Source organism: Taudactylus pleione, unplaced genomic scaffold (genome assembly GCF_031769625.1).
Source record: "Taudactylus pleione unplaced genomic scaffold, aTauple2 ptg000053l, whole genome shotgun sequence".
Classification (NCBI taxonomy): Eukaryota; Metazoa; Chordata; class Amphibia; order Anura; family Myobatrachidae; genus Taudactylus; species Taudactylus pleione.
Window position 1 is genome coordinate 36,734,610 of NW_028284455.1, and position 104,990 is coordinate 36,839,599.

A 104,990-nucleotide genomic window follows, 5' to 3' on the forward strand; every position below is an offset into this window, starting at 1 on the left:
ACTGACTGTCCATGCTGTTCATCCAGATGTGCAGCCGCAGATGCATGAAGAAAATGCTTCAGGGGCTCTTCTAGCCCCACTCCAACAGGCGCACCCGACTCCGGCCTGGCACCAAACTAAACTGAGGTGCCTTGGCTCAGGGGCGGGGTATAGGAGGGGGACCCTAGTGCATCCTGGGAGGCTGAAAGCTTAACTCTATGGTGCCCGATGACTGACGTCACACCTATACCCCAAGGTATCCTGTGGATACCCTATGGACCCTGAAGTAGAAAGTTATTTAGATAAAGGCAGCATAACACACAGATTTCAAGAAAGTCACATACAATGCACATAGATACATAGTCAGGGCCGCAACTAGGGGGGGGCTAGAGGTGCACTTGCACCGGGTGCCGGAATGCAGAGGGTGAAAAAGGGATGACTCACGGTGACTTGGGGGCTGGAGAGTCAGAAAACGGCCATCCAAAAATGGCCGCTGCCAAGAAGGAGACAGATGTTAGAGGTCATTACTGGACCTCTAGTGTCTGTTAGGCCAGCGCAAGTGCCGGGAGAAGATGCTAAAAGCTGCCGTGAAACCCCCTGGCAACGAGCATGTAACCCCTGGCAATGAGCATAAACCCCCTGGCAACGAGCTTGAAATGCCCTGGCAACGAGCATAAACCCCCTGGCAACGTGCATGTAACCCCTGGCAATGAGCATAAACCCCATAGCAATGAGCATGGAACCCCCTGGCAATGAGCATAAAACCCCTGACAATGAGCAGGTAATTTTAGAGTAATTAGAAGCCTTACTGTGGGGCATAAAATGGTGTCGGGCAAATATGTTGTGGCACTTGGTAATAGGCATTACAGTGTGTGGCATAATGTGTAATGGGCATTATTGTGTGGAATAATGTAAGTCACTATACCAGGGACATTTGACTAGTGCACTGCCTTATGGAGGAGCAAGGACAAAATCCAGGTACGGGAAGGGAGGGGGCGCAAAATTGCTACCTTGCACCAGGTGACAGATATCCTAGTTTCGGCCCTGACATAGTTGATATATATATATTATAACTATTTGCACCCAGCTCTTTTAGCAACTACCATATAGCCATACATGACACCAGCACAGGCCAGGTAGTATATTGAGCTCTGTATAACCTTAACAGCATAGAGGTATACAGGAAGACCGAGCCAGCCTCCTGAGCACTAGCCATCGAGAGCACATGAGAGTGGTCTCTGGCAGACTCATATAGAGGAAGGCTGGAAGGAGCAATCAGGAGGCGAGAAGTCTTACGACTGAACTATCTCCAGGTCGGGGGAGGGGTCGCCAGGGGATAGCATACCTCCCCTCATGCTGTTTGGATCCACCTGGCACCCTGACATGGCCGCCGCCATCAAGCCCCTGACTTTCAGGATCCTCATGTCCCGGTGGTATAGTGCCGGAGACAGTTTACACATGGCTCTGCACAACAGCGTCCTTCTGTGGGTCTCCTACCGCCAGAGGCACAGACTGCCACACACGGTCCCCCACGTCAGCGGCCGCAGGGAACTCCTTACCTGCCATCCCAGATGTTTACAGTTGCAGTCCTGTGCTGGTTAGGCCCGCCGAAAGTACAAGCCCGACGCTAGAGTTGCGGTCTGGCGGGGGAAGACGGAGCAGCAACACGAGCGTCTATATAGACGCTAAGCTGCTTCAGGTCTCACATCCGTCAGCCACGTGCTGCCACTTAGAAAAGAAGAAAAAATAAACTTGTTTGGGACTGCTCCTGCTACAAAAGGCAAAAAGCTAACTAACTGCCTGTAGCCAGGGGCGGGGTATGTGTGGAGGAGGACCCAGTGCATCCTGGGAGCTAAAGCTTGTTGACTGTTTGGTGCCTGGATCACTCCAGCTACATACCCAAGGTAATTTCTGTGGACCCTATGGATCCCGAAGAAAATAAAAAAAGTTTGGTTTTTATGTGTTATTACATATGTCAAGACCTAGACCCAGTTTCCTGCAGAATACTATAAAGGGTTGTAAACTACATAGTACTCAATGTAACATTTAATTGCGAGACGAGCGGTGACTTTTCTTTTAGTTAGTATTGATTTGTTTCAATGCAACAGCAAGAGAACATAAAAACTGAAATTCGTCAATCAGTACATTCATACAAGACTATTAGAGGATGATTCAGTTAGGAGCAAGTATTCTTAGTGTGTAGTGAGCATCGCACCTGGAGATAGGGTTTAACAGATACTTACTGTATATAGCATATGCATATTCTGCAGCACATTACAGAGTGTATTTGGCCATTCACATCAATCCCTGCCCCCCTAACACATGTACTCACACACACTAGGTTTAGAATGCAATTAACCTATCAATATGTTTTTGAATTCTGGGAGGAAACCAGAGAACCCAGAGGAAATCAACACAAACATGGGGAACACATGTATTAAGTCCACACAGTTAGGGCCTTACTCTGAGGCAGTAATGCTAACCATTAAACCAACTGTGCTGCCTGAACTAGGACCAAGAGAACAGAGGGCCTGATTCAGACCCGGTCGCAAGCGCTGAGCGCTCACAACCGGGTTGATGGTGGCCCACAGCGCATGCGAGACCCGGCTAGCGATGGGCACTCCGTCGCTCCAGGTCTCGCAACAAAGGGGGCGAGCTGTTAATGTTGAGTGACAGCTCGCCCCCTTTGGTGTGCATGCCGGGGGGGTGGCTGCCCAAACAGAGACATTCCCATGAGAACGCCTGTCGTTTGGGGGCGGCCCCACTGACATTACGGTGATGTCAGTGGAGAGATTCTGGCTCTGTTAGAGCCGAAATATCTCTGGGGCTTGCGGCCACGAGACCCTACCATAAGGGTCTCGTCACAAGCCCGATGGTCGCGATGGTCTTGACCATCGCGACCATCATCATGGCCGCTCGCTGTAGCTGTGGGTAGTCACCCACAGCTATGCGAGCGGCCAGTAGGCCATTCTACAAAAAGAAAAAAAAAAAAACGGCCCTGATTCAGAGCGAGCGCTCTGTCAGAGCAACCGGGTCTGAATCAGACCCAGAGTCTGATGGAACAACATTTTACTCGGGTGTGGTATAAGAGATAGACAGTAATTAGATAGACAATGTCTAGATCGACCCCAGATGTTAGACAGTTAATAGATCGACAGGTACAAAAGGTCGACACACACTAAAGGTCGACATGTTAGGTCAATAGGTAAAATGGTCGACAGGGTCAAAAAGGTCGACGTGAAAATGGTCGGCACAAAAATGGTGACACATGATTTGTTTTTAAGGGTAAATACCATTCGGCCCCTTGCGGGCACGGTGGCTCGCTTCGCTCGCCACATGGATTTATTCCCCCTCCATGCCCACTTGGATGGTAGGGAATGACTTTGGACACTGGCTCATCTGAAGTGCCTAACCCTACACCTAAAAAAATAAATAAAAATCATGTGTCGATCAATTTTGTGTCGACCATTTTCATGTCAACCTTTTGACCCTGTTGACCATTTGTACATGTCGACCTTTAGTGTGTCGACCTTTTGTACCTGTCGATCTATTGACTGTCTAACATCTGGGGTCAATCTAGACATTGTCTAACTAATTACTGTCTATCTACAGTCCGGCACTCTTTTATTCTATAGGGGGGATATAAATGGGCAGAGCATCAGTTTGCAGCCACAGGTGTTATGTGCACAGATTCATGTAATGGAAAGTGACCAGAAAAGTGATTCAGGTGCTCCATAAATAGTGCAGATGATTGGGAAACGAGATTATGATGAGTCAAGTTGCCTGGCTATTTCTTTAATAAAACAACAAAACACTGTATACTATATAGTATCAGTATAGGCGTTTGTTTAGAGATACTTGTAAAGTTCCAAAAAAAATTCAAGATAAAATCATTAGTTGGTCCCCAATCACGTACATGTCCCTGTTCAGCTATTGCTAAATGTAGTACTATTATCTTTCAGGCTTATTTCTATGCTTTTTAGTTATATCTTCACATCTTTGGGGTTGTTAGCATTGACCTCAGATATGACACAGCTTTTGCTGATTCCTACATTTGATGCAGTTGTACCCAGGCACAAACACCTTATATAAGGGAGGATCAATGAGTGTGTGCTGCATTATGGGGAAGACTGATATCCAAGGTTGGAGCTCTCTGAATGGAGGTTGCATAAAAAGAACCATCAGAAGAAAAGCACTAATGCCCACATGTGAGGCTAGCTGCACTGGTAGAGGAGGTCCAATGTGAACAGTTGAACTTTTAAGCAGGATATGTTGAGGCATTTATTTAGGATTCGCTGTAGAGATTCAAGGGTATAATATTAGTAACAAGACCGCCAGGAAAATGTAAGACTGTGATAACATTGTATGATCCAGGGGTGAAGCTAGGCTTTTTTTCCACTTGGGGCAAAGAATTAGTGATGCTCCAACCCACTCTTTTTTGGATCCAAACGTGGAAAATTTTGAAAAGGTACTGGCTGGCACTTGAGTAAGCAGATGTCATATTACTCCCTGCATGACGGTGATATGATCCGTTACAGCAAAGACATGATTTGTAGAAACCAGAAAGGCGCAGGTTAACACTGCTTCCACATAGAAACTGGTACTCAACAATGGTGAAATATAGTTATATAGACAATGTAAACTGATAAAGTGCATTTCCAATCATCCATAACTTCGGAAATCCTGGGGTGCCTCAGGTTGGTGGTCCAGCACCAAATCAAATTATGTATGGTCAATGTAATGTAAATATGTGGACAAACAAAAGCGCAAACCTGTCCATCACCACGTAACTGGACCTAAGGATGACAGATGAGCACAATTTACTTCACTTTACTAAATTTTTTCTGAATTTCTCAATTACAAACTTTTGGCTTAGGGGTGCAGTGAAAACAATGCCAATACTCTAGGGCGCCGTAATTTAAAAAAGTTTGGAAACCACTGCCCTAGCCAAGTGGTTATGTATTACAGTCAATGATGAATCTGATGTATACAAAAAGTATGGTGGTCGCTCATATCAGCTTAATGACATAGCACAGGTGCTTGTAAAGGGCGGGGTTTACACTGAACCACAGGAAAAAAAAAAAAAAAGATTCCATCCAGCTCACTGCAGCAATATCAACAAAAAATACTTACATCCTACATGATAATAGAGATTGAGGTATTAGTAACATACATTTGCAAATATATGGAATAAGCGCCAGGCCATTGTCAAGGCTCCTCTATACTGGCATCCCTAACATTAAGGGGTTCACGTCCGAGAAGCAAGGTACCCCAAAAAATTCCAGCCAAGGACCATCCCCAGGGCATCACACGAAAAGGGGAAAAAAGGTGATAGTGAACTGTAAAGAATAGATGTGTAAAGATAAATCAATAAGTGTTAATGAAATGAGAAAGAATTAAAATGACAAATAATTAACAAACAATTAGAAAAGTGATAAAAGTATTCTATGTGAATTAAGTGGTGATGCCCTGAAAAAGGTCCAGCCAGAACTACTCCAGGGGCCCCACTCCCAAACGCTCACCCCAAAATAATTATTGCTATATAATAGTAGCATCCACTCTGGGTCATATAATTACAAATTAGTGAATCTGCTGTATACCAGGTTTATAGAGAAATAATCACTTCAACTGACATAGAACCTGATTATGAGATGTACGCGAACCCAATGATTAACGCACATCTCCGATGTTTGGGAGACTTCGCTTGCGCAGGACCCGTTCTGTACATGTGCAGAACTAGTCCTGCGATCTTGCACACAGTTCTTCCAAGCCTCTGACTGATTGACAGGCAGAAGCGTTTGGGGAAGGTGTGGGGATGGCCTGAGTTCTGGGCAAAGGAGGCGTGTCGCTAGAGTTTTATGGGAGTGCTGAGGCCAGGGCCTGTGTCCATGGATGCAGACTTTCTGGCCTCACAAGCAGCCAGCCTGCGTAAGCTGAGGCTTACTCAACTGGCCGAAGCTGGGGAACATCGCGAAGGTGGTCGCAGCACTGGGATCGCAGATGGTAACAGTGGGTGTCTTCTCTTCAGACGCCTCCTGCAGCATTGGCATTTTAGATGAACAGCATTGCACAGCCGCTTGTGTGCAGCTGTGTAATACCGTCCATCTCTGAATCCGGCCCATAGCCTCCAAATTAAGGAGGCAGCAATAAAGCTATTTAAGGCTTTCCATTAAGGAGGCATTCCCTATACATGTACACATTTCTTATTCTCCCCTTCCTCCATATCTCTTACTGGCCCTTCCATGTTATGCAAAAGGAGAAAAAGCATCTATCCTGGACAGGAAGTCACCAAATGGCAAGCACCAATAACACCATAGACTGTACAAAGAATTAGGAAGTTCAGATAAAATGGAGGTAATGCCCAAATTTCCCCCACACTGGCTTTAATAAACTCTGCGTTAACCGAATTTGAAAGAGGGGAGTCAACTTAGTTGTTATTGTCTGCTGATGAGATGTAGTTGGCATCTTGACAGTCAGGATGCCAGCACTCAGAATGCCGGCGCCGGAATCCTAACGGGTCAGAATCCCGGCATCAGCATCCCAACCGCTGATATCCCAATGGTAAGTATTAGGGTTAGAGGGAGGGTTAGATTTTGGGGTTAGGCACTATGCAGAGGGTTAGGCTGCAGAGGGGGGGTGGGGGAAGGGGTAGGGGGGGAGTGTTAGGGTTATGCTGGGGAAGGGGAGAAGGGTTAGATAACTTGCTTCCAGGTGTCGGAATTACAAACCAGTCGGCAATCTGACCATCGGTCATGTGTACACTGGCATCCCGTACCCAACCCCTAGTAATCACTTACCATACAATATAATTCAATGTGCATTTCATAGTGGGAGACAGAGTGGTAAGTTGCTTGTACTCCTGGCACTTTCTGCTTAGTCTGCATCAAACAAGCACAAGTAAAGATACACTGGGCCTGACTCAGACCCGCTCGCGAGCGCTGAGTGCTCGCAAGCGGGAAGATGGCGCCCTAGTGCGCATGACGGAGGGAGCTCCGTCGTGCGCATGCGCGAGACCCGAATAGCAACGGCCAAGCCGTCACTATGGGTCTCGCACCAAAGGGGGCGTGCTGTCGATGGTGCCGGGGGCGTTGCTGCCCATACGGAGGCGTTCCCATGGGAACGCCTACCGTCTGTGGCCGGCCCTACTGACATCACTAGTGATGTCAGTGGGAGTGCTCTTGGCTCTGATAGAGCCAAAAGCACTCCTGGGCTTGCGGCAGCGAGACCCTACCTCAGGGTCTCGTCGCAAGCCCGATGGTCGCGATGGTCTTGACCATCGCGACCATCTTTTTGGCCGCTCGCATAAGCTGTGGGTGGTCACCCACAGCTATGCAAGCGGCCAGGAGGCCGCTCCAATAATAGGTAGGACGGCCCTGATTCAGAGTGAGCGTTCTTGTCAGAGTGTCCGGCTCTGAATCAGGGCCACTCTCTCTGCCGATACTAATAACAGCCTTATACTGATGCACTGTTTCAAGTACCGGGACATATAGTAGACTAGATGTAGAATATTGTGTGTGCAATTCCATGTGTTGTGATTATTGAATACAAACTTTATTAGAGGTTTTTCAATAATATTTTTTTTATCAAATAAACTGAGGTTAAACACTATGTTGATTGAATTTTCTCACTCTAATTAGGCTATATCAGCAAAGTTAATTTGGTTGTTTTTATGTGTTTTTTTGAGGTTGAAAACGCTTCTTTTTCTAACTGTAGCAGATATAGATCTGATACCTGAAGTGTCATCTAGGTGCTTGGAGATCTCTTTTCTACTTGCATAATTTTGTGACAACTTACTGATCTCCCTGACCAGGTGCTCAGCCTACTGTACGCCTTCCACACAATTGGCATGTATAGGGAAATGACACAACATACATTTGGTATACAGGTAGTTCTTTAATAGCAGGACATTAGTGTAAAATACATACCTTCTTCCGCACGCATGTAAACAAGCTTTCATAATATAAACTAACAATATATATTATGTATCAACATTGTGTACACATATCAATAAGGCTGGGTACACACTTGAGGGATATCGGCACGATGTCGTTTCCAGGCAACCTGACATATTGTGTGGATCGCACAGTGTGTACCCACAATTGCGCACTCCCACGGGTAATTTACGATATCTTCTGGTTGGCCATGCAATGCAGTCAATCAGAAGATATTGTGTATGCTGCCATACTGCTAAATGCAGCATAGGATGGTACATTGCGCTGTTGTCCACTGCATCGTGTGGTGTGTGCTCAAGGCGCGATATATCGTCCTGTCACCCGTAGGATCGGCCAGGAAAACATCATTCTGATATGTACCCGGCCTAAGGTAGCAGTTTTTGTATGTGCAGATTGCAAACAAAGAGGGAGAATATTTTCCAAGAGCTGTACTGTTTTCTCAGAGGTTCTGTATAATACTTATGGCAGCTTTCATAGAAAAAATATTTTAAAGCCAAGTTGTTGCATCGATGGTCCAAGTATTATGCTTGGCCAGCAACCATGCTCATGAGCCTCCAGCTCTATGAGATGCACAGTAGGCCTCAGCAGTTGCCAAAGGTTACAAGTGTTGCTTGAAGAGGTTCCAGTCTCATAGCAACTTTATTTCCAAACTTTCACAATCCCATCCCTAGAAGCAGTTACTATAAAACCTTGTGTGGTTTGGAAGGTGGCCATGTCTGTAATAATGTCATGATGCCCTGCTGGTAAGGATTCAGGTCCCCTTCTAGGGGCATCTTCGCTGGGCCCCATCGTATGCTTACTCTGAATTTCCTGTAAATTAATTTTAGAGAGGGGGAGAAAATAATAGAACATATAGATTAGTAAGAACTGTGTGTTTCTCTGTGCTGAATGCTACTCACATGCTGTAGCACAATTTATTAGTTGTATCAGGGTGCACCATAATCATAGACAAAAGTATACACTTAACACTTTATGCCAGGGTTTCCCAAACTCCGCCATTACAATCCAGCTTTTAAGGATAGCCATGCTTGAATCCAGGGATTAAATGTAATTCACTGAGGTATTAAGTCACCTGTGTTCAAACAGGGATATCCCTAAAACCTGGACTGTAATGGTGGAGTTTGAGAAACTCTGCTACATGCAATGAACTGTTAAAAGCCACACACACACACATATATATATATATATATATATATTTTTTTTTTTTATTATTTTTTTCTTCAACTGTGGCAAATGCACAATGGAAAAAATCCAGTTAAATAATGCAAGATAGGCGACTAGTGCACTCCAGTGGAATGAAGTAGAATTACAGCCAGTAATCAGTTGCATACAAGCACTTTTTACTAAAGTTGAAATGACATAAAATAAACCAGTTATGAAGGGTTCAAAAATGTGCATATTGGGCCTGATTCAGAGATGGGTGCAGTAGCAACAGCCACGCAAATGCCACAGGAGGTGTCTTATGACTGGGGAGCGGGCCCAGAACCCCCCCCCCCCCCCCTCTCCCCACACACACATGGTTTCTGCAACGCTGCCTGACGGTGCCTCCAAAAGCACTGCGAGCTTCTCGTAAAACGTGTAGCATCTGTGTATGCACAGATCTCACATCATTGGAGATGTACATAGAGATTGCGTACATGTCTGAATTAGGCCCATTGTTACAATATTACTATTATGTTTTTATTTATAAAGCAATGACATATTACACAACACTGTACATTAAGGGTGTCATAATGAAAACAAATGACATACTGTACAGTGACATAAAAGATAAGGTAAAACACAATCTAAGACGTGTAGGGAATACATGATACAGGAGGTGGCAGAACAGTAAATGTTTTGCTTTTTAGGTAGTGATGATCTGCATACCGGTGGCAAGTAGGCCTGTACAGGCCCACCCAATCATTTCTGTGGTCCCCAGATTCCTTAAAATGTCCATAGACTCAACTAGGTAAAGTATGATTTCTATAGTATTTTGCCTGCATAACATAGTTATAACAGGGATGCCGCCCTAGCACAGCATTGCTTTACAAATGTAAATATTAGTATCATCAAGACCACAAGGAGTAACATACAGTAGAGAGAAATAAATGCAAGTAGAATGACAGACATTGCAAGCACAGAAGAGGTGATTGATCCAATAAACTTAAAGTTTAATAAGGGAACAGTACGTAAGAAATCCATAGGACAGAAATGAACAACATTTTAGTCTGCAAGGCTGGTTACTTGCAATTTAGCTGTAGATACATTCTGAACTTTGACCGTTTCTTGCAACTAAAGTTTGACACATGGTCTAGATTACAGATGCTGCTCTGAGAATAGGTCTGTAAGTCATTTACAAAAGTGCAGGTGGGCGGCACAATTGTCATTTTATGATGTTATTTTCACATTTTGTGCAAATGCACCAGCTTTTAATTGTCAACATATGAAGGCAATGGTGGCAGGACAAACTGTGCATGTTCTAAATAGAGCAGCCAGAAAGCTCACAATGTGGCTGCAGGGTGCGGGATAGACACAAGAATGTCACTAGTTATGGATCCAAGTGTAAAAAAAAAAAGTCGTTTTGCATGACAAGATTATTTAAATAAGAATCATGGGAGAGAAAGAATCATGGGAGAGAAAGCACATTTAGGAGGTTTAGTTGGGAGACACGGAGGAGCATTTTGCTCCCCACTAATATGACTTGTTACTTTTATATGTCTTTGGAGATCGTGGAAACCAGGCCTTAGCCTATACTGTACATGGAAAGCCTTGTGGCCCTTCCTGGGTCACTATATACAGAAAGTATATGTCTATGCAATTTTTCCCCCCTTATCAAATTCTTTCTCTTGATTAAATTAAGAATGACAGGTGAGGTCCAAAAGTGGTAATAAACTGACCTTGGAAGTGACGTATCTACTCTTCATACCATAAGTATTTCAAAATGCACCCAGAAATGACACACACAATGGATTGGACGGAAACAGCCATTAATAAAGAAGGCCAGAATGGGATGTTTTTCACTACCTTAGATCTACACTCTTTCCTCCCATGGTAAAGCGTCCCTTAGTTAAAGTTTCTGATGACTTCAGGATATAATATGGATGTACTTACATGCAGAGTTCCCTTTTAGCTCATAAATAGTCCTCTCTTTGTTCCATGTTCCCAACAAATAGTCCTAGATGAATTGCACCGAGCCTGGAGAAGCGGGTACTTTATACTCTATACTTTACTTTGCCTTATATTTTATACTTTGCCTGATATCCTTTATATTATATGGCTCTTGTTAATCTTTGGCACTTTGTAAGAAATGTATTACACTCTTTTTGCCTTTGTTGTGAAAGTTTTTGTTTTTCCTGTGAAGATGGAAAGAGTAGCACAAAACCAAAAACTTTGCACAGTTCAAGGTTTTTAGATTTAAATAGATAGAATTGGGGATAGAGGGTTGATGTGCCAGTTATTTGTCTAATTCTGTTAGAAGTGAATGGTGTACTGGCTAGTATCATCTAGTAGAATTGTATCATGGCTGGCACTGACATCGACAACATAGAAAATTCTATTGAATTTAATGTGCATCTTGTTATAATTGGATGAAGTAAGCGTTCCACTTCCAGACCTTGGTTTGAAGCCAGCGACTTCAACAATCAGATCATTTTTCACTTTCAAATAATGAGAGAAACTCGTTTCTCAAAAACAAGGAACGTGAAAGTAGTTCTGTACAGCCATATTCCTACTTCTGCCAAAAATCAAAGCCGACAGCCTAGTATTGTTTTTGCATACCTGAGCATGAAATGGCCAATGTATTTCATAATGCAGCCTTGTTTTATTACTGTACTGTATTTAACAAGTTAGGAGGACAGGCCACACACTCTGGGATAACATGAAAGTACTGTAAAACAATCTGTATTCTGCATTAATATCATTATGCCGAGTTTTCCGTATTTACAGTTTCACTGAAGAATGCTTAAAACATTTCTCAACTAGTTTTGATGTCACAAGTTTATCCTATCTGAATCAAAAGAAGAAGGTTTTGAGACTAGAAAATTAGATTTCTTTTCTTGCTGTTAAGTCTAATTGAGATCTCTGGTGGCGTCCATCCACTAATGAATGCAGCTTTAGTACCAGTACTTCTGGCCAATCCTGCTGATCAGTGCCATGCAATAAGATCAGCTTCCATCCAATAAGAATCACCACCTTTAACTTCAACATCATATGTGCATGTTGGTGTTGAACATCACAAAGCTGAAGATAAATCTGGAAGTTGCCTACTTATCAGTAGTGTGAGAGAGCAGAAGATGGCAATGGGTTAAAAAAATGTGGAATACAACTTGTCAGTTTTCAGTTAACATTGTATTTCACTTGTCTTGTGCTTATACTCCTGATGCAGCTGTTTGGATGGTCTCCCAAAATAATTCTCTTTCCTTCAAGTTGTAACATGACTAAACAGATATATTTAAATAAAACTGCACAAAGCCTAGTCCCTAAGGTAACTGATTGTTAATCATCCATTCTGCTACACACACCATTGCTTACAACTATCCTGGTGTCACATAATAGTAGCATCATAGAAAGAGAATCTCTGCAACCAGAACACAAGGGAAAACAGTAGATAAAGCAGATGAGTGGCCAGGACATCATAAAGGGGCAATTATTTTCATGAGAGAGCTAAAGCCAAGCCAAAAAGTCACAAAAGCAAAGATGATGTTCCCTCGCACCTAAATCAGTTCAGACATCTCATCGTAGATCAATCAACTGGCTACAGGAACATATTAAACATTTATTAGTATTACACTTTAAGGGGCATATGTATCAAAGCTTGATGTGAGGTAAAATTGTGAAATACATATCACCAACCAATCAGCTCCAAACTATCATTTCTTAAACACAGCCTGCAAAATGTAAGTTAGAAGCTGAATGGTTGGTGATATATATCTCACAATTTTATCTCACATCAAGCTTTGATACATATGCCCCTAAATGTCTTCGAAAGAGGCAAACTAAAAAAAAGTTCAACTACCGTATATACTCGAGTATAAGCCGAGTTTTTCAGCTTTTTTCGGCGCCGGCAGCTGTGTGTTTGTTGTAATTAGCAGGCGATGAGAGTCTGTCAGACTCTCATCGGCTGCTGCTGCTCCCACTGCGGGAGCCATCTTCCGGCTCCCGCAGTGGGTAATGGGAGAGACGTCATGATGTCATGACGTCTCTCCCATAATGCAAAGCGGCCGGAGGAGCCGGTAGCAGCTTATATGACCAGGAGCAGGGTTTCAGGTAAGCGTTTTGGTTTTTTTTTTATTACCGGTACGTCTCTCTCTACTGGGGGGGGCTACTACCAGAGGGGGGGGGGAAATACTACTGGGGGCACTACCAGGGGGGGATTACTACTGGGGGCACTACCGGGGAGGGGGGGATTACTACTGCGGGCACTACCAGGGGGGGATATTACTACTGGGGGCACTACCAGGGGGATTACTACTGGGGGCAGTACCATGGGGGGGGTTACTACCAGTAGCTGTTGCATTTCCCACCCTAGGCTTATACTCGAGTCAATAAGTTTTCCCAGTTTTTTGTGGTAAAATTAGGTACCTCGGCTTATATTCGGGTCGACTTATACTCGAGTATATACGGTATATATCAATTCAGTCTGCTAAACAAACAGCAGCATTCACCTTGGTCTTATATAATATGAGATATGGTAAGAACTTACCCTTGTTATCTCTATTTCTACAAAGTCCATAGGGTTCCACAGGATACCTTGGGGTATAGGCGATGGCGGCAGACATCGGGTACCACAGAGTTAAAGTTTTCAGCCTCCCAGGATGCACTGGGGTCCCTCTCCTATACCCCGCCCCCGAGCCCAGGCAAATCAGTTACGTAACAAGCCATAGGCTGGAGGAGGACAAGAAAGAGAGAGAAAAAAGTCTGGAACACACAAGAATCACATTCTCACCAGAAGGAGATGGAAAAACCGGTGACCAGAACAAAGCCCATCTGCAGTACAGGTGCGACAGGGCGGGAGTCCTGTGGAACCCTATGGACTTTGTAGAAAGAGAGATAACACGGGTAAATTCTTACCATATCTCATATTTTCTACTTCAGGGTCCATAGGGTATCCACAGGATACCTTGGGGATGTCCCAAAGCAGTATCCTTTAAGGGTGGGGACGCTCCTGTGCTGAAAGGAGAATCTTCCGCCCGAAGGAAGCATCCTGAGAGGCGCAGGTATCAAATGCATAATACCTCACAAAGGTATGGACAGAAGACCACTTGGCTGCCTTGCAAAGCTGAACAGCAGAGGCACCATGGCAAGCTGCCCACGAAGGACCCACAGACCGAGTTGAATGAGCTTTAACAGAGGATGGTACAGGAAGGCCCTCATGAATGTAAGCCTCAGAAATTGCCATGCGAATCCATCCTGCCAAAGTTTGCTTAGTGGCAGGCCAACCCTTCTTACGGAAACCATAGAGGACAAACAAGGAGTCCGACTTCCGAAATGAATTGGTACAGTCAACATAAATCCTTAGAGCCCGTACCACAACCAAGGAGGCCTCACCAGCTGAGAGATCTGGGGAATTAAAGGCCGGTACTAGAATTTCCTTATTAATGTGAAAACTAGATACCACCTTAGGTAGGAAACCAGGGCGAGTGCGAAGCACCGCCCTATCCCTATGAAAAATCAGAAAGGGAGGGCGACATGAGCGAGCCCCCAAATCTGACAACCTTCTGGTCGAAGCAATGGCCAGAAGAAACACAGTCTTAGCTGTAAGCCATTTTAAATCCACTTAGCCCAGTGGTTCAAAAGGCGGTCCTTGGAGAGCCCTCAGGACCACAGCCAAATCCCAAGGAGCCACTGGTGGAACAAAGGGAGGCTGAATGTGAAGTACACCTTGCATAAAAATGCGGACATCAGGGAGCGCAGTAATCCTACGCTGAAACCACACTGAGAGGGCAGAAACCTGCACCTTCAGGGAAGCAAGGCGAAGACCGTGATCTAAGCCCACCTGTAGGAAAGCCAAAAGCCTGGATATCCTAAACACCTGAGGATCAAAGCCTCTAGGGCGACACCATTCAAAGAAAGTATGCCACACCCTGTGGTAAATTCTTGCAGAAGCCGGCTTCCGAGCATGGTGTTAACTACAGAGCTGGAAAAACCCTGAAGAGGGCAGTCTCAACAGCCATTCTGTCAGTGCTGCCTGACTTCGGGTTCCTCCTTGGCGGTTTATGTAAGCCACGGTGGTGGCGCTGTCCGACCGTACCTGCACGGGTTTTCCGTGGAGAACGTGCCGTGCCTGCTGGAGAGCTTTGAATACTGCCCGAAGTTCCAAGATGTTTATTGGAAGCGCAGATTCTGCTGGTGTCCACCATCCCTGGAACAAGTGTGGACCTGTAACCGCTCCCCAGCCTCGGAGACTGGCATCTGTCGTCAGGGGCGCCAAGAGGGGGGGGGGGTGGCGGGTACAGATTACCGGGGCCCGGGCTTCCTGAGGGGCCCGGTGTCGCTCCCCCTCCCTCACAGCAGCCCAGCACACAGCGACTGCTCGTGGCTGCTGAGCAGCAGTCTCCCATGCCTGTGGGGGGGAGCGATCACACTGATCGCGCCCCCCTGGCTTTGAGCAGGGCTGAGGGGGCCCAGAGCGCCCCCCTCCCCAGCGCAAATCTTTTTTTTTTCCCGGGAAGGGGGCGTGGCGACGCCTCCCATGATTAGGCCACGCCCCCTATTACCCGGGCTCTCAGCGGGCCTGTCTGTCGTCAGAAGGGCCCAGTCCACAATCCAAAAGGGGTGCCCCTTGTTTAGGTGAGCCTTTTGCAGCCACCAGGCCAGAGGCAGAAGTACCTCCGGGGAAATCACTATTGTCTGTGTCTTTATCCGATGTGGCAACCCATTCCATCTGGAGAGGATCAATTTCTGCAGAGGTCTGGAGTGAAACTGGGCATACTCCACCATGTCGCACATCGACACCATGGAACCCAGTAACCTCATTGCCGAGTGAATAGACACTCAGCGACTCTGCAGGCAACTGCGTACCTTTGCCTGTAATGCAGAGATCTTTTCCTCCGTCACAAAGATCCTCTGATGTTGGGAGTCCAACAGGGCTCCGAGATGGAGCATCCTCTGTGAGGGAACCAGGGAGGACTTCAGCCAGCCGTGATTCTACAACAAATATATTGTCAGTTGCAGATGGCACTGAAGCACCTCTGGAGACCCTGCCAACAACAGGAGGTCATCCAGATAGGGTAACAAGCGAACCCCCTGCATCCGCAGGTGGGCTGCCATGACTGCCATAACTTTGGTAAACACTCGAGGCGCTGTGAGCAGACCAAAGGGCAGTGCCTGAAACTGGAAACGTTGATCGACCACTGCAAACCTGAGGAAATGCTGGTGTGCTGAGAAAATGGGGATATGCAAGTAAGCATCCTGAATATCCAGCAACACCATAAAATCCCCAGGCTCCATTGCCAAAATGATGGAACGCAAGGTCTCCATCCTGAACTGAGGAACCCTCAAGGACTTGTTGAGGGACTTGAGGTTGAGAATGGGCCGGTAAGACCCATTGGGTTTCTGTACCAGTAAGAGATTGGAGTAATACCCCGTTCCCCTCTGGGGCAACAGAACAGGCACTATAACTCCAGCCTGGATCATAGAGTGCAACACTTTCCGGAATTCCAGGGCTTTGTGTTGATCTGACTAAAGGCCTGTGGTGAAAAACCGTCTGGAAAGCCTTCGCCGGAAGGAGAGGGTGTTCCCCTGAGAGGCCACTTTTCTTACCCAAGTGTCCGTGGTGGTCAGACACCAGCACTGGGCGAACTGAAGAAGTCAGCCTCCCACTCTGGGGTCCCCCAAGGGGAGGCCTGTCCCGTCAGGCTGAAGGCTTATCGTCCGACTTGGAAGTATGACGTCTTGTACTCCAAGCCTGCTTCTTTGGCTTGGCAGATTTCTTGGCCCCTGATTGTCTCAGAAAGGACTGTATTTTGGACTTAGCCTGGGCCCTATAGGGCCGAAAGGACGAAGCCCTAGACCCTGATGGAACTTTAGCCGATGGCAGACACGCAGACTTAGCAGCTGCCAGTGTGGCCACAATTTTGTCCAGATCAGGGCCAAACAGGACCTGTCCATTAAAAGCAAGCATTCCAAACCCTTTTTGGAATCAGCATCCGCTTTCCAAGAGCACAACCACAGGGAGCGGCGAGCCGCAACTGCTGCCGGGGAGATTCTGAAAGTGAGGAGACCTATAGCTAAGGCTGCCTCATTAATGTACGTGGCTGATTCTCTGAGATTGCCCACTAACTCCACCTGCTCAGCTGAAGAGTCAGTGTCCAGAGATGCTTCCACAAAGGTTGTAAGTGCCTTAGCAAAACAAGCCCATGGCGGTTCCTGCACAGGTGCAGTGACAGCAATCGGGCGTGATATGAGATAACATGCCCTACATAATCCCTCAGTGTTCCCATCTCCCTCCGCTAATGGTACACTATATGTGGTACACTTTAGCTGAAGAGGAAAGTCACGTTCACTCTCAGACATGATGAGTGTAAACGGAGTGACTCCCCATACAGAAAATACTTTTACTGTGAGGCAATAAACACCCTGCAACACCGCACCGCAAGGGCTTTAGCAGAGGAAGAACAGGGATAGTAAAATGGCTGACAGTCAGAAGTGAAAGTACAGGCAGACAGCTGGAGCGTATCCTCACCGCTGCAGCCCGCTGTCCCTGGTGATCTAGTGGAAGGCGCAGGATCAGTACCTAGCCCCACGCGCAGCCTGTCCCTGCGGGGAGCCCCCTGCCTGAGGACAACATGGACTTCCATCCGGTCACAGTCCCCTTCCATCCGGTCACAGTCCGGGTATTCCTGGGTCACCGCTAGGGCCCCAGCTAGCGGGGACCCAGGAATACCCGGACTGTGACGGAGACCCACCAGCATCCCCGGATCAGTACCGGCGCTCTGGTCTGGCGGGGTGAAGGAGCGACAGCATAGACGTCTGTAATGACTGTCTATGCTGTGCAGCTCATCTTGTGCAGCCAAAGCTGCCTTGAAAAGAACTTCAGGGGCCATTACAGCCCCCCTCTGCATATGGTGATCCGACTCAGAGCTGGGCACCAAAGAAACTGATTTGCCTGAGCTCAGGGGCGGGGTATAGGAGAGGGACCCCAGTGCATCCTGGGAGGCTGAAAACTTTAACTCTGTGGTGCCCGATGTCTGCCGCCATCGCCTATACCCCAAGGTATCCTGTGGATACCCTATGGACCCTGAAGTAGAAAGAGTACTTTTGTACCCATTACAAGTCCAATAACTTAATTGTATGCTTTGTGTTTTGTTGCTGAATGGTGGCATGACAACAAATAAAGTGGGGGAAAAAATAAAAAACAAGGTACTTTATATAATATGAGCTACTAATAACATATTAAATGTATATGTAAAATCTGTATTACATACGTGAGGTCGAATGTCACTTTGTCGACAGGAACTATACCATCAGCAGAATGCAGGTGGCATTATCCAGATACAGAATAAAATGCTACTTGGAGCATTTTTCTGTGCGTAAACATGCAGATTACTACGTATGTTAGTTATCATGGCTGCATGGTAAAAATGCTGTAAATAGCATTTTTCTGTGTCGACTTCTTAACTGCATCCCATAAAAGTGCTGACCAAGACTAAAAACACGTAAGAGACTTGTCGCTTAGAAAATAAATTTTAGTGCGCCTCAAATGGTGGTAATAAGTGTCAGATGGCTGCAATACAGTCCACAACGCTACAGTGCTATTCACTCCTGTAATAGCAGTAGCTAGGTAGTTTGTCATAGATGTTATTACCCCGTTTAAACACTGCAGATGGAGATGCTGCCAGCTGCTCGAGCTCTGACTATCTGCCATCTGAAAGCTGACTAACCCTTTGGGACTGCCTGTTTTTAAATCTCTTAACAAGGAACATCCTACAGTATCTTAACATGAGTGAATAGCACTGTAGCATTGTGGACTGTATTGCCACCAGCGGACCCACTGGTGCTCTAGGAGACACTTGCAAGCTGTTTGCTCCATTGAAAAAAAGGGCACTTAAACAACATTCTGGGAACTTTACATATGATACGCGAAAATTATTGCAGTTATTCTCGGCATATGGCATAATATTTTTTTCTTGTATTTTATTGTGCTATTTGGTGCTGTTATTAAATTTGTTATTTTACATTTAAGTTGGTCAGCGTTTGAATTTACAGTGTTCAGATATAGGCGCTATATAACTTGGTTCAGGCTTGTCACTTAGAATGTGTCCCTTTAAATGATCACTAAACCTAAGCAAAACATTATAATGCTCACTAATGTACACACAGCTGTTGGCATAACTAGCTAAAGAAAGATATTGTTGCCTGTTATTAGCCATTTCAGACTACTAATAGGATACTTGAATTGAATTAAAATAATGAAAGTAGGAAGAAGTCCGCTGTTATTAGTTAAATATTCTCTCCCTAGAGCAAAAAGTGAACATAACTTTATTTCAGATAAGATTTTGACATTTTCACAAATACAGTTCCTTATACAAATTATTATTATTTATCCTTATTAGAGCTCTTCCATTTTATGTATAATAGTTTAAATTCAACCACGGTGTAGGAAACATCAAGATATACTTGTGAATGTCACAAAGTAACTTAAATCATTATCTTGTAATTTAGGTTCATTTTCTAGAACAAAATATCTGCGATACTTTGTACAGTATATATGTGAGAAACCCGGCAGTGTTTGCAAACTCTTAAAATATTAATGAATTAACGACCCAATCATTTGTGGTTGCATAGGAAATGACATTAAATGAGCAATATTTGCACATACAAACTGGAAACAAATCAGAGTTAAAAAAACCCAGAAATGAATCCTATGAAAATGATATGGTTTTAAATGGGGAGGATTAAATTTTGCAGCTCACCATGATGCCAAGCTGTGCGGGAACTTACGTTAATGCAGAAATCGCAAGTTTTCACTCGCATCTCTATGGGGTACGAGGATAAACTTGTGATGGCACATAGTGCAGATGTCTGTGAATTGAATTCCCTCCTATATTTTAAATGAGAAAATGAAATTACATTTTACCTGTACAACTTCTGTGCCCTCAATTATCTTGCTGAAATAAGATACAGGTGGAATATTGTTGGTGCTCCCTGCAATTATGTATGATCTCTTTGGACAGGCCAGATTCCAAAATCTGAGAAATAAAAAAGTGCATGAAATATACAAGCTAAAAACCATAATATGATGCCAACAGGTCTAAAGCTAGCTAGGTATACACTCTATGATGTGTGTATTCAGGGACGGCACGATGGAACGATATATCGCGTTGGCCGTACACACTACACGATCAGATGTACGTACAAGCAATATACAGTATATCAGGATATATAGAACTATTGTTTCCTTTTAACCATCATTACATTTTCTCAAAACCAGAATGAGAAAAAGGAAATGCACCAGACACCATAAATTAACATTTTCAACACAAAAAAATGCTGCACTGATGCACCAGCTGTATCTGCTCTTTGCACATATGGGCTTGAGTGATGGCTTTATTTAGAAGTGAGAGGAAGTTCAGTACAAGGGTGCAAATCTGTACCAGTACAAAGCCTGTCATAATGTAAGGGGTACTAATGTAAGATTTTTGGATGCAGAAAAAGTCTCTATGGTCTCTAGATCTAGTACAAAAAACAGAGAACTTTTAGGTTTACATTTCAATTTATAGTTGAGCTACGACACGCCCTCTCCCCATCTCACATGTAATGTGGTCATCGGTCACAGCGCAGCATGGTTTTACCAAGCTGCAAAGCTGGATTTACTCCTAACTCTATAGGAGGCCAAACAATATTTCTTTCTCCAGACATTCCACGGTCACATTTTACAAGCAATCGATGTTTACAAAGTAAAGAGGACATTTTAACTGTTACTTGAGATTTTTACACTTTTTGAAATACCATTGGAAACAAAAAGGGGAAGGGGAGTCTCTCATAGGGCATACCTGTCAGTCAGTAATTCTTAGCCAACAATAAATAAAAGATTATTGTAAATGTCCAATCTTCGAATAGTTACAGTTGGCGGTGCTCTGCATGGTTTAGTATACAGTACAATGTACACAGAAAAAGGGAAAAAAGTTTTGCATAGGGCAGAAAAAGAAAACACAAAACTATTATTGGGGACACACTTGTAGATGGTAATGATGTCAGGCAATATATTATTTTTATACACTGAAGTGCCAAAGTCATGGGATAGCAGCATGCAAAGGCAAAAGTACGTAGCGTTATTCAGAGATGTACGCTACCCCGATGATTAGCGCACATCTCCGATGGTGGGAGGACTGCACATGCGCAGGAGGTGTACTGCACATGTGCAACCCTCCATCTCGCTCGCAGTGTCTCTCAGCCGCAGACTGACAGGCTGCAGCGTTTGGGAGGCAGAGCAGGAGCGTTCCCTGGCAGTGTTCTCGTTTTCCAAGAGGGACGAGACCAGGGTCTGCTTGGGTGCACGCAGAGTTCCTGGCTTCGCAAGCTGCCCGGGCAGACAGCGGGAAGCTTTAGCTCCCGCAGCCTGGCCGAAGGGACAACAATCGTGAACAATGGTCGTGATTGTTTCAATGGTGATACCAGGCTGTGACCTTTGTTGAGATCACACAGATGCAGCAAGGAGCTGTCTGACACCTCCTTCTGCATTTGCATTTTAAATGGACGGAATTGCACAGCCGCTTGTGTGCGGCTGTGCAAATCCAACCATCTCTGAATCAGGCCCTGCGACATCTTGGAAATGCCAGGACCTATATCAGTTGTAATCTGACATCTTGTGAGACAGTTTTAATACGGAACAGGCTGCTTATGGCAAGGCGACGTGAATTATTGTAGTTCGAACGGGGCATGATAGTGGGTGCCTGATGACTGGGACATTCCATTTCGGAAGTTGCGCAGACATTAAATATTCTTTGATCTACGATGTCACGTGTATACCGGGAATACCTTATGGAAGGCATCACCACCCACCGTGAACAGCGCAGTGGCCAACCACGTTTGTGACCAAAGGTGTCTGGTCAGAATTGTCTGTGGCAACAGACAAGCGACACTGGCTCCAATCACATCCACATGAAATGCAGGAGGTACCAAATACATATCCAGCAGGTCAGTGCAGCGTTCTTTAGCTTCCATGGGATATGGAAGCAGAAGACTCACCAGAATGCCCATTAACACTACAACACCGGATACAGCACCTCTCCTGGGCTTGCGATGTCACTAATAGGACCCTGGAGGACTGGCAACATGTGGCGTGGTTCGATGAGTCACGGCTCCAGTTGTTTTGGGCAGATGGTAGGGTACAGGTGTAACACAGACCCTATGAGGCCATGGACCGCAGTTGTCAACAAGGCACCGTGCAGGCTGGTGGTTTCATAATGGTGTGGGGTGTGTTCACGTGGCATGGACTTCATGTACCCCCCACGATGGAATATTCCAGCAGGATTCTGCATGGTGTCATTGGTCCCAAGTTGTCCAGAATTGGTACAAGGAGCATTCTGGAGATTTCCGACGAATGGAGTCGACACCACGTTCACCCGACATGAACCCAATCGAGCATTTATGGGACATGTTGGAGAGGTTCATTAGCTCCCAAGATCCGGCACCTACAAATATCATGTAGCTGTGGGAAGCTATCCATGCGGCATGGGTCAACATGTCTCTAGGAGGTCTTCCGTCCACTTGTGGAATCAATGCCATGTTGAGTTGCTACACTTCGCCGTGCTAGAAGGGGTCCTACACGATTGTAGTCTTCTATCCCATGACTTTTGGCACTTCAGTGTAGTATGTGAATTCCTTAAAAGTAGTAGTTTATTTAATTTCTTATAATATCATTCCCATCTATATTTTCAAAAATAAAATACTAATTTTAAAGGAATTCACATACTATAAAATATTATATATTGCCTGACAGATTACCATCTACTAGTGTGCCCCCAATAAGAGTTTTCTCTTTCCTTGAAATACTTTTTCAATATGCAGCAAGTTGACTTGAGCATTTGTTATGGTGATTTATATATGAAAACATTTATGAAATACATATGAAAAGACTTCCTTTAAAAGAATGCGCATAACTGAATTACTGATCAGTTGGAGAAGTTAACGGAATTACTTAATGGGATATTTGGGACTAAAATATTCCTTGTACGATCAAGGGAATTATGCACACACTGAAGAAATAATGCATCAGAATTTGAGATTTATATTGGAAAAAAAGCTCTAAGCTGGATTCCACCGTTATTATTAGAATAATCTATCCGCAATTCCTTCCAGAGTAATAATACAACAATAGTCTGAAATTACACTATATACTATGGCCCTGATTCAGAGCCGGACGCTCTGACAGAGCGCTCACTCTAAATCAGGGCCGGCCTTCTTGTTTTTTAGAGCGGCCTCCTGGCCGCTCGCATAGCTGTGGGTGACCACCCACAGCTATAGCGAGCGGCCAGGAAGATGGTCACGATGGACAAGACCATCGCGACCATCGGGCTTGCGGCGAGACACTTGTGGTAGGCTCTCGTTGCCGCAAGCCCCAGAGAGATTCGGCTCTAACAGAGCCGAAATCTCTCCCACTGACATCATTCGTGATGTCAGTGGGGCCGACCCCAAACGGAGGCGTTCACATGGGGACGCCTCCATTTGGGCAGCCACTCCCCCGGCCCGCCCACCAAAGGGGGCGTGCTGTCACTCAACATCGACAGCACGCCCCCTTTGGTACGAGACACGGAGCGACGGATTGCCCGTCGCTATCCGGGTCTCGTGCATGCGAACGACGGAGCCGGCTCCGTTGTGCGCATGCGCACTGGGCCACCATCGACCTGCTTGCGAGCGCATAGCGCTCGCAAGCGGGTCTGAATCAGGCCCTATATTCCAACAATTAATGAGCATAATCAGACTTAAAAGAGCATAAAGACAAGTCTTTTGGGACTGTGTTTTGTACATTCTATATTTTCTCACTGAATAATAGCCTGTGAAATGGAGTGTAGATTATTTACAAAACACTGCTAATGTTGCTTAACTTTCCTGACTGTGAGTAAAGACTTGGTGCTGCTTTACGGGATGTAGTTATTATCCTGGCGATCACAATACCGGCGCCGGAATCCGCATATTATATAGCGAGACATACAGTCAGGTGCATAAATATTGGGACATTGACAGAATTTTCATATTTTGGCCTCTATTCACCACCACAATGGCTTTGAAATTAAACAAACAAGATGAGGGTAATTACATCCAAATCAGGTGAACGGTGTAGGAATTACAACGGTTTCTATATGTGCCTCCCACTTTTTAAGGGGCCAAAAGTAATGAGAAAAACTAAACAATCCTAAATCTAACTTTCACTTTTTAATACTGTGTTGCAAATCCTTTGCAGGCAATTACAGCCTGAAGTCTGGAATGCATAGACGTCACCAGATGCTGGGTTTCATCCCTGGTGATGCTCTGCCAGGCCTCTACTGCAAATGTCTTCAGTTCATGCTTGTTCTTGGGGCATTTTCCCTTCAGTTTTTTCTTCATCAAGTGAAATGCATGATCAATCGGATTTAGGTCAGGGGCTTGACTTGGCCATTGCATAACATTTCACTTTTTAGCCTTAAAAAACTCTTTGGTTGCTTTGGGTCATTGTCCATCTGCACTGTGAAGTGCCGTCCAATGAGTTCTGAAGCATTTGACTGAATATGAGCATATAATATTGCCCGAAACACTTCAGAATTCATTCTGCTGCTTTTGTCAGCAGTCACATCATCAATAAATACAAGGGAACCAGTTCCATTGGCAGCCATACATGCCCATGCCATTACCACCACCATGCTTCACTGATGAGGTGGTATGTGTTGGATCATGAGCAGTTCCTTTCCTTCTCCATACTCTTCTATTCCCATCACTCTGGTACAAGTTGATCTTTGTCTCATCTGTCCATAGGATGTTGTTCCAGAACTGTAATGCCTTTTTTAGATGTTGTTTGGCAAACTCTAATCTGGTCTTCCTGTTTTTGTGGCTCACCAATGGTTTACATCTTGTGGTGAACCCTCTATATTCACTCTTGTGAAGCCTTCTCTTGATTGTTGACTTTGACACATATACACCTACCTCCTGGAGAGTGTTCTTGATTTGGCCAACTGTTTTGAAGGGGTTTTTCTTCACCAGGGAAATAATTCTTCTGTCATCCACCACAGTTGTTTTCCGTGGTCTTCCGGGTCTTTTGGTTTTGCTGAGCTCTCCGGTGCGTTCTTTCTTTTTAAGAATGTTCCAAATAGTTGATTTGGCCACACCTAATGTTTTTGCTATCTCTCTGATGGGTTTTTTTTTATTTTTCAGCCTAATGATGGCTTGCTTTACTGATAGTGACAGCTCTTTGGATCTCATATTGAGAGTCGACAGCAACTGATTCCAAATGCAAATGTCACACCTAGAATCAACTACAGACCTTTTACCTGCTTAATTGATAATGAAATAATGAGGGAATACCTCACACCTGTCCATGAAATAGCTTTTGAGTTGATAGTCCCATTACTTTTGGACCCTTAAAAAGTGGGAGGCACATATAGAAACCGTTGTAATTCCTACACCATTCACCTGATTTGGATGTAATTACCCTCAAATTAAATCTGAAACTCTGCAGTTAAAGCACATCTTGTTTGTTTCACTTCAAAGCCATTGTGGTGGTGAATAGAGGCCAAAATCTGAAAATGTTGTCAATGTCCCAATATTGATGCACCTGACTGTATGCTGCTGTTATTGCATTTGCATGCTTTATGTGTATGCTAATCCGCATATTATATAGCGAGACATATGCTGCTGTTAATGGATGTGCATGCTTTATGTGTACACTGATCCCCATATTATATAGTGAGACAAATGCTCTGTTAATGGATTTGCATGCTTTATGTGTATGCTGTTCCCCATATTATATAGTGAGACATATGCTCTGTTAATGGATTTGCATGCATTATGTGTACACTGATCCCCATACTATATTGTGAGACATATGCTGCTGTTAATGGATTTGCATGCTTTATGTGTACACTGATCCCCATATTATATAGTGAGACATATGCTCTGTTAATGGATTTGCATGCTTTATGTGTACACTGATCCCCATATTATATAGTGAGACATATACTGCTGTTAATGGATTTGCATGCCTTATGTGTACACTGATCCCCATATTATATAGTAAGACATATACTGCTGTTAATGGATTTGCATGCTTTATGTGTACACTGATCCCCATATTATATAGTGAGACATATACTGCTGTTATTGCATTTGCATGCTTTATGTGTACACTGATCCCCATATTATATAAGCGAGACATATGCTGCTGTTAATGGATTTGCATGCTTTATGTGTATGCTGATCCCCATATTATATAGTGAGACATATGCTGCTGTTATTGCATTTGCATGCTTTGTGTGTACACTGATCCCCATATTGTATAGTGAGACATATACTGCTGTTAATGGATTTGCATGCCTTATGTGTACACTGATCCCCATATTATATAGTAAGACATATACTGCTGTTAATGGATTTGCATGCCTTATGTGTACACTGATCCCCATATTATATAGTAAGACATATACTGCTGTTAATGGATTTGCATGCTTTATGTGTACACTGATCCCCATATTATATAAGCGAGACATATGCTGCTGTTAATGGATTTGCATGCTTTATGTGTATGCTGATCCCCATATTATATAGTAAGACATATGCTCTGTTAATGGATTTGCATGCTTTATGTGTACACTGATCCCCATATTATATAGTGAGACATATGCTGCTGTTAATGGATTTGCATGCTTTATGTGTACACTGATCCCCATATTATATAGTGAGACATATGCTCTGTTAATGGATTTGCATGCTTTATGTGTACACTGATCCCCATATTATATAGTGAGACATATACTGCTGTTAATGGATTTGCATGCTTTATGTGTACACTGATCCCCATATTATATAACGAGAAATATATATGCTGCTGTAATGGATTTGCATGCTTTATGTGTACACTGATCCCCATATTATATAAGCGAGACATATGCTGCTGTTAATGGATTTGCATGCTTTATGTGTATGCTGATCCCCATATTATATAGTGAGACATATGCTGCTGTTATTGCATTTGCATGCTTTATGTGTACACTGATCCCCATATTGTATAGTGAGACATATACTGCTGTTAATGGATTTGCATGCCTTATGTGTACACTGATCCCCATGTTATATAGTAAGACATATACTGCTGTTAATGGATTTGCATGCTTTATGTGTACACTGATCCCCATATTATATAGTAAGACATATGCTCTGTTAATGGATTTGCATGCTTTATGTGTACATATGAGAACGCTGATCTACCTCTGAGATACTGCTATATATGTTATCAGTTATCACAATCACATTTGTATGTTTGTTTATTTACTAGTGACTGGTAGTTTTATGGTATGAATTGCTCTAAAATAAATATTTTTTTTTACAGCTATTTGACTCAAACGTCTCTTATGGTGCGTACACAATAGACGATATGCTCCCTGAGCGATATCGTCTAGTGTGTCCCCGGCAGGGTGTGCTTAATGTCGTTCATGACATTGAGCACACCCGCTGATCGATATCATTAGCGATATCGTTCAGCGCCGGGCTCTCTCCCTCATTCCATAACATGCAGCAACCTGACGACAACGTCACGTTGGCCTGCATGTTAACCCGATGAACGATGATGACGAACGACCCGCGGGAACGCGCGTTGTCATTATCGTTCATCGTTTTTGTGTTAAAAATGGACGATAAAGTGGACCACTGAACGATAACGTTATTGTTCAGTCGTCCACTTTAATCGCCCAGTGTGTGTGCACCATTAGTGAGCCCAATAATCTTTTGCATAACCATTTAGCGCCTCTACGTAAATGTGTCTAAGACTTTTGTTGAACCCCATAGAGTAGAGGAAGACGTGTTTGAGAAGGACATCAGCTGCACCATTTATGAGTATTTTTATGGACTGCATGTTACAGATTCAGGGCCTCATTCTGAGTCAGATGTATCCGCAGATATAGATGTAACTCATGAACTTAAGCATAATGTGCATGTGGAAAATTTGGGAACTTTGCATGCGCTGGAACTGGTTTACACTAACTGATGGAAACGGACCACACTTTCCTTAGAATGGGGTTTTTTGGGTGGCAACCATGCGATTGTAAGGGGAATTGGTATGCAATGCCACCGGACGAATTGCCGGTGGACTAAATACCGACGCTGGAAGCCCGAACCGCCAGGATCCCGACTGGAGCTGGTAAGTACCCTAACCCTCCCCTCTCACCCCTTAACCCTCCCTTAGTGGTGCCTAACCCTAACCTCCCCCTTCCCGCACTCTAAACTAGGGATGTGCAGGCTCGGATAGGTTCGAGTTTGCACGTGGAGTTCGGATTTTTCCCTCCAAAAATACGGAACTCAGAACGAGGCAAAACGTCATCTTACATGGACGAACATCATCATTCCTGGTCTTTTGTCCAGGAATGATGATGTTCGTCCATGTAAGATGACGTTTTGCCTCGTTCTGAGTTCCGTTTTTTTGGAGGGAAAAATCCGAACTCCACGTGCAAACTCGAACCTATCCGAGCCTGCACATCCCTACTCTAAACCTAACCCTCCCCGGGATGTGCCTAACCCTAACCTCCTCTTCCTCTAGACTAACCCTAATCCTCCCTGTGGGGTGCCTAACCCGAAGTCCTCCCGGGGGTGCTGAAGACTAACTAAGTTTCACTAACAGAATTGAAGTTACTGCACTATTATAATATGGAGTATAGGAAACACAACCAAACCTACTGTGGCTTATGCCAATTGGTTCACATGATATAGAATCAACACAGGTTACACGATTATAGGGACAAATAATATTTCTATATAAAAAGATGCCAAATTGAGAAATTGTTCACAGAAATGAAAGGTACCTTATTTTCATGTCTGATCCTGCGGTCAATAATATGGGGTTCCCATCTGCTGGACTACAGTAAATCCCATGAACACTGTGTGGTGAGGGCTGTTAGAAAAAGAAGCGTAAGAAACTAGTGCCTGACTTTTTATAATAAGAGAATACAAAATATGTGCCAAAATTTGGAGTATAATGGTTCCGTCTCAATAAAGGAAGCATCCATGTAAACTAGGTCTTATCATTCCCTTTGCTCCCCTGCACTATCTATCTGACCTGTCAGAAACATAAGGTCCCTGCTTGGACAGGTCCTGCACACCATGCACACCTTCTGTCATAGCAGCGGCTCACTTTCCCGGCAGGTTGCGGGTGAAAATGTAAGATGGATGATAGTCCACTAATGCTGCTGCTCCCCTTTGTCTGATGGGCTCATAATGTTTCCTTGCACTTGTATAATGTAATGGTGGGGTCCTTGGTTATATAGCGAATTACCACCTTGGATGCGCGCAACCAAAAAGGCATACAACCTCCTAAGATGGGTAACACTACTATTAATTAGAAGAAATTGACAGAAATGCTAAGAAGAATAGCACATTTTTTGCTTCTTACAAATTGTAATATTAAGAAAAATTGGCAACCAGCTAAATCTGAGAAATATACTCAAATCCTTCCAAGTATAAGAGGGTACTTGTGACAGTTATTTCAATGCCACATAAATGTACTTTACTCAAGATGTAGAGAAAATATATATTCCAGGAACATTTTAGTTTATATTCAAGATGTAAATCCAGCTACAAATAGAGCAAACATAGGAATAAAGATTACTAAGGAGCATGCCAGCCCTCTAACATTACTGTAGGTAACAGAAATGCTCTATATAGATTGCCTAATTAAAGCACAGGGCGCAGTTAGTGATGGCACTGGAATTGTAAAGGCATATTATCTTGCTATTTGATTTTTTTTTCATGAATCTCAAGAAGTTGGCAGTAAGCTATGATTTTTTGAGATGAATGAGGTTCTCAGCAATACTTTATTTTCTAACAGAGGTGGAGTGGAAATCTTGAACGGGGCATATCACTGCATGCATCATGTACCATCACCATTTCTACTTCGTTGTAGACCTTTTGAAAATTAGTTTTTTTGACCTGACATATAATATAAGAATAAAGCAGAGGATAACTGTACTTGACTAGAAGACAAAGCTGCAAATAGATATTTACCACACACACACACACAATTGCTGCTTGTTAAGAAGAATATAATAAATGGTTGATTAAAACATAAATAATGTTATTTGGTTTGCTCTCCTCTAAAATTGCCTGTATCATCATTCAATGAAAGGAACATAGGGGTCTACGTACTAAGCCATGGAGAGAGCTAAAGTGGAAGGAGATAAAGTACTAACCAATCAGCTCCTGTCACTATACATAATGTGCTTGAAAATGTGTGGATTGGCTGGTACTTTATCTCCATCCACTTTATATTTCTCCAAGGCTTAGTACATAGGGCCCATAGTGCTATAGTTACGGTTTAACTACAACAAAAAACTATGTCCACATTGATATAATGATGCAACTCATTAAAAGAGAAAACAGAACATGACATAGTGCCGTCCTGCATTACACCAATAGCGTGATCGCTGCATAGTGCAGAGGAGATATACCTGCATTTCTGAGAGGGGAGGTGCATTGCTGGCCCATAAAGTAAATCGTCTGTCTCCAGTCTCCATGTCCCACATAGAGACTTCATTGTTGCCTTGGACAGCTATTGGTGTGATGAGAGATAATGGCAATTAGTAGTCAGCATGACCCACAAACAGAACACCAATTACCCATACCTGTAAGGAAGGTTTACTATTAACGTTATGTTCTTCAGTAAAACATGACACCATATAGTCCAATACTTACTTACAAAACCACTACTGACTGTCACCTTTCTGCATAATGGTGTGCATTAAATCACAAAATATCGGTCTAAATACTCCTTTGAAAACAAAAGGGACTTGGCAGATTATTATTACATTGATATTAAATTGATTCAAATCAGAGCTTGAATCACCATATGTCCCTTTAAAAAGTTAGTATCATATTCACTATTCTCTTTACAGTATCTACTTTTGTCTATGGTAGATACAACTAAAGCTAGTTGGCACAGGGACTGGATATATATGCATACATACAGATGTGGACAAATTTGTTGGCACCCTTCCAAAAAAAAAAAAAAAAAAAAAAAAGAACCCATATCTTTTTCTGAAATAACTTGAAATTGACAAAATAAATCGGCATCTATCGTTTGTTCCACATTTAATAGAAATCAGACTTTGCATTGATTTTTGATTCAACAAATTATTTTAAAATTATAAAACAAATGAAAATGGCATGGACAAAAAAATGGAGGGGCCCTTAGCCTAATATTTTGTTGCCCAACCTTTAGAAACAATCACGCTTTTTCTGTAGCTCTCAAAAAGACTTCTGCACCTGTCAACAGGTAGATTGGTCCACTCTGCTCCAGCTGTCTCCAGTTTGATGGCTGCCTACTCCGGACTGCATGTTTCTATAGATGTTCAGTAGGAATCAGATAGAAGGCACTTCAAAAGAGTCCAATGTTTTGTTTTTCTGCATTCTTGGGTGCTGTTAGCTGTGTGTTTTGTGTCATTATCCTGTTGGAGTACCCATAAACTGCGGCTCAGATAGAGCTTTCTGACACTGGGCTATTTTTCACTCCATAATGCCTTGATAGTCATGAGACAGTGGCGTAACTACCGTGGGTGCAGGGGGTGCGGCTGTTATGGGGCCCGGACCAACCCGGGGCCCGGCCTTTCCCCTGCACCTATGGTGCCAGGCCGCTGTCCGCTTCCCTTCCCTCCGCACTCCCCTATCAGTCTCCTCACTCCCCTCTACTGCACTTACCTGATCCTTGGTTGCGTGCCCCCCCGCTCCGTGGTCGCGTCTTCCCAGTCAGCTCCGGCTCTCCCCATTGGCTGATACTGGGAGAAGGTGTGGCCACCTCCTCCCAACATCAGTCAGTGAGATGGAGCCGACCGGGATGGAAGGTGGGTCTGCCCTGCCCAGCGCGACCATGGATCAGGTAAGCCGGGGTGCCGGGTGCGGGGGGCCTCAGAACAGGGGGGGGGCAAGAGCGGGACGAGATTGGGGGCCGCGGGTTGACAGGGGGGCCCATAAAATTTTTTGCTATGGGGCCCCTGTAGGTATAGTTACGCCCCTGTCATGAGATATCACTGTGCACTGCACAGATTCCCGGCACCCCACGCCAGATGCAGCAAAGCAGACCCAAAACATTAGTGAGCCTCCTGCATGTTTCACAGTAGGTATGGTAATCTTTTCTTTGAAAGCTTACATTTTTCATCTGTGAACATAGAGCTGATGTGACATGCCAAAAAACTCCAGTTTTGACTCACCTATCCAAAAGGACATTCTCTCAGACGGGATCGGTATGATTTACCGCCGGCCGCACGGTTAAAATCCCAACAGCGGAAGCCCGGCAGAGGTGAATATCCCGACTGCACTAAAGGTAAGTATAAACGAACCTAAACCCCCCCCCCAACCCTCCCTTAGGGGTGCCTAACCCTAACCTCCCCCCAAGTGTCTAACCCTAACCACCCCTTCCCCGCTGCCTAAACCTAAGTCTCCCAGGGGGCTGCCTAACCCTAGTCCCCCCCCGGGGGCCCCTAACCTTCCCCACCGCAGCTGTCCGCACCCGGCTTGCCTTCGATCGGGATGCCGGGTGCAGGCATAGGTAAAATGACAGGCGTCGGGATTTCGACGCCTGTCATTAGACCCTTGCCGGGATTAGACAGTCGAGATTTAGACCGTCTGCATACCTCCCAGACGCATAGTGGCTTGTCAATATGCATTTTATCAAATTCCAGTCTAGCTTTTATATGTTGTTTTTTCAAAAGTGCGTTGGATGGTGCGATCAGATACGGACTTACCTTGAGCCTGAAGTTCAGCTTGTACAGTATCTCTTTGAAGGTTTTCCTTGGCTCTTTTTCTCCCATTCTCACGATCCTTCTGTTTAATATGCAGTAAATTTTCCTCTGGCGGCTATGTCTAGGGAGGATGGCTACAGTCTCATGGATGTTAAACTTCTTAATAAATATAAGGAACATCAAGCTGCTTGGAGATGGTCTTATAGCCTTTACCATGCTTGTCTATTATTTTCTTTCTGATCTCCTTAGACAATGCTTTCCTTTGCTTTCTCTGGTCCATGATCAGTGTGGTGCACACAATGATGCCAAACAGCAGACATATTACTGTTCTCCATTTAAATAAGCTGAATGACTGATTAGCAGATTCAAGACAATGGTGGTGTTAATGTAAGAAAGCAATTTGTTTGAATTATCAATATAATTCAATGATTGACTTTTCTAAGGAGTGCCAACAAATCTGTTCATGCCATTTTAGAATACAATGCATCCGTAAAGTATTCACAACGCTTCACTTTTTTCACATTTTGTTATGTTACAGCCTTCTTCCAAAATGGAATAAATAATTTTTTATCCTCAAAATTCTACACACAATATGCCATAATGACAACGTGTAAAAGGTTTTATTGAGATTTTTGCAAATTTAATAAAAAACAAAACAAAAACTCACTAAGAAATCACATGTACCGAAGTATTCACGGCCTTGAAAATTGAGCTCAGGTGCATCCTGTTTCCACTGATCATCCTTGAGATGTTCCTACAGCTTAATTGGAGTTCACCTGTGGTAAATTCAGTTGATTGGACATGATTTTGAAAGTCATACACCTGTCTATATAAGGTCCCATACTTGACAGTGTATGTCAGAGCAGAAACCAAGCATGAAGTCCAAGGAATTGTCTGTAGACCTCAGAGACAGGATTGTCTGGAGGCACAAATCTGGGGAAGAGTACGGAAAAATATCTGCTACTTTGAAGGTCCCAATAAGAACAGTGGCCTCCATCATCCGTAAATGGAAGAAGTTTGGAACCACCAGGACTCTTCCTAGAGTTGGCCGGCTAAACTGAGCGATCATGGGAGAAGAGCCCAGGTCAGGGAGGTGACCAAAAACCTGATGGTCACTCTGTCAGAGCTACAGCATTCCTCTGTGGAGAGAGGAGAACCTTCCAGAAGAACTAGCATCTCTGCAGCAATCCACCAATCAGGCCTGTATGGTAGAGTGGCCAGACGGAAGCCACTCCTTAGTAAAAAGCACATGGCAGCCTGCCTGGAGTTTGCCAAAATGCACCTGAAGGACTCTCAGACCATGAGAGACAATGATTGAACGCTTTGGCGTGAATGCCAGGCGTTATGTTTGGAGGAAACCAGGCACCGCTCATCACCAGGCCAATACCATCCCTACAGTGAAGCATGGTGGTGGCAGCATCATGTTTGTCAGCGGCAGGAACTGGGAGACTAGTCAGGATAGAGGGAAAGATGAAGGCAGCAATGTACAGAGACATCCTGGATGAAAACCTGCTCCAGAGTGCTCTTGACCTCAGACTGGGGCGATGCGGATCATCTTTCAGCAGGACAACGATCCTAAGCACACAGCCAAGATATCAAAGGAGTGGCTTCATGACAACTCTATGAATGTCCTTGAGTGGCCCTGCCGGAGCCCAGACTTGAATCCGATTGAACATCTCTGGAGAGATCTGAAAATGGCTGTGCACTGACGCTTCCCATCCAACCTGATGGAGCTTGAGAGGTGCTGCAAAGAGGAATGGGCAAAACTGCCCAAAGATAGGTGTGCCAAGCTTGTGAGATCATATTCAAAAAGACTTGAGGCCGTAATTGCTGCCAAAGGTGCATCAACAAAGTATTGAGCAAAGGCTGTGAATACTTATGTACATGTGATTTCTTAGTTTTTTTTTTTTTAATTAAATTTGCAAAAATCTCCAAAAAAAACTTTACACATTGTCATTATGGGGTATTGTGTGTAGAATTTTGAGGACAAAAATTAATTTATTCCATTTTGGAATTAGGCTGTAACATAACAAAATGTGGAAAAAGTGAAGCGTTGTAAATACTTTCCGGTGCACTGTATCTTTGGAGAATAAGCAATAATTTATCTCTTTCCAGTTTCTTTGCTTTATTCTATGACACAGCAAAGGTATGAAGGTATACATGAAACAATAGCAGTTCATTTCATTACGTTTTCTGAGGAATGAATCACTGTTTCAATGAGCTGTAAGGGTACCAACACATTTGCACACCCACAAACATGTATTATTATTATTGTTTATTTATATGGTGCCACAAGTGTTCCGCAGCGCCTTACAAGGTACATAACCAAAAAGTGACTTACAGTAAAATACAATACAATGAAGGACAAGGACATGGATACATTTGATACATAGGTGGCCATAACACCCAATTAAGCAACAAAGCATAGGCACCAAGTGTTAGATGTCCTAGTGGTTAGTAAGAAGTAGATGAACATAAAGTAAGGAGAAGCACAAAGTACATTCAAAATCGTACGCATCTTGGCCACAACTCCATTTGTGGCAACTGGGTGCTCGCACACAGGAGAAGTGGTCTGAGGGTGCGTTGCCGGCATATAGTCAGAAATGTGGGCTATTCAAAGCTGAGCATACGCAGAGATCTGATCTACTGCACAAAATATAGGGTATGTGTAAAAGCAAGCACGCCGATAGTGATGATGGCTACTCTCACAAGCACAGGGCCAAAATACGCAATTATGCAGCCAACTTGCGTGCAACACTGCAACAGCTCCTAAATGTATGTAGAGGAGATGGGCTACTAAATAGTGATCCCCTAGGTGTCAGTATAACTTTCACTTTTTAGATGAGTATTTTTAGGTTTCTTACATACAAAACAGTAAGTGCAATAAGAGTAGTTTTGCAGCTGTGGTGATTTGAAAATATATAGAGAGTTTTCATAATATTTGCAACTGTATCTCCTCTAAGTTGTAAATAGCTGTTGCGTACAGATTAATTGCAGAGTGTCCCTGATAGTTTAATTGTGTCCATTATTTAGTTGTTTTATCTCCCTATAGTATTCCTATTAATGACACAGTAACAATCCCTAGAACTGACACAAAGTGTGGGAGGGTCCATCACTGACACAGGCTGCAACAATGACATAAATCGTGCTGTCCTAATAATTAAAAAATGCTTGTCGGATTTATCTCCAGTGATCTATGCTACAATGCATTATTCTGTGCGCTGTGTGGGATAGGATATTTATATATCCCTGTAGGTAGTTTGTTTTGTATTTAAGATCATACAACAGTGAGATTAGTTGTAGTAAAAGGTCCTACTCTCCTTGCGGCGGGTACTATAATCCCTAACTGCAGCACGTTAATAATAGAAACACAGTTACATGCATTCATTTCCCTTATCTCTATCTTAGCGGTATAGCCGCTGACTGTGTCTGCTATCTAGCACATGATCACATAAGATGAGGATAGAAAAACAATGAAACATAACATGAGAACATATGTTTCTTTTAAAATCTCAACAGACAGTATTAAGGTTTGTACTAAAGCCAAGTTACACTCAGGAAATTAGATTCAAAAGGCATGAATGCCAGAGCATTGACTTTACACTAACAGGAACTATTTAATCAGGGGATTTTCCAGCATGACCTTGGAAGATACAGAGAAAAATCTTTTATCTGACAGGATATGCTTTTATCTGAGCAAACTATTAACTCTTTAGTGGAGACTTAAAACAGACACGAACAATAAAGCTATGTTCTACTACCAGTGATCTGACGATCATATGCAATGTTTTTAAAGAAGTTAGATTAACCACAGCAATCATATCTATTAATAAGACATTGCAATTGGGAAAATAGTTTCGCAGTCAAAAAGTCAAGTTATTAATAGGAGATCATAACGAATGATAATATCACCCTGCTCCATATGGACAGATATGTAAATATTAAAAATATTTAAATAACCTTAGCAAAAGACCAAACTATAGAATGTTAAATGTCATGGTACTATAGTATTTTACCATGGTGACCCATGCACAAAGTAAGACTATGTAACCAATAAATATGAATGATGTAAGTAATATTTTATTATGTAAGATATGTTTTATTATAGAAGTGATGTACTAATTTTAAGCATACACAGTAAAAAGATTGCAGAATTATAGTCATTCATCTGCACTATGGGCCTGATTCAGAGCCAGACGCAATTAGCGCTCGCTCGTCCAGAAAATAGGGGTGGCTATTCAAATCAACAGTTCGCTCTTTGCGGTCTGTTCACGCCTCTAGGTCTGAACGAGCGAACAAAACTTGCAGTAATTTTTTTAAAAAATACGCCCCCTGGCGGCTCGCATCCTACGTCATGTCCGCTATTTATTAGATTAATCGAGTACATCGACCAGGGTATGAACTGCTCGCTATTCTTGGGGTTGGTTTTTCCTACCACAATTTTGCGAGCAGTTCTGACTATAAAATAACCCAGTGACATGGTCAATGACGCTGCTGTATTAATTATGCACACCCATAAAACGCCCGTTTTGACCTTTAAGCACGCCTGCGTTCGGATCTCCACTCCCCGTTTACAAGCACCTTCCCCCGTTACCACCCACATACGCCTCTTTCTGTCACTCAAATTATCAGGCATTCGCTATTTTGCGAGCACATGAATTTCGGCCGCACTGACTGGTTCACGCATTCGTATAACGATCCGTACACATGCGCAGTTGGGCAAACATCGCTCGGAGCGAACGAGCAGCCGCTTACGAGCGGCTCTGTATCAGGCCCTATGTCATTTCTGGAAGAGCTTTTATTACAATGTATTGTTGTACATCATTCAGGTGTCACACCCATCTACTAATCCCATTGAATATGAGCAATGTTGGAAATAAAACAGTATACAGGTAATGATATGTAACCACTAGCACAACAGCACTCACCTGCTATGACCCAGGACTGATACATGGTATGCATGCTCAGTGGATGCATGAGGAGGCGCCGAATCCGTGCTCGGGCAGGGTGAGTATGGCTGGATATGGGTAACTGGAACCTCATGTCCCAACATGCCATTGTGCCACTGCTGGTACCTTACAAAGCAAAAGAAAAGATAAATTAAAGTAGCTATAAAATGGGAAACATTTACTAAAGGAAAAACTAACACAGAGCAGTAACCAACAGCAGCATATATCTAGTGCTTGTCTGACTTATTATTATAGGTCACTTAGACAAAAAAAGCCAAATTGGCAAATCTGAACTGATGTTAATAAATATCCACTAATACGTGATAATGTGTCACTATATTCCTGTTATCTAGGATAATATATACCTTAAACCCTTTACAATCCAGACTTCAAGGGAGAATCCAATTAGCCGCACAAGAAATGCTATTTAATTAAATAGCATTTTCACAGTACAGTAAACTAGGAGTTAACTTGCATTAATCCACTAATTCTGTGTAAACTGTGGAATCCATGGGTTTCCCCGCAGGTGCCTTTTTTCACTGACTTTTCCTTGAAGCTCTGTAGAACGCGGAACATTTATCCTGCTAATTGAATCTCTCAGCGTGGGTAATTAGCAGCATGGAGATGAGCGGATGCACATATGTACTTGTGTGTACTTAGCTCTTGATAAGTAATCCATTTTGAGACACAGCACAATGTTAAAAAAAAAAAACTATGTGACCAACAGGTTGCAGTGAAATGAGCAATTTACAAGCCAAAATATTCCATGTCACATGGACCAGTTTTGAAGATCTTCCCTGCTAAATTTTAGTTCACAATATGTAATAGTGGCAAACCTATGGCCCTCAAAGTTGGGGTGTGTTTTGTTACTATTGCATAGTCTGAGCTTAAATGTTCCCAAAGTTAGTCTGACACATATGCCATCCTTCATGTAACATTTTATGATTATTGGAGATGGTCAGGTGGGGACCTTTGGTCCGGTTGACATTGAATGACCCTATATTAGAGTAGTTTCCAAAATCCTCCTACAGTTTACAGGCTTTGGCCTAATTAAGTTTGTGTATACATCTACTTTGTATGCTGTACTGTATGTCAATCTGGAAACTAAACCATCCAGAAGAGGCCTAAAAAAAGACCATCTGGAAAATACTCGTATAAAAGCCTGCGCGATGCAGGCATCCGTTAGTTCCCGGCGAGTTTTGCAGGGGCAATCATTTAAAAGCCAAAACAAGGTTGGTTTTGCCTTTTAAATGATTTGCCCTTTAAAACATGGGGCAAACTTGCCTGGAACTGATGAAAGTCTGTGCTGACACCTGCATCACACAGGCTATTACATATACCCCCATGTCTATGATTATGTGCAAGTGTTGATGGTGTAAAGTAGTATAACCTGCAGGAGAACAAGCAACTACTTTGTTTATTACAGCACAGTCCATTTTAAAAAACAATGTATTGTAGAATAAAACGCTATGCACAGCTCTGAGTGTCAGATATTTAGAAATGGGGTCACATTTGCAGTAGAAAGGACATTACATACAGCTGGGGTGGAAATAGAATCTATGCACACAAAAGTAGCATTACCGATACAAAGCCAGCATTGGTGGATATCCACTGCAAATGAGGTTATCAGTCCCAATCGCAGGTCGTGTTTCAAAGTCCAGGCACTGCTAGAGGATCTTAGATCCCAGCCGACCAATGATCCATTGACTGTGGCATAGGCAAGAACAGACTGTGACCCGGAATTGAACTGATGCATATCTACTACACAGCCATCTTCTTGTAGATCCAATGACCTAAGTCATATAAACAGGAAAGAAGTCTGAGCTTATTAGGAAATCTACAATGAATTCAAAAATCATACAATACAAACTTTTACATGTTATCACCGAACAAACAATTAGCCCTACGGCAGTCATATAAACGTTATTACCAAAGTAAAACATGCATGAATATTAAACATTACAACTGTAAAAACATAAAACATAAATCCCAGAGCAAAGCACAAATCTTAAATAATTTTAATTTTAGAATATTGATTGATAAGAGTTACGCCGAAGACTAAAAAATATGATATCTGTCCTTACCCAAATCGGTTTCAGGCACACAGCTAGGTTTCAAGAAGAAAAAAAAAAATTAACAGGCTCCTGATCATTGGTCCATTTTCCTGCCAACTGAGCCAAACATCCACTTAGTATTCTCAGCACAAGAACGCGACGGGTCCAACTGCCAAGGGTGCCAGGTAATAGACCCCTACGGTCCAGCGTGTGGGTGTTACAGTAAACATTTGTACTCTGTGTATATTTATTCGTATATCACAACGTTGATTGAGTGTGTAATACCATATTGAAGTCAAAATAACAACTTCCCCTCATGTGGGGCCAGTTTTACTAGACTCCCTTCTACTGTACTTTAAATTAAATCCCTTCAGAGGGACTGTAGTCAGAATCCCGGCTTGAGAATTCCAACGGCTGCGATCCAGGCAGTATTGGGGTTAGGGTTAGGCTTCGGGTGGAGGGGGGAAATGGTTAGGGTTAGGCTGCGGGTGGAGGGGGAAATGGTTAGGGTTAGGCTGCGGAAGGGGTGGGTTAGGGGAAAGATTAGAATACTTACCTGCATGCTTCAAGATTTCCACCATCGGTATTCCGCTGCCGGGATTCTAACCACCGCCATTATCAGCGCCAGGATTGCGTATCCAACCCCTTCAGAGGTACCCATCATTTGTTGGTTTAATGACTTTATTAATACAATATATAAACACATAGAATATCAAAACATACCTGCTTTGCAGCGGGTGTATTTTTGGAGATTTTGGTGGTTTAGAAGCTTCAATACCCAGAAGCTGGATATTGCCATTGTCTGAAGCCACAGCTAAGTAATGCGATCCTTGGCAAAATGTTAATGTCTTAACATGACCACCGATGCGAGAATATGTCAATATTGACCTAGGTTACAAAATGGGAATATCATTATGTATAGGAACCAGGTATACCACAGGTTCTCAAACTCGGTCCTCAGGACCCCAAACTGTGCATGTTTTCCAGGTCCTCTCACAGCATCTCAAGTGAATAATTAGCTCCACCTACATTTTTTTTTTAAATGCATCAGTGAGTAATGAATACACCTGTGTACCTGCTGGGTGACATGCAAAATGTGACCTGTGTGGGGTCCTGAGGACAGAGTATGAGAACCACTGAGGTAAACAGACACTTGTATAGATATACAGTACCTGTGCAAGTATAATTCTATAATATAGACAAAAAAAGGTATATCAGTAGAAAAACATTAAAGAAAGAAGAAAACTGCCCCTACTTGGAGGTTGTCCAAGGGATGCAGAAAAAAGAAAAGAAAATGCAGGAGCACACTCTAAGCACCAAGAATACCGATAAAACATTTATAATAAACTCTAACAATCAACATGGAGTTTAAATAAGATTCTTAGTACATGGTTGGCCAAAAATGCATGCCCACCTACCACGTCAGGGTAAACCTCATTAGGTGGGTCCCTGACATCCTTAATACTGACACATTATAGAAATTTATCCATGACATTCCAATGTGTAGACTGCAATGCAAGTATGTGGGCATACATTTTTGCCAAAACATGTACTGAGAACCTTGTTTAAACCACACGCTGAATTTTTAATTTTTTATTTCTTCTTTACTTGTAACCCTAAGAAGCACTGCACAGATCATAGAGATCTGTGCAGTGTTTCTTTTTGGACGAGTTTGCCATCTTGTTTTAGGTTGTATTTGCCGCCAGTTTTGACCTAAAAGATCATAACTGACTGCAATTACACCTGCAAAATCCCACTGACATCGACATCAGGTTTCAATCGAAGTTGAAAGCTGATGGGTGATAAATATGCGGATTTTAAAAACTATCTAAAATCTACCTTTACTAAATTTACCCCCTAGTATTTATAAATGGTTTATCTTGTTGAGTCTGTGTAATTTTCAGTGTAACATTTAATAGTGACTACTGAAATGCTACAAATGCAGAATTCCCACTAGGCATCAGCTGTGACGGAAGCTGCACACACATGATAAAGATTCTTGTACCTCTGCATTACTACTAATGAAATGTAGTGCACTGGCCAATGTCAGTGCAGAGATCTATTTACAATACAGCAAGTCATAGGACATGTTATATTTTCCTCCATACACTGACTGCAGCTCACCGTGATATTGGAAGCCTCTCCTTAAATATGAAATACATTCTATTTATTTTTAAAACAAACTAAAATTCATAGTTATGGTGCATACACACGGTCAGATCTGTCAGACGACCGACGAAAGATAAATGACGAACGATTTTACCAACGATTTCATGAACTACGAACGATTTTTGACAGTATTAAAATGAATGAAAATCAACCAAATCTGACTGCAAACACATCAGGTGTCAGATATCGTTATCTGAGAAATGGGAATGCGCATCGTTCATCGTTGCAAGGACACATGTCAGATTTTCTTTTAGATATGAACGATTTTTAAAATCGTTATTGTACAAATCTGAAGGAAAATCTGACCGTGTGTATGCACCATAAGTATTTTGCAAATAATAGTAAAGCTGAGGTGAAATTACATTGAATTACAAACCAGTTATGTTATCACTAGAAAACTGTAAACTTACTTTAGTCTATGTTTGCATCACATTAAGTCCATTACAATAACTAATAGCTTAATAGAAAGGAAAATAATACAGAGCAAACACGATGAAAAGCTTACTATAGAGTAACTGTGCTACATGGGGCAGACTAGATGCGCCAAGTGGTTTTTATCTGCCATCAAATTCTAGGTTTCTATGTTACCTTGTGATTTTAACAATTTAAAAGCTATATTGTACAGGTTGAGTCTCCCATATCCAAATATTCCAAAATACGGAATATGCTGAAATACAGAATTTTTTTTGATTGATTGAGATAGTGAAACCTTTGTTTTTTGATGATTCAATGCACACAAACTTTGTTTAAGGCACAAGATTATTAAAAATATTTTATAAAGTTACTTACCTTCAGGCTGTGTGTATAATGTGTATATGAAATATAAATGAATTTCAAGTACGTACACCAACTTTGTTTGAGACACAAAATTATTGAAAATATTGTAGAAAGTTACCTGTAGGTTGGGTTTATAAGGTGTATATAAAACATAGTAAAATAGAATGATAGAATGATGGTGTCGCGCTAATACGTGTTCAATATGTATCAGAGATAAAGACGCCATAGTAAATATAATTTTCCTATGTAGAAATTAATCAGATAAAAAATAACATACCAAATTATAATAATCCCCACCAACCTTATCTATTATAAAATAGTATTGGATATGAAAGACTTCAACAGTAATAAAAAGTCTCTATTTTGGAAATACCAGTAAATATAAAATATATAGTCTGTCCAGATAAAAAAGTTCTCACCGGACCCTTTATATAGAGCTAAATGCAAACTTTTACTCCTCAAATCTCAGACCTCCGGGTCTGTGACGGTGGTAGCCTGAATGATCTATGATGCTTGGAAGGCGATTGTGGCCTAGCCCGTGTGAGTTTACACGGAGGGGGCGTGACCTGTACCAGGCCCACGAATAACGTTATATATATCAAAATGGCCCTCGGAAGAAAAAAGGTTCCCCACCCCTGCTTTAGAGGCTGAGCTAGTAATATCTGTGTCCTAGATTGTTTAGATTTGGGTCCCATTCCCAGATATTTCATTATGGTATGCAACTATTCCAAAATACGGAATATTCTGATATCCAAAATACCCCTGGTCCCAAGTATTTTGGATATGGGAGACTCAACCTGTATAACTTGCATCCACTTCAACTGGCTTTTGAACAACTCCTCTCATTAGGACATACCTTGTAGTTGTAGTTTTTCCTTCCATTTTTTGACTGTTCCAGATTTTAACTGTTCCATCATTTGAGCAAGTAGCAAAAATGGAATGTTCATCGGAGACACGGATCCGGTTTACTGGGCCCTTGTGTTCATGCAAGTGTGCTACCAGCAAGCCTTTAGGGTGCCACCCTGAGAGGAAACACATGTTTTATAAGAAATTACAGCTAACAGAACAAAATGTTCAAAAGGAAATATTTGTAATTCTAGGTACTTTACAAAAACAAATGACAAAGCATCACCTAAATAATGAGAGAGAAAGCGAGAGAGGGGAAGGAAGGACGGAAAGAAGGAATATGGGTAATTGACCTCTGGTGGGTACACACAGTCAGATTTGTCAGATCATCAATTTCATTGAACTATAACGATGAACGATTTCAACAACGATTTGAACGATTTTGTCAACAATGAACAATTTCTGACATTAATTAAAATGAATGAAATCGTCAAAATCTGTCTGCAAACACAGTCGATGTCATATATCGTTATCCGACATGCGGGAACGCGCATTGTTGGTCGATGCATGCCCTACATGTCAAAGATATGAAAGATTGAACAATTTTTACAATCGTTATCATTCAGATCTTTAAGAGAATCTGACAGTGTGTATGCAGCATTATTCCTATGGTCATTTGCAATATATTCACAACAAGTTGAACAGAGATCTAAACAAAGATTGCCAAGGGGGAAAAAAATGGACAATGAAGAACACCACAACACTAAAGGAGAATAATAATAGTTGACATTAGTGAAGCTATCAAATAGTGAATAACTGATAGCACCAAAATGGATGGATCTCCATGTGGATTGCCGGTGACATTAAGAATAGGTGGCATCACTGGAAATGTCACCAAATTATAGAACATCCCAATGGCATCATAAGGGAGGCCATCACTAATGACATTACAATTAGTGAAAACTGATGAGACTACAATGGATAACCAATGATATCATATTAGGCCTTAATGATGACTTCACAGTATAATACATATGGAATATAAATATGTATTTGTCGGGGTACCTGTTGGGGGTGGTTTACTCTCCCACTCAGCACTCTCCATCATGTACTTGGCTAGTCTCTCTGCATTGCACTGTTCCCGCTTCTGCTGGATGAGCTGCTGCAGCTCACTCTTACATGTGGTCATGCGGATTTGTAGAGCTGAAGGCTGAGAGGTGCTTGTATATATCTGCAAGGTGGGTCTCCTCGACTGGATTCCTGGCCCGTCAGATGACTGTAAGAGGTTATAAAATATATAACACAATTACTTAAGTTACTAATGCTTTATCATGGCATTATTTTGATCGTTATTATATTTAATAATGTGCTATACCAAACTAACATGGTAATACAGCATGAATGATAAAGCATCTAACCACCTTCTATAAATAGTGTTCAGCCAATGAGGAGACAAATTCCTTACAAATTCTGCTTCTGCTGAATGTTAGGAGCAAATGTTGTGCAGACATGGTCTTATTGTATTACCTGTGGTGAGGAGGACAGAGGAGCATTAACTGCTGCAGAAGACTCTGAGCGGAGCGGCTTTGACACCTCCTGGTCAGCAGGTGGTAGAGTTCTTGTTACAGTCTGGTTTATATTTGCAGGCTCCATTGCACCAAACATGCTCTTCCACTCCTCATTCACATTGGAATCTTGCTTTACATGCTTGCGAGCTTGAGTGTATGGGATAGAAATGAATCTCAATACATAAGACCAAAACAGAAAAAGACTAAGATGTGGCAAAATATTTGTACCCTGTCACAATGTATTGAAATTTGGCCCCTGACAACTTTCGAGGTACAACCCCATAACATAGGAATTAAGCTCCAACAATAAGAGACAGTACGTCTACTATATACTGAAAAAATATGAAAACTAATCTAAAAGCTAAAACTGCCTAATTATCCGCTCCTGTCACAGAACAAATCAGGACTACCAAAGCATAAGAAAAATGAAAAATGGAGGACGAGCCACTGTGCTGAAATAAAGCAAAGAAAAAGATGCAGGAACAGTCCCAAATAACTAATAAAATAGGCAGTAAGCATTTGGGCAAAATGGGGTGTACTAACAGTGATCGCAGAGAAACAATAATTATGTGGGTTCAGGGAAGAGGAAGAACCTCTTTCATCCTCAAATCTGATTTTGCAAAGTCGGCAAAGCCCGGAGTATAAAAAGACTTCAAAAGCCATGCCACTGAAAAGCCAGCTGCTTGATTCTAAAGGCCAAAGACTGAAATTCCATAGTTGATGAGATTAGATGTGGGATGAAGACCAACTTTGTAACTGTGTCAACCCCTGACCTTTTAAAGAATTCAAGGAAAAATAGTAGTCTGAGAAAAAAGGTCGGCAGACCAGCCATGGAACTGGCGCCGTAGGATGTGGTGCTGTATGGAGTAGTTTGTGATTGGCTTACGATTCCAGAAAACTTTTTGAGTCTTAAAAATATCCACTAAATGCTACAAATCCTTGGGATTAAAAGAGACCATTGTCTGGGTATAGAGGCTACCAACTCAGAAATTTCACCTCCCAATGATCTATCCGTCAAGAAGCAACTCTGCAGGATTCTAAATGCCTCCAGAATGGCCTGATGAATGAGTGTCCCCTTGAAGGGTCAGGTAAGCCAACAGATAAAACCCTGATGATACATAGAAGTGCCTCCATGGTGGTTATGCCATTGGTGTAGACCTGAGTAGCCGATGACAGGCCAAACAAAGAGGAAGTTTAAAAATCAGATGTTTCCACATGGAGTGCAAAAATAAGGAAGCACAGCAGTGGGCTAAACTCATGACCTGGCATCTTTTATGTGCCCTTAATACAAAAGACTGCAGAGCCTTCGCAAAATCATGTTTTCCACTTCTGGGTCTGATCTACATACAGTCAGTTGCTAAGGTGACTTTCATGCAGTCAGAGTAAAAGTTCTTTGTGACTTCCATATCCTCATCTAAAACCAATCACATGGTTTTCCTAAATATCAAGGAGGACTACTGGCACATTGAAGAATGTATTTTGTATTAAGGGTACATAAAAGATGCCAGGTCATCAGATGTAGCCACTGCAGTGGAGGTTTCCCATAAATCCTGGTCACCCTTGGTAGAGAGTACTAAAATGTTGTGAAGCACAGCAAAAATATATATTTTATTTTTAGGGGGATCCCTCATACCTAATCCAATTGTCCCTGAGTGCCCTGAACATACAACATCTGTTTTCATTCTGGATTCTGTCCAAACTTTTATGTCACAGTTTATCTCAATATTCCTGAGTACCCCAATAATGGTAATCAGCCTCCCTCTTATAGAGTATACACAACCTTCTCTAGGTTTACATTATTGCGTTTGTTGTGGTTTTGTCTACACTCTATGGGCAAGTTAAGGAAGAATTGTCAGTTTTCTGTCTCCTGGGATGGAATATAACCCATTGCTGTGTTCCCCTAATTCAGATGGATGAACATTTGTATTCATTTTTCTGCACTCTTATGGATGAATTACAGCATTTAGATCAGCTTCTCTGATGTATTAGGAAATAACAGTTTCAATTGGGTTGTGTAGAGGCTGATTTATGCTTGCTGAAGGCCAATTACTGTTGTAATGAAGGTGTCAGAACAAACAAATGGGCAGAAGCATCTTCTCCACGTTTACTTGCCGAACGCTAAAAAAGTCTGATGATTCCCTAGGCAGAGAAAAAGATCTATGACAGAGCGTATAAGTATTTTATTTTACTATAAGAAAGAAGAGACATTAAAAATAATTAGCTAATGATGAAGTATGAAATATGAAATAAATGTATTATTTGGATGGACTAATCTTTTTATCACTTACTGCGTTTATCGTCAGTGTCCAGCTTTGTTTTCACAAGATCAGCTTGTCTGCCACTGAGACCCAGAGACTGTAAATCAATCACCCCCTTTAAAGCACTTTCATGTAAGTGACTCTGATCGGCTACATTAGCCTTGGCTTTGTTAGACTTTAGCATGAAATCTTTCAGCGATAAAAGCTTATCTTCTTCATCTTCTGTCATTCCCTAAAAACAAATATACATTAGAGACATCACAGAGGATATGAAGAGAAGGTAGCAATAACAGACAATGTAACTATTGTCACTGTCCATTATAACTCAAGCAGGTGAATTCAGCTCTCTTCCACTAATGCACTACAACTCCCAGCAGCAAGTATGTGACATGTTATACAATGTATTGATTATCAACTATAGCTGCAAAGTGATGGTTTCAATAAGAACAAGACACAGATATTACTAGCTCTCGTTGGGTACTTTAACCTCTAAAGATTGAAAAAAAAAAAAGAATATGCCCATACTGTGCCAGCCCTTAAGGACTGGCATAATATGTCTTTATGTTCAGAGTTACCATACTGGAGCTATGATCTGGCCTATTTATGGTTCTTTGCCTGGGTAGACACTAGACGACCCTCTAATGCGATGCCCGATGCTACGACGGCACAATATATTGGGTGGTCGGTACACACTGCACGAATTGGTGAACGACCGCCCGATATATCGTTCATCTGCACCATTCACCTTCCTGGCATCGGCAGCTCATCCACTGCATTGGCCATCAGAATGACCTGATGTCGGAGCGCGGGAGCGTGCATAGTGCATACACCAGACGATATGTCGGTCCAATCTGCCAAATTGAACGAGAAATCGTCTAGTGTGTACCCAAGCTTCAGGGTTTTCTATTTAAGGAACATGACATTTGCAGAACAGGTATTAAAGTAGAATTTATTGGGCTTCATTTATATATTTTTAAAAGGAATTCCACCCATGCAGGGTAAGTAAATCAATCTGCTACTACACTGAGACTTCCTAAGCTGCCAGTCTATATATTATCCACATGTGTGGCTAGGATTAAAGCCATTATTGCAGAATTAAATTTACATTTAAAATAACATTTCTATAACATTTGTGTCCAATAAACACACTAGACCTATGTTAGCACTTGCCTTATGTTATAAACAACACTGTGACTTTGCTCTGTATTTAATTTCCATACCTGTGACAAGAGTTTCTTCAAGAGCTGGGCAACAGCTGGGTCTTCCGGAGCAGGACACTCCAGGAGAGAACCATTCCTCTTTTTCTGACGCAACTGCAGATGTCTAAACAGGCTTGCAATGTCTTTTGATCTCAGGGCATAGTCAAATATTGAGCGGCTTACAGGTTCCTTCAACACACTCAGCAGGACAATTTCTTTATCAATCTGTTATTAACAAATGGACACCAATCATTAAATCCAAGAGATCTATAAGGATAAAATAACGCAATACAAATTGCATAGATCAACTGCTGCAGATAACATACCTGAATAATAGGTTGAGTAATAAATGGGTGTAGATAGGGCATTAACTTACAGTACACATCAGCAATGTTTAACTGCTGAGCTACTGTAGTAATAAACCCCACAGCTCCATATCGTATCCACAGGTTTGGGTGGCACAAAAAGGGTGCTGAAAGAATAAGAAGATCTTTATTTCAATATTGTAGCACTGCGAATTACAATCAGTACAACCACACATTGTTTACTGATAACGCTAATACCTATTTCACCTCTGCTGCACGGAGAATGAACACTTAACATACAGGGGTCAATTCGATTAGGGGCAAAATGAGAGATATGGTAAGAACTTACCTTTGTTATCTCTCTTTCTTCGAAGTCCATAGGGTTGACCTTGGGGGTATAGCTGGATCTGGATCCACGGGCAAAGGTTTAGCTCCCAGGATGCACTGGGTCCATCCTCCCCTATACCCTGCCCCCAAGCCACAGGCACCTCATTTGGTAAGTAGCCAAGACCGGAGGAGGAAAACAGAGAGAAGGAAGACTGGAACACACAAGAACCATACTCACAGAAAGAGACAGAAAACCGGTGACCTGCCACACAGCCTATATGAAGCCAGGCACATCAGGGCGGGCGCCCTGTGGACCCTATGGACTTTGAAAAAGAGCTAACAAAGGTAAGTTCTTACCATATCTCTCATTTTCTTCTTCAGGGTCCATAGGGTTGACCTTGGGGATGTCCCAAAGTAGTCCAACTAAGGGCGGGGACGCTCCTGTGCTGAAAGGAAAATCCGGTGCCCGAAGGAAGCATCCTGAGAGGCGAAGGTGTCAAAAGCATAGAACCTCAGAAATGTCTGGATGGAAGACCACGTGGCTGCCTTGCACAGCTGAACAGCCGAGGCACCACAGCCAGCTGCCCATGAGGGACCTGGGACCTACAGACTGAGTAGAGTGAGCCTTAACAGAGGCTGGAACAGGCAAGCCCTCCAGTGTATAAGCCTCAGAAATAGCCAAACGAAGCCATATAGCCACAGTTTGTTTGTTGGCAGGCCAACCTCTCCTGTGAAATACAAAGAGGACGAATAAGGAATCCAACTTCCGAATGGAACTAGTACGGTCCACATAAATTCGGAGAGCCCGGACCACATCCAAGGAGGCCTCACCAACCGAGAGGTCAGGTGACTTAAAAGCCGGCACAACAATTTCCTGATTAATGTGGAATTTAGAAACAACCTAAGGAAGAAAATCTGGACGAGTGCGTGGCACCGTCCTGTCCTGGTGAAATATCAGAAAGGGAGGACGACAGGAAAGCGCCCCCAATTCTGACACCCTCCTGGCCAAAGCAATCGCCAGGAGAAAAATAGTCTGAACCGTCAACCACCTGAGTTCCACCGACTCTAGCAGTTCCAATGGAGGACCCTGTAGGGCCCGAAGCACTACTGCCAAATCCCAAGGAGCCACTGGGGGAACAAAGGGAGGCTGAATTCTGAGAACACCATGGAAAAAGGTGCGAACATCTGGCAGTGGAGCTATCCTTCGCTTGAACCACACAGATAGTGCAGACACATTAACTTTTAAAGAAGATGGGCGCAAGCCTAGGACCAAACCAGACTGAAGGACCGCCAAAATCCTATAAACACGAAACACCTGAGGATCGTAGTTTCTCGACTCACACCACTGAAATTAAGTATGCCCCACTCTGTGGTAAATCCTGGCGTAGGCAGGCTTGCGCGCCTGCAGCATCATGCTGATGACTGAGCTGGAAAAAACCCCGGGACCTTAAGACGGATGTCTCAAGAGCCACGCCGTCAAAGACAGACGACCCAGATCCGAAGAATGGAGTACCAAGGACGACTGGGCCTTGCAAGAGCCACCAGCAGAAGCGTGCCGCCGTCCTGTTTGAATTTCCAAAGGACTCGAGGAAGTAAAGATATCGGAGGGAATAGATACGCCAACCGGAAGGTCCATATCACCGACAGCACGTCCACCAGGCTTGTGTCTGCATCTCTTGTCCTGGACCCATACAACTTGTGATTGTGACGGGAGGCCATGAGGTCCACCTCTGGCAGTCCCCATTTGCCCACGAGTAGTTGAAACACCTCTGGGTGAAGCGACCATTCCCCGGGATGCACATCGTGACAGCTGAGGAAGCCTCCCAATTGAGGACTCCTGGAATAAAGACTGCCAAAATGGCTGGAAGGTGGCACTTCGCCCAATACAGGATGCGTGACACCTCGGTCATTGCTGCCAGACTGCGAGTGCCCCCTTGATGGTTGATGTATGCCACCGTGGTGGTGTTGTCAGACTGAACCTGCACGGCTTTTCCATGAAGAATGTGACTTGACAACTGGAAGGCCCTGTACACGGCTCGAAGTTCCAGAATGTTGATCGGGAGAATTGATTCTTCCGCTGTCCAACGGCCTTGAAGTGAAAGTGGACCTGTCACTGCACCCCAACCTCGGAGACTAGCATCTGTTGTGAGAAGAACACAGTCCGGGATCCAAAAGGGGAGACCCCTGGTGAGATGAGATGTCTGAAGCCACCAAGAGACAGGCACACCTCCAGTGACAACAACAGCATCTGAGTCATGATCCGGTGTGGTAACCCGTTCCATTTGGATAGAATCAGCTCCTGTAGGGCCTGGAATGGAACTGGGCATGCTCCACCATGTCGAATGCTGACACCATGGACCCTAGAATTCTCATTGCCGAGTGAACAGATACCTGGCAACTGTTCAGACAACTGCGCACCCGCAGTTGTAGGGAGGAAATCTTTTCTGGGGTTAGAAAGATCTTCTGCTGATGAGAATCAAGAAGGGCTCCCAAATGAACCATCCTTTGTGATGGGATAAGGGAGGACTTCCTCCAATTTATCAGCCACCCGTGCGCTTGCAGACAAGCGATCGTCAGTTGTAGATTTTGTAGAAGGACCTCCGGAGAGCTCGCCAGCAATAGGAGGTCATCGAGATACGGTAGAAGCCGTATACCTTGGCTCCGTCGATGGGCAGCCATGACAGCCATAATTTTGGTGAATACTCTTGGAGCCGTAGAGAGGCCAAAGGGTAGAGCCTGAAACTGGTATAGCAAACCGCAGATACCGCTGGTGGGGAGGCGCTATAGGAACATGAAGGTACGCGTCCTGGATGTCCAGGGAGACCATGTAATCCCCAGGCTCCATAGCCAGAATGATGGAATGTAAAGTTTACATCCTGAATTTTTGGCACTCTGAGTAACTTGTTTAGCGACTACAGATTGAGGATAGGCCGATGAGACCCATTGGGTTTCTGCACCAGAAACAGAGTAGAGTAGGGACAAGTCTCGCGTTGAGAAAGTGGAAGGGGAACAATGACCCCTGCTTTCAGCAAGGAATCTATGGCTCCCTGAATCTGCAAGGCCTTGGTCTCATCTAGAGGAGGACTTGTGCAGAAGAACTGTTGGGGAGGTCTGTGACGAAAGGAGAGGGCGTACCCCTGAGAGACCACTTCTCGAACCTAAGCATCCGTGGTGGTGTTGTACCAGCACTGGGCGAATTAAAGAAGTCAGCCTCCCACTCTGGGATCCCCCAGAGGGAGGCCCGTCCCATCAGGCAGAAGGTTTATCCTCTGGCTTGGAAGTAGGGCGTCTAGCACTCCACACTTGCTTCTTAGGTTTAGGGGCGGCCTTGGTTGCCGAATGCCTTGGGAAGGATTGCCCCTCGGACTTTCCCTGAGAACGAAAGGACCGAAATGCAGAGGTCCTAGCCTTAAGAAGGTGCAGCTGCCGATGGTAGAAAAGCTGACTTAGACTTTGCCTGGGTATCTAAATTTATGTCCAGGTCTGAGCCAAACAATATTTCCCCATTAAAGGGTAAGGCCTCCAGGCCCTTCTTGGAGTCCGCATCCACCCTCTAAGAACGTAACCACATAGAACGGCGAGCAGACACCGCTGTGGCTGAGACTCTGGAAGTCAGAAGACTGGCATCCAAAGCCGCCTCACCAATATATGAAGCGGCATCTCTCATCTGTCCCACTAAAGCTCTCTGAACTTCAGGAGCTTCCTCAGGAAAGGTATCTTCTAGTAAATTGGCCCAGCTTTCAATGGCTTTAGCTACCCAGGAGATGGCCATGGACGGATGTCCCACAGCCCCTGAAAGAGAATAGATTGACTTCAACCAAGTCTCCACCTTCCTGTCCGTGGGATCCTTTAGGGATGAAATGGAGGGCATTGGTAAGGTAGCACTCTTGATTAAGCGAGTAACATGGGAATCCACCCCATTTCTGCGGCTGGAACTTCTTACTAGGCAACTGCCAGGCCTCTGCCATGTGGTCAGTCAGCTGGTCAGATAGGCAAAAGTGACTTTGGCTGTTTTTTCTCTTTGAAGTTTGGATATTTGAATTGAGGGGCCGGAGTGTCATCCTCAATATCAAGAATGGATCGAACCGCCCATACCAAAAGCTGGTACAATAGTAGAAGATTTAGGCCCTCATTCAGAGGCGGTCGCAAGAAGTGATCGCTCTCTCTGAATGAGGGCGGCCGCTTCTTTTTTTTAGTGCGGCCTTCTGGTCACTAGCTAAGCTGTGGGTTACCACCCACAGCTTAGCGACCGGGGCTTGCGACGAGACCCTAAGGTTGGGTCTCGGCAACCGCAAGCCCCAGGGAGCTTCCTGCTCTGATCAAGCATAGTTTGAAAAGCTGAAGATGAAGCCGCCAAACTCTCAACTGAACTAGAGAACACATCCACCCAAGGTGGTTGACCCGCCTGAGGGAGTCCCTGAAAGGGAATGACAGACTGCTGAGTCACCGGAGGAGGCTGTATATATACTGGTAACCCCATATAGGGACTAACAGTCTGAGGCCCAGGGGGAGAATGCAACATATGCGGTATACCCTGGGATGGGAGGATGGCTGTTTGGGGTAACCCCATATAGGGGAGAGTAGCTGGGACTGCGAGGCGATCCGCGATGGAGGCCAGCACTTGAGAAAATACCGCCCAAGGAGGGTCCTGTCCCATACTTGGAGGGGTTAGAGGGACCAGGTAACTGATGGCACCTCACGCACAGCCCATCCTGTGATAAATCCTCCTTATTGACCCCTGCAACGCAGAGTCTGCAGGAGAACAAAGTGGGAGCAGTGGAGCGCTCAACTTCCTCATCAGACATGGCTGACTGACTTATATATATATATATATATATATAAAATTAAGATATATTAAAACTATTGGGAAGTCCAGTGGCACACTCCTGGCGTACCCACAAGCATGCAACACACAGGTACACAAATATGGCACCGTGTAGCACGCAACTGTATGTGACAGACCTCACAAATACATGTATTTATACAAGTGAGTACAGAGAAATGCCCTTCCCACACACACCTGTTAGGGCTGTAGAAGAAGAAAAGGGATAGGTATAGACTAACTGAATTTAGAAAAAAGCACAGACAGTCAGCGATAGCAAGTCACATACAATGCAGAAAGTTGTTCAATACTCACTGCACCTTTACACTACAATCAACCTGCCCAGATTCAGTGTCTGGGACGGCTATAGAGCTGTGTATGCTGTCCTAGCAGGGGAGAGGTACCCAGGGGGACCGGTCCGCACGCTGCCCGAGAGATCTGCGCTGCCCTGTAAAGATGGCTGCCAGAGACCCCAGAGGAGGAGTGGCTGAAGGAGGAAGCAGCTCAGCGACGCCAGACCAGAGCGGAAAGGTGCGCTGAGCTGAAGAGCCGCTGAACAGGGAAGGCTGCCTCCCCTGGCCGGCTATTAACCCCCAGGATGCCGGCTCTCGCTTGCCGCTTAATCCCTGGTGGTCTAGTGGACGTGCGGGGTATACCTCATGAGAGGGGGAACCCGCCGCCACTGCCAGTACCTCCAGTCTGTCCCTAGAGACCGGAGACATCAGACTGCATATTTTACCTGCGGGTCACCGCAAGCGGTGACCCACGATTCTTACCTGCTCCCCGTCGATCCAGCAGCAGTTAAGGGATCCCCCAGAGCCCGGCTAGCACAGACTCTGGGGTCTTGCCGTGATCCCCAGATTTGTACTGGTGCCGCAGCGGCGGGGTGTAGGAGCGGCAGCTTGGACATCCAATGGACAGTCCGACGCTGCCGCTCTGAAGAGTCTTTAAAGTTAGAAAAAAAAAACCTCCAAAAAAGGCTTAGGGGCTGCTAATCAGCCCCCCTGCGCTAACAGTGACCAACTTAAACGGATGTGCCTGTGGCTCGGGGGCGGGGTATAGGGGAGGATGGACCCAGTGCATCCTGGGAGCTAAAGCTTTCACTGCGTGGTGCCCGTGGATCCAGATCCAGCTATACCCCAAGGTCAACCCTGTGGAACCCCTATGGACCCTGAAGAAGAAATCAGGGGTGGTGAGGCATTGTTTCAAAACATTCAAATGAGAACTCCATCTTCTTTCATCTAGGTTTTATTTTCTGATCTAAATTAGAGCTGACCGATTCGGCTTTGGCTAAGATCTTCCTGCCAAGTTCAGAAATTCAGATTGGAGGCAAAACATCATCTCACAGACAAAGATAATGTTTCTGAAGATCGGAGCCAAAACTGAACTTCTCAACTCTAATCTAGATATAGATTGTTGGACCAACTTACCCAGTAGAACATTTTTGGGATTAGCTATTAACAGTATCATTGAGCGTAATGCAGCACAATAGCTTTAAATAACTCTTACAGGCAGATATTTAGTAAATACATACATGCACCTACTGTATAAAACTAGAAGTATTTATGGGAGATGTATCAAGCCTTGGATTGATAAAACGTGAAGTAGTTGCCCAAAGCAACCAATCAGCTTCTAATGCTGGTACACACTGGATGATATATAGTTCATATAGCCGTAGAAGAATATATTGTTCGGACAGCTGGCAGTGTTTACACAATATATCTGTGAATGACGTCTTTCACCGATATATAGCATCGGCCATTCTACACGGCATATGCGATATATTGTGCAGATATATCATTCACATCTGCTTGTGTGTGTACATGACCAAACAAACAACCCATATGCTGGCAACAGGAACCAGTGAAAGTGACAGCATAACTGGGCAGGCATATCGTGAAGGATTGGTAAATGTGTATGTACAATATGATTTGTGCATAACCTTACCAAATCGTCGGACAGCTGATCCGTCATTACAGTGTGTATCCCACATAACTGTCATTTCAAAGACTGTGCTAGATAAATGACAGTTATGGAGCATACACACGGTCAGATTTGTCAGATGAACGATTGAACGATTTTACCAAAGTTTTGAACGATTTGAACGATTGAACGATTTTTGACTGCATTAAAAAGAATGGAATCGTCCAAGTCTGACTGCAAACCCATCAGATGTCAGATATCGTGACAAACGGGAACGCGCATCGTTCATCGTCCAGGCATGTCAGATATGTCAGATTTTCCTTCAGACATGAACGACTGAACGATTTTTAAATCGTTATCGTTCAGATCTGAAGGAAAAATCTGACCGTGTGTATGCACCATTAGAAGCAGATTGGTTGCTTTGGGCATCTTCTCCACCTTCTCTCTAAAGGCACATATCCACTACGCGATATAAATGAACGATTACGTTGTCGTTCATCGTTCGCAGTATCGTGCAGTGGATATGCCAGCAACGACCAGCGATGCACGCTCCGGAACGAACCTACTGTCCAATCTGACAATATCGTCAGGTTGTGCAGGTCTGGGGTGAGGGAGGGTGCCGGCACTGAACGACATATCGTTCAGTGTGGGCACAATGGGCCTGATTCAGGTTGGTTCGCAAGGCTGCTTTTGCACGCAGCCGCCTGATGTTTGCATTCTGCGCATGCACCGCAGTGCGCATGCGCGGACCGACAGCTGTGATCGGGAAGCGATCGCAGTAAGCACACAGGATCTCATTCAGAGTCGGTCGTTGCGGCCGCACGGTCGTAAGGGAAAAGGGGCCGGATATGCAAATGATGCACTCGCAAGTTGCGTCCTTAAGATCGGATCGTTAGCTCAGGATTAATAAGATAAGGATTAATCGAGACCATCGGAACTGGTCGTAGAGCTTAAGGTTGACCATACCCTCTCTTAAGCACTACCATCAGGTCAGTGTACAAACCACCCATGTCACGTGTGCCATGACACTACTTTGTTAATTATGCACTCCCATAAAACGCTGTTCGCATAATTAGGCACGCCTGCGTTCGGATCTCCACTCCCCCGTTTTCAAGCACCTTGCCCTGTTACCACCCACAAACGCCTCATTCTTTCACTCAAACTACCGACCTGGCTGTGTTCAAGGAGAGAGAAATTTCTGATCGTAGCAGCTAGTTTGCGCATTGCAAACTTTACGCATGCGCAGTTTAGCGAACATCGGTGGTGTACGACCGTGCGGCCGCAACAACCGACTCTGAATGAGGTCCACAGTCCCATGACAAAGTGATTGACAGGAAGTGACCATTTGGGGGTGGATAGGGGGGAGGTCGGGGGCGAACGCAGGCATGCCTGTGCGTTTGAACGCCATTACAGGGGCATGCATAATTAAATTGCTGCGATTGTAACCGTAGCCAGAGATCTAGTTGGCGATAGGAAGTTTAGCAATTTGTGCGGCAGATCATGGTCACGACAAATGTGCATATGGGTTCTATGTTACTCAATGTTACCAATGTTTTCACTGACTTGCGATTGCATTCATTAGCATATTTTTGTAGCAAGCGGATGCGTGCTAACGCAGCCTTGCGAACCAACCTGAATCAGGCCCAATATCCAATGCACACTATAATGAACAATTGAACGATAAGGTTATTGTTCAATCGTTCATTAATCGTGTAGTGCATATGCCCCTTAGGGCTTAATACATCTCCACCATTAGTATTTTTGATAACATAGCGTCAATTCATTTATTAAACGTCTGCTGGGCTCTGTTGTATTGCAGTATACTACACAGGACTCTTTAATATTTAAAAACTTCAAACTAGACTATAAAAACAGCCATTAATTTCTTACACTACCGTTCAAAAGTTTTGCGTCACCCAAACAATTTTGTGTTTTACATTAATACTGACTTATTTATCAAATGACTTAATAGAACATATAGTCAAGACATTGGCAAGGTTAGAAATAATGATTTTTATTTGAAATAATAATTTTGTCCTTCAAACTTTGCTTTCGTCAAAGAATGCTCCTTTTGCAGCAATTACAGCATTGCAGACCTTTTGCATTCTAGCTGTTAATTTGTTGAGGTAATCTGAAGAAATTTCACCCCACGCTTCCTGAAGCACCTCAGGATTGACTTGATGGGCACTTCTTGCGTACCTTACAGTCAAGCTGCTCCAACAAGAGCTCAATGGGGTTGAGATCTGATGACTGCGCTGGCCAATCTACTACAGAGAGAATACCAGCTGCCTGCTTCTTCCCTAAATAAAATCTTGCATAATTTGGAGGTGTACTTTGAGTCATTGTCCTGTTGGAGGTGGAAATTGGCTCCAATCAAGCGCTGTCCACAGGGTATGGCATAGCATTGCAAAATGGAGTGATAGCCTTCCTTATTCAAAATCCCTTTTACCTTGTACAAATCTCCCACTTTACCAGCACCAAAGCAGCTCCAGACCATCACATTACCTCCACCATGCTTGACAGATGGCGTCAGGCACTCTTCCAGCATCTTTTCACTTGTTCTGCGTCTCACAAATGTTCTTCTGTGTGATCCAAACACCTCAAACTTTCGATTCGTCTGTTCATAACACTTTTTTCCAATCTTCCTCTGTCCAATGTCTGTGTTCTTTTGCCCATATTAATCTTTTCCTTTTATTGGCCAGTCTCAGTATTGGTTTTTTCTTTGCCACTCTGCCTAGAAGACCAGCATCCCGGAGTTGCCTCTTCATTGTAGATGTTGACACTTGTGTTTTGCGGGTACCATTTAATGAAGCTGACAGTTGAGGACTTGTGAGGCGTCTATTTCTCAAATTAGAGACTCTAATGTACTTGTCTTCTTGCACAGTTGTGCAGCGAGGCCTCCCACTTCTCTTTGTACTCTGGTTAGAGCCTGTTTGTGCTGCTCTCTGAAGGGAGTAGTACACACAGTTGTAGGAAATGTTCCGTTTCTTGGCAATTTCTTGCATGGAATAGCCTTCATGTCTAAGAATAGACTGTCGAGTTTCATATGAAAGTTCTCTTTTTCTGGCCATTTGGAGAGTATAATCGAACCCTCAAATGTGATGCTCCATATCCTCAACTAGCTCAAAAGGAAGGCCAGTTTTATAGCTTCTCTAACGAGCGAACCCGTTTTCAGCTGTGCTAACATAATTGCACAAGGGTTTTCAAGGGTTTTCTAATTCTCCATTAGTCTTCTAACGCGCTTAGCAAACACAATGTACCATTAGAACACTGGAGTGATGGTTGCGGGAAATGGGCCTCTATACACCCAAGAGCAGTATTCAACTTGATTCGCACCCGCGATACTTTTCCACCTCCTTCCACTTTTCGCCTACTTCGCCTGTTTTGCAGGCGGAAATGTATCACGCTCGTCCCTGCGTATCCCCGTAATCAATTTGAAAGTATGCGAAAACGGGACCCGGCGAAACTGAAACAAGCGGAAAGTCCTGTCAGATTTGTGGAAATCAGCCTGACACCCTCCAAAAGATGCTCTGACATGGGGGTTAGGTATGGTTACCCCCGATTTGGCTTGCTGAAGGTATTTGATGTTTTTAAACAGGCTCAATAGCTGCTAAATAGCGTTTTTGTATAGTGGTGAAGAATAGTATCCAGGAGGTTTTTTTGCAGAAAATAACTTATCCCAGCAAATGTGGGGTACTTGAAAATGGGGGCCAGCATATTTTAAAGTTGCTAAAATTAAGTTTAAAAAAAAAAAAAAAAAAGCGAGAAAACGCCACCTGCCGCAAGCACCTGTAATGAAAAAAAACACATGGGGCATACTTGGGGACCCCCCTGGAGTCTAGTTTGCTAGTTTTTAACTTTGTCCCCCAAATTATTTTTTTTTCACCACCAAAATGAAAGTGGTTTTTTTGGGTGTTTTTAAGTGTTTATTTTTTGGGTGTTTTTTAATTTGACGCAGTTTCCCTTTGGGGCACTGTCTGAAAGCTGCATGGAGGTTACCGCAACGTTGCACCCCAAAACCCCAATTCTGCACTTTTTTCTGCCTGCTATTCATAGGCAAAACTAAGTCTTTCAAATTGAATACGGCAATACTTTTCCGCCTGGTGAAATTATGTAATCGGCAAAACCGCAGATTCCGGCTTTTCACTCCAAATTGAATACAGGCCTATGTAGATATTCCTTTAAAAACCAGACGTTTGCAGAGAATATTCATTTACCACATTAACAATGTATAGAGTGTATTTCTGATTAATATAATGTTATCTTCATTGAAAAAAACAGTGCTTTTCTTTCAAAAATAAGGACATTTCTAAGTGACCCCAAACTTTTGAACGGTAGTGTACGTTCGGTCATTTCTCAACCTCAGAATGTTCTGATCGACATTTTTCCCACAAAACTGTCCAAACTATATAGGTCAAAATCACTCCAACTGTCACTGTTAATAAAACATCACAGATTGTCTATAATGAAATGAATATACACTTAGGCCCTGATTCAGAGCCGCTCATAAGCGGCCGCTTCTTCGTTCCGAGCGATGTTTGCACAACTGCGCATGCGTACGGATCGTAATAAGCATGCGCGAACCAGTCAGTGCGGCCGAAAATCGTTTGTTCGCTAAATAGCGAATGCCTGCTATTTTGAGTGACAGGAGGAGGCGTATGTGGGTGGTAACGGGGGAAGGTGCTTGAAAACGGGGAGTGGAGATCCGAACGCAGGCGTGCTTAAAGGTCAAAACGGGCGTTTTAAGGGTGTGCATAATTAATACAGCAGCGTCATTGACCACGTCACTGGGTTATTTTATAGTCAGAACGCTGGTCGATGTACTCGATTAATCTAATAAATAGCGGACATGACGTAGGATGCGAGCGGCCAGGGGGCGTAGTTTTCCAAAAAACGTCCGCATGTTTTGTTCGCTCGTTCAGACCTAGAGGCGTAAACAGACCACAAAGAGCGAACGGTTCATTTGAATAGCCACCCCTTTTTTCTGACCGAGCGAGCGCAAATAGCGTCCGGCTCTGAATCAGGCCCTTAGTACAGATGTGCCCTCATACATCTAGGAGGTATATTTACTAAAGTGAGAGTTTTAGAAGTGGAGATGTCGCCATAGATTCTACTTAACAGTTAACTAGCACCTTCTAGAAGATAAGAGCTAGAATCCAATTGGTTGCTATGGGCAACATCTCCACTTTAGACTAAACAGAATTAAAACATACAAAAGCACTTTTCAGAGAAACACACAAACAAAAAATGGAGTTAAGCATTAGAACTGGAAATGTCATTGGCATTATACATTTTTTATAAAAACACTAGTTTAGAGGCCTTTTCAGCTTTGGAGTGAACTAAACCTATAGAATAAAAAATTCTTTCTACACTAGCTGAAGATACTTGAGCAGTCAGAAGTTGTTCAATAATGGGAAATACATTAGGATTAACTTTTTTCAATTGTACTTTTTTTTTTGCTCGTCCACCATTCATAAGATGACACTTGTGACACGACAGAGACTTATGGAGCATACACACGGTCAGATTTGTCAGACTTGTCAGATGAACGACTGAACGATTTGAACGATTTTACCAAAGTTTTGAACGATTGAACGATTTTTGACTGCATTAAAATGAATGGAATCGTCCAAGTCTGACTGCAAACCCATCAGATGTCAGATATCGTTATCTGACAAACGGGAACGCGCATCGTTGATCGTCCATCGTTCAGGCATGTCAGATATGAACGATTTTCCTTCAGATATGAACGACTGAACGATTTTTAAATCGTTATCGTTCATATCTGAAGGAAAAATCTGATCGTGTGTATGCACCATAAGGGGTCTATTTACTAAACAGTGATAGTAGACAGAGTGAAAAGTGGTAAGAAAGTGATAAGGTGCCAGCCAATAGACCCCTAATGCTGAGTACACACTGGCCGATATATTGGCCGATCAATTGATCGGCCAATATATCGTGCCACCATCGGCCAGTGTGTACAGGCGAAATGTCTGCAGACATATCTGTCCATCGGCAAGTGTGTACGGGCAATCAGCCGATCGCCCGTACACAGGGGTGCAGGGGGGGGGGGAGCCGCAAGCGGGTACTACTTACCCGGGTCCGGCACAACTCCCCATCCACAGCAGCCCAGCCGACGTTGCTATGTGCTGGGCTGCACTGGAGACTGTCCGAGGCTGCTAAAGCATCAGCCCGATCAGTCTCCTATGCCAAAGGGGGGCGCGATCATGCTCATCGCACCCCCCATTGGCTGTGCACCTTATCACTTTCTTATCACTTTTCACTCTGTCTGCTAACACTGCTTAGTAAATAGACCCCTAAGACATTTGTCCCCAAGTCTTTCTTTCTAGCACTCATCTCAATAGGACTGAAGGTTTTGTACTGATATACAAAGGTAAACATGGAGATTAAACCATGAGGTGTTTCTCTGTATATTGCCTGTTTTATGTGTTGGTGTTTACTCTTTAAGATTGAGTATGTTAGCTGTGGTTTTTTTTTCCTGCCCTATGGGATTGATGGGGGAGAAGTCTTCGCTTGATGCAAGGCAGATTTATCACCTCTCTTATCTGGTTCATACTCCCTATATCTTTATAGTGTGTGTGATTTACTGCATTAGCTCAGCTTACTCCGATAAAGATCAGAAGTAACAAGAACGTGGAATAATACCAGTCACAGCATTGTGCCTATATAGTCACAGCATAATAAAATAACCAGAGTGGTTTAAAAAAAAAAAAAAATTTGGTTTAAACCGAGGTGGTTTATTTTAAACCAGCCAACCCTGACTGAAACACAAAACCGCACAGAAATTGTCGGGTCTTCATTTAAATTTAATTACGTTTAAAATATTTTTTTTAAATATATTTTATTTTAAAGAAATATACCTAGGGGATGTTTTGCATCCCCCCAACCCCCCTGTCCATAGGCCCCAATAGTAATTTAATGCCTCATCCCACCATCAAAAATACCCCCCCCCCCCAGTGTCGAAAGATCCCCAGCAATAACAACGCCCACACTCCTAGTGGTAATAGGACCCTGTGGTAGAGCCTCCACCCTCACCCCCAGGGACAATGGGTGCCCAATTTAGTCCCCCCCCCTCCCCATGTCTCACATTTTTTTTATTTTTTTTTTAGATAACCCCACACCCCCAGCCAAAAAAAAATATTTTAATGACCTGCATTTGCCAGGGCCACAAAATGCCCCCACGCCCGTCACTCCCCTCCCACTAGCCCCACCCCCTCCAATTTGCGAAGCATATGGCAGGGGGGAGTGATCATCAGTCCCCTCTGCTGCAGCTGATCTCTGCACACACACAGAGATCAGCATACTGACGCATACGTCTCAGAGTGCCGTTTGCATGGCATTCTGGGGCGCAATCCCGGCAGTGGTGTCACAGGCTGCCGTACAACTGCAGAGGGGTATGGGGAGTCAGAGAAGATCCATTCTGCACTTGTGCAGAACGGATCTCCTCTGCTAAAGCCGGCGGACAGAGCAGGCTGGCGTGGTCGTATATGAAGCGGCCTTGCCAGATGAAGCACTTCTGGCTCTGGTCGGTCGCCTTGTATGCAATGCACCAGATAAGTGATTAAGCACAATGAAACTTGGAGTGAGAAAAAGACACGGTCACTGCAACCCATCACTTCGTATCTCAGATCAGACTCAGTCACACATCAAATTGATCAGTGAAATGTAGCAGAGTGTTTTTTTCCACTTCCATTTGCTTTATTTATGCGAATAAGAGGCACATTTTGATCGAAAAAGACTATCGGCACAGGCGAGTCACCCGGACCCTAGTGTACCTGAAGCCACAGTGTAGGAGGACACATCTGTACATACCAAAATGCAGGGGGAAACAGAAATGTAGCCATACAATATACAAGCTCCACTGACTCATACATACCAATGTCACAAGAGAATTCATAGATGTGGGGTTTCTGAAGGAGCCCCAGTTGGCACATACAAGTCAGAGCATTGAGAGCCTTAAATATCACAAACTCTTCAACGTCACTCAGTCCTTGCTGGAGAAGTGGTTTTAAGATAGAAGAACTCTGCCACCCCACATATGCTGCTACCCCTGGCAAAACAGAATCAATTCAACACAGAGGTTACTTAGTGTACAAACGTTTAATAAATAATATGTGACAAATATGGTGTGTGATTGTCCACTGCATTAAGCTTTTATATTTTATATACTTTACATACATATTTATGGCAAGACTTTATCTTCGCTTTTAGAAGGCATTAGTTTACTTGTAACTGAAGCAATATAATGAATGCTTATAAAGTATGGAAATAGAAGCGCTTGTAAATGATCTGTTATAAAGTATTAAATTATAAATGATAAATGAATGAATGATTAAATAATAACTGAGGACGAATGTTAAATAACATACACCAACAATCAACATGTATAGACAGACACTGATGTTTAAAAAGCTCTCTTGTGAAAAATTATGGTGTTAACAGGATGGCATCCCCGATAAAGCAGCACGCTGGAATAGCTAGCAAATGCTAACCCTACCTTTCCCTATGTTGCCGCACTTCGTGATTCTCAGCGCCGGATCCTCTTCTGGCTCTAACTTCAGACCTTTAGTCTGGCAACCAGGCAACAGGCAGAATCCTAATCTCTAAACAGAGTTTTATAAAACAACCAATCACAGAGATCCACCAGGAATAAAAGGAGGACTGACCCCAGCATATGGACACCTTGAAAAAGTCTAAGTACGAAACGCGTTGGTGACCAGTTTTGTGGACATTTGGATTATCCCCCCCACCCCTGACGTCATACCCCAGCAGGCGCAATTCCAGAGCACGAGCTGCACTCAGCCGGAGAGCGCTCATACAGCAGTGGGATTAGCGCCGGGACACGGCTGAAGCGGGACCCACCGAACGGCTCACTGACTAAAGGTCTGAAGTTAGAGCCAGAAGAGGATCCGGGGCTGAGAATCACGAAGTGCGGCAACATAGGGAAAGGTAGGGTTAGCGTTTGCTAGCTATTCCAGCGTGCTGCTTTATCGGGGATGCCATCCTGTTAACACCATAATTTTTCACAAGAGAGCTTTTTAAACATCAGTGTCTGTCTATACATGTTGATTGTTGGTGTATGTTATTTAACATTGGTCGTCAGTTATTATTTAATTATTCATTCATTTATCATTTATAATTTAATACTTTATAACAGATCATTTACAAGCGCTTCTATTTCCATACTTTATTGCTTTATGTAGCCAGTTTACTGACTACACTAATAGGAAGCTGCTACATTTGGGAGCGCTAGATATTGTTAATGAATGCTTATAAATACAAATAAATGAACATCTACATATACTATTCAGTTCTTAATGCAGCTAATATTCTGTTCTCCTTTAACATTGTCAGTGTTAGAAAGTTCTATGTTTACAAAAAGAATATGTTACGGACTCACATTCCAAGTCAGGGCATAATACAGCAAAGGTAATTGATTGGGAATTCAGGTCTAATGATTTGTTATTTGGGAGACATCTAGACTTTGAGGATTTGGGATAGAAATATCTGCTCCTATAACCTTTACTATGTAGTGTTGCAACCATTTACCATTATATGTAAAGATCAATGTGCAAACTTAAGTAGTGTGATACTTTCATCCACTGTCTGTATTTGCGTGTATAAAACGCCGGTCTAAGCAGACGTTATTTGTAAGCTCTCCAGCAGACTAAGATGTAAGTTCCCTGGTACCCTTTGCCTGAAGATTATGGAACATTTTACATTGCTTTGAGACTGGCTTTCTGGGATTTCCTGCACTGGTATTTGTAAAGTTAAGTAAACTATGTCCTATTTCTTTTAGTCTACATAACATAGTAAAACAGTTTAGTAAATATGAAAGACAAAATGGGAGATGCAGTTATTGAATTAAGCCTTGAATATCAACAATGTGTAGTTATTCACTAACGAGAGTAAAAAAATTATAGAAATTACCGGAGGAGAAAAAGGGGAGAATAGTAAGGTAAATGAGATATATATAGTCTTTTTATATATATATATATATATATATATATATATATATATATATATATATATAGTCTTCATTCTTTTAAATGGTTATTGGTTAACAAAGTGATAAAATACAACTGCAAAGAGATAAACCCTTACAATACACTAGTGGTATGTAATAACCTCGGTAATACTGGGGCGGATTCAGCAGAGGACGCAGGCGTGGATACTCAAACACAGTTTTCCTATTATCAGGTATTTGCGCATGGGCAGGCCAACAATAAGCTGTGGTTTACTCAGCTGGCCAGTGCTGCACAACATCGATGGTCGCGATGGTGATCCCAGGCAGCAACCTCAGTCGCAGCACTAGGATCGCAGATGCTGACAGGAGGAGTCTCTTCGCTTCAGACATCTCTTGCAGCATTTAATTTTAGCATTATGTAATTGCACAGCGGCTTGTGTGTGCGGCTTTCCATTTCCTTCCACTGCTGAATCAGCCCCACAGTTAGGAAATTGCTGTAGGTAAATTACCTATAAAGGGGCATTGTGCAGTTTCAGAAAACTGTAGGCAGCCTTTAATTTAGCATTTTAGCCACTTTAATAAATCAAAGCAGTGTTAATAATCCATAAACATTACTAATAACACTTTTATTTCTAAGTGGAACAAAGTAAAAATCCTCAATAAATGATGGAACTTGCAAAGTATTTGTTGAAAGGAAAAACTAAAAAACAACATAAAACTAATATGGTTACAATACTACACACTTCTTAGTGATCTATCACTCCCACTTTTATACAGTTGCATAGAATACATACCAACAATGCTGTCAAAGAAAGCTCCTCTGAGATGCCAGTCGTTCTTATCATTGAGGAAGGTAATCATATGAGAAAGAAGAACATCATTGGCTTTTTGGCGACCAAAGAACACACAGAGTCTTGTTATCCCATTCTCCATTAATGTCTGTTTTACGATATTCTCCGGGTCACTCAGTAATGTCACCACTTTTTGCTGGACCATCTCATGTAAAGCCTGCAACTCTGCACAAACAATACACCATACATAAAACAAGAGATATGGTAAGAACTTACCTTTGTTATCTCTGTTTCTACGAAGTCCATAGGGTCCATAGGGTTGACCTTGGGGTATAGGTTGGGAACCAAATCCGGGCACCACGCAGTTAAAGCTTTTAGCTCCCAGGATGCACTTGGGTCCACTCTCCCTATAACCCCACCCCCCAGCCAGAGGCACCTCAGTTTGTAAGTAGCCAAAGGCCGGAGGAGAGAAAAAGAGAGAGAAAACTGGAACACTCTAGAACCATACTCACAGAAAAGGAGACGGGAAACCGGTGACCAGTAACACAGCCCATATGAAGCCAGGTGCGTCAGGGTGGGCGCCCTGTGGACCCTATGGACTTCGTAGAAACAGAGATAACAAAGGTAAGTTCTTACCATATCTCTTGTTTTCTACTTCAGGGTCCATAGGGGGTCCACAGGGTTGACCTTGGGGATGTCCCAAAGCAGTTCAACCAAGGGTGGGGACGCTCCTGTGCTGAGAGGAGAATCCGTCGCCAAAAAGGAAGCATCCAGAGAGGCAAAGGAAACCAATGCCTAGAACCTTAAAAAGGTATGGACAGAAGACCACGTGGACACCTAGTAAGGCAAAACAGCCGAGGCGCCACAACGAGCCGCCCACGAGGGTTACATGGCCCGAGAAACAACAAGCCTCAACGACAGAAATGCCTACCTATGGGTAGGCCCCTGAGGAAGACATACGAGGCCATCCAGCCAACATTTCATTATAGGCCGGCCATCGTTTCCTGTGAAAACCAGAAACCGCAGACCACCAATAAGGAGTCCGATTACCATAAGGAACTTGAACGGATCATATAAAGCCAAAGAGGCCGGACCACAGTCAATGAGGCCACACCAGCCGAGAAGACTGGGGACTGAATGGCCGTACCATAAGTTCCAGAATAATATGGAACCTAAAAACCACTCTAAGAAGAAATACAGGGCGAGAGCAACTCACACCCTGACATGATGCCCTCCAGAAGAGGGAGCCACATGAGAACGCTCCCAATTCAGACACTCTCCTGGTTGATTTAAACACCCTGAGAGAGAGAGAGCTTAAACAATAGACCATGTGTTCCATTGACTGTCCCCAGAGGGAACAAAGAACCACTACTAACTCCCCAGGAGTCCCTAGGGAGGACAAGTGGAGGCATAATCCAGAAAACACTCCAAAGGATGAACTGGATACCAGAGCGGAGCAATTCCATATCTTAACCATACCGACAGTGTAGAGATCCGCACTGTCAGGAAGGCCAGGCCAAGGGTGAAACCCAAGCCAGCCGGAAGGAATGCCAGAATATCTGAAAATCCTGGACACCGGAGGATCGTATCGACAGGTACGATACCATAAGAATTATGTATGCCACAGTCCGTGGCAGATCCCAGCAAAGTCTGGCCTATCTGCTCTAAACATCTCAATGAAGACAGAGCCAGGGAAGCCATAGGACCACAGTAGGGGCGCAGTCAAAGACAAACGATCCAGGTCCAGGGAAAAACAAGGACCCTGAGACAACAGGTCCAGATAGTGAAGCAGTAGGAACGGAGTATCGATGAGGAGACTCCGAAAATCTTAGTACCAGTGATGTCTGGGACGAACTGGAGCCCCCAGAAGGAAAGCCCCTCCGTCTCGAATTAAACTTCCGAAGACCTCGAGGAAGAAGGGAGACCGGAGGACACAGGTACACAAAGTGGAAGGACCACTTCACTGACAAAGAGTCACTGAAGGTAGCTTCAGTACTCCTGGAGCTGGACTGTAACACCGGTAATGTGTGATCAACTCAGAAGGCCATGAGGATCAATCCCCTCAGGGAGGCCCCCTCTGCTCACCAGGAGTTGAAACCTCTCTTGGAGAAGAGACTAGTCCCCGGGATGCACGTCGCAACGGCTGAGGAAGCCCGCTTCCCAATGTAGAGCTCCGGGAATAAACACTGCAGAGTTGGCCAGGAGAAGACCCTTGGACTATGTCAGAATGGATGACATACCTGACATTGCCACCCAACTACCAGTGTTGCCTAGATGGAAGTCACTGTTGTGACACTGTCGGACTGAACCTATTCAGGTTTACCGTGACATATGGGTTAGGCCAGAGTAAAGGTCCAAGACAGCCTAAAGTATCAACAAGTTAAGTGGCAGGGCAGAAACGACAGACGTCCAACTGCCCCGAAACGAATGCGGACCAGACACTGTCTGTAGCAAAGAACACCCTGGACGAGATGGCCATAGCCACCCGGACAGAGACCAACTCGCCTCCGGAGAAAGTATCATCGTTCGAACAGCGATCCGATGGGAAAAACTCGATCCATCTGGAGGGGAGTCAATTATGGCAAGGCCTGGAATGGAACTGAGCACATTCCACCCTACCAAAAGGTAGACACTCTGGTAGACCGCGCATCACAAACAGTAATGACATATGTCGAATGCGTAGATATCCGCACACTCCAAGTTGAAGAGTGGAGATCTTGTCTTACGCCAGAAAAATTCTCAGAGTCTGAGAATCCAGCAGTGCTCCCAGATGAAGAAAACCCTGTGAGGGATGTAGGGAGGACTTTTTCTCCGTTGACTAATTATCTGTGCCGAGAACAAGCCACGGTTATCCTGACCTGGCGGTAAAGTACCTTGGTGATCCTGCTAAAAGCAGGAGACCGTCCAGAGAAAGGAGCATTCGGATACCCTGAACAGGTGAACTGTCAGAAAATCCATAAGGCTGGTAAACCCCGGTGGAGTTGAGGACAGTCCCAAAAGGCAGAGCCCGAAACTTACAAGTGTTGCTGTGGCACAGCAAACCTGAACCCATGCTGATGAGATGGCTCTGTATGTACCCGTAGGTACGCATCCTAAATACTCAGATATACCCTAAAATCCCCAGGTTCCAAACGTCGGATGATGGAGCATGGACGATTCCACCTGAGTCCAGGCACCGTTGGAATCTATTCAGGGATTTGAGACAGAGTATAGGCAAATGAGGACCAGTCGGTCACCGCCCCAGAAAGAAAGTAGAACAACCAGTCCCTCGCTGAGATAGTGAGGTTGGCCGAAATAGCTCTGCTTACCACAAAGACTGTATAGCTTTCTGGGATTGTAAGGCCCTGATCAGGTCTGAAGAAGGGCCCGTGTAACAATGCCTGTGAGGAGGCTGCCTGAGCAATGAGAGGCCGTTGAGAATCAGTACCTCACTCTGGAAATTCCCCAGATGTAGACCTGTCCCGTCAGGCTGAGGGTATATCCTCAGGTGTAGAAACAGGGTCGTCCGGAAGTCCAGGACTGCTCGGTACTGGATATGGTGGCCCCCATGGAGGCCGACAGCCTAGGAAAAAACAGGCCTTTAGGCTGACCCTGAGGACAAAAAGACTTAACAGAGTTAGTCCGAATGTAGTGGGAGTAGCTAAAGACGGTATCTCCCCATTAGTGATACTGCCAATGATGCAACGATCTTGTCAAGGTCAGGACCAAACAAGATCTTCCCCATGGAAGGAGTGTGCACCTCTGCTTTCCCATAACGCAGCCATAGGGTACTGCGGCGGATACAGACGCCGCCAAAACCCTGAAAGTTAGAAGACCGGCATCCCATGAGGTAATCCCACATATGACCACTGCATATTTTATGTGAGCGGCAAACGATATTTGAACCTCAGGACGTGTTGGAGGGGAAAAACGTCACAAAAGCATCACCATGCGATGGCCATGGTAGGACGGGCAACAGGCCCTGAAAACGAGTACATTGATTTCAGGCAAAGTTACCACCTACGGATCCGTAAAATCCGTCCAGGCCGGGATGGGAGGCGTATTAATGCCTGTAACCCGATGCTTAACATACAAATCCATCCCAGAAGGGGATTTCCATTACTTGTGAGGACCCTCAGGGAATGGGAAACAGGAGGCCTTTGTGACTCCTCGTATCTGGCGACAGCAGGCTCCCGCTATGAGATCCACCCGCTGGGCAGAAAACGGGAAATGTATGATAAAGGTGCAGGATCGACATTCTCTATATCCAGAATGAACCTGGCTACCAGCCCCAAAACAGGGATAATAATACTTGAAATCGGCTCCCCCCATGTGAGAGGGAAAGAGCCGAATATACCATCCAGTTCACGGCAGAGCCACTGGTCAGTAACCACAAGGCGTATATCACGCCAATTAGTATTTCTATAAAACGACATCCACCAGGGTGGCCGTTGTGGTAATCCCTGCAAGGGGAATGACAGACCGATGTGGTATCGGAGGTAATTCATGTACTGTGAAAAACCCCGGCGGGGAGCGACAGTCTGTTGCACAGGGGTAAATTGCAAGAAATTGCGAGATACCCAGAGTTCAAAAGGGCAGTATGGTGAAGTAACTCCAAGCGAGTGACGACAATGGGGCCCGCCCGGCGATCCTCAAAGGAGAGGATCCTGAGAAATAAACCGCCCTTTAAGGGGGTCGTGCAAGGGGCCCCGCACCAGATGGTGCCGCATACATAAACCTTTCTGAGTTAAAATCCTCCGCACTAATTCCTGCAGGCTATGACTTGCAGGATAGCAATAATGGGTGCAGTATCGTGTGCAATCTCCTGGTCAGATATATCTGACTATCTTGACGGAAATATTAAGCAGCGCCATACCGGTCCTGACTGACGCTAAGATTAGCTGCAGGGACCCATTATCAGCGTATGCAACTCACAGTTCCATCTAAAATATGGCAACGTGCAGCACGCAACAGTATGTGACAAACCTCACAGATATTAACAAATATATATATGTGAGGTCTCAGAACCACCCCAGGTACACCTGTATTAGGGCAGATAAAGAAAAGGGATAGATATACACTGACAGGTGAGAGAAAAAGCAGACAGTCAGCACTAGCATAAGTCACATACAATGCAGAAAAATATATATACATACATAAGCATGACATATAATATACTGCACAATGTCGCTACATTCAACTGCCCAGATTCAGTGTCTGGGAAGGCTATAGCGCTGTGTACACTCACCCAAAATGGCCAGGTACGCAGGGGGACTGGGCTCACTGACATCCTAAGAGTTCTGCAGCACCACAGAGAGAAAATGGCCACTGGAGACCTCAGAAGAAGCGTGGCCCGCGGAGGAAGCAGCTCAGCGACGCCAGACTGTATTATTGAAAGGCGCGCTGAGCTGAGGGGAGGAGCCGCTAGACAGGGAAGGCTTCCTCCCCTGGCTAGCAATTAACCCCCCGGGATGCCGGCTCCCGCTGCCGCTATAATCCCTGGTGGGCTGTGGACACTCCATGGAGGGGGAGCCCGCCGCCACCGCTAGCGCCTCCGGTCTGTCCCCAGAGACCGGAGGCATAAGGCTGCATATTCACACGTGGATCACCGTAAGCGGTGACCACGCGACTTACCTGTCCCCGTCGATCCGGCAGCAGCCCAGGGATTCCTCCAGAGCCCGGCTAGTACAGACTCTGGGGTCCCGCTGCGATCCCCAGATCTGTACTGGCGTCGCAGCGCCGGCGGGGTGTAGGAGCGGCAGCTCAGACGTCCATTGGACAGTCTGATGCTGCCGCTCTGAAGAGTAGTAAAAAATAATAAAATAAAACTCTTTTAAGCTTAGGGGCTGCTAAGCAGCCCCCCTGCAGTAACGGTGACCCAACTCCGGCCGGGCACCAACTTAAACTGAGGTGCCTCTGGCTGGGGGGTGGGGTTATAGGGAGAGTGGACCCAAGTGCATCCTGGGAGCTAAAAGCTTTAACTGCGTGGTGCCCGGATTTGGTTCCCAACCTATACCCCAAGGTCAACCCTGTGGACCCCCTATGGACCCTGAAGTAGAAATACTGCTTAATTCCACATATAGCAATAAAGCATATCAATGTAGTTTACATCTCCTTTCATTATAACAAAAAAAGTTCCCTTAAATGTACAGGATATTCAAACACAGTATGCTCTTGTATAGGCTACTAAACAATAACAACATGAAAGGTGAACACAACAGATAAACTAAACTATGACAGTGCAGTGCATATCCAAAGTTCTCCAACCCAGTAGTTATCCCTGGAAAAACCTCAGACTGGCAGATGTGAGTAATCCCTGAACCATGGGGATCCTGGGCACTGGACACCTTCAGCCCGCAGTTCATTCCTACACCTCCAGGGACAAAATGAGACTGTAGAACGCTGTGGGGGGAAGTGAAAAGACCAATAGGGTCCAAGCAAGAGACTACAGCTAGTACTTAGTCATCCTGCTCACACCTCTCCTCCACAGCCACTGTATAATGGTGAATGGAATTGATCTGCTGGTTCAGTATTACAGAATTGGGGTAGTATGTGCTTAAATGGCTGCACAGAGAAAAATATATACTAGGGGATGTGATATGTATTACCGCCAGCCGTATGGTTCAATTCCCGACAGCGGCTGCCTGACAAAGGAGGAAATCCCGATCGTCCTAAAGGGAAGTATTTACTAACTTAACCTAACCCCCCTAACCCTAACCCTCCTTAGGGGTGCCTAATCCTAACCTCCCCCCTGTGCCTAACCCTAACCCCCCCTTCTCCACTGTCTAAAACTAAACCTAGGTCCCCTGGGGGGGGGGGTGCCTATCCCTAACCTCCCCTCCCCTCGGGGGTGCCTAACCCTAACCCTCCCTCACCCTAGCCTAACCCTAACCTCCCGGGGGGGTGCCTAACTCTAAGTCCCCCCCGGGAGCCCTAAACCTAACCATCTCCCCCCCCCCCACGGTCTCCAGACTTCGGGCAAATGACAGGCGTCTAGATTTAGACGCCTGTCATTCGTCCCTAGTCGGGATAAAACAGTCTGGAAGCCGGCGGTCGGCATTTGGACAGTCGGGTTCCAGACTACATCCCATACTGGGTCAGGCCTGGCCAAACTGTGGTTCTCCAGCTGCTGTGAAACTACAAGTCCCAGCATGCCCTGCAACAGTTTTAGCATTCCCTAATAGCAAAACTGTAGCAGGGCATGCTGGGACTTGTAGTTTCACAACAGCTGGAGAGCCACAGGTTGGCCAGGCCTGTACTAGGTGGTAGTGAAGCTTTAAGAATGCATATGAATCGCATTTCATTAAAGGAGGAATAAAAACAAAAAATGCTTTGTACAAAGTAGTAGCCACAAACCTAATGTTAAAGCAAAGGTGGATTAAATTTATTTTATTCCCTAAAACATTGAAACTAAAAAGCATGCAGTGCATTGCAAATGTCTACATGCATGTGTATTCTTTACATTCTGAAAAGCACAACTACAATGCATGGAGGGAGAAAGCTTTGCTACTCTACACAACTTCTAACTTGAAATTCTAAAATAATTTACATACAATAGCAGTGGCAGGCTGGGTCGGGGGGCAGGGTGCCCGGTGCGCCCCGGGCCGCAGTGCAATGCGGGCCGTCTGTGTCTCTGTGACACAGACTGCACCGCGCGTGTAGCGCTGACCGGACTGCGTTCGGTCAGCGCTACACAGTGACTAACAAACACACAGCCGCCGGCAGCTGTGTGTTTGTTTTGATCAGCAGCCAATGAGAGTCTGTCAGACTCTCATTAGCTGCTGCTGCGCCCACTGCGGGAGCCGGAAGTGGGCAATGGGAGAGGCGTCATAACGTCATAGGACGTCTCTCCCATAATACAGTGGGCAATGGGAGAGGCGTCATAACGTCATATGACGTCTCTCCCATAATGCAGAGTGGCCCGGCCCGGGAAGGACAGACGGAGGAGCGGATGGCAACGGCGGGAACGGGGATTCAGGGAAGTGTGTTTTTTTTATTATTATTTATTACGTGTGTGTGTACTGTGGGAGGGGGGGGGGCTACTACTGGGGGCAGTACAAGGATGAGAGCACTACTGGGGGCACTACAAGGGGGGGCTACTACTGGGGGCACTACAAGGGGGAGAGCAATACTAGGGGCTCTACAAGGGGGATTACTACTGGGCGCACAACAAAGGGGGGCTACTACTGGGGGCATTACAAGGGGGGGATTACTACTGGGGGCATTACAAAGGGGGGACTACTACTGGGGGCACTACAAGGGGGATATAGCACTACTGGGGGCACTACAAGGGGGGAGAGCACTACTGGGGGCATTACAAAGGGGGGGGACTACTACTGGGGGCACTACAAGGGGGGGACTACTACAGGGGGCACTACAAGGGGGGGGATCTACTACTGGGGGCACTGCATAGGGGGTACCACTACTGTGGGCACTATATAAGGGGCTTGCTACTGGGGGCACAAGGGGCACTGCACAGGGGGGACCACTACTGGGGGCACTATATAAGAAGCTTACTACTGGGGGCACAAGGGGCACTGCACAGGGAGGACCACTAGTGGGGGCACTGTATAAGGAGCACTGCATAGGAGGATCACTACTGGTGGCCTGTATAAGGGGGTCCTCTCCTGGGGCACAGGGGGCACTGCATATGGACACCACTACAGGGGGCTGTCCCATATCTTTATTTTTACTTTACATTAATTCCATATGGACCGGTCTCCTCCCTGGAACACTTGAGGAGGGGGGCCTAAGCACGCACGCGCTTCGGCACCCTGGCTACACACTACTCCTCTGCCAGGGCCACCTGCATGCATTTTCCCCCCAGGCTAAAAGTTGCCAGCCAGCCCCTGTACAATAGTGTATAACACTCATACAGGATAACTGTGTAACAATTTTTGGAGTACATATACTTGTTCGGGCAACATATGAGATTGGCAGGAGTATGTTGGCAGCACTATGCTGATAAAGGTAAAATGCTGCTGAAATAATAAAGCACGTTTACAGTTATACAGCAAACACCATTAAAATTCTTTAAGCTGCATTTTACCATTGTGGGTGTAGTCCTGCTGTCATACTTCTGCCAATCTCCTGCATGTTGACATAATGACTGTCCATATGCTGACTGTATATCCAATTTTGCATACAGTAGCTGTATGTGTATGATGTAACATTACTCTAAATTATCTGCACTCTTTGCTATTAACTGCTTTGTGCAAAACTAATGTTGCCATGGGGCATATTCATTTACCCAAGGGTTGTGCCGCACGGTCTCTTCCAGCAGGTAAAGTGCCAGGAGCTATTCAATTACAATGCAGTGATCAAATAGCGAGCACCCCCGGGGCAGCAGGTAACACTGCTTGCACCCTCCAATGGTGGGTTAACTCGGTTTAATTGGCCTAGAATGGCTCTGATCCCAGGGATAACATAAGAATGAATAAAAATACTTATTTTCATCTCATTATTTTACATGGTTGGATAACTACATCCATTTAACCATTATTAGCTTTTATTAATAAATAACTTCCTTTTTATTTATTCTTTTACTACGTTTGACTTGGACTAATTTTTCATCTGGTTGGGGAACAATTCACACTTTCTTGTGTTGCTAATACTAGTGACATAATTATACAAAGTTATATGCACCATTGTATTAATAATGCCACCAGCATGCCAAGTCACGTTTTCAGATTTGGAATTTTACTACAATAAACCGATCACTATCGGGAATCTAAAAAAAGACTGTACTAAGCCTTCTATTCTAAATGGTAAACGTGTGTACCTTTCTGGATTAGTACTGGGACTGCATACCCATTATGTCCCATATATACACTGTCTGCTGCGATATATCTAAGGCTCTTCTGAGTGTCTGGAGATCCCTGACCACTGATCATCACACAATCAACATGTTCCAGTTCAATGTTGCTTACGTAACCACTGTTGAGTAACGGTGTGAGATTACTAAAGGCATTTTCCCATTGTGACATTGGATAGTCTAACTGCACCCTTTTTCTTTATGAACCATTTTTACAGAGTGTACACAATTATATACCCTTTCTTTTCTCAGTTACAAATATTGAATAATATTCCAGAGAGGCTGGAGAAAAATTTCAGGAGGTAAAGAAATTTGAGTTTTGCAATATATACAGTGGCTCACTCCTCCGTTCTGTAAAGTGCAGACCACATGTACACAGTGCTGTACACTAGGGGGTATATTTACTAAAGTGCAGGTTTTTAGAAGTGGAGTTGTTGCCCATAGCAACCAATCAGATTCTACTTATCATTTATCTAGCACCTTCTATCTAGAAGAGAATAGCTAGAATTTGATTGGTTGCTATGGCCACAACTCCATTTCTAAAAACCCACACTTTATTAAATATACCCCATGGACTCTATGCAAACACATGGGAGCAGTCATAAATCCCTTTGTCATGCATATTACATTCAGCTTTCCGCCTACTGACACAAGTGAGCCTCTTTACAGAGCAATTAGTTATACAATGTTGTATTATATGTATTCTGTGCTACACACCCCCATGCACATACCTGTGTCATAGCTCTCACTGGGGTGTGAGGCCTCGTCCAGCTCTTCACTGTTTGGGTCATTCTCCATGTTCAGGTTCTTCAGTTGCACCAGTTCTAGAAACCTCAGTGCCGTCTCGGCCAACAATGCTATGTTTTCTTTACAAACCCACCATAATAAGGAAAAACACAGACAATTAGATACTTGTAACATATCAAATCATTGAAAGGTGCTGACTAAAGAGGAGACTGAGCCTGATTCATTAAGGATTGCAACTGCAGCAGCGCACGCAGTTGACAGATTGTTACGTACTGCGCGTGCATCGCAATGCTTGTGCATGACGGCTACGCTGCGATCACTCAGAGCACGGTAAGCCATCGCAGAGTGATTGACAGGTAGTCAGCGTTTGGGAGTGGTGACGTGGAAGTGGTTGGAGAAACGCAGGCGTGCCTGTCCGTTTGAACGTCGTTGCATGGGCGTGCAGAAATTAGCCACTGCAACGGCATACGCAGCTTGAGTACTTACTGTGTGCGACAAGGTTAGCAATTTCTGAGTAAGGTCAGACCTGCCTCAATTCTGCTTGAGGGGCCGATGTTACCGATGTATATGCAGGACTGCAAGGTATTACAGATGTGAGATAGCGTTAGTGGGCGTCTCTATGCTGGCTGTGCGACAGCTTTGTGATTGCGTACATTAGCATATTTTCGCAGAATAACCGTTCGTAATCGTAGCTCTGATCGCAATAGCGATCCATAACGAAACAGTCCCACAGTCAGTACTAGACTAAGCAAACACGAGCAGGCCAAGATGTTGACCTATAGGAAAATTGTTTGAACAATATAATAATGGAAACATATGGAGCGGAGCAGGTCAGTTTAGTCTTTGCTATGGTTCATGCACTGACTGGTTGCGTATTTAATATTCTCAGTTGGTTAAGTAAGCTTATTTTGCTAAAAACAATGACATATACATGAAGTCCCTTAAAGATAAGGCATGGCTAATATTAATCAAGCACTGGTTCCTGCTGAATTTATTCACCTAATGGTAAAACAACATTTAAGCAATAATTGTTACTAAAATATTAGTAATAGTATTCTTTAAATGGTTTGGGCTCAGTGGCGGGCTGGGCCGGGGGGCAGGGTGCCATGTGCCAGCTTATGATTTGAGACAGTAGATGGCAGTAGCGCTAATCTAACAACATAACATTCCTATATCACCTGTTGCACAAACTCTATACAATGTGTAATATATTCTTCTCTGCCAACACTGTAGGAATAATAATAATAATTTTATTTATATAGCGCTTTTCTCCTAAAGGACTCAAAGTGCTTTACATTTGCCTTTACAGTACAAAATAAGCTTAAACATATTTTTTATGTTTTGTGAAGATCTTTTCAGCCCCTCTATAAAACAAGGCAATCCTCCCTGATTTAGGAGAACAGCAACAACAAATGTATTTTCATGAATACTGGTTTTGCCCCCAAAATGGCCGTCTCATCATTTATAGGCAACATGTACACTGTACACTATTAATACACGGATACTGTAAGTTTGCTTTTAGTTTTCAGAGCAGACAGTGAAAATATTACATGAGGTAGGGTGTTATCATTCTTCCTTTTCCAGTCTAGCAATGGAAAACAGTTATGTAACCAGTACTTAGTATAGAGCGGTGATATGCCTATTGTGTATACAGGGCCTCATTCAGAGATACGTCTCTGATGGTGGGAGGACTGCGCATATGCAAAACGTCTACTCTCGCGGTGTCTCTAAGCCAGGGCTGGGAGGGGGAGGCGTCAGCTTGCGTTTCTGGAAATGGGGGGCGTCCTTGGTTTCTGGGAGTGCCAAGGCCAGTGTCTTTGTCAGGAGATGCAGATTTACTGGCCTCGGCTACACAGGTAAGATGGCCGTTATGAGTAGCCTTTGGCATTCTCAGATGGCCAATGATGCAATCACTCGGACGTAGCACCAGGATCTGTGATGCTGTCTGGACTTGTCTTTTCTCCTCTGATTCCTTCTGCTGTATTACCATATCTTCACATCGCTGCTGCGGTGACGTGAACTGCGCCCATCTCTGAATCAGGCCCATAGTGTAAAGCAAGGTCACCAACCAATTAGGCTCTTTTTCTTAAACAAACTATTTGAAAACTTCTGCAGGTGTAAACCTAACTCACCACCGATCCTGGCCAACTGCCTAGGTATAGGTATATTTAGTCCTTCACTGTATTATACAATGTTAGAACAGTTTAGAGGCTATAATATCTATTACTTTATCACGCTACGGCATCAATTCAATTAGCAATGAGGCAGCTCACGCCATGAGTAATTGTGGCTATATGCAGCACACAATACATTCAAACTTGCGGCTTTTTGTTTGCAGCCCATTAAGCTGCATACAAACAAAATGTGATTCCAAGGTTAGATCAGGCCGCAAGTTCAGCTGGCGAACAGAAACTCAACCTCCTCATGGATAATTCAATTAATCTCTAAATTGTAAACGATGGGCGGAATTCAATTGTTTTCGCGCACCCGACCTCCCGTCTAAAGTGACAGGAGATCGCAGGGTGTTATTCAATTGATGCCTGTTATTGCGCTTAGCCACGTAAAATGGCTACCCCTGACCAAAGTGCTGGACGTGATCACAAAAAAGCGCGTTTGGGCACCCAAACAGGTCACTTTTCGCCAATTTCAGCTCGCACCCCCCTGGTGCGCCGGCAGCTGATCGCACCGTCAGGAGCTAGAATTGAATAGCTCCTGTCTGGCACGTAGATGGGGCGGAACAAATTATTCCGCCCTATGACTACACATCTTCAATAAGATAGTATGGTTTTAATATTGTTTACAACAGCTATCGGAATTATGGGCCTGATTCTGAGCCGCACTCAATTTATTTTCCTGTAGTTGAGCGATTATTTGCAACTGCGCATGCGGACGACCACCAATTCACGCTGCTGTGTTCGCTTATGCGTGCTACTCAGAATCAGCCCCAATATTATACGCTTTCTGTTAGCTTGATTAGAAAGAAGATCATAGAATAATACATTGGGAAAAGCATTCTATTATTAACATTGTATGACTTCAGCCAATAAAATCACTGGCACCATTATAAGTGGATGCCTAATGCTCTTAAACAAACTAATTTTTTTTTATCAAATCGCCAAATACAATATTAGGAGCAAAATAAAACAGATGATAAACTTTAAAAACACCATAAAAAGTATATATTTTGTTTATAGCACAATAAATAGAAGCAGCATTATGGTACAGAAGAAGTAAAAAGGGCTGGGTATGAAATGCAGACGGCCGGGAAGCTGTCTGACTAAATCCTGATGCCGTAAGCCCGAACACTGAAGATACAGATCGGGGCTGGTAAGTACCCTAACCCTCCCCTCTCCAACCCTAACCCTCCTTTAGTGGTGCCTAACCTTAACCTCCCCCCAGTTGTGCCTAAACCTAACCCCCCTCCCCGCACCCTAAAGCTAACCCTCCCGGGGTGGTGCCTAACCCCAAGTCCCCCCGGGGGTCTCTAAACCTAACCCTCCCCCCCGCGGTTAACGCTAACACTGCTTGGCTTATTTTCGTTCGGGAAGCCATCTGTCTAGATTCCGGCGTCGGGATATAGAAAGGTGTCGGGATTTCAACGCCTGTCTATAGTCCCGCGTCGCTATTTAGATGCCGGGATTTAGTCAGACGGCTTCCCGGCCGTCGCCATTTTGACTGTATTCCAAATAAAAAATACCCTGAATTGTAAAGTGCTGCTAATAAACTAAACCTCAAACATTTAGGCACAGACCCTACTTGGCAGTAACAAAGTATTCGTACATTGTTCCATTATTGTTATTCATTAAAGGACTATAACTGAGAACATGTGGCTTTTATTATATTGTAAAGACAATGATTCAATGTTATTGTGATCGTTCACAAGAGATTGAACACTCTGTAACAGTAACACAGTGTGCTTGATTTAGCTTTGGGTAAGATAGAGCAAATAGGATGCCGCCGCACAGAATGCCAGTGCTGGAATCCCAACACCATTCAGATGGTAAGTATTGGGGTTAGAGGGGAGGGTTAGGGTTAGGCACTAGGGGGAGGGTTATGGTTAGGCTGTGGGGGTAGGAGGAGGGTTAGGTTTAGGCTGCGGGGGCAAGGGTTAGGTTTAGGGGTAGGGTTAGCCTACTTACCGGTAGGTGGTGGCATTTTTGGGCAGTTGGGATGCCAGCGTCGGGATTCTGAATCCCGAGATCCTGAGCGCTGGCATCCCGTACCCAACCCGTAACTATGTACTTGGATAAACCATATTGCAATGCAAGGGGTGTAAATACATACATTGTTTTGCATGTGGGATAAATACTGGCTGCTGTTGCATGTAGCCCACAATACTGGACAGCTTTATTATTACACTGCAATTAGATGTCAGTTAGGACACACCCCTCCCAAATCTTAATCTCTCTGCACATTTTAAATCTACCCCACCTGCAGTGCAGCATGGTTTTACCAAGATGATCAGTTAGTTACTTGTTCTTTCTTACTCTATTCCCAAATCTGAATCAGGCCCAGTTTGCCTAAGAGTGACCCACAAAGACTGAACATGAAGTAATAATTCTAAGATCCAGTCATGTGTCCCCCTCAGATACATCCTGCTGCTTCAGAGTTTGTAGTCTCTCTCATCCTATTGTGATAAACAGTGCATTCAGGGGGAGATGTATCAAACCTTCCAGAGAGATATAGCAACCAATCCACTTCTTATATTTTAAAGGCTGTGCTTGATAAACTGGGGAGAGGAGTCCATTCACTTTAAGAGACTTGTTGTTACTAGCTTGGAACACAGTTAAAGTAAAAATCGTACGATCAGAAACAGTCTTACCTGCATAGGCCAGTCTAACAATAGTTGCTTCATCTTGTGCCAGATGTGCTATGCCAGGTAAGATGTATTCTGGGTAAATGTTGATGTCATTTCTAGGCACCTCCTTGACCAAGGCTAAAACCTTTGTCAGTGTCCTCACAGCCTCAGCTTTCACCCTGGGCACAGAGTCATTACTAAAGTGAAGTAGGTACGGTGTGATGCGATTCAGTAAAATCTCCACACTTAAGCGTGGGACAAGATGAAGGATAAGCTCCAGAGCTGCCAGCTTAGAGTCACAGTATTTTAGTGTCTGCAAACAGGATGTGATGACTGAAACCAAGATGAGTAGGCCATTTTCCTTGGTCTCACCCTCTGCTTTCTCACTCTGATCATCTCCACACAGATTATGGATGATGTTATCTAGATCCTTTCGAATAACAAGGATGCGCTCATCTGCGGAGTTGAACGTTTCTTTAGCAAACTGAGCCATGTATGGCTGTAAAAATGTGTAAAATATTTCGGGGAAAGCGTTGCCCCTTTGTTGTTTCAAGTAGTCTTCTGCTGCCAGTCGTTTTTCAGGTTCACGGCGGATCATCTGCGTCACCTTTCAAATACATTCAAATATTTTAGCTACTAGACATATGATAACGAGTCGTACAGTGCATGTAACTATGTACAGATACAAAACATGCAGTTTACCAAGTGAGCTTAGACAAATGAATTAATAAAACGTGATCACAAACTAGGATACTTACATTGCACTGTAATAATCTGTCACTATCACTGGTCCTGAGCTGCGATGGACTGTCAAAAAAGTCCAGTGAAGCATCAGGAGTGCTTATGGGGGAGATTTATCAAAGCTTGGTGAGAGAATCTGTGCAGCCCCTGATTGACAGGCAAAGGCATTTAAGGGGCAGTGCATAGCCGGCGTTCCCGGAAACGGGGCGTGTCGACGGCATTTTCCGGGAGTGGCAAGGCTATGTGCTGTGTCCATGGACACAGTTTCCTGGCCTCTAAGCCAGTCAGCCTGCGTAGGCTGAGGCTTACTCAGCGCCGTCCACCATCGCGACCAATGGTCGCAATGGTGATCCCAGCCTGCGACCTTAGTCGCAGAGCTGGGATCGCAAACGCAGCAGGGGGTGTCATGCACCTCCTGTTGCATTTGCATATTAGCAAGGACGGAATTGCAAAGCTGCATGCATGCAGCCTTGCAATTCCATCCTAATCTCATCACCCCGTGTCCTGGCATTTTTACCTTGAAATAAAGATGTTCCCTACCATCTCACACTATCTGGGGGTGCGCACAAAAATACATTTTCCAAAAGGTGGTTTAGATTAGAATGTAGAATTCCAGCAATTCTTGAAATGCGCATCGAAATGAGTAAGATCACTCTAAAATAAGACCTGTTTGGAGTATTTCATAGCTAATATCACAAAACACTTGGGGGTTAACCCAATGGCTTGTGCGAGCCATTTTCATGGCAAACTTGCACTGGCAAGTACTGCCATCCAATTCCAAACTTGCATTTTTTTTCAGAGGAAAATCACGTTTTCTGTACACAGTACACACACACACACACAACACAGAGTTCTTACCAGCTGCCTGATACTGCTGTCTTCAATTTTGCCCAACACTTGATCAGGAGAGAACTGTCCTTTTTTGTAAGCTAAAAGCTGGGACAAGTCAAATAGCGGCACCCCTTCAGTGAACAATTCCGCTATTACACAACCTGCAAAAACCCAAGGGTTCACAATCACTAAGCAGGTAGCCACTGTTTCTTTGCAATAGAAAATGATAAAATGAATAAATGCATGCATTTATTCATTGGCTGCATGTAAAATAAAACACTTTTAAAACTTATGCAAGAATCTATACATACATGTGAAAGTGATTAATGATTATTTATACTGAACTACATCAGATTGAATACTACATACCAGAAATACGAAGATAGAAAAAAAATAATTTAGGTTATCTTTTTTCTGTTTTAATTTGAGACATTAGTAAAATAAGTGGGCAGGAGAACACCTTGGATAACCCAAGTGAGACAGAACTAACCTTCACCTACAACACGTCAGCTTTTTTATTTTTTATTTTTACTTCTCTATAAAAGTAATTTATATTAAACATGAGTATGAGACTCGGGTTCTCTCGGTAGACCCTCCTATAATGTTGTCTAGTGGGTGAGCGTCAGACAGTATTTTACTATTTTTATGTTTTATATAATTATTTTGTTTCTGTTTTTTTTTTTCTATTTATTTTGTTATTAGTGATATATAAGTTTTAGATTTGATATCTTGAACTGTATTCTATTGCTGAATAGGTGTTTATAATTTTACTCGGATCTTATATTGAAACATATTAAATATGTTTATAACAATAATATCTACGGCTATATGCTGTACTAGAAAAGTCTATTGTACTGAATATTTGTATGTATGTCAAATGTTACGACAATGATTAGTACTGTCGATGTGACAAATTTTGTGTATGGTGTTATTTGCTTCCACAAATAAAGAAGAGTTTAAAAAAAAACAACACTTTTTTAAAACTTATGCAAGAATCTATACATACATGTGAAAGTGATTAATGATTATTTATATTGAACTACATCAGATTATCAGATTGAACACTACATACCAGAAATACGAAGATAACCTAAATTATTTTTTCTATCTTTTTTCTGTTTTAATTTGAGACATTAGTAAAATAAGTGGGCAGGAGAACACCTTGGATAACCCAAGTGAGACAGAACTAACCTTCACCTACAACACGTCAGTATTTTTATTTTTTATTTTTACTTCTCTATAAAGTAATTTATATCAAACATGGTACCTGCAGAAAATATATCCATTGCCCGCTTAAGGTCCCCTCTCGTTCGTTGGTTGTTATTAGTAAGATCCACTAGTGGCGTAGATGGATCCTTTAGCGACTCAAGTTCTGTGGAAAATGTGCTGCCATCCACAAACCTCTCTGGGGCTATGTAACAAGTTCTTCTACGAGACGTATCAAAGAAATAATTAAAATCAGCCGGGTTGTCTTCTGGCAGATATGTGGGCTTAAAACTTGCAAAGTCTGTAAGAAGGACCCAGTTCCAACTGGTCACCATCACATTTTCTGTCTTTATATCACCATGACAAACACCAGACTTGTGTGCTTGATCCACTGCAGTCAGGATCTGAAACGCGATCCAACGCTTCTCAATGTTGTTGAGGAACGGCCGTGTGCTGATGCGATCATAGAGGTTATCCCTGACGTATTGTCTAAATAGCAAGGCAGCTTTCTCATTCAGGGTGAACTTTTGAAATGGAAGGCAATTCTGGGAAGAGCAAAGACGAATTTTTAACTCTTCAAGTTCCTGCTTGTAGTTGGTAAGTGGCAGTGAGGGGTCTTGTATGGCAAAGACCTTGACCACAACCAAACCTTCCCGGTGCTTGGCTCTAGCAACTTTAAAGAACCGTGTACTCCCCAGGCTCTTGTCATACTCAAAGTCATGTATATCTGAAAAATAACTATCCACAGATAAGATCTGAGATGGGGCTATTCCTGCAAGCTGGTTCCCCATGATCCAATTACCTGTTTTTCATCTGTAGCCAGTAGGTATTACACAAGGTCTAAAACAAAAAAGGAAAAAAAAAAAAGTATTGACATTTTATAAACAATAATTGTATATTGAAGAATATAGCAGAACATAGCAAAGCTGCACAAATCCCAAGGGCCAGCTCATAACAAATGAATGCTGGTGAAATTTCAAAGACTCTAAAAGCTGTCTGTTTACAAAAAATTTTTAAAGTTTAATTTTAAAACATGTAGGGTCTAATTCTGAGTCGCAAGTCGGAATACGAATAGGTTTGGCAGATTTCAGCATACTGTGCATGCACCAGGTGTTGTATACAGATGGAGTTCAGTAGTGTGTATAGATTTATGAGTCTGTCATATACAGTTAGGTGCATAAATATTGGGACATTGACAGAATTTTCATAATTTGGCCTCTATTCACCACCACAATGGCTTTGAAATGAAACAAACAAGATGTGCTTTAACTGCAGACTTTCAGATTTAATTTGAGGGTAATTACATCCAAATCAGATGAATGGTGTAGGAATTGCAACGGTTTCTATATGTGCCTCCCACTTTTTAAAGGGCCAAAAGTAATGGGACTATCAACTCAAAAGCTATTTCATGGACAGGTGTGGGCTATTCCCTCGTTATTTCATTATCAATTAAGCAGGTAAAAGGTCTGGAGTTGATTATAGGTGTGACATTTGCATTTGGAATCAGTTGCTGTCGACTCTCAATATGAGATCCAAAGAGCTGTCAGTGAAGCAAGCCATCATTAGGCTGAAAAATCAAAACAAACCATCAGAGAGATAGCAAAAACATTAGGTGTGGCCAAATCAACTGTTTGGAATATTCTTAAAAAGAAAGAATGCACGAAGAGATCAGCAACACCAAAAGACCCGGAAGACCACGGAAAACAACTGTGGTGGATGACAGAAGAATTATTTCCCTGGTGAAGAAAAACCCCTTCACAACAGTTGGCCAAATCAAGAACACTCTCCAGGAGGTAGGTGTATATGTGTCAAAGTCAACAATCAAGAGAAGACTTCACAAGAGTGAATATAGAGGGTTCACCACAAGATGTAAACCATTGGTGAGCCACAAAAACAGGAAGACCAGATTAGAGTTTGCAAAACAACATCTAAAAAAGCCATTACAGTTCTGGAACAACATCCAGATGAAACAAAGATCAACTTGCACCAGAGTGATGGGAAGAGAAGAGTATGGAGAAGGAAAGGAACTGCTCATGATCCAAAACATACCACCTCATCAGTGAAGCATGGTGGTGGTAGTGTCATGGCGTGGGCATGTATGGCTGCCAATGGAACTGGTTCCCTTGGATTTATTGATGATGTGACTGCTGACAAAAGCAGCAGAATGAATTCTGAAGTGTTTCGGGCAATGTTATATGCTCATATTCAGTCAAATGCTTCAGAACTCATTGGACGGTGCTTCACAGTGCAGATGGACAATGACCCGAAGCATACTGCAAAAGCAACCAAAGAGTTTTTTAAGGCTAAAAAGTGGAATGTTATGCAATGGCCAAGTCAATCCCCTGACCTGAATCCGATTGAGCATGCATTTCACTTGATGAAGACAAAACTGAAAGGAAAATGCCCCAAGAACAAGCAGGAACTGAAGACATTTACAGTAGAGGCCTGGCAGAGCATCACCAGGGATGAAACCCAGCATTTGGTGATGTCCAGACTTCAGGCTGTAATTGCCTGCAAAGGCCACGACGGGTCAGCAGCAGCAGAATGAAGCTGAGGACCGAAAAGGACTGCGGGGGTAGAAAGAAAAAGAGCTAATGAAGCTCCCCCCTGCAGCCTCTTCCACCGTACGGGTAGGCGGCCTTGGGCCACCGTTATTTAACCCCTCCCTAGACCACCAGGGTTGTCGGGCATTAGGCCTGCGGAATATATTCAGGCAATAGGCCTGTGGGTATATAGATGGGCACAAGGCTCGGCGTACATAGGGGGCATTAGGCCCAATTGAAGGTGTGAGTGACCTGGGCATTAGGCCCAGGTCACTAAATGGCAAATAGGTGGGCCAATACTGGGGGGCAGTGCATATGGGTAAACTACTGGGAGCAATGCATAGAGGGTAAACTACTGGAGGCACTGCATGGGGGGATTAATACTGGGGGCAATGCATAGGGGGGATTACTACTGGGGGCAATGCTTAGGGAGATTACTACTAGGGATAAAGCATAGGGGGACTACTACTAGGGGCAATGCATAGGGGGACTACTACTAGTGGCAATGCATGGGGGGGACTACTACTAGTGGCAATGCATTGGGGGGACTACTACTAGTGGTAATGCATGGGGGGGGACTACTACTAGTGGCAATGCATGAGGGGGGACTACTATTAGTGGCAGTGCATAGGGGGGGACCACTACTGGGGGCAATGCACAGAGGGACTAAAGGGTATTAATGTGCGGCATAATGTGTAAAGGGCATTAATGTGTGGCATAATGTGTAAAGGCCGGGCATGGCTGTGTGGCATCATTTGTAAGGGGTTAGGGGAGGTCTGAGAGGCATATGGGGAGCTCTAAAACATAAATTATGATGGGACCCAGAAATGGCCAGGTATATTTTGTCACTCACCGCGATCACTGCCCTTTGTGGCACCATCTAAAGCAGGGGTGGGGAACCTTTTTTCTGCCAAGGGCCACACACACACCCTCCCCCCGCTGTGCTACCTGCCGCTGCTGATAGTGCAGCGGGAGGAAAGCGGTGTGTCAGGGCTGTCATTGGCTACCAGCTGCCAATGACAATCCTGACATCCCCTCTCCCCCGCTGCGCTACCGGTCGCCAATGACAATCCTGACATCCCTGCTCTCCCGCTGCCCTACCTGCCGCCGCTGACAGCCGCTACACTACGCTGATTCTGCTGCTGCCGCTGACAGCCGGCCCGGGCCGGATGATTTCACCTTGTGGGCAGTATATGGCCCGCGGGCCGGAGGTTCCCCACCCCTGATCTAAAGCATATAATAATAATAATAATAATAATAATAATAATAATAATGTCTTCTTTGAAAGAGGTTTCTTTTTATTAATGCAGTTATTAAGGACTTCTTTAAGCCATTATAATATGCAAAAGAAAACACTATACAGAAAAGAAAGCTTCAACACAGGACGATTCTGGAAATAAAAGGTAGATTATAGATATAATAAATTCCATACTGTCCATGCCAACAGAATTTTACAGTTCCTGCTACAGAATCCTGTCCTTATATGTTATAAACGGGTTCAAAGAGTAAATTGCATGACTAATTTTATCCCATGAACATAACGTTAAGCAAATAATTGTTCCCTATTTTTCTTACAAATCTTAAAGAAAAGTAATACTAAATGTACTAGTATGCCTGTGGAGAACATTTTGCATATTTGAACCCAGAGCATACGTACGGAAAATGCTTTGCTTGATAATGGCTAGATCATACGTTAATCCGACGGAATCGGGTAATAAAAGATGTGAGTGAAACATAACCGGCTAAGCCACGCCTTTTTCTGTTTTGGGGGGATTTTTTTATTGTAACATTGTCCACATTTGTAAGTGCGATTATATATTTGGCCATAGACCCTGAAGCAAAATGGACTGTTTCCAGGGGGTATTGCAAGCTGAGCCCCTATAGTTGCAAATAATAATGCACAGTTACTGCGCCTCACCGTCTCCCAGCCTCCCACCAATCAGCGGCTGCCGACACCTCTCGTGGAAAGCAGAGAATAGAGGCATTGCTTTCAGGGCGCAAACCCGGTGCTGATTGGCTGGGAGTTGCGAGCCTGGAATCAATGTGTTGGAGATGAGGGAAGAGCGCCCCCTGCGACCACAGCCTCAGAGGTTGTGCCGCCCGTGCGCCCTCCCTCATTATGTAATAGCTACTTTAGGCGGCCAATCAGGAGCCGAACTGGGCAGAACGTAAACAATGTCCGCACATGGCTAGTGCTCCGGGTCCATGTGAGAGTACAGACCACCAGTAGTGCTTGAGAACAGCAGCCGGCGGCGATCACCACTATCCCGCTTCCCCCGGGTCACCGTGCCTGCTCTGTGTTCTGGCAGTTTTCTTGACATTTTAAGGGTAGCTATACCAAAGCATTTATTATGGTTTTTGTCTATTTTTTTTTTCCATCAAATTTATACAGTTTTTTCCACATTCTGTCATTTATTTCTGATTGAAATCCGTCGCAAAAGAATCACGCTAATACCTTAGTCTTTGATATTCAAGCGTTCCTAACAAAGGGACTAAGGGGGTCATTCAGACCCGTTCGCGAGCAAAGGACGCTCGCATACGGGTCGATGTTCCCCCACTGCGCATGCGCACGACGGAGGGAGCTCCGTCGTGCGCATGCGCGAGACCCGGACTGCGACAACGAAGCTGTCGCTCCGGGTCTCGCACCAAAGGGGGCGTGCTGTCGATGTTGATTGACAGCACGCCCCCTTTGGTGGGCGTGCCTGCCAGACGGAGGTGTTCCCATGGGAACGCCTACCGTCTGGAGCCGGCCACACTGACATCACTAGTGATGTCAGTGGGAGTGACTTTGGCTGTGATAGAGCCAAAATCACTCCTGGGCTTGCGGCAGCGAGACCCAACCGCAGGGTCTCCGTCGCAAGCCCGATGGTCGCGATGGTCAAGACCATCGCGACCACCATCATGGACGCACGCATATGCTGTGGGTGGTCACCCACAGCTATGCGAGCATCCAAGAGGGCGCTCCATTTTCAGGGAGGAGGGCCCTGATTCAGAGCGAGCACTCTGGTCAGAGCGTTCAGCTCTGAATCAGGCCCTAAGATAGAGAGATATATATATATATATATATATACACACACCATATCTCAGTTTTTCAGGATGAACATGTATCTGTGAGGTGCCAGTAATAATGATCTTCATAGTCCTAAATTATCAAACTCGGTCCTCAGGACCCCAAACGGTGCATGTTTTCCAGGTCTCCACAGAATCACAAATTAAATTATTATCTCCGCCTGTGGATCTTTTAAAATGTGTCGGTGAGTAATGACTACACCTGTGCACCTGCTGGGTGACCTGGAAAACGTGAACTGTGGGGTCCTGAGGACCGAGTTTGAGAACCACTGATGGGGTGTAATAGTGCTGATGAGACACCATGACACTTACAGAACGTTATTTACGAAGTAGCAGTTTGGTAAGCCGCTGCTTCCTGGCAGGTTTCAATTGAAAATTTAAAACGGCACCAGCAGTCAGTATAAAGCCCGGCGTGCATTTCACTGATTGCGGATGCCGTTTCCATTTTCAACTGCTGGGAGGCAGCGGCGCTTCCTAAATATAGTGCAGTGTGAATTGTGATTTTACACGCAATAAAAAACTTTTTCATTTTAGGGGATAATTCAATGCACCAACATGCACGGTTATGTTCAGTAATAGCACATCGCATCTGAGGTGTGAGTGAACACTTGCAATGTCGCTACTAATGTAATTGCCCGATATGTGCGCACATGGAGCAACATTGCAAAGAATTGAATTCCCCTTCACTTTCTTTCCAGAAACTCTTCAATCTTCCTCGGTGTGTGTGCGTGATTGTGCCTCCTGTTAATAAAATTAGTGTTAGTGCAAAGTGCTAGGTGACCGTGATTTTACTTGTGTGTGGTCAAGCAGGAAACTTTCAGGACCAACATACTGGATCAATCTGTCCCCTCTCAAAGCTATCCTACTTTTGTCCTAATATCAGCCATAGCTGATGTTACACTGATTTCATCCCACTCCACCTACTAAACACCGGTCCTGCATCCCGGTCGCTGTTCTAGAGATGGCAATCGGTGGGCTGTCCATCAATGTTTACCATCGGTGATTACCATCAATGGCACTAAACCATCTATGGTGAACCATCGATGGCCTGCACCCCTCGATGGTCATCGCTGCTGGATGGCACGGAGGGACACGGCCCAATCAGAATAGGGGGCAGTGCTTAGCAGCACACCAGGGGTGGGACTAAGCTCCGCGCCCACAAAAAAATAAATAGCGTCTGGGCCTACTCTGCTATCTATGGCAGAGAACCATTGGATATCTGCCATCGATGGCAAAACCATCGACCATCAGTAGTTGACCATCAATGTTTGTTAACTATCGATGGTCATCCCTACGATGTTCCCAGGCTCATCCCTTCCCTAAGCACTAAATTTAACAGTCTGCTGCAGCACCCTCCTACCTATAGTACTAATCACCAATAATTTATACCTAAATAGTAATGAAGGTATTAATCAGGCCCACCCTCAATGTATATATCACACCTTGGCCAGGGATGGGTATGAAATACCAGCAGCTCAATAGCCGCGGGTTCAAATCCAGACGCCGGAAACCTGCACAGTCAAGATCCCGACAGGTGTGGTAAGTATGCTATCCCTAACCCTCCCTTAGTGGTGCCTATCCGTAACCTCCCCGGGTGTTGCCCAACCCCTTCTCTTCCTGCACCCTAAACCTAACCCTCCCGGGGGGCTGCCTGACACTAACCTCCCCCCAGTGGTGCCTAACCCTAATCCCGCCTCCTTGCAGCCTAACCCTAACCTGCCAGGGGGATGCCTAACCCGAATATCCCCCCGGGGGTGCCTAAACCTAACCACCCCCATCCCCGGGGATAGTGCGCTACTTACATCCGTCAGGATGTTCTGCATTCCGTCGTTCGAGATATTGACGCCGGTATCCTGATGTCATTCAGGATAGCGGTGTCTGCATTTTGCTGGTGGTCGGGATTCTGGCGTCTGTATATTGAAGGCCGGTATCCCGTCCGCCGGCATTTTAACTACATCCCCTTGGCCCTGCATATCTGGACTCCGCAAGGGGGTATATATCTACAGCTTCTATTCAGTAACAAACTGTTCTGATTGGGCAACGTGACCAGCCTGGTCAAGCTACAGTGATCACTACACACAGTATACATCATAAGGATTTGGATACTGCAGGAACACACAATGCCCATTTCATGACCCCAATGACAGTATGGAAGCAGCTAGATCCCCTTCCGTAGATTGACCACGATGTCATCAGCCAGTGTCCGTCATTCACTACCATCTAAGTGGGCATGGAGGGGGAATATAATCATGTGGCGAGCGTAGCAATACTGTCATAGAGAGGAATGTGGGACAGCAAGAACTGCCCCAGTTCTCCAGCCACGGTTATTATTGTACCATGTCGTCAGGTAGGTCTCCTGCATCTACAGCAATAGCTGCACTTACGTTGGCCCTGCAAATTGTACAGTAGACTCATGTGACTAATGTAAAAGCAGTGGTGAGCAACCTGGGACATACCAACTACTGGAGAAATGGTTATGACTAGAATAGAGGGCAGCAGGGGACCTGTGACATCACACCCACGTGACCCAGCATGAAAGGGGGAGGAGCGGGGATGCTAATGGGGGACCAAAAGTGTCCGCTCGCCACGCTTTGGGCACAGTGGCTCGCTATGCTCGCCATAAATATTTATTCCCCCTCTATGCACTCGTGGATGGTGACGCAGGAGTGGTCCAGCCTCCTGCAGCGGTCACGTGGTTGATATGTCACAGAGGTCCATTAGCCACATAGGATCTAGCATCAACCCTGGAGAAATACATGTCTCAGGAGGCCACAATGGGACCAGTAATCTATCAACAGGTGATGAGATATAGATAGATGGTGTAATGGTTAGCATTACTGCCTCACAGCACTGAGGTCGTGGTTTCGATTACCACTACGGCCCTAACTGTGTGTAGTTTGTATATTCTCCCTGTGCTTGTGTGGGTTTCCTCCAGGTGCTCCAGTTTCCTCCCGCACTCCAAAAATATACTGGTAAGTTAATTGGCTCCCAACAAAAAATAAAAAATAACCCTAGTGTATATGTGTATGTGCATGTGCATATAGTAGGGAACATAAGCTCCACTGGGGCAGGGACTGATGTGAATGGCCAAATATTTTCTGTAAAGCGCTGCGGAATATGTGTGCGCTATATAATTAACTGGTAATAAATGATAAATAAAATAATAGATAGATAAATAGATAGCTCTGTGTATGAAGCTGCCACTTCTACAGATGCCCAGGCAATGGACACACTGCTGTCATGTGACCGGTGCTGACTATACAGCCGCCATAAGCAGCAGTAACCGGGCTGTCACTGTGAGTGGATGTCACACGTCATACCTGATGCGCCAGTCCACTGCTGCCTGCTTCATACGCCGCTATATACCGGGAAGGGGCTTTCCGTGCGCCGGAAGCTGTTAGGAGATATACGGTAAGCCTTCAATCACAACACTAACACGGCCGCTCCAGCTGTTCCCGCCCACTTCCTGATCGGCAACCAATAAGCGCTGTGTATAGAGTTAACCAATGGCAGCGCTGCTCTGCGGCGTGACGCACCCCGTGTCAGCTGATGGTGTGCTGCCTGGTGGTATTTTTTATTATTATTATTATTATGATGATCACTCATTACTGTCCCAGAGAGAATCCGGGCTCCTCTGCTGAGTGCTGGCTCCATAGTGAGGCAGACAAGCCCTGTACTACAGCAGTCTCATCTTATGTCATTAGTTCGCCACTCTTGAACTTGTGGCTTGTCCTTATCACAGTGGCTTGTCCTTATCACAGTCCTCATCAGCCACGGATGAAACTACCTACACCCAGAGGAGTAGCGTGGAGCTATGGCGCCCCGAGTATGTCTACGCTACAGCGCCCCAGTTCTGAATGTTGATAAAATGGGCCTGATAACAGAAACCGTGTCTTGCTGGATAATAAACCCCTGTCCTCTCTGGGCCACCTTTAACTCGCCCCTCTATTTGTGACTTACTTTACCCCATCCCTCTCTGCCCAGGGCACATTGGTATGTGTCACCCACCAGCCCGCCTTTACGCACTCTAGTAGTTTCTGCCCTGGAGGAGGGCCCACTGACCAACTTCAGTAGCTGTCTGCTAAGATGAGCGGCACCAGCAAGCCCTGTCTCCAACAATTCACACACAGCACACTCAGCCACCTATTCTCTGTCTCACAAACGCTATTATCAGTATATGTCACTTGAAAGTCGTGTGACTCGAGCCATGGTGCCGAGATCATGGTGTGTTGTGCGAGATTTGAGTGACACACTGGGCGGAATACAATTGATTCCAGCCCCTATCGCGCCCGACGGAGCTATTCAATTCTTGCTCCTGTCGGGCGCAATCAGCTGCCAGCGCTACATTTCAGCTCGCAGCCCCAGGGGGATGAGAGCTGAAATGTGCGAAAAGTGACCTGTTTGGGCACCCAAACATCACTTTTAGCAGTCGCGCCCAGCACTTTGGTCGGGTTTAGCTGCTTTACGCGGCTAAACCTGACCTCTATGGGCGCGAACAGCGCGAAAAACGGCAGCAATTGAATAGCGGCCCGCGATCTCCTGTCACTTTAGACGGGAGATCCGGACTGCGTAATTAATTGAATTCCGCCCACTGACATCAGTGTGTGTGGTCACGGCCGCCTGGATAGTCCGAACAGCAGAGCTGGATAATCATTTCTTGGAGTCCTAGGCAACTTATAGAATTGGGGCCTATGATCTGCCCCTGCAGTCAGTATAGCTTGGCCTGTGTACTTTTACTGATATTAACCTTATTGGTGTCAGCTTGTCAGTACCAGTGGCGGTTCTAGGGGCGGGCTAACAGGGCCGTCGCCCGGAGTGCCGGCCCCTAGAGGGCGCCACTGAGTGCCCAGAAGTAAAAAAAAAAAAAAAATCCCCATAAGAAAAAAAATCATCGCAAGTCCCCCCCGCGTTGCCGTCCGCCATTGCACAGGGGTCACCTCAGCTCACGATTTATGTACTACTATGTAGAAGTATCTGCGGAATAAATAGTAATAGCACTGCTACCAGTGGCGGTTCTAGGGCCGGGCTAACAGGGCCGTCGCCCAGAGCGCCGGCCCCTTGGTGCTCAGGAGTAAAAAATTTTAAAAATCCCCATAAGAAAAAAAAAATCATCGCCGGACCCCCCACGCTGCCGGGCGCCCGCTGATATTTGTTATCAGCAGGCACCCGGCTCCCTCCCTGCAGCGGCAGCCGAAGCTCACTCCTGAGCTCCGGCTGCCGCAGAGCACTATGGGAGGGACGTCATAACATCTCTCCCATAGATCCGTGGAGCCGGAGCTCACTCCTGAGCCAGTCCGTGCTGCGATGATCCTGAGCTCCGGCTCCAGCAGAGATCATTATGGGAGGGGTGTCATGACATCTCTCCCATAGATCCGTGGTGGAGCCGCGGTTGGACGCAGCGGATGCAGGAGTGGGCCTAAGGTAAGTATTGTGTTTTGTATTATTTCGTTTTCAGAAGGGATGCATGGGGGCATTACTACTGTGGGGCCTGTCTCTAAGGGGGCATTACTACTGTGGGGCCTGTCTCTAAGGGGGCATTACTACTGTGGTTTATAATTTGAATTGTGGATACTGTATTATAAAGGGAATTATTGTTTGTGGCACAAAGTATTATAAAGGGCATTACTGCGTGTGGCATAATGTATTATACAGGGCATTACTGTGTAAGGCGCATTACTGCACATGGCAATTATTCGCCACGAGGGGAGAGCTTGGGGGAAGCCCGGCACCTTCATAAGTGCTGGGCACGCCCCACTGTGTGATGAATTAAGGGTGTTCCGCAAGGACACGCCCCCTCTCCGGAAGCGCGTGCGCTTTCAGCGCGCGTCATCTATACAATTTTATTTTTTTTTGGGGGGGGGGGCGCAACTGTGAACTTTCGCCCTGAGCTCCACAATTTCTAGAACCGGCCCTGGTCAGTACATCTGGCATATGTCCGACCCCACCCTCTGAATCCAATCCCACATGCCTCTATGCCGTTTTTTATATTTAAAAAAAAGGTGACCTGTCTACAACTTTGGAGTCATTTATTGTGTTACCTAAACCAATACATTAGACATTTCCTTCTATCTGTACCCCCTTCTGTCTGTCCATTCCTCTATCTGTACTCCCTTTTACCTCTATTATGTTCTCGCTACTGCCACTCTGTACCACTATACCCCCAACCCCCTACATCCTCTCTGTACCCCCTTCTGTCTGTCCATTCCTCTATCTGTACTCCCTTTTACCTCTGTTATATTCTCCCTACTGCCACTCTGTACCGCTATCTATAGCCCCATCCCCCTACATCCTCTCTGTGCCCCCTTCTGTCTGTCCATTCCTCTATCTGTACTACCTTTTACCTCTATATGTACTCCCTACTGCCACTCTGTACCGCTATCTATACCCCCCTACTTCCTCTCTGTACCCCCTTCTGTCTGTCCATTCCTCTATCTGTACTCCCTTTTACCTCTGTTATATTCTCCCTACTGCCACTCTGTACCGCTATCTATACCTCCATCCCCCTACATGCTCTCTGTGCCCCCTTCTGTCTGTCCATTCCTCTATCTGTATTCCCTTTTACCTCTATATGTACTCCCTACTGCCACTCTGTACCGCTATCTATACCCCCCCCTACTTCCTCTCTGTGCCCCCTTCTGGCTTTCTCTGTACCCCTTGTGCTTCTATCTGTACCTCTTACTGCCTTCTCTATGCCTCTTATTTGTACCCCATTGTGCCTCTACTTGTACCCCCTTCTGCTTCTCTATGCCTCTATTTTCAAGACCCTTTCTTTATTTCACCCACTCTGTGTTCTATGGTCACCATGTCGCCTTTCCCTTAACTTTACCATGCTCACCTGTAGTAGTGCAGCAGCCGCATCATCACTGTCCCCTCCCATGTGGTGCATCGTCTAGCACATCCAGGATCTCTCACTGCTTAACTCCTGTGGTCGGTGCCTCACTCCTCCCCTGCATGGATCAGCCTGCATCTCAGACATCAGCACCACCATGGAAAAGATTAAACGCACCACTCTTGCCAGGGGCCACCAGCAGCCAGCTTCCCTTCTACCCCCTGACGCTACTGGCGCCTGAAGCTCTAACTCCACCTACACCCTCACTAGCCTCCTAGAATAGTGCTCACTAGGGATGGCCATCGACCATCGATGATTCATAATCATCAATGGTTTATGGCCAATGTCTAATGTTTTTACCATTGGTGGGGGAGAACCAGATGGTTTCTCTCCATCAATGGAACAGCAAAACCAAATGTTTTTTTCTTTTTTTTAAAAAAAGATGCCAGGACACGGAGCATAGCTCCGTCCACAACAACTGTGAAGCCCTGCCCCCGGTTCTGATTAGCCCGTGGGCCAGTCAGTCAAAGAACTGGGATGAATATCACTTGGTGGAACCATCAATGGTAATCTATTGCATAGCTGGTAACCATCGATGGCCACTTGATATTTTGCCATCGATGGTAACCACACCGATGGCCATCCCTAGTGCTCACACTGCATGCCACCTGACCCTCTCTGTCAGGGAAGTGTAGTCTAACGTCTGCCTTGTAGATAATACAGCGTCCTCCACCCCTGCCGGCACCTGAAGCACAAGCTCCAATCGCTCTGCCCTCCCTACGCTCCTGCCTACACCTGCTGACACAGAAAATGTAATATCTAAATGCACTTGTAACTTTACATTTCTTGATGGTATAGCTTCTCTGATAATGAAGCTGTTGGTGTTCCCACTATCCTCTGAGGCAATTACAGGCAGATGTCTGCAATCATTCCAGATTACAAAAAAATGTTGACAAGGGCCTTAGAAAATGGAGACATAAGTTTTTGATGCATTAGTTTGCATATACTGAATACATTTAATTGATTTTCAAATGCTGATGATGAGAGTTTAGGAATTTGTATAATTAACCAATTAATTTTCTTCTCTATCACTAATCAAAATGTTGAAGTGTGTATATTATGCTGAATATATCCTTGTGAAAGGCCATCAAGGAATCAAACTGAGGGTCCTCAAGCACTATGTTTAGTAGCTAACAATTAGTTTGGATATAAGACTAATAATCTGCATACATTGATTAAGAAATCACAGGCTTATCTGAACTCTCCAATAGAAGATCTTCTTTTTCCTTATACTTTAAATTGGCTGTCTCTGCAAATACACCCAACACCAAAAACATCAAGACAAGGGCCCAAGGCCTGGCATAGTGAAGCAATTCAGTTTATCTGGTGGACATAACATTCAAGGATCGAAATGGTACAAAGAAAAACACTTCACCCAATATAGGGAGTGAGCTCCAAATGTTCATTCTGGATCCAAGCCTTGTTCCATGCAGCAGGTAACCACCAACTCATTTAGTTGCTGAGCAACGTAATATATGTAATAGATATACCGCATTTGGGTAGGCAGTCACACTTTGAAATATGCACTAGGCCAAAGGCCGAGTGTGTTCAATCACCCAAGGCAGGAGTATATCAGAGTGTGACCACACAACCTCCAATAAATACCTGCATATAAAGCTGTAACAGATCCCTGCATTGCTTTCTGTTTGCAGTATACACTCACGGGCTGGTGAGCCTTATAGAAGATATATATAAAATAAAGAAAGCGCTGATTCAGCTGAGAATTTTCAATAAATGTATTATACCCCTATTGGTTCAATAAAATATATATATATATATATATATATATATATATATATATATATATATATATAATGTTTTTCAATCCTATAAATATATACCAGCCGACAGTTAAATAAATAAATTCATTTAATCCACACATATATATGTAAGAATATAACGGGCCCACAGTACACAATCTCCCTACACCTTGGCACATAACAAAATGCACATAACCTTTCAATCTGCTTAAAATGTTAAATATTCCTGCAACAGAAAGACATCCGCTGTCTAAGGAGATTTTGGCAAATACAATTGTACACATAAAATAGTAAAAACCAAATTGATACATAATATTAAATCTATTATTGCCTGAAATTCCTCTGTGCAGTGTGTTATTTCAGACTGTCAGCAGTCTCAATTCCGATACACTTGTAGCAATTAGAACACAATATTAAAACCTTTTTTACTGCCAAAAGTGTGTTCTAGGCAGTATATTATTTCAGACTGTCAGCAGTCTTGATTCAGACATATGGGGGGCATCCACTAGACGATTTTATCCCTGTCCAACCTCTTAACGATTTTCCCTTGAAGTTTCCCTTGAAATATGATCTTCCACTCTGAACAATATGCAAAAGATTTGCAAACGATTTGCAAAAGATCTAACAATAAACTATGTTGTTTTAATCTGTGATTGAGAGCTTTCAGCTATAGTGGGCAGACAGTGGTTCATCGTTTGATCGTTCAGTGTGAACGATGTGTAAACGATTTGTAAGCAATCAAGTGAAATTGACCTGCATGTTCAGTCGATGGAGGAGACGATCAAACGACCAGCGGGAGCGCGCATCGTACATCGTTAGAAACAATTGCTGCACGATTTGCTAACGATGTTCAAACGATGATCAAACGATTTTATCATTATCGTTCAATCGTTCAACTTTATCGTCTAGTGGATACCCCCCTATAGTTTTTAATTGTGAAGAAAATGTTTTATTTATATATGCAGGCTGTTTCAGATCCTCAACAATCTTAATTAGTATACAGTCCTTTTAAAACAATTTGTTCCCTTCTGCAGTAATTTGCTCTGCTATTAATAAATTCATTTAAATCACAATCTCCTTCATGAGACTAAAGCTGGCCACACACTAGACCAACTTACATCCAACCAGCCAACTTGTTGATTGGTTGCAATGAAAATCTGGTAAGGAATGAAAGCAGATGACAATCAGCAAATTGCTCTCAAACGCCGGAAAATGGACAAAAACTGTTGTTTGAACAAATTGTTTAGATCAAACATTTAACAAACTTGTCTGACGACCATTTTCATCTGTTTTCTGGCATTTAGGAGCAAATTGCTGATCATCATACCTTACCAGATTTTCATTCCAACCAATCAACAAGTTGGCTGATTGGATGTAAGTTGGTCTAGTGTGTGGCCAGCTTTAGACTGTAACTGCAAACAGGGAATTCCTCTTAGTCGTAATAAATTTAGACTCTCAATTATATGTCCCACATGGCCATGCAATGTATATAAAAAAGAGAGTTTTACAAAAAACTAAAAAATAAAGGTTGTGTATAGTCCTTATTACCGGGATAAATGTCTGCCTTATCTGGAGATTTTTCTAGCATTAGGCTTTGCTGCGGCCACACACCTTTGTTTGCAGTGCTGTTGCACCTGTATAGTGTTCAGGCAGCCACCTTCAGACCCCAAAGAAAATCCTCCGGGCAATTGGCCCTCTCCGGCTTACCTCGGTAGCGGTTGTTGGTCTCTGTGGGTACTCTGCAGAGTAAATTTCAATATGTGTGGAGCTGTATTCACTGGCGCCTCTGGAAAATCCAGAGACGCTGGCGAATACAGCTCCACACGTATTGAAATCCAGAGACGCCGGTGAATACAGCTCCACACGTATTGAAACTTACTCTGCAGGGTACCCACAGAGACCAACAACCGCTACTGAGGTAAGCCGGAGAGGGCCAATTGCCCGGAGGATTTTCTTTGGAGTCTGAAGGTGGCTACCTGAACACTATACAGGTGCAACAGCACTGCAAACAAAGGTGTGTGGCCACAGCAAAGCCTAATGCTAGAAAAATCTCCAGATAAGGCAGACATTTATCCTGGTAATAAGGACTATACACAACCTTTATTTTTTCATTTTTTTGTAAAACTCTCTGTTTTTATATACATTGCATGGCCATGTGGGACATATAATTGAGAGTCTAAATTTATTACGACTAAGAGGAATTCCCTGTTTGCAGTTACAATCTAAGAGGGGTATTCAATATGAAAGGTTAACTTCCCTGGCGAAGTTAACGTTTCATATCGGAGTTTTTTTCTGCGTAAAGGTATGGTGCTCGCTCCCGTTTATCCCCGTATTCAATATCAAATTAACGAAAACGGGAAACTCCAAAGTTGGATTTGCGTAAAGTTACGAATTTTTCCTTAAAATAATTGTAAGACCCCCCTAAAGTTGTAAAAACATGGGGGAACACTATGGGTACCCCCGTTTTAGCCTTTAATTGAAATTCGGGGATTTAAATAGCCGCATCAGGTGCTTTTTTCCCGACATTGAAGAAGTGATGCAGAAGAGCACTTAGGTTATTTTTTTCTTTTTTTTAAGTGGTCCCATCAAATTTGGGGTACATGAAAATGGGTACTAGCATATTTTGGTGACCCTAAAGTAATTTTTTTAAAATTCTGCATTTGTGCACCTGCCGCTATAATTCTATTCTAGAAACACCTGCCGCATACATGCAGAATAGCCCTGAACCTATTTCCCTATTGTTTAACAATTTTTTCCCATTTTTTTTTTTGCACCCCAATTTTTAAATTAATTTTTTGGGGTGTCCCTATTTTTTTTTTAAACTTTTTTTGACAATGTCAATCTCAGGGGTGCAGGCTATTTTTTTTAAGCCTGTACCCCTAAACCCCAATTCTGCACTTTTTTTCGACACCTATTCAATGGTGAAAAGTTATCATCGTTTTTTATCAAAGACTTTTCAAAACAGCGATAAGTCTTTGAAATTGAATACGGTGTAAAACTAAAACAAGTGATATTAACGCAAAACCGTTAAAAAGTGCAATATTAACGCAAAAAACGAAGTTTTCGCACCCATATTGAATACCCCTATAAGTCTCATGAAGGAGATTGTGATTTAAATGAATTTATTAATAGCAGAGCAAATTACTGCAGAAGGGAACAAATTGTTTTAAAAGGACTGTATACTAATTAAGATTGTTGAGGATCTGAAACAGCCTGCATATATAAATAAAAAAATTTCTCCACAATTAAAAACTATGGGGGTCATTCAGACCTACTCGCGAGCGACAGTACGCTCGCAAGTGGGTCGATGGTCCCCACTGCGCATGCGCACGACGGAGGGAGTTCCGTCATGCGCATGCGCGAGACCCGGCGAGCGAAGGACTTTCCATCGCTCCGGGTCTCGCACCAAAGGGGGCATGCTGTCGATGTTGATTGACAGCATGCCCCCTTTGGTGGGCGTGCCGGGGGCGTGCCTGCCAGACGGAGGCGTTCCTATGGGAACGTCTACCGTCTGAAGCCGGCCCCACTGACATCACTAGTGATGTCAGTGTGAGTGATTTTGGCTCTGATAGAGCCAAAATCACTCCTGGCCTTGCGGTTGAGAAACCCGACCACAGGGTTTCACTCGCAAGTCCGATGGTCGCGATGGTCAAGACCATCGCGACCATCTTGTTGGACGCTCGTATATGCTGTGGGTGGTGACCCACAGCTATACGAGCGTCCAGGAGGACGCTCCATTTTAATGGAGGTGGGCCCTGATTCAGAGCGAGCGCTCTGGTCAGAGCGTCCGGCTCTGAATCAGGGCCTATGTCTGAATCAAGACTGCCGACAGTCTGAAATAATATACTGCCTAGAACACACTTTTGGCAGTAAAAAAGGTTTTAATATTGTGTTCTAATTGCTACAAGTGTATCGGAATTTAGACTGCTGACAGTCTGAAATAATACACTGCACAGAGGAATTTCAGGCAATAATAGATTTAATATTATGTATCAATTTGTTTTTTATGTGTACAATTGTAATTGCCTAAATCTCCTTAGACAGCGGATGTCTTTCTGTTGCAGGAATATTTAACATTTTAAGCAGATTGAAAGGTCATGTGCATTTTGTTATATGCCAAGGTGTAGAGAGATTGTGTACTGTGGGCCCATTATATTCTTACATACAATCAGGTCCATAAATATTGGGACATTGACAGAATTTTCATATTTTGGCCTTTATTCACCACCACAATGGCTTTGAAATGAAACAAACAAAATGTGCTTTAACTGCAGACTTTCAGATTTAATTTGAGGGTAATTACATCCAAATCAGGTGAACGGTGTAGGAATTACAATGGTTTCTATATGTGCCTCCCACTTTTTAAGGGGCCAAAAGTAATGGGACAAACTAAACAATCCTAAATCTAACTTTCACTTTTTAATACTTTGTTGCAAATCCTTTGCTGGCAATTACAGCCTGAAGTCTGGAACACATAGACATCACCAGACGCTGGGTTTCATCCCTGGTGATGCTCTGCCAGGCCTCTACTGCAAATGTCTTCAGTTCCTGCTTGTTCTTGAGGCATTTTCCCTTCAGTTTTGTCTTCATCAAGTGAAATGCATGCTCAATCAGATTCAGGTCAGGGGATTGACTTGGCCATTGCATAACATTCCACTTTTTAGCCTTAAAAAACTCTTTGGTTGCTTTTGCAGTATGCTTCGGGTCATTGTCCATCTGCACTATGAAGCACCGTCCAATGAGTTCTGAAGCATTTGACTGAATATGAGCATATAATATTGCCCGAAACACTTCAGAATTCATTCTGCTGCTTTTGTCAGCAGTCACATCATCAATAAATACAAGGGAACCAGTTCCATTGGCAGCCATACATGCCCACGCCATGACACTACCACCACCATGCTTCACTGATGAGGTGGTATGTTTTGGATCATGAGCAGTTCCTTTCCTTCTCTTCCCATCACTCTGGTACAAGTTGATCTTTGCCTCATCTGTCCATAGGATGTTGTTCCAGAACTGTAATGGCTTTTTTAGATGTTGTTTGGCAAACTCTAATCTGGTCTTCCTGTTTTTGTGGCTCACCAATGGTTTGCATCTTGTGGTGAACCCTCTATATTCACTCTTGTGAAGTCTTCTCTTGATTGTTGACTTTGACACATATACATCTACCTCCTGGAGAGTATTCTTGATTTGGCCAACTGTTGTGAAGGGGTTTTTCTTCACCAGGGAAATAATTCTTTTGTCATCCACCACAGTTGTTTTCCGTGGTCTTCCGGGTCTTTTGGTGTTGCTGAGCTCTCCAGTGCGTTCTTTCTTTTTAAGAATGTTATAAACAGTTGATTTGGCCACACCTAATGTTTTTGCTATCTCTCTGATGGGTTTGTTTTGATTTTTCAGCCTAATGATGGCTTGCTTCACTGATAGTGACAGCTCTTTGGATCTCATATTGAGAGTTGACAGCAACTGATTCCAAATGCAAATGTCACACCTAGAATCAACTCCAGACCTTTTACCTGCTTAATTGTTAATGAAATAACGAGGGAATAGCCCACACCTATCCATGAAATAGCTTTTGAGTTGATAGTCCCATTACTTTTGGCCCCTTAAAAACTGAGAGGCACATATTGAAACTGTTGTAATTCCTACACCATTCACCTGATTTGGATGTAATTACCCTCAAATTAAATCTGAAAGTCTGCAATTAAAGCACATCTTGTTTGTTTCATTTCAAAACCATTGTGGTGGTGAATAGAGGCCAAAATCTGAAAATTCTGTCAATGTCCCAATATTTATGGACCTGACTGTATATATGTGTG

The 104,990-nt window shown here is 44.1% G+C and overlaps 1 protein-coding gene across 1 annotated transcript; it reads right to left on the reverse strand.

The window, feature by feature from the left end:
• Positions 1 to 7,852: 7,852 nt before the first annotated feature.
• Positions 7,853 to 93,980, reverse strand: PIK3R4 (phosphoinositide-3-kinase regulatory subunit 4). The gene is made up of 20 exons (XM_088462797.1): positions 93,846 to 93,980; positions 84,975 to 85,753; positions 83,735 to 83,868; positions 82,160 to 82,742; positions 77,322 to 77,456; positions 66,801 to 67,022; positions 63,916 to 64,089; positions 48,968 to 49,113; positions 48,663 to 48,866; positions 47,473 to 47,674; positions 45,144 to 45,331; positions 44,682 to 44,892; positions 43,627 to 43,792; positions 40,548 to 40,712; positions 39,352 to 39,563; positions 37,750 to 37,896; positions 30,536 to 30,636; positions 28,895 to 28,983; positions 19,990 to 20,101; positions 7,853 to 8,741 (listed from the first exon to the last, which is right to left on the reverse strand). Exons 2-20 carry the CDS (start codon positions 85,702 to 85,704, stop codon positions 8,571 to 8,573), a joined length of 4,092 nt encoding a protein of 1,363 aa, XP_088318923.1. The 5' UTR covers positions 85,705 to 85,753; positions 93,846 to 93,980; the 3' UTR covers positions 7,853 to 8,570.
• Positions 93,981 to 104,990: the final 11,010 nt, after the last annotated feature.

Bases quoted from the DNA above. Each gene is read 5' to 3' on its own strand.
- PIK3R4 (XM_088462797.1), bottom strand. From the start codon at position 85,704: ATGGGGAACCAGCTTGCAGGAATAGCCCCATCTCAGATCTTATCTGTG. The intron at 49,114-63,915 runs GTATGTATGAGT...TTATTCTTTCAG, and splicing joins TGAATTCTCTTGTGACATTG to CACCCTTTTTGTGCCACCCA. The intron at 47,675-48,662 runs GTATGGAAATTA...ATTTGTTTTTAG, and splicing joins TGAAGAAACTCTTGTCACAG to GGAATGACAGAAGATGAAGA.